Raw genomic sequence first — 144,179 nt, forward strand, 5'->3', positions numbered from 1 at the left:
AGTGCCAGGCCCTGCTGAAGACCCTGCTCTGTGGGTGACAGCAGGACCAGGTCATCTGCGTAGAGCAGGAATTTAACTTCAGTGTCATGTAGAGTGAGGCCAGGAGCTGCAGACTGCTCCAACACTGTTGACAGCTCATTGATATAGATGTTGAACAGTGTTGGGCTCAGACTGCAACCCTGTCTCACTCCCCGCCCTTGTGAGAAAAATTATGTTCTTTTATTGCCAATCTTAACCCTGCATTTATTTTCTGTATACATAGATTTGATGATGTCATATACTTTATCCCCTACACCGCTTTGGATAAGTTTGTAAAATCATCCTTCATGCCAAATTGAGTCAAAAGCTTTTTTAAAATCTATAAAACAAGCAAATATTATCTTTTTATTTTGGTTTACATGTTTGTCTATTAGGGTGTGTATGGTGTAAATGTGGTCAGATGTCCGTTGTTTTGGAAGGAAGCCAATCTGACTCTTGCTGTTCGGTAAGGAAGGCCAGTATCCGGACATTAATGATACTGCAGAACACCTTCCCCAGATTACTGCTCACACAGATGCCCCGGTAGTTATTGGGGTCGAATTTGTCTCCATTTTTATATATGGGTGTAATTAATCCTTGATTCCAGATGTCAAGGAAATAACCCACCTTTAGAATTATATTGAGGAGTTTGAGCAGGGCCTCCTGCAGCTTGGGGCGGCTGTGTTTCAGCATCTCATTGGAGATGCTGTCTGCCCCGCCGGCTTTTCTATTTTTAGCTCCTTTAGCTCCTGCTCAGTGATCGGGGAGTCCAGGGGGTTCTGATTGTCTTTAATTGACAATTCCATTTGTTTTAGTTTTTCATGAATATTTTTTTTGTTCTAATATTTGTCCATTTTGTGGTATTGTTTTGTATAGTTTTTCAAAATGTTCTTTCCATGGGTTTCCATTTTGGATAGCCAATTTGTCCGGTTTTGATTTATTCACTTTGTTCCAATTTTCCCAGAATTGGTTTGAGTTAATGGACTCCTCGATTTCTGTCAGTTGTTTATTGGTGTGGTTGTTCTTTTTCTTTTTGAGTGTGTGTAATTATTTAATGTCTCACTGTAACTAAGGCATACAGTGCCACATTTGTGACACTTTTGCCACATTTCAGGCTTCAAACATAAAGATATGAAACTGTAATTTTTTGTGAAGAATCAACAACAAGTGGGACACAATCATGAAGTGGAACGAAATTTATTGGATATTTCAAACTTTTTTAACAAATAAAAAACTGAAAAATTGGGCGTGCAAAATTATTCAGCCCCTTTACTTTCAGTGCAGCAAACTCTCTCCAGAAGATCAGTGAGGATCTCTGAATGATCCAATGTTGACCTAAATGACTAATGATGATAAATAGAATCCACCTGTGTGTAATCAAGTCTCCGTATAAATGCACCTGCACTGTGATAGTCTCAGAGGTCCGTTTAAAGCGCAGAGAGCATCATGAAGAACAAGGAACACACCAGGCAGGTCCGAGATACTGTTGTGGAGAAGTTTAAAGCTGGATTTGGATACAAAAAGATTTCCCAAGCTTTAAACATTCCAAGGAGCACTGTGCAAGCGATAATATTGAAATGGAATGAGTATCAGACCACTGCAAATCTACCAAGACCTGGCCGTCCCTCTAAACTTTCAGCTCATACAAGGAGAAGACTGATTAGAGATGCAGCCAAGAGGCCCATGATCACTCTGGATGAACTGCAGAGATCTACAGCTGAGGTGGGAGACTCTGTCCATAGGACAACAATCAGTCGTATACTGCACAAATCTGGCCTTTATGGAAGAGTGGCAAGAAGAAAGCCATTTCTTAAAGATATCCATAAAAAGTGTCGTTTACAGTTTGCCACAAGCCACCTGGGAGACACACCAAACATGTGGAAGAAGGTGCTCTGGTCAGATGAAACCAAAATCGAACTTTTTGGCAACAATGCAAAACGTTATGTTTGGCGTAAAAGCAACACAGCTCATCACCCTGAACACACCATCCCCACTGTCAAACATGGTGGTGGCAGCATCATGGTTTGGGCCTGCTTTTCTTCAGCAGGGACAGGGAAGATGGTTAAAATTGATGGGAAGATGGATGGAGCCAATTACAGGACCATTCTGGAAGAAAACCTGATGGAGTCTGCAAAAGACCTGAGACTGGGACGGAGATTTGTCTTCCAACAAGACAATGATCCAAAACATAAAGCAAAATCTACAATGGAATGGTTCACAAATAAACATATCCAGGTGTTAGAATGGCCAAGTCAAAGTCCAGACCTGAATCCAATCGAGAATCTGTGGAAAGAACTGAAAACTGCTGTTCACAAATGCTCTCCATCCAACCTCACTGAGCTCGAGCTGTTTTGCAAGGAGGAATGGGCAAAAATTTCAGTCTCTCGATGTGCAAAACTTATAGAGACATACCCCAAGCGACTTACAGCTGTAATCGCAGCAAAAGGTGGCGCTACAAAGTATTAACTTAAGGGGGCTGAATAATTTTGCACGCCCAATTTTTCAGTTTTTTATTTGTTAAAAAAGTTTGAAATATCCAATAAATTTCGTTCCACTTCATGATTGTGTCCCACTTGTTGTTGATTCTTCACAAAAAATTACAGTTTCATATCTTTATGTTTGAAGCCTGAAATGTGGCAAAAGGTCGCAAAGTTCAAGGGGGCCGAATACTTTCGCAAGGCACTGTAGATCTTGGTTGTCTGGTTGTCTGTGTTTTCTATTTGAGAATTGTAAAAGTTGTTTTCTTAAATTCTTACAATCTTCGTCAAACCAATTGTCTTCTTTCAATTTTTTCTGTTTAGTGTTTCTATTTATTTTTAATTCAGATTTTAGAGCTGTATGATTATATATATATATATATATATATATATATATATATATATATATATATATATATATATATATATATATTTGTATTTAAATGTATTTAACATAGGAGGCTGTGTGGTCCAGTGGTTAAAGAAAAGGGTATGTAAGATGTAGTAAGTGACTCTGCAGCTGATGCACAGTTCACCCACCCTAGTCTCTGTAAGTCGCCTTGGATAAAGGCGTCTGCTAGATAAACAAATAATAATAATATTCATATATGTACGTATATTTGTATACAATGCAAAGACAAGCAAACACACTACCTTAAAATTATGTGTTTACAACATGTAACGAAAAATGAGCAAGCAAAACAGTTTAGATTTTAATACTATTTGTTTTGTTTTTATGTCTGTGTTTAATTTGGGAACCTCCTGTCTTGTCTATTGCTGTGTGTATATGTCTGAATACGAGAGAGAAATGAAACAATGTATTCTTGCTCTAAATGAGATGTTGCTATATTAAACTATGTAACAGTGTAATGTCTGAGAAAAAACAACTGAACAATTGAAACTATGTATCAGATTGAAGTGTTTGACTGAAACACTGTAATTAACAGACAGCACTAGTTTGTGCAATATGAGAATTGAAACAAAACTGTGTTTTAAATAAATGTGATTATTTTACACCTGGCATTGTTATTGTGTGTTTGTGTTGTACTCGGTCAAGATCTTATCCTCTGGCCCAAATAAAAGAACCTGGTGCTAACAACCTAAAATCTTTAACTTAATCTGAAGGTAGTGCCTTCAGTGGCGTAGACGGCTACCATCAATTATATTTTAAACCCAGTTTAGTCCTCGCTACAGTATGACCTTTACTGCTAATAAGTAGCGCGATGTTTAGTCACCAACGAGTTATTTACTGCTGAAGTCTAATTGAATACATGGCTTTCAAATATGTAGCCATGCACAAAACCTGTGATTTTTAGTCAATTTGCATGGATGTTTAGTATCTGAAGGCTATATAGATTAGAACCCCTGGGGGTTCTTTGGGAGTTTTAACCGTTCTCAATGGGAAGTTAGGTGCGGTCTGGAGTCTCTGTGTCAAGCAGTTTTCTCTGTTAATTATTCGTTATTATTAATTTGTCATTTTAGCAGACGCTTCTATCCAAAGCGACGTATAGAGACTAGGGGAGACTAGGGGTGAACTATGCATCACAGTCACTTACAATACGACCTCGGTTTTACGTCTCTAGGACGGAGCACAAGGATAAGTGATTTGCTCTGGGTCACACACAGTGTGAGTTCATCGAATACCTTGCTAATTCACATTTTCTCGACACTCGCTCTTATGTCATTCTTAGCCGAGTGCATGACAATTCGTCTAATTATTACACTGTAGCCTATAATATTCTGTGCACAGAGGGAGCACATTTACTAATGTAACAGAAGGAGGGAGGGGGAGGTGTTTGGGCATTGGGGGCTATTGTTGGTTGTTCGGGCGAGGGAGGGAGGGAACAATTACTGAATGGGTGGATGTGAGCACGGGTGTGGAGTGTGACTGTGGGGTTTTCTGGGGGGGTTATTATTGGGCTTTGTAGTGGCCGCCGAGGTTACAAATAAATTTGTTTATTAGTTGTCTTAGTCTTTTATTTGATCCCAGTTCCCGTTCCCTTTTTCTTATTAATTTAATAAACACTGGCTTTAGACGTCTTGTAAAACAAAATCTGACATGCTCCGCCTCATTTGTACCCACAGGGGTTGTATGTTACATTACAGGCTAATGAAACCCCATTCTCATCATGCCTAACAGATACCACTTTAAAATGCGATACAGTTTAACAATACGACCTACATCTCACTCGTTTTACATTGCAATCTCAATATCACACATTTACTACTGCCGCTTTTGCATCTCACTCTAAAATACACACACATTTTTCTTATATTATGACTCTTAAAATATGTACATCTAGTAATAGGGACGAATTCCCAAGTGGGACAATTGTTGCAGGTGCAAATTGTTGGGGACGAGTTGCACCTCACCATTCTTATCTCTATCTATTCACCCGATCGGACTGTAATCAATGCATTGAATCGGCGTTATCAAGACACATCAGACCCATTGGAATGGTCTGTGTGGTCCCCCATGAGTAACACATGGGGTCCGTTAGGTGATCACCAACGCATTGAAAGTTGATGATAGCCCCCCAGTCTCACGAGAGAAACGTTAACAGATTGACGTTTCTGCATTTCTCCTTTCTGGTGGAAAAAACGTTAAGTGGCTAACGTTTTCACTTTCAACCACAGTGCTTCGCGGCAGCTTTTGTCGAAATTCTTTTTTTATATTTATTTTTGGTGAACATTAGATTATGGATAATCTTGTTTGCTTTTAAACCAATTAAATTGTTACAAAACAATTACTATTATTTAGTCAATTTGTTTTAATTCCGTACATGGTCTTAGTAGTGCTAAAATATACACTGCTTTTTTCTTTATTTACCTGAAACCTCGTGCTTTTAAACCAATTAAATTGTTACAAGAAAAAACGACTATTCTATAGTCCATTCATTATAATTCCGTACATGGTCTTGTTGTACTAGTGCTGAAATATACACTGCCTTTTTTCTTTATATATTTACGGGAAACCTCGCTTAATATAATTTTAGGAAATGACATGTCAGCACTGTACTTGCATCCAGAGCGCGTCTGCCGATGTAAATAAAAATACAGCTAAAAAAAAAACAGTATTCGGTTCAACAGAGACAGTCAGTAGTTTAAAAACAAATAAGTTAAATGCTCTGCGTCTATCTGTGTAGTTTGAATTTTGAATGTACCACCCCAGCTTGCTCTGCGACTCTCAGCCAATAGGCAGGACGGGACGTTGAAGAGAATTGTGGGATATGTCGTTTTAAAACCTTGAAATATACCTTTGCTTCTATGACTCGCTCCCACATATCCTACAATCTGGTCAATAACATGATATTCTCTGTCGTCATTGAATTTGTAGGCAAATGTAGTGTTCCGATCCAGTAGCCTACATTAAGAACTAATCTGTGGCTCTTTGCAGGTGTTTCTATCAAGGCTGAAAAGTGTAGTGTGTATAGACAGTAAAAATCAACGAACATCCCCCTCGGCTGAATACCTATTCTTGAATTTGCAGTAGTTCAATTCATATTAACCCATTGCATGCAGGGAATGGGCAATTAAAGGTCGGTTAACACTTAGGACAGTTTTTGTAAGTATGTTACTCACTGTATTATGTGTCACAGCTGTGTGTGTGTGTGTGTGTGTGTATATATATATATATATATATATATATATATATATATATATATATATATATATATATATATATAGCTTTATTAATCAAGCTGTTTATTGCACGGAATGGGCAGTTAAAGGTTGGTTCGGTGTTTTTTTTTCAGCAGTGTTATGTTGTTCCCACTAAGTTGTATTGTATGTATCATTTTCATACTCTGTACAGCTTCGGAACCAAGTGTTCTGAGCAGTTTTGTTTATACAGCTGTTTGTTGCACGGAATAGGAAATGAAAGGTCGGTTCGGTGGTTTTTTTCAATAGTGTTATGTTGTTTTCACTTAGTTGTATTGTGTGTATAATTTTCGTCGTCTTTGCACCTTTGGAACCCAGTGTTCTGGGAGCATTTTGGTGATAAAATGAAGGTTCTGTGCCGGAACGGGTTAATGACAGCGCATTATTAATCTGTTCTGATTGGTAAAATATTCTCCTCACGTGTGTGTAACTTTGTATGTTTTTTTTTTTAATGCAATTGGATTAATTAAAGTACCATTCTGGGCTGTTCCGTCTTGTTCCCGGCTTTTTCCCCATCCCCTCGGTTGTCACACTTTTTTACTCTTTATTATTTCCCTCAATCTGGTGACATTCTGTGAGGTTCTGTTCCTTGTTATAACGTTTCACGTACAAATTGACATTTTTTTTTTAAATGTTTTTGTTTTTATTTCAGTGTAACTTTATTCCAAATATGATATTTAGACGGTTGAAAATGTGCCGGTCACCTGTGACAACCTACCCCAAAAACTATGCGACAATCTGCCCCAACCTGACTTTACATGACAGTTTAATTCTCTCAGTACTACTGGGAGAACCTAGCATACTGGTTTTGTTTTATTGTATTAACAGTTTGTATTAACATGGCCATCAGTTCAAACCAATCCAATACTACTAAGAATTATAACATAAATAACAAGATAGACATTTTTTACTTTGGGTATGAAAAAAATGAAATATGTGCCGACCTTTATGTTAGATGGAATTGACCTCAAATTACAAGATGGTTGAGTTCCAGACAATAGAACACACATTTCAGTGTTAGTATCACCTGCCTGTACCATCTAGTGTCATACTGTGACAACCAACCCGTGTGACAACCAATCCCGGTCTCCCCTTCTACTTACAGCGACTGTAGACATCTCAAAAGGTGCTGGTATTTTCAGGGATGTTTTGATTTAGCCATTCCTCAATTGACATCTTATTAAAACGTTTTTTGTTTGCTTGCTTTGTTTCATATATATATATATATATATATATATATATATATATATATATATATATAGTTTATCTTTTAGTTTACTAGAAACAAAATCGATTGAAGGTAGTAGGCTATCTAGTCTGATTGTACAACATCAGTATCATATTAGCCTACCTCATATTTTAAAACAATTACTACCAGTACTACTAATGTTCTGTTCCAGAGCCCCTCTTATTCATAAATAAAGTAAAAGCTTAATGTACGATCATTTTTTTATTGGGTTAGAAGTAATCCACCGACAAGTTATTTTTGAAAAATAATTTAAAATGACGGGGCAATATTCAATATTAAGTATAGTATCACAAATGTACTGTTTGTAGTTGCTTAAGAATGTTTAAGATTGCAGATAAATTTAAAATGATTTGGGCGTGGGTACATGGGGAGGGGCTTCAGGGAAGAACATTTAGAACGATAAAAATTAGTTTGCAAGAAAGCCTAGCCTGTTCAGCAGCAGGATCACCAAACTCTAAGACCCAGGACTGTGAGTATTTGGTCGCTATATTTGTTTCACGCTACACAGGTAGTCTTGGTAATACACAATGTAATACATAAACGACATTGTATATACATTATGCAAAGCAATACAACTTGATAAAGTGTGTGTGTGTGTGTGTGTGTGTGTGTGTATATATATATATATATATATATATATATATATATATATATATATATATATATATATATATAAGTTATTAATTGAGGAAGACTTATAGTCTTATTAGGAGTAGTTCCTTTGTAAAATTCCAGTGTTGTCTGTGGTACCAACTTTTAATGGTTTTACTTATTTTCTTTGATTGTATCTCAATAATATGACACTAAACGGGCTTTAAATAAACCTAACCAACTTGGAATGTATAAATACTAAAATCTAAAGAACATTTAAGGTTTGTGTTTACTGTAGCATGCACTCTCAAACGGAATACTATTTTGCTAGAGATGCTACAGATATCTGGTAATATATTATTATAAGCAAGTGCTATTAGAAAAAAAGACAAATTATATGACGATACAGTTAAGATAATTACCGGTAAGTATTTTGTTCGGTCGAGAATTTAGACGAACTGCTGAGCACTGTAAATAAAGAACACAGAGCATCAGACAGTTAAATGTCGGTAATATACATTCTTTCAGGCAGTCCCATAAAGAATGTGTCAAGTAAATTAAACCCCGAAGAACATTCAGCAGATTCAACAGGTAAGCAGCGTTAATTTTTAGATAATTGTATTACGTCTGAGACTTAAAGATTTGGTTCACATTGCGATATATTTGCTCGATGAACTATAGAGGTGTGAGTCCTTATTGCACTAAAACAAAACAAAAAAACATGCAGTGTACTATTTTTAAAATGTTTAAATGTTTTACTTATGGAAAATATTAATTTTGCAAAAATGTCAACACAATGTGCCAGAAAAACAAACAAACAAACAAACACAAAATTACATTTCATAAAGGTCACAATCAAGAACTCAAACGTTTCTTTTAAGAAAATAAGCACAGGTAGTTCGTTACTAGTTTTAACAAAAACAAGTTGATTTTTAACCTTAGACCGTTTACTACAATCTCATTTTTTTATTTTTTTTATTGTAAACTGTATATATATATATATATATATATATATATATATATATATATATATATATATATATATATATATATATATATATATATATACAGTTGACCCTCTACTTTTTGTTATTAAACTTTAAAATGTTTTCTACGTGTACTTTCATGGCATTGAGAGTTAGCTTGTTTGATCATCAATAAAGTAGCATAAGCCCTTCCTTGTAGATTATGCAGAGCTCTGGAATTAGAAGATATCAAGAGCGTCTGACTTCTTTGTGTCCATATTTGGACTGTATAACCAGATGTAAATACATGGACTGTAGGTTGCCTTCATGTTTATACAATGGACCAGATAACTTCTCTGAGTCACGCAGAAATAAGCAGTGTTAAGAGCATAATTAAAGTGGTACAGTAGCGCAAAAGATGATACCTGTTACTATCGCATGCATTTTTTTCCTCTAAAATTAATTTGTGTTTATGATTTAAAATAGACTGTTTTTTATTACTCTGTGGACTCCTTGCTTTGCCACAACTTCCTGTAAAACAGATTTAGTATCCATGAAAATGTAAAAGTAATTGTAGCGAACAAATTAATTCCTTAAAGCACAACCATTGTGCATTTACATTATAGTCATTATATAGGTGCAGTATGAAGTGTGCAGCTTTGAAAGAAACACATGTTATTGTAAACATGTATTTTTATTGCTTTCAGGTAGTGTTGCAATTCCTTGGTCATTTCTCTTCTGTAGACGAGAGGAGAGTGTCAAGTGATTAAACTGGGCATCAGAAAATTACTTTAATTCAGTCAACCCTCTATTATGGGGAACCCCACAATGCAACACATTTGTTGTTGGTTTTCCACAAAATTGTGAAATGCACTTCCCCTGGCTCTCATTAGATGGCAGCATCAAGCTTCATGGCTCACTCTAGTGCAGTGGTTCCCAAACCTGGTCCTGGGGACCCTCCTGTGTCTGCTGGTTTTCATTCCAACCGAGCTCTCAATTACTTAACTCGACCCTTAATTGAACTGGTCATTTGTTTAATTAAACCTTTTTATTTGTTTTCAGCTCTTAAACAGTTGCAGTGTTCAAGTTACTTATAAAATGTAATAGCTAACTTGAAGTCTGCAACACAGGGGAGTGTACAGCTTTCAAATTGCACCATTGTGGTTTTCAGAAACAGATGCTTTTTAAACATTTACTCTAGTTTTCAAACAAGCATTTTAACAGGCTAAGTGCATGACCTCAGGTATAACAATTGATAAACAAAAAAGTCAAACCAAATACAGCTGAAGCACAGAGGTTTAAAAATGAGACCACACATGAGCACAAGTAATAACTCAACAAGACACATCTACCACCAGCACCCCCTGTTTCAGTACTGCTTTCCAGATTTTTTACATATACAGCCTTGAGATGTTCATTTTGTATAACAGATTTTGTTTTGTTTTACTATATGTCATCTACTTTTGCGTGATTTCCTATTGTTGTTTCTGCTTACATCATTATTTGCCATGCTTGCTAACCTTCCTCAAAGCTGATTGTGAGGACTTGAAGTATGCAAGCATATTAGCGTTGTGCTGTACACCAAAGCCTATAGGAGCATTGCGCACTGAAGCCTATGCTACACTACTAGGCTATTCAATTTACTGCAATTTCTGACAGTTTTTTCAGAAGCAATTTTTTAAAGTCACACAGGATACACATAATAGGAATTGAACAAGAAATACATGAAATATTAGAAAATAATGTATATAATGTATCATTTAAGCTGGCTATTCATCAAAGGTTCTTTAGGAATCCAAATTGTGTTGTAGTGGATGTGGTTAGTGAGTTTATTGGTGGGAAATGTGGTAGAGCTAGCACTCATATGGAAATGTTATACTGCACATTACTTCAATGGTATTAATTCCTTCCAAGTTGTCATGTGGCCTTCACTGCATTCTTATTAACATATATATACATGAAGGCAGAACATTTGGATTAATAATTGTGTGTTGTGTTTGGGTTTGACAGTCGACCATACTGCTTTACTATTATTTACTCTCTTAAAGTCAATAAAACGAGAAATCTGAATTCAAAATGAATGGAAAGCCAACAGAGTGCATACAGTATGGAAGCCAAAAATGTTGTATTGATACTTAGAACACACCTGGAAAGTTTTAACACTTGAATGACCGCGTTTATAGGCTTACCTAGAACAACCATGACCGTTCAATTTGACCGGCGTATTAAAAACAACATAAATATTATAATAAAAGGACAAACAATTCAATATAAGTCATGGTTTTACTCAGGAATGTCATATAAAGCACCTACACAACCAAAACATTGTAAATAAACAGACATTTAAACAGGAATGTGTTTATATACAGATATATTACATACATGGTAAAAAATGAGATAAACAAATATTTGAAAATAAATTTGTGTATATACAGGTATATCATGTACATACAAAACTGTACAACTGAAGTGGTGTAAATAAGTATCAAATTAATGGGTTTATACTGCCTACATAACAAAGCGCACATATGCTGTGCGTTTATTAGGGATGCACCAAATCCAAATGTTTGGGATTCATCCAAATACTGAATCCATCGCAAAAGATTTGGCCGAATACCGAACCGAGTACCTAATCTACAAAAACTGTCAAGAAAACTGAAGGAAACTGTTGAATGAAAAACAGACTGGCAGCCACTAACAAGGGACGCACACAGTCATAGTTCTGAACCTTTTAGTTAATAGTATTTTTATTACCAAATGGAAATATATCCCTGAATAAGATTTCAGTTTGAAAATCAACTGACAATTTACCCCTAGCCCCCTCCCCCCACAATAGAAACATCAAAATACAGAACTGTTTACTTTACCTTTACAAGAAAGGAGAGCTGCATCTTTGCCATAACCAGTGGTGTACTTGAGCCAGAAAGAGCTGGAACACCGTTCCGGTACTTTTTTCTATAGGCAGAATTTTGACTTAAGAATTAACTAAGAACATTTACCAATTTTTTTTTTTTTTTTGTGAAAATGCTTATATAGTGCCAGACTGGTCTAATTTCGGTGCCTGGGCATCAATGAAGCGATCTATATTCTGTCTTTCCATTGAATAAGCACAAGGAACAAATAAATCAGTGTCAGATTCCCTACATATTATTATTATTATTATTATTATTATTATTATTATTATTATTATTATTATTATTTATTTCTTAGCAGACGCCCTTATCCAGGGCGACTTACAGTCGTAAACAGAAATACATTTCAAGAATCACCGTACAAGTAATAATACAATTAAAAGCAAGATAAAAATACAATGACTTTGGTTCTAGAAAGTACAAGTATATGACAAAATACGATTCAATAAAGGAGCAGATAACAGTGTCAGTGATAGTTACATCAGGATATAATTAAAGACAAAATACTACAGATTAAATAACATTTGTGACAGATTACAGTACTCTAAAGTACAGGATTAAATGCAGTAAAATAGAGGGCAGATAAGAGCAAGTAAAGCGCATTTAGGAAGAGTGATAAGTGTCCAGAGGGAAAAAAGGAGTTCTACAGGTGCTGTCTGAAGAGGTGAGTCTTTAGGAGGCGCCGGAAGGTGGTCAGGGACTGGGCAGTCCTGACATCTGTAGGAAGGTCATTCCACCACTGCGGAAACCCGGGATAATTCTGGTCGCTCTTCTTTGCACTCTTTCTAGAACAGCAATATCCCTTTTGTAACGAGGTGACCAGAACTGAAAACAATATTCTAGGTGAGGTCTTACTAATGCATTATAAAGTTTTAACATTACTTCTCTTGATGTAAATTCAACACTTCTCACAATATATCTGAGCATCTTATTGGCCTTTTTTGTGGCTTCCCCACATTGTTTAGATGAAGACATTTCTAAGTCAACATAAACTCCAAGGTCTTTTTCATAGATTCCTTCTTCAATTTCAGTATCTCCCATATGACATTTATAGTGCACATTTTTATTGCCTGCGTACAGTACCTTACACTTTTCTCTATTAAATGTAATTTGCCATGTGTCTGCCCAGTTCTGAATGCTGTCTAGATCATTTTGAATGACCTTTGCTGCTGCAACAGTGTTGCCACTCCTCCTATTTATGTGTCGTCTGCAAATTTAACAACTTTGCTTACTATACCAGAATCTAAATCATTAATGTAGATTAGGAATAGCAGAGGACCTAATACTGATCCCTGTGGTACACCACTGGTTACTTCGCTCCATTTTGAGGTTTTTCCTCTACTCAGTACTTTCTGTTTTCTACATGTTAACCACTCCCTAATCCATGTGCATGCATTTCCTTGAATCCCTACTGCGTTTAGTTTGAGAATTAATCTTTTATGCGGGACTTTGTCAAAAGCTTTCTGATTTCCATTACACGAGAGTAGATGTTAAAACTTCATGCTGATTTGAACTCGGCTCTCGCCAAGATAAGCACCAACTAAGACGTAGCTTTACAGTAAACTAATGTGATCCATATGTGTCTCCATCCATTTACGTTTCCTTCCATATGATGATGTAGATATCCTTCTGTCTGGTGTTAATGGCTGAAGTGTAATGCTGGCTCCAGGGATCAGCTTATTTTGCCTCCCTGGCGCATCAGCACACACAACGGCTGCGATGCTGGCTCCGGGGATCAACCAAAGTGCGGCCTCCCCAGCGCATCAGCATGACAACCGTCTGGATTGAGCTAAGTAGGGTACATCTCTGGGGTTTTCAAGTGGGCACCTTCCATCCTCAGTGTTTCGTCGACTAGCCCACGACACCTAAAGAGGGCTCGACGGTGATTCTGGCGTCCCAGCATCACCCCCCTCCGTCCCCCACTCAACTCAGCCCAGCTTACTTACCTGTCCCCAGCCAGAATCTTTCCGTCTCAACCACAGCCAGTTGCTGCTCCTCTCTGCTGCTTCAGATAAGTTCTTCACTGTGCGACGCAACTCTTGGCCACTGAATCCGACGTCTCTGAGAAACCGGGTTGTAGAGTGTGCCACAAATCCTCGACAACCCACTTCCACTGGGTAAACCCGAACTCTCCATCCTCGCTGTTCCGCTTCAGTGGCTAGTTGAGCATACCACAGTTTCTTCCTCTCATACGCCTCATCTACAGCATCCTCCCATGGCACTGTTAACTCTACCAGGTGAACAAGGCGTGCTGATCCAGACCACAAGACAATATCTGGTCGAAGGTTAGTGGTGGCAATCTCAGGTGGAAAAATAAGCCGTTGACCAACATCTGCCAGCATATTCCAGTCTCTAGCAGCTTCCAGTTGTCCTGGGCGAGGATTGGTTTTAACACCTTTTCTTGGTGGTTGCTCTCCTGGGCGGTGGAATGTTGTCTTTTGTGTGTAATGTTTTGATGGAACAGGTGGCAACTTATTGGTCATGTTACGCTTGTCTTCCAATGCTAAGGCCAAACATTGCAGCACCTGGTCATGGCGCCAAGTAAACCGTCCTTGGCTAAGAGCCACCTTACATCCTGTCAAAATGTGCCTTAATGTTGCAGGTGTTGAACACAAAGGACATGAGGGATCCTCTCCTACCCAGAGGTTTAGGTTCTGTGGTGATGGGAGAACATCATATGTTGACCTGATGAGGAAACTGATCCTGCTCTGTTCCATTGACCATAGGTCTTGCCAGCCAATCTTGCGTTGTTCCACACTCTCCCATCTCATCCATTCTCCCTGTTTGGCCTGGGAAATGGCCTTTATACACCTCATCCTCTCCTCCTGCTTTTGCACCTCGTTGACTACCAGCTTCCTCCTTTGAGCTGGGGCCGCCTTGTGCCATGTAGGAGGAGTTGAACTGAAACCAAGACCCCCTCTTCCATGCTGAACTTGCCCCATGATATCACCAATTCGAAGGGCAGCCTTTGCATCTTCCACAGCTTTCTTTGCCGCCCACTTTCTTCCAGTTTTCAACACAGGTGCTGCCTCCCTTACGCATTTATCGCGTGACTCTACTAATGTCATTTCCAGTCTGACCTTGGCGCACTTAAACTCCTCGGTTAGAGCAGAGACTGGTAGCTGCAGTATTCCTTTACCATAAAGTCCCACTCTGCTGAGGCAAATCTAAATAAATCATGTCTTACGCTTTGCAATTATCCATTGTCGATGCTGCATCCTCAAAAAAGTCAAGCAGGTTAGTTAGACACGATCTCCCTTTCCTAAAACCATGCTGACTGTCTCCCAGGATACTGTTTCCATATAGGTAATTTTCCATTTTGGATCTTATTATACTTTCCATAAGTTTACATATAATAGAAGTCAGGCTTATTGGTCTGTAGTTACCTGGTTTAGTTTTGTCTCCCTTTTTTGGAATTACGTTTGCAATTTTCCAGTCTGTCGGTACAACCCCTGTGTCAAGAGACTGTTGCATGATCTTGGTTACCGGTTTGTAAATAATTTCTTTCATTTCTGATGTAACTTAAAACGTGAGTATCGATGTTTCTTAAGAAACTGCACAGACGCCATTTCTTAATCAGTGTTAAGTTTATTTCATACATGCAGGGAAACCAGTCCAAGTATAGAACCGATTACCAGTTGTTACATCTTTTACATGACATTAAATACCTTTCTGCATAGGTGTCTCTCTCCTCCTCTTTCTCTGACACTTAACCAATAGAAAAGGTACAACACATTATTCTGTTACCATATATTTAATTTTGTGTGTGTGTGTCTGTTTGTAATCTAGTGTGACGACCTCTGAACTCAGTGCATTCTTCAGACCCCTGGTGGTGCCCCAAAAAGGTCCATACATCTGGTTTTTGTCATCTTCCTTGTTCCTATCTCTCCGTTTTGCCCGAGACCCTTTGAGTCCAGTGGCATTATCTCTTATTCTCCCTGTGAACCTTTGGGTCCAACGGCAGTCCCTGGGAGCCTTTTAGCTCCTTTATGCTTTGTATTCCCAAAAGTCTTAGAGCCTGGCCCCTTCTGGTCCACAGCATTGTTATCTTGTTAGCTTGCAGTCAATGTTGGACAAGAAGCTTGTAGACGCAAGGTCTCTTATCAATTGTTAGCAGTACATGCAATTTGAACCAAACAGTCTGCTATCTGCAATATTAGTCTCTTTTCAGAAAAGAACACCAGTATAGCTCTGCCAGTCCACATGCGTAGCAAACTGCTAATCAATTCTCGATCCATGTTTTCCAACAATTTCCTTGAGTACTATTGGGAGGATCTCATCCGGCCCAGGGGATTTGTTTATTTTAAGAACTCCTAGTCCCTTTAACACTTCTGCCTCTGTTATGCTAAAGTTATTTAAAACTGGATAGGAATAGGTCAACATGTGTAAAAACCCGTGAAAAGTAATCATTTAATATATTTGCTATTTTTTCTTCTTTGTCTATGATTTTGCCATTTGTGTCTCTTCGGCATTTAACCTCCTCTTTGAATGTTCTCTTGCTGTTATAATATTGGAAAAACATTTTGGAATTGGTTTTAGCCCCCTTAGCAATGTTCATTTCTATCACTCTCTTGGCCTTTCTAACTTCCTTTTTGACATGTGTTTGCAGTTCCAAGTACTCTTTCTGTGTTTTTTTGGTCCCTTTTAAATGTTCTGTAAAGTGTCTTTTTTCACTGTATGTTTTTTTAATTGATCTATTAAACTATGTTGGCTATTTTGTTTTAGATTTGTCTACTTTTGGAATTATTATTTCTTAGCAGACACCCTTATCTAGGGTGACTTACAATTGTTACAAGATATCACATTATTTTTACATACAATTACATTATTTTTTACATACAATTATACAGTTGGGTTTTTACTGGAGCAATCTAGGTAAAGTACCTTGCTCAAGGGTACAGCAGCAGTGTTCCCCACCTTGGATTGAACCCACGACCCTCCGGTCAAGAGTTCAGCGCCCTAACCACTACTCCACACTGCTGCCCTGGGATGTAATTGTTTTGCACCTCTAGTACTACGTTTTTAAAAAAGAGCCATACTTTTTCTGTGGATGTTTTCTCTATTTTACTCCAATCTATTTCTGTTAGTCTCTGTTTCATGCCTTCATAGTTTGCCTTTCTAAAATTGTAAACTTTAGCTTTAGTCATTACTTTTGGGGTTTTAAAAATCACTTCAAATGAGACCATTTTGTGGTCTGAGTTTGCCAATGGCTCTCTGACCTCTGTTTTAGTTATTCTGTCTTCATTATTTGAAAAGACTAAATCAAGGCATGCCTCCCCTCTAGTCGGGTGCCTTGACAAATTGTGTTAGGAAGCAGTCATTTGTCATTTCCATCATTTCAATTTTGTCCGTCGTGCTCCCCACCGGGTTTTCCCATTTTATATGAGGGAAGTTGAAATCCTTCATTAGTATGGCTTCTCCTTTGCTACACACATTTCTAATATCATTGTATAACAGATCATTTTGCTTGGCGTCTGAATTTGGCGGTCTATAGCATGCTCATATTATTATGCCCTTTTAATTTGTGTCCATTATTCTGAGCCATATTGATTTGGCGTTGTTTTCTTCGTCCAGATTTAACACCTGGGCTTCAAGACTATTTATTATGTATAGTGCTACCCCTCCGCCTCTTCTGTCCTGCCTGTCTTTCCTATACAGTGTGTACCCACTTATATTCGTCTCCATCACTCTCAGACAACCAAGTTTCTGTAACACATATCACATCATAGATACTTGTTAGTGCACTAGCTTATGCGCTGGTGATCCCACGCTGGACACCACATGTGACAGGGTGGCTGGGCGGTGACGCCACGACAGAAGCAGGAACGTAAACAAACTGACACCAAATACTGCAGTTGCAAAAGAAAGACGCGGCTGGTCGCCGTTTTATTTAAATACAAAAATAAATAAAAGGTTTTTAACAAAAAGAAACTTGCTCACAGAGCGAAAATAAATATTTTAAATAAAACAAATCACAACCACAAAGTATAAATAAACCATACAGGTCAGGCTGGGCTGTAGCCTTCACTGTTCCTGTATCTTTTTTTAGTTTCATTTTTCTCTCCTCGCTCTCTCCACTCTCGCTCCTCATACACCCACCACCGAGTGCAGCGAGCTGCAGGCTTTTATATCGTGGCCGAGGGGTTTAACTGGCTAGTAATTATTCTATTACCCCTCGGCCACAATCTGCACGAGTTTATTAATTTAACTGCTGTGGATAGGGCTTCCCATTCTACGCGACTAAACAAACTAAAAACACACGGCTATGCTGTCATAAATAAATATAAATAAACAACAACAAAACCCACGGCGCCTTGCCGTCATAAATAATAAATACATAAACAAACAAACAAATACAAAATAACACAGGGGTGTTCTAAAATAAATACACACATTTACACAGCAGGGCTCTCTACCACCCTGCTACATGGACTTTACTGTGCTCCGGGGGATATTCAATGTCTTGAAAATGTTCTTATATCCTACCCCTGATTGGTGCTTTTGAAGAACCTTATTCCGGATTTGCTTTGAACGTTCCTTCGTCTTCATGATGTAGTTTTTGTTAGGAAATGTACTAACCAACTGTGGGACCTCCCAGAGACAGGTGTATTTAACCTGAAATCATGTGAAACACCTTAATTACACACAGGTGGACTCCATTCAACTAATTATGTGACTTCTAAAAACAGTTGGTTGCACCAGAGTTTATTTAGGTGTGGCATAGCAAAGGGGGTGAATACTTATGCAATCAATTATTTTCTGTTTTATATTTGTAATTAATTTAGAACAATTTGTAGATTTTATTTTTCACTTGACATTATGGACTTTTTTTGTGTTGATCAGTGGCAAAAACTCCTAATTAAATGAATTTTGATTCCATGTTGTAACACAATAAAATGTGGAAAAGTCTAAGGGGGGTGAATACTTTTGAGAGCCACTGTACTTACTAGTATAAGTAAGTCCTAGATCGTGCGGCACTTTACACACACTTGGTTTAGCTCTGGTGTGTTTTCTCGGATTCCCCACATCATGCAGGTGTCACAGGTTACTGGCTTGTTATTTTTTAAAAAATTTTTTTTGGTTTAGTTGAGCTTCTGCAGCTGTCAACGTGCTTTCAAACTGCTTCTAACTGCCCTGTACTTTTCCACGACTGTACTTCTCCCACGCTGTCGCTGGAAGAACTGCCTCGCTTTGTTGTTTTCTGTTGTGCTGCTGGCTCCGCCCCTCCCCCGTGTCTCAGAACGGCGGCGAATTTGAATCAACTGCTCTGAGTTTCAGCTTGTTATCAGAAAAAGACACGCAGGTGTTAGACTTTAAGCTGTGGTGTTTTCTTATTAAAGCAATTAAAGATGGTGTTTTCTGATTAAAGCAATTAAAGATTAAAGACTGTACTTCTCCCACGCTGTCGCTTTTACACCTAAGGGGTGTGAAAGTGACAATTGGCCAAGCACTGGCCTGTATGCAATTCAGAACTGTGTGGTCCTCTGATGCTGTAAGTTCTGGATATGGCTGCACGGCGGGCTTGCAGAGTAAAAAAAAGCGGACGGCTGACGGCACTCGTTTCGGAGGAAGTGAGTGCTCGTCTTCGTCTCTCCCGAGTTAGTTCAGGGGTTGCAGCGGTGAGCCAGGTTGAATAATAATTGGACATTCCAAAACTGGGAGTAAAATTGGAAAATGAATAAAAATAATTGTTAAAAAAAGAAAGAAAAAAAAAGCCCAAATAAAACATTGTTCAAAAACTACAAGTAAAAAGTTGCTGTGGCTACGGCGTGTACTAGTCCCGCTCATACACCTCGCTATACTGGTGTGGGATCTACAATCCCTGAACTAATCCCTGATGAGTAAACAAACCCGACCCTGGTTACACACACATCGGTATGTATATATGTGACAGAGTAGGGAGGATGTATGCAGAGGCTTGGCTTGATTCATGCCAAAGCTGCCCGATTCCAGCCTTGGTGAAGCGCCCCCAGATCATCACCGATCCTCCACCACATTTCACAGTGGGTGCGAGACACTGTGGCTTGAAGGCCTCTCCAGGTCTCCGTCTAACCATTAGACGACCAGGTGTTGGGCAAAGCTGAAAATTTGACTCTTCAGCAAGGCTGGAATCTGGCAGATTTGTCTTTGTGAAGGACGCATGAATCAAGCCAAGTACAAGGTTGTCCTGGAAGAAAACTTGCTTCCTTCTGCTCTGACAATGTTCCCCAACTCTGAGGATTGGTTTTTCCAGCAGGACAATGCTCCATGCCACACAACCAGGTCAATCAAGGTGTGGATGGAGGACAACCAGATCAAGACCCTGTCATGGCCAGCCCAATCTCCAGACCTGAACCCCATTGAAAACCTCTGGAATGTGATCAAGAGGAAGATGGATGGTCACAAGCCATCAAACAAAGCCGAGCTGCTTGAATTTTTGCGCCAGGAGTGGCATAAAGTCACCCAACATCAATGTGAAAGACTGGTGGAGAGCATGCCAAGACGCATGAAAGCTGTGCTTGAAAATCAGGGTTATTCCACCAAATATTGATTTCTGAACTCTTCCTAAGTTAAAACATTAGTACTGTGTTGTTTAAAAATGAATATGAACTTATTTTCTTTGCATTATTCAAGGTCTGACAACACTGCATCTTTTTTGTTATTTTGACCAGTTGTCATTTTCTGCAAATAAATGCTCTAAATGACAATATTTTTATTTGGAATTTGGGAGAAATGTTGTCAGTAGTTTATAGAATAAAACAAAAATGTTCATTTTACCCAAACACATACCTATAAATAGTAAAACCAGAGAAACTGATAATTTTGCAGTGGTCTCTTAATTTTTTCCAGAGCTGTATATATATACAGTGCCTTGCGAAAGTATTCGGCCCCCTTAAACTTTGCGACCTTTTGCCACATTTCAGGCTTCAAACATAAAGATATGAAACTGTAATTTTTTGTGAAGAATCAACAACAAGTGGGACACAATCATGAAGTGGAACGAAATTTATTGGATATTTCAAACTTTTTTAACCAATAAAAAACTGAAAAATTGGGCGTGCAAAATTATTCAGCCCCTTTACTTTCAGTGCAGCAAACTCTCTCCAGAAGTTCAGTGAGGATCTCTGAATGATCCAATGTTGACCTAAATGACTAATGATGATAAATAGAATCCACCTGTGTGTAATCAAGTCTCTGTATAAATGCACCTGCACTGTGATAGTCTCAGAGGTCCGTTTAAAGCGCAGAGAGCACACACCAGGAACAAGGAACACACCAGGCAGGTCCGAGATACTGTTGTGGAGAAGTTTAAAGCCGGATTTGGATACAAAAAGATTTCCCAAGCTTTAAACATCCCAAGGAGCACTGTGCAAGCGATAATATTGAAATGGAAGGAGTATCAGACCACTGCAAATCTACCAAGACCTGGCCGTCCCTCTAAACTTTCAGCTCATACAAGGAGAAGACTGATCAGAGATGCAGCCAAGAGGCCCATGATCACTCTGGATGAACTGCAGAGATCTACAGCTGAGGTGGGAGACTCTGTCCATAGGACAACAATCAGTCGTATACTGCACAAATCTGGCCTTTATGGAAGAGTGGCAAGAAGAAAGCCATTTCTTAAAGATATCCATAAAAAGTGTCGTTTACAGTTTGCCACAAGCCACCTGGGAGACACACCAAACATGTGGAAGAAGGTGCTCTGGTCAGATGAAACCAAAATCGAACTTTTTGGCAACAATGCAAAACATTATGTTTGGCGTAAAAGCAACACAGCTCATCACCCTGAACACACCATCCCCACTGTCAAACATGGTGGTGGCAGCATCATGGTTTGGGCCTGCTTTTCTTCAGCAGGGACAGGGAAGATGGTTAAAATTGATGGGAAGATGGATGGAGCCAAATACAGGACCATTCTGGAAGAAAACCTGATGGAGTCTGCAAAAGACCTGAGACTGGGACGGAGATTTGTCTTCCAACAAGACAGTGATCCAAAACATAAAGCAAAATCTACAATGGAATGGTTCACAAATAAACATATCCAGGTGTTAGAATGGCCAAGTCAAAGTCCAGACCTGAATCCAATCGAGAATCTGTGGAAAGAACTGAAAACTGCTGTTCACAAATGCTCTCCATCCAACCTCACTGAGCTCGAGCTGTTTTGCAAGGAGGAATGGGCAAAAATTTCAGTCTCTCGATGTGCAAAACTGATAGAGACATACCCCAAGCGACTTACAGCTGTAATCGCAGCAAAAGGTGGCGCTACAAAGTATTAACTTAAGGGGGCTGAATAATTTTGCACGCCCAATTTTTCAGTTTTTTATTTGTTAAAAAAGTTTGAAATATCCAATAAATTTCGTTCCACTTCATGATTGTGTCCCACTTGTTGTTGATTCTTCACAAAAAATTACAGTTTCATATCTTTATGTTTGAAGCCTGAAATGTGGCAAAAGGTCGCAAAGTTCAAGGGGGCCGAATACTTTCGCAAGGCACTGTATATATATATATATATATATATATATATATATATATATATATATATATATATATATATACAACATTATGTGACAAAGCCTTACGGGTCAAGGTTTGTTTGAGCCCTGTTAAATATTTGACCCAGACACAAGAACTACAGGTTTAACACTTTGTGCACTTTTATTTACAATAAATGATAAACAAAAACCAAAACAAAAGCCTAACTCCTGAATGGAATGCTAACTAAACTTTTTTTTAGCGGCCCTCGCTAACACACTGGACGGCTATGTCGTTTACCAGAAACCAAACAAGTGTACACACAGTGCACCTGAGCTAGAAGTGTTTAAGAAGGTTCATCATATTCCTCAGATTATGTGTCCGCTTTTTACCAAAAAGATTTGATCTCTACCTTACTGTTCGGTTTTGGCAGGGTGTCAAAAATGTCCTCTTTTGACAAAAATGTGTATGGTTTTTCGAACATTCCATGACAATGTCAACTGTGGTGCAGAATTCTGATTGTCTCAAACCCTTGCAACTTATACATCTATGGAAAGCTTTTTTGCCTCCTCTTTTATATTACACATCATGTTTTTCTGACACATAAACTGAGGAATATGATTAACCTTCTTAAACACTTCTAGCTCAGGTGGAACACATTCTTCAACCATTTGAACTCAAAAAGTCCAAAAACAAAACATGACTCTGTGTGCCCTTTGACAATGTCACATGATCATATTACCCCACACTGACATATTCAATAAAAGCACAGGTCTTGTTCAATGCAATGATACAACTTTTGTGTTAATCCAATGTGTAAAACTAGTTACTGCCATATGTCTTACCACCACACCTAACTTTTTAAAATATTAATTTCAAGATTTTAAGCTCTTTTTTAATTCAGATGATAGACTATTAAGGTTTGCAAGTCTCTGTTTCAATGAAGCTAAAAAAAAAATCAAGACAACTTCATGGACGCTTTAAAATCCAACTACAGAGGGAGAATGTATGAGTTTCCAGATGATCCAAACTGCCCTATCTAGTCACTAGTGAAATATATAATGAAATGTCCGAGGAATCTGCCAGCTTTATCCACGAATGAGACTAAGGCCTGGACCAAATCAAAACTTTGACCCACCCGCTAATCCCAAATTACAAACCTAGAATTAATGGCAGGTTCACACTGGGGTAGAAGGAATAACCTTCTGACAAACAAAAAAGATGCCATCGGTACCAGTTTTGTAATTTGCGATTAGTGGGTGGGTCAAAGTTTTGATTTGGTCCAGGCCTAGATCCAACCAATGTGAGCGATAAAAGTATCTGGTATACTTACTGGTCATTTGGAAAAAAATAAAATCGGTAACATGATGACAAAAATGAGTTTTGCTGCCGGTTTGAACCTTCACTGATTTGTTTTTAAACATACTTTCCCTTGACAAAGGTATGTTAAACATACTGAAATGTTGGGAAGTTGAACTATTAAAATGCCCAAATATTTTGAATAATAGAAGGGCCATATGCATAAAAGATGGTGGTAATTTCCGGCCATTAAAAAAAAATGACAGGGCAGTATTTAACACACGATTTATAAAACTACTGTGGTTATTTTACCGGGCAGTAATGGGTTTAGATGTGATCACGGATTGTTACCAAGACATTTTATCTAACCAATTGTGTCCCCTATTTAAGACATCAATGGCATACACCGTCTGTTTACAAAGTCATGTTATGGCTACGGGACATGTCTGGAGACAGACAGGTTGTCCGAAATGTGTCAGGTTTAAGAAAAAAATAAACAAATTGCACATGCAGGTGCTGGACATGAGTGAAAGGTTAGATTAGGAGCAGTGTACGATTTTTGATTACAAAAATGATGCTATTTTTATGTAGCTTATATGCACTGTAACCACCAGAAATTATGTTTTTGTCACAGTTCATGATATTTTACTTTTTGGTTGAGAAAAAAGGACCTTCTAATGTCATGTACATGTTTCCTTTCCAGTGCACAAGAAAGTATACAAGGCACTGGAGTGCCACAAAGCTCATTTCTATGTACCAATATATGTTGTATCAAACTAGTGTGACGCCGGAAGCAGAATATATGATAGAGGTAGCGTTTCTAAAGTTACTCACACTACTTGGCCGTATTACCTGTTGTATTTCACCGACACCAATTTACGCGCTGTATAAATACAACAGGAGGACCACAGTCATTTCCCTCACTGAACCGCATCTGATAGCCATAGGGCTAATTTGCAGTCCCTTTCAGGGGCCAGACCCATAGCCGGAACTTGCCCGGTTCCGGGTGCCAAAGAGAGCCTTTCGCCTGACTGGCGAGATCCATGCGAAGGATTCGCATACTCCTCTGCCTTCCCAGACCGTTCCCCAACCCAAGTTGCAGTATGTTGTCTGTAAAATCCACAAATCAGACTTAGTCTGATCAGTTACCAGTATAATAACTGTAGTACAGGTGTGATATGATATGAGGATATTGTGTGAGTCAGCACCTGGGAAGCAGCACCCAGGATAATTACATGTTAAGCATCAGACATCTAGTTACACAAATAAACTTCTAGTCCTGTGCATTCTAAGGAACGGAAGTGATGTGCACCACTGACGGAGAACGTTTAATCACCACAGTAAGGAAATCTCATTCAGATTAAAGTAATTGACTAATGCTGTGTTTCTCATATGTTTTGTTTCTAGGAATACTGTTTTTCAAACTGTTTTCAACATGGAGCTGGTGAAAGGGTTTCTGGCTGTTATCTTTCTTACATCATGTCGTTATTTGAGTGGTGCTCAGAAAACTGGTACAGTATTATTTTCCAATAAAAACTGACATACAGTACTGTGCAAAAGTTTTAGGCAGGTGTGAAAAAATGCTGTAAAGTAAGAATGCTTTCAAAAATAGACATGTTAATAGTTTATATTTATCAATTAACAAAATGCAAAGTGAGTGAACAGAAGAAAAATCTACATCAAATCAATATTTGATGTGACCACCCTTTGCCTTCAAAACAGCATCAATTCTTCTAGGTACACTTGCACACAGTTTTTGAAGGAACTCGGCAGGTAGGTTGGCCCAAACATCTTGGAGAACTAACCACAGTTCTTCTGTGGATTTAGGCAGCCTCAGTTGCTTCTCTCTCTTCATGTAATCCCAGACAGACTCGATGATGTTGAGATCAGAGCTCTGTGGGGGCCATACCATCACTTCCAGGACTCCTTGTTCTTCTTTACGCTGAAGATAGTTCTTAATGACTTTCGCTGTATGTTTGGGGTCGTTGTCATGCTGCAGAATAAATTTGGGGCCAATCAGATGCCTCCCTGATGGTATTGCATGATGGATAAGTATCTGCCTGTACTTCTCAGCATTGAGGAGACCATTAATTCTGACCAAATCCCCAAGTCCATTTGCAGAAATGCAGCCCCAAACTTGCAAGGAACCTCCACCATGCTTCACTGTTGCCTGCAGACACTCATTCGTGTACCGCTCTCCAGCCCTTCGGCGAACAAACTGCCTTCTGCTACAGCCAAATATTTCAAATATTGACTCATCAGTCCAGAGCACCTGCTGCCAGTTTTCTGCACCCCAGTTCCTGTGTTTTCGTGCATAGTTGAGTCGCTTGGCCTTGTTTCCACGTCGGAGGTATGGCTTTTTGGCCGCAAGTCTTCCATGAAGACCACTTCTGACCAGACTTCTCCGGACAGTAGATGGGTGTACCAGGGTCCCACTGTTTTCTGCCAGTTCTGAGCTGATGGCACTGCTGGACATCTTCTGATTGCGAAGGGAAGTAAGCATGATGTGTCTTTCATCTGCTGCAGTAAGTTTCCTTGGCCGACCACTGCGTCTACGGTCCTCAACGTTGCCCGTTTCTTTGTGCTTCTTCAAAAGAGCTTGGAAATCCCTGTCTGCCTTGAAATTTCTGCCTGGGAGAGACCTTGCTGATGCAGTATAACTACCTTGTGTCTTGTTGCTGTGCTCAGTCTTGTCATGGTGTATGACTTTTGACAGTAAACTGTCTTCAGCAACCTCACCTTGTTAGCTGAGTTTGGCTGTTCCTCACCCAGTTTTATTCCTCCTACACAGCTGTTTCTGTTTCAGTTAATGATTGTGTTTCAACCTACATATTGAATTGATGATCATTAGCACCTGTTTGGTATAATTGTTTAATCATACACCTGACTATATGCCTACAAAATCCCTGACTTTGTGCAAGTGTACCTAGAAGAATTGATGCTGTTTTGAAGGCAAAGGGTGGTCACACCAAATATGGATTTGATTTAGATTTTTCTTCTGTTCACTCACTTTGCATTTAGTTAATTGATAAATATAATCTATTAACATGTCTATTTTTGAAAGCATTCTTACTTTACAGCATTTTTTCACACCTGCTTAAAACTTTTGCACAGTACTGTATACTTAAAGTTGGCTTCAGAATATTTACAGACACATGGTAACAGTATCATATTAAGTATTAAAGAGCAACTTTAACATTGGCATGAAATATATATATTTTTAATTTAGATTCAATTTGTATCATTATTTGTTCCAGCCATCAGATGTTGATAGCAAATCATATTTAACCTCCAAATACATCTGATACCATTAACCTGCCCTGCTGCAACACTCTGCCTTGTGAATGTAAGAAAGCTTACTGGTTGCGCTCTGGTGTAGTAGATAGTACTTTGTGGTTAGACATCATTCTGAGAACTATATTGAGACCACTGGGGTTCTAAAATGATAAAGAGAATCTAAAGAACAAGAACAATACATTAGTTAGGTACTCATTCACTCATGGAGATTTCATTACTCATTCCAATTCAGAACTCTATGTTGGCTAGGTAAGTAAGACACAGAAAGTGTGGCGATACACCAAGCGATTTTTATGCCAGCCTGTGTATTTAAACCTTGACAAAAACAACAATGCTAGTTTCCTATATTTGTAATATAAATCAACATAAACACAGCAATGTTTGTCATAAAAATATATACAGGTAAAAAGAATTAAGATAACCCATCTCATTTCAAGTGTGCACACAGGAGGCTATAGCAGACATTGTTTTCCTGGTGGATGGGTCCTGGAGCATCGGAACAGAAAACTTTAAGCAGGTCCAGGAATTCCTATACACACTAATAAACACACTTGACGTGGGAGAAGACAAAGTGCGGATTGGACTCATCCAGTATAGTGGGACTCCCCGCACAGAATTCGTCCTAAACACTTACCAGAAGAAGGAACACATCCTGCAGTACATAAAGACGCTGCCCTACAAAGGAGGTGGCACGCGAATCGGCCTGGGGCTTGACTTCATGCTGAAGAATCACTTTACCGAAGCTGCCGGGAGCAGAGCCAGGGAGGGGGTTCCCCAAGTGGCTGTGATCATAACAGACGGACAGTCCCAGGATAATGTCAAAGAGGCGGCTGACGCGGTCAAGGACAGTGGCATCACTCTTTACGCCATTGGTATTAAGGACGCTCTGCTGACTGAGCTCAATGAGATAGCCAGTGACCCTGATAACCAGTTTGTGTATAACGTGGCTGACTTTGCTGCACTGACAGGTATCTCCCAGAATATCCTTCAAGTTCTGTGTACCAAAGTGGAGGAGGCAACCAGGCAGGTTGTTCAGGTCCCTCAAGGTAACCATGAATCCTTATTTTCGATGTAAAACTACCTTTGGACGTAGAATTTCTTTAATGATCTGAGCAACGGCAGATCTTTAATAAATAAGCATACTATCTATCACTGAACCTCTTTTTGTACATTTGGTGATTTTAATAAGGTGGTTAGTAAATAAGGGTTTTACACAAAAACACAAAACATTCACAAAACTAAGGATTGTTTTTTTCATTAACTACCCTTTTTCAACCTTCACTGAAACTTTTCATGCATTGCCAATTTGAATTTGAAAACAGCTTTGTGAATGCCTATTATTCCTATTATTTTGCATTTTAATTTAGATGATTTATATGAATTTTCATGTGCATTTAAATCAATGTTTAAAAGTTATTAATGACTGCTGTATGATGTCTTTAAAGTATGCAGGAAGGCCTCTGTTGCCGATATAGTATTCCTTGTGGATGGGTCAACGAGCATCGGCGACACCAACTTCCAAAAGGTGAAGAACTTCCTTTACACCTTTGTGGAGAGCCTGGATATCGGCAGAGAGAAAGTCAGAGTGGGATTGGCACAGTACAGCGACACAGCAAACCAAGAGTTTTTAATGAACGAGTACACCAACAAAAGTCCTGTCCTGGAGCACATTCAAAACCTGCGGTACAGACAAGGTGGCACATACACTGGGAAGGCCCTTGAGTTCATCAGAGATGTGTATTTCACTGAAGACGCGGGAAGCAGGGCCCAGGAAGGCGTTCCACAGATTGCCATTGTCTTGACCGACGGGGAGTCCACAGACCAGGTCCGTGTGCCTGCAGGAGAGCTCAGGAAGAAAGACATCAGTGTCTACGTAATTGGGATCAACACAGCAGGGTATGAAGAGCTGAAGGATATCGCAAACAAGCCCACTGCAAAGTTTCTGTATAATATTGAGAACTTTGATGCCCTCAATGAGCTATCTGCAAGACTTCTGCAAACTGTCTGCTCCACAGTGCAAACTCAGATGCTGGGTAAGTATGTGTTGTATTTACAGATACTGGTATCTGGAAGGTCAGCATTACAGGTGTAATAACATTGGCTTGTTTGACTTTATTAGCAGTAACGTAATTATCACTGGTCTGCTAAGATGCAGATTTTCAAGAACCACTTTATAGGTTTGTGGCAAAGTGGTTGCTGATTATGAACAGGTGCAGAGGTGATGCAGTGCAGGAATAAACAGACAGAGATTTGTAATCCGGTATGGAAAATGGTCGTTTTATGTTTGTTTATAATCCAGGTCTGGTGACCAAATAATAATAAACTCCGGTTATACACAGCGATGCGTAAAACACAGAGAACAGTAACAGGGATTGCAGCCCTAAACAATGAACACAGTATCTCTCCCACAATATACAACCACGGTCACCAGTCCTGGGTGCGTGCTGTAGTGTTCGTGGTGGGTGATACAGTTTAAAGAGTGACAAATAGTGCAGTGCTGTTCCGGGTTCAGTGCTGGCTCTTAGCGACAGCATCCAGAACGTGTTAACAGTCTATAAACACACAAGTAACAATTATAGACAAGACAAAACAAACAAAATACTCACGATTCTCAATACACAGTGCACGGTTCCTTCCAGGTCTATTTCAAAACCAAAACAAAGGAAAAAATTTACAAATCTTTGGCCCCTTTATGAGATTATGCATGGCCCCTTGGTAAACTATTGCAGCTGACTGTATTGCCTGCAGCTGTTACCTTGTTTACCTTCCGGGTCAATAGTTCCTGCAACGGAGTCTTGCCTTCTTCCAGGCTGACTGACTTCCCGACCCAGGAAATTAACTGTCAGGCCAACCTGTCCAAAGCCTTTCCCTTTCGCTACTTAGTGCCCTCACAGGTCGGGAGAGAGAGTTACAACCAGAACTCATTATATTTCTGTCACAAAGTTTGATAAGCTTTAGCTGACCTTCCTGGTACCATTTTACTTCCTGTGCCACACATATGTTCCTTAATTAATCTTGCTTTAAAACACATTTTATAAATGTTATAGATAATCAAATTGAAAAAGGTATCTACATGCAGATTGTATTGCTACTATTTAAAAAAAAGTAAGTAACATTAAAGGTATTGAATAGTATTCTAAAGAGATGAGAAAACATTATTTATTTTTTTCTTTTTAGGAATTTTTCCACGCTTTGCTGATGTTGTTTTTCTGGTCGATGGTTCAACAAATATGGGAGCTTCAAACTTTCAACAGATTAAGCTTTTTATCCTTAGGATTATAAACCAACTTAAGATCGGGATCAGTCAGCATAGAATTGGCCTTGCTCAGTTTAGTGAGGATACGAAGACTGAATTCTTGCTGAACACTTACGAAACAAAGGCACAAGTGGTAAATCACATTCAAAACCACTTCAAGTTTAGAGGGGGAGCACAAAGAACTGGACAAGCCCTTGAATATCTGCGCCTCAACTTTTTCAACAAGTCTGCAGGGAGTCGTATCAGTCAGGGATACACCCAGATTGCTGTTGTAATTACTTCTTCCAAGTCACAGGACAGTGTCCGAAAAGCTTCTAAAACAATCAAGGAAGAAGGTTTGAAGGTAATTTCTGTTGGCCTTATGAATTCTGTGAGATCTGAACTGGAAATAATAGCCACTATGCCACATGTTTATCAGCTGAATTCATTGCAAGGTTTAGGCCAGGTTTCTCAAGAGGTGACTGGAATCATTCAATCAAGACAGGCCTTGCTGGGTTTATCCAGAGCACCAGCAGGTAAGGTTCTTTCAGTTTTGGTTTTGTTTCAATCTAGACAATTGTTTTGCCTGTTCTTCAGCATTCTTTCTTAATTATATCATAAATGAATCCATATTTCATGGTAGACAGCAGCAACCCCGTCCTTCCCCTCTTTCACCACAAGTAAAGAGGAGTCTAGAGTGTTGCTGTAGCTTGTAAAGTTTGCTGGGAGATAAGAGTTCCCAAAGACTTATTCCCTGTGACCTCCTAAATGTCTTCCAATCACTGTATCTTTAGTCTAGGTTCTCCTCTAATTCCTGCAACCAGGAAGCTATGCAGGCAAAGCATGGGACAACCTAAACAGTTTATAAGCTGTTTTTTTTTACTGCTCAGTGTTACATTCATTACATTACATTACAAAACATTACTTTTATTTAGTGTGATTTGTTCGTGACCAGTATTGTAATATATGAATCATGGACAGCAGTACATTTAACTTCAACTGAACGCTTTCTGACTATATTAACGACTTTTAATCCCATATGTTTCCCATATTAAAAAAATCTGTACAATGTATAAGGACCACTTAAACACTCTTAGATGATCCAGGAGCAATTGTTATAAGCAGATGTTACACTAATTGTCATAGTCATGAACCATTAAATGTACTTTTTTAACGTTAATGTCTCACACTCTGATGGTTAGAAGGCATTAAACAGTATTTTCCTTTTTATTTTGCAGCATGCAGGAGTGCCACACTGGCTGATATCGTATTTTTAGTCGATGAGTCCAGCAGCATAGGGAACCAAAACTTCCAGCAGATACGAAGTTTCATCCGCCGGACCATTGATTCTTTGGATGTGGAGCCCAAGAAAGTGAGGGTTGGTGTTGTGCTGTACAGTGACACCCCGAGAGTCGAATTCTACCTCAACACCTTCAATCAAAAGGCTGACATCCTGCAGTACATTAAGACTTTGCCCTACAGAGGAGGGGGCACAAACACTGGCGCTGCAATAAACTTCCTGAAAAACAATGTCTTCACTAAGAGTGCCGGAAGCAGAATGACTCAAGGTGTGCAGCAGATAGCAGTTGTGATCACTGATGGAGTCTCCCAGGACAATGTGAGCAGCCCGGCTGCCAGCCTACGGCGTGCTGGAGTCAAGATCTTCGCTGTGGGCATCCAGAACGCAAATCCCACTGAGCTGAAACAGATCGCTTCACATCCTTCCAGAACATATGTTTACACCGTGGGCAGCTATTTGAAGCTTTCCAGCTTGGAAGTAACTCTTCAAAAGCGGATCTGCAATGACATTATGTCGGTGGCCTTTGCAGTTCCAAAACAAACGCATGTTTTAAAACAAGGTAAGGCATGATACAATTGCTTGTATTCTTCATTAGGTATTTGTAACAGGAGTTTATGATAGGGGTGGGGGTATTCGCTGATTGACAGTAGATAAACTGGAGATTGTATTTGCCACGTTATGCAGGATTTATTTACAATTTTTACAATAATTCTTATTGCAGTAACTGATAGCTGCCACTTGGGTACCAGCAATGGTAAGACCCAGTGTGGAAAGACATACAAACAAGTGTAAGCAAAATAATAAATGCAAAACAAAACAGTAAAAACACAACTAATAAAACAAAAAGCTGGCCTACAAGCGGCTGAGCACTACTTCCACTAAAAGAAGAGTCCCGCTTCATGAACCTACTGTGCTATACACACTCAGATTCCATTGCCAGTTTTGAAATTTGAATGAATAAATAGCATTAATATGACCGTATTAGTGCTTGTTGTTCTCTGTTCTTGCAGGATGTGTGGAGACAGAACAGGCAGATATCTACTTCTTAATAGATGGGTCTGGCAGCATTTATCCACAAGACTTCTTGGACATGAAAAAATTCATAAATGATATGGTCCGTATGTTCATAATTGGATCAGACAGTGTTCGGATCGGTGTGGTCCAGTACTCGGACAGTCAGAAGGTGGAGTTCACAGTCACTCAGTACACCACCAAAAAAGACTTGGAGACGGCTGTCAAAAACATTCAGCAGCTAGGAGGAGGCACCAATACTGGACACGCTCTGACATCTATGAACAAGCTCTTCAGGACAGCAGCAAGCAGCCGCCAAACCAAGGTACCTCAGTTTCTCATCACTATAACAGATGGGAAGTCACAAGACCAGGTTATGGAAGCAGCTAGGGACCTCAGAGAAGAAGGCGTCACAATCTATGCCATTGGAGTACGAGATGCAGATGAGACTCAGCTGCTAGAAATATCAGGATCACCAGAGAAGAAGTTTTTCGTTTACAACTTCGACTCCTTGAACATCATTAAGAATGAAGTTGTCCGAGATATTTGCTCACCGGAAGGTAAGTTTGAATTACTGAGTAACTATATATGAAAAACCCTAAAATTAAAAAATAAAGCTTTTTTGGGACACAAGGTTAACAATTTATAATGTGATGCACATATGCAATTTTACCATAATATTTACGGTGTTACCTGCTATGTACATTAAATCATTTATCCCATTGAGTGAAATTTAATATGCCAGAATAACAGATAGCAAAATAGGCTGAATGTGCCTTGTGGTTGTACTGTACATACTGTACAAGAACACATGGTGCACCTTAAGGGAAAAAATGCAAATTGCTGTCACCCCTTTTCCAGGGAAAACTCTGTGGAGCCATAGGCTGATGGTAGATATCCATTCAGACTCTTTAAAATGGAGATTGATTCCTGGATATTCTAGATCCCATAAAGTAGACAGGGAAACTTGTTTGCACCTTCAAGCCTTTTAATGATCAAAACAGCAGCAATTCTTAATACCAAAGCCCATGAACAAGTTCTTTGCAAACTTCTTTCCAATGTAATTTGTTATTGTTGTCACTGATTTTAAAAAGTGGTAAATAAATCTCTACTTTCTTTTTACAGCATGCAAAACAATGAAAGCAGATATCATGTTCCTTATTGACAGCTCAGGGAGCATTGAAAGAGAAGACTATGACAAGATGAAAATGTTTATGGATTCTATGGTTGAGAAATCTGTGATTGGTGTTGGTAAAGTGCAGGTTGGGGTCCTCCAGTTCAGTGACTCCCCGATAGAAGAGTTTCAGCTCAATAGGTACTCTGATAAAGCAAGACTGAGACAATCAATCAGTAATTTACAACAGACTGGGGGTGGAACCTTAACTGGGAAAGCACTGACATTTGCGTCTCAGTATTTCGACAGTTCAAGAGGTGGACGCTCTCACGTGAAGCAGTACTTGATTGTCATTACGGATGGAGAGGCTCAGGATGCAGTTGCCAAACCAGCACTCGCCCTGAGAGACAAGGGAATCACAGTCTATGCTATTGGTGTGTTCAATGCCAACAGCTCCCAGCTTTTGGAAATCGGAGGGTCCCAGGACAAAGTACACTCTGTAGCGAACTTTGACGATCTCAAGTATTTAGAAAAAACAATACTGTTTGAAATCTGCAGTCCAGCAGATGGTAAGTGATATCTGTCATGCACAGAGCATCATGTTGTTAAATCAGCTGTAAATACATGTGTTTTTTTACCATTAGACAAAATTAATATCTGCAATTAAATATACATTTTAGCAACTTATATTAAGCCATGATTCATGTTTCTAAGAGATTTGTGTCTGATGGAGATCTGGTGGCATAAATTGAATTCATATAATACAAATCAAGATTTTTTTTTAAATTTACATCTCAAAATACCTGGAGTGCATATGTGTTTTATATGACTGAATGCTTAAGTGTAAGTTTATTCTCCTCTCACATTTCATGCTTCTTAAATGGAAATAACTATTTACTGTGCTGCTTTCTACAGAGTGTAAGAGGACTGAAGTAGCTGACCTGATCTTTGTGGTAGATGGCTCAAGTAGCATCGATCCAGAGCAGTTTAAAAGCATGCAGAAGTTTATGATGTCTGTGGTGAACAATTCAGAAGTCGGAGAGAACACAGTGAGATTTGGAGCGGTCTTGTACTCCAATTATCCTGAAGAAAAGTTTCTATTAAACCAGTACTACACTAAAGCAGAAGTAAGGAACGCAATTTCTGAAATAAAGACAAAGGGAGGAGATACTTACACGGCCAGTGCCCTGCTTTTCGCCAAAGACCGGTTCACTCAGGTCTTCGGTGGACGCAAAAATAGTCAGGTTCCCCAGGTACTGATGGTGATCACTGATGGAGAAGCCACAGACAGAACAGCACTGCCTGTCATATCCAGTGCTGTGAGGGAGGAAGGCATTAGCATTTATGCTGTTGGAGTGGCAAACGCCAATAAACAAGAACTGGAGGAGATGGTCGGAGGGAAGGAGAAGGTCTTCTATGTGGACAATTATCAAGCTCTTGAAGAACTTCACAAAAACATCTCAGATGTTCTCTGCAATGAGTCCAGACAAAGTAAGTAATTTTCTGCTGACTTATACTTGTTCAAAAAATGTTTGTGTCCATTTGGGTTACTTGCTACTATTTTGAAAATGTCTTTTTAGCACCTTTTATTTATAGTTATTGTTTAGAAGAGTACCTGTTTCATTTATTTAATGAATTGAGATATTGTTTGACTTAACTTGTGTATATTACATATGTCTGCTTTTACAAACCCTAATTAGCAGTAATTTACCTAAGGTAACATTAAGTAGTACAAGATCAGACCCTGATTCAGCTGTGATTAACTCGAGGATGCTTTTAATAGCTTGATAATATTGTGTTGGTATTTATTGTATGCACCAGGAACCAATCGGGAATCAGCCTACATATATGGCCACTAAAACTGTACATTGTAGTCAATAGGTGGGTCACAGAAACGGGAAGCTCAATTAGTTCTCTCTTTTTTCCAGTTTGTGAAAATCAAGAAGCAGACATTGTCATGCTGATTGACGGATCACAAAGCATCTCTGAAGAAGATTTCAAGGTGATGCAGCAGTTCATGAAGGAGGTGGCGAGCAGTTTTAAAATTGGAAAGGAAGATATCAGAATCGGCGTTGCGCAATTTAGCACTAACCCACAGAAAGAATTTTATCTAAACGAACTGTACTCCATCGTTGCCATAAAGGACAGGATTGATAGCATAAAGCAGTTGAAGCAAACAACCCAAACCGGGGAGGCGCTGAATTTCATCCGGTCTTATTTTCAACCATCGACAGGAAGCAGAAAAAACCAGAACATCCCACAGAATCTTATAGTCATCACTGATGGACACTCCCAGGACTCTGTGGACGAAGCTGCGTATGCTCTGAGGAATGAAAATATCAATATCTTTGCCATTGGCGTGGGCCACATCAACTCCTTCGAGCTGTTGCAGATTGCTGGGAAACCTGAACATATGTTCACAGTTAAGAACTTCAAGGAACTAGAAATCATCAGGATAAGAATTGTTCATAAGATATGTGACCAAAGTGATAAACCTAGCCAAGGTAAGTGACTTCTCCAAGTTTAGGTAGTTCAAGTTGTGTAATGGAAATCATTTAGTTTAAGTAAGCTTGGTGTTGGGGTACATACCCCATCTACTCTACCTAAATAATGTGTGATCAATGCAACATGCAATTGCAATCCATCCACGAATGATCACGCAGTATCTTTGGTGATCTCCTTCTGACTAACCATTTTCAAGGTTTGATGCCTGACTTATTTTATTACAATTTGTTTAACATTTTCTTGATACTTCACAGGCCAATATAACCTGCATAGTGATAAATAAAAGTCTGGTCTGTTTGGGTAAAATAACATTTATTCATCTTTGAATTCCCTGAACAGCCTGCAAATGTGATATGATATTCTTTAAAACACATGTCTTCCCTAGTCCCAGGAAGTGTAATGTAAATATTATGTTTTATAATTGTTTTATAATGCCTGTTCAACATTTTATTATACAATTTGACATTTACCATGAATGTTTTGTATATGTTTCAGATTTTTTTAAATGAATGAAATTTCCTGTTGGAGGATATTGTAATCCCCTTTATATCTGTAGAGATTAAGCAATCAAGTTAAATAGTCTTTAAAAAAGCACTTCCACAGTTGTGATATTTTACTTCTGAAATTCAGCTTTAAGTGTCTTGTCAGAAGTAAGAATGGTAAATAATCATCAATACAGACAAAACAATAGGGAATTATACAAAACAGTTAAGAACTAAAAATAGTCAGAAAATAATGATTGTTTTATTTGCTATTTTTTTTAGACTGCACCGTCGATGTTGCTGTGGGGTTTGATATTTCAAGGCGGGCCAGATTCCAAGGAATATTCAGTGGACAGCAGAAGTTGCAAGTGTACCTCCCTGAAATAATGCAGAAGATATCATCCATGGCAACAATTAGCTGTGCTACTGGCTCCCAGATAGATATGAAACTGGGATTCCTCATCAGCACAGACGCTGGACAGATCATTTTCGAATCAAAAATTGACAAATACAACAAGGATATCATTAAGAAGCTGATCGCACTGCAGACCAAAGAAGCTACGTACCTGAATGCAGCATTTTTACAGTCTTTTTTGACCAAATTCAACAAGGAATCAAGAGCCAAAGCAAAGGTAAAACTCAACACATTATTGCTCACCTCAATTGTTATTTCCCTTGGTCTATTTTTGCTAATGCAAATGTGTACTTGGGGCTACTGGAAATGTTATTTAATAGCAAACTAGAGCAAGGTAAAAAGGCATGTTTTAACAATCATGAACTCATGTGAACACATGTATTGTTCTTTGTTTAGACTATCAGCACCAATGCATACAACATGACTCCAATATTCTTAACCTCAATATATATTCTATAATTCTTGATATGATTTTATTTTATATACAACTGTAAGTCACCCTGGGTAAGGGCGTCTGCTAAGAAATAAATAAATAATAATAATAATAATAATAATAATAATAATAATAATAATAATAATAATATTTGAATAACGTACTCACATAACTTTTTAACTACTGTAGTATGCCTCCCCTTCCCCTTTATAGAAGCCAATATTCCATTTCTGGGTTTATTTTTACAGACATCACAGAGGGGTAGGTTTACTAAGATGGACCAGTTGCGCGCAAACATACCGCAATTAGCATTTTCGTTGTGCCACTTAACAAAGTAAACATTTTGTCATATGTACTAAGAGAAAATAAAAATGAAAGGCATTTTAATCCCATCTGAATCTATAGTGGGTCCCCCATCTTCACCCCCAAATCAAAAATGTGTTTCTGTCAAAAAGCTTTTCATAACCATACAGTAGCCCCTCGCTAAACCGGATATGTTTGTCCGACATTAAGAGGTGTCAGGCTTAAAAAAAAATACAATAAAATCGCACACACACATACATTTATAGTGTATTTTAAATGTATAGCACGGAAATAACACCAATGTGTTTTGGCTAGGCTACATATTACATTATGAAAAATATATAAATCTGTAAAGTATGCCTATACAGTAGTAAAATCAAATATTTACAGGAGGACAGTCAATTCTCGTTAATACGAATTTCAAGGGACCCGCAATAAATGTTACATAATACCACTAATTTGTATTATCATAAGTAGCCTATAAGCAAAATGTATACTGTTCCCTTTTATTTAAGTTAGTCAGTGGTGCATGCTGAAAGATGCTGAGAATGAGCTGGAGGGTTTAGTTGCAGTCTATTGCTTCCAACACGTTGGGGAAACCTGAAATGTCATAGAAACTTGTTTTCAAGGCTTGTAAGTACACCCTGCTTTTAGGGAAGAATAGGTATTTGGTTGTTCACCTCAAAAATGCATTGAGCACAACTGGCAATGCACAAGAAAAGACGGAATGGGAAATGCCAGCAACAATTGTGATTGTAAGTGTTGCAGTTATCTGCTCCTTTTGTACATCTCATTATAATATTTGAGAACCCTGATTTGCACTATCTCCACCCCCTATTTGTGAATTTATGCAGGAACGCCCATAATTAAATATTTGTCTACGCTTGAACCACAAACAGAAACTGTAGCCGCAAAGCATAAAAAGTCACAAATAGCATTGCGCCTGTCTAGTACATTTCACCCAAGACTTCCGACTCGTTTGCAACACTAACAGGTGCAACACTTTATTAAACCTACCCTTGGGTGTTAGTGACTCCCACTCACATCTAGTCTTGTTATAGGTGCTGATAGTATTCTCAGATGGACTGGACGACGTGGTTGAGAGACTTGAGATTGAATCTGACAAGCTGAGACGTGAAGGTGAGGTGCCTGTGATCAGTTACAGTGGCTCTCAAAAGTATTCACCCCCCTTGGACTTTTCCACATTTTATTGTGTTACAACATGGAATCAAAATGGATTTAATTAGGAGTTTTTGCCACTGATCAACACAAAAAGAGTCAATAATGTCAAAGTGAAAAAAATTTGCTATGACACACCTAAATAAGCTCTGGTGCAACCAATTGTCTTTAGAAGTCACATAATTAGTTGAATGGAGTCCACCTGTGTGCAATTAAGGTGTTTCACATGATTTCAGGTTAAATACACCTGTCTCTGGGAGGTCCCACAGTTGGTTAGTACATTTCCTAACAAAAACTACATCATGAAGACGAAGGAACATTCAAAGCAAACCCGGAATAAGGTTCTTCCAAGGCATTGAATATCCCCTGGAGCACAGTAAAGTCCATTATTAAGAAATGGAGAGAATATGGCACAACTGTGAATCTGTCTAGAACAGGCCGTCCTCAAAAACGGAGTATCCGGGCGAGAAGGACACTAGTCAGGGAGGCCAACAAGAGGCCTATTGCAACTCAAAAGGAGTTAGAGTCTTCCACAGCTGAGCTGGGAGACACTGTGCATACGGCAACAATAGCCTGGGTGCTTCACAAAACTGGCCTTTATGGGAGAGTGGCAAAAAGAAAGCCATTGTTGAAAAAAACTCACATCAAATCTCGGCTAGAGTTTGCCATAAGGCATGTGGGAGACTCTGAGACCAAGTGGAAGAAGATTCTATGGTCTGATGAGACCAAAATAGAGTTTTTTACCCTCAACGCTAAGCACTATGTTTGGTGCAAGCCTAACACCGCACATCATCCTGAGAACACCATCCCTACCGTGAAGCATGGTGGTGGCAGCATCAGGCTATGGGGATGCTTCTCTGCATCAGGGCCTGGAAAGCTTTTGAAGATAGAGGGCAAAATGGATGCAGCAAAGTACATAGAAATCCTGGAGGAAAACCTGCTGAAGTCTGCAAGAGAACTGGGACTTGGGAGAAGATTCATCTTCCAGCAGGACAATGACCCCAAACATACAGCCAAAGCCACACTGGAGTGGCTTAAAAACAAAAAGATCAATGTCCTGGAGTGGCCCAGTCAATGCCCGGACCTCAATCCAATTGAGAATATGTGGAAAGAGTTGAAAATTGCTGTTCACCAAAGGTTCCCATCCAACTTGACGGAGCTTGAGCAATTTTGCAAAGAAGAATGGGCAACAATTGCAGTGTCCAAATGTGCAAAGCTGGTAGAGACTTATCCAAATAGACTCATGGCTGTAATTGCTGCCAAAGGTGCCTCTACCAAATATTGACTCAAGGGGGTGAATACTTATGCAATCAAATATTTTCTGTTTTGTATTTGTAATTAATTTAGAACAATTTGTAGATTTTATTTTTCACTTTGACATTATGGACTTTTTTGTGTTGATCAGTGGCAAAAACTTCTAATTAAATCCATTTTGATTCCATGTTGTAACACAATAAAATGTGGAAAAGTCCAAGGAGGGTGAATACTTTTGAGAGCCACTGTATGTTCAATGAATGAATAATATAAATGTATCCAATACAATAATGGCAAAATATAGATAATGGGATAAATAGTCTCTGTGTGACTGTGAATCACTGAAAGCACCCATTTTAAATGGCTAGTTTTTGTGTGACATTTCAGATGATTCCTTTTTTGGTCAGAAAGTACCTTGTAGCCCTGATGTAGATAAGAAAGGATATTTAAGTTGTCTAAGCAATGATGTGTAAGCCCATAACAGCAAAATGTGTGTGCTTTGAAATACCCATTTTCAGTGTTTTTTTGTAAAAGTATGAAATCAAGCAACAACTATGGTTTAAAAAGCCAGTGTGGAACACCCAGACTTCCATTAATTTAACATTTCCTTTTTAAGACAATGTGAACACAGCTTTTCTATATAACCTCTCACAGTTACTTAAAATTCAGAATATTTTCCAGATGTTCTCTTAAGTGCAAGCAGATGTAGTGCTTTATATTGTAAATAACAGCTGTACCAGATCTAAGCCAGTGTTTAACAATTTTTTGCTATTTTATGTGTATTTAAATAAGAACAAAATATATTTGGCTCCAAATGTGTCTACATATGGAGCAGCAGATCTTGATATGTATGCCGCTAGACAGGAACTGTTAGCTGTTGAGCTGTTATTTGTGTTGTGCTCCCCTGTATCAGCTAGGATGTTGGTTTATTTGTTCACATTTCACAAGTAATAAAGTACTTGGAGAAGTATGTGTGTGTTTTAATAAATTGATTCTAAATAGAATATTATTATAGTATAAGTCATAGAAATGTCAGATCAGGTTTATTATAAAACTATGGTAAAGGAATTGCAAAGTGTATCAAAGCATTGTAACCAATTGAAAAATGTCACATTTCAAAATCTGAAATGAAATGCTGTACTATTAGTATGGCTTCCGGTAGACTTTTGCAAAATCATTCTGCAGTTTCTTTGATTGCATGATGTTAAATAAAAAATCTAAATGATGTTCAAATAGTTATTTTTTTTTTGTAGGTGATGCAGCCCTTTTGGCCATAGCTGTAGGTGTGCAGTACAAGCATGCTGGCAACCTGCAAACTTACTATGTAGACATTTAACATGATACACTTTGTTATGTTTTTTTTTTAAAATAATGTACTGTAATTTGAACTCTCAGCATTCCAGGAGTAGTATGCAAAAATATGTTACATGAAACCCATTCATTTGTTTTAGCTTTCTTATACTACTTGGGTACAGGCCATTTCAAATCCATGTAGCCACTTGTACCTACTTAACAATGGATGATTTCTAGTGTTTTTTTTATTGTCTATGTACTTAATTCTTTATTATTTTAACCACTGAAAACCTCTTTTCTCAATTTCTGATTTGTGACAGGAATTCACGCATTGCTTACAGTTGCTTTAGAAGGTGCAATAAATGCAGACGAACTCCAAAGTATTGAGTTTGGAAGAGGATTTGGCTATAAATTGCCACTCACCATTGGAATGCAGAATGTTGCCAGTTCAATGTTTAAAGAACTTGTAAGTATACATTTAGTACTATAATTTAGGAATAATGTTTTTGGGTATCATTTCTTTTTTATAAGTTAGGAGCTCTTAAAACACCACTGGTATCTAAGTAAGGAGACCCTTCTTAGACAGGACTGGAGAAACTACATCCCTGGGGTATCTCCAGGTCCAGGTGTCTGATCCTTGAGGCAACACAGAAGAAGGTGACAGCATGCAGGAGATTTAAAACTTTGAAGAACCTATGGCATTCTTGTAGGCATTTGCTGGGACATGAGTTTACAGCTTTACGGCCTTGTAGTTACACTAGCAGAACAAACCTGAACAATCACCCCCACCATTAATTCCTGAGCCTCTCTCAAACGACTACAAATGTTGCTGAAATCAGTGGTGTAGTCAAGGGTATACACAGGTAAACGGATACAGAGTTTACTCATTTCTACTCCCCTGTAATGCGCAAATCTTGGGTCCTGACTGTATAACTGTTTATTTTTAAAAGATGGCTTGGTATGAGGCACATTTTCACAGTACAAAAGATTTGAGTTAGATCCATGCCAGCCCGATCATAAATCCTCCAGAAACAGGGTCGGTGTCACCTGATAAGTCCTATGACAATATAACAATATATTATTTTTACTGTAAATAAAAATCCTTTCATTGCCTTTTCAACACACAAGAAAAAAAAAACAAAACTTAAAAGAACCTATTCCATTCTTGTAGACATAAAAAAAATAAAGAAGAAAGTTGGGCTTTCTTTTACACTGCTATTACTGTGAGAATCCCTCCATTTCTAAGCGAGAAAGCGTTCAAAGCAGCTGGTCAGCGTTATCCACTTTCCCTGCCCCCATTCTTTTCCCCATTAGCAGGATTGAGAAAAGATAAACAAACTTTCCCCAAAGCTATCAACACTGTCTTATTTTTCACATTCCCCTAATGGTGCTTGCCCTGACTTGCAGTTGAATTTCCCTGAACTAGCATGTCTTTTTATTGTGTTACAGGACACGGTTTCTGAAAGGGAGTGCTGCAGTGTAATCTGCAAGTGTGTTGGTCAGGAAGGAATTCGTGGTCTCAGGGGATCCCCAGGATCCAAGGTAAGACCACATTAATATAGTCACTGCTTTTGTCAAACCTGTTCAGTTCTTGTCTGCATGCATACTGAGGGGCTTTATAATCGCAGAGTACAGAGTAATCGCAATGTTAGAAAAGCATATACTGTATCATATATAAAGCTGTATATTGCCATAATATAGCCTTCCGGTTTAGTTTATATTTTGCTGGTGCTAACATTTGTACTGCACCCTGTCCGGATGTCTGCTGGACTCTGGCTGGCGGATGTGTTCTCATGAGAGTTTTCCAAATGTTACAAAACAGTCATGTTGACTTTATTGAAGTGTTTTCTTATTCAGATAAGTAAATCATGCTGCAGTTGACACCTGCAGTGCACTGCATTCCTTTGAAAGGATCATTCCATTAGTCATTCAAACATTTATAATATAACTTTACTCCCACAAGTAATCTCTCCATCTCACGCCTTTGAGTTTTCTGTTGTTTTTAGCCTCATTCAGTCTCCTTTCACTTTCATATCGTCTGAGACACTTTGCTGTTAGTCTTGCTTCTTCTCATGTATTTTTGTAGCTTGTTTCAAACATTCAGAATGAATATCAAATCAGTTAAGCCTCACACAACTAGTTACACTCTAATTCTATTTCACCCAAATGGCCTTATTCAGTCCCACTTTAACCAATTCCATTCTCAATGCATTCTGGTCAAGACTTATTGGCACCAATGCGTTCACACACCCATACACAAAAAATAATGTATTTTATTTTATTTTTATTTTTCAGGGAGCCACAGGTCTAGAGGGGTCTCCTGGGCACCCAGGTGAAGAAGGAGGCGTTGTAAGTGTTTTATTGCTAAGAGAAATTACATTTTGACTAGTATCATGTAGAGGAATTTAAGGCAAGTGATGTTCAATTACCAAGCCCTGTTAAGACAAAGCTATTGTGCAGTTGAACCAATCTTACCTTTTTTCCGATGTATAATATAGAGTCTAAGACTGGAGAGTTTTTGGTGAATGCCATTTTGCTTTAAACTGTATTATAAACAACCTGACAGTCTAACCCAATCAGGTTCCATAAAGTAAACACAATGGAAAAGATAAATAAATCTGCAATTCAAATGTCTAAAATATGAATACATTCCCGGTTTCTAATCAAAGTGGCATTCCTGAACAGTAATTAACCTGGGACTCCTTTGAATTCCCATTCTGTTAGGTGCTTGCCTGTGGTCAATTGGGGTTATACAAATCTCTTAGGTGGCTTATTGAAACAAAAGAATGACCGTAGAAATAAGAGTTAATATTAAAAAAAAGATAATTATTGAAACATTAGTGATATGAATTGTTTTTATTAGAGAATTATAATTTTTTTTTAATATTTTGTACTTGTTTTGTCCTTTAGTAAACCAAAATCATATAATTTGCTAAGGGTATGCTTTCTCATGACACTGTTTAAAGTCGCAGTTGGAATCTAAAGAAAATATTTTTTTGTCAAAAATTGTCTTGTCAAAAAAGAAATATTTTTGTTTTATTAAGATGGCAGATATATGTGGACCACCACTCAGCAACAGGCCTGTGTTGGGATTCCAGATGTAAAATATGGAAAAGATAACTAAACAATGCAAAGGGTTGTTGAGAGTTTAAAAATGCAGTTTTATATAACAAAAACACATACTGTCACCTGCTGATGAAGTTGAATACTGCATCAATAAAATGCTGCAAAGGGAAAGGCAGTTTTTAACAGGTCTACTGGCATGTGCTAGATAGAGCTCTAGCTATAATATAGACACTATCTCAGGAAGGTTCTATGCCTATAATATTTACACAATTGTTTATTTTCTTAAAAATGTGAATGTTGAAAACTTGTTGGTGTTTCTTAAAAGAATAAATAAACAAAAACATTAGGAGAAAAAAAAGAGAAAAGGAGATACCCAAAATGTTGTCTGATTGCAGACATGTAACAGGCAGTGTTGTGTGATACACGGTCGTCATGGATTCTGACCCTGCTTACAGCTTTATTACCTCACATGCAGACGATTGCCTTGCACCCACATTTGTTCCAGTTATACACTCAGTTAGTTCCTTGTCTCAAAAATGCATTAAGGAGCGAGGCAGGCAGCTTGTGTGCCTGCTGCTCAATCTGTCTTTATGGAACACAAAGTTCAGATTTCAGATGGATTACAGTGCACAGAAGGATGTGGAAACCCAGGAATCATTTTAGGTCTAAAATGAACAAGTAGAGCGATTACTGGAGTTCTTTCTTTTTCAGGGTGAAAGGGGTCCTCCTGGTCTGAATGGGACTCAAGGTATTCAAGGGTGCCCTGGTCAAAGAGGTGCTAAGGTAAGAAGACTGACGCACAGCGTGTCTCGAACTGTATGACAAGTGGAAGCTCTCTGTCATTCACTTTCAGTGGTATTCCAAATCCTGTTATCCTGACAAAAAACTAAAATCACAAACGATCACTTTCTCGCACAGCACAGCCTGCCACTGAATAACTGACTGGGTTTAAGTCAGAATCAGACCTCAATATAACTGACTTTTTTATTATTTACTTAATTGCATTATTTGGTAACCAGAAAAAACAAAAAAACAAAAACAAACAAAAAAAAACCACACAAAAACAAAACCATAGCTTGTTTTCAGTGGTGTCTCAATGCAGCAAGTGTAGTTTTCATTTTTGTTTGTATTATTGAAAATGTACTGAATGACCGGTCAGCATTGGAGTAACAGATACATTTTACTAAAATGTATGCATGACATTATGCATGCACTGCTGCAGACTTTGCTTATAAGGGTTAATGCTTTAACCGTTTAATAATGCAACCAGAATATGCAAAATCAATTACTTCATTACACTAGTGTTTTAACCAGATTTAATTTACTATTACATTATAGTGCTACTGCAAACAAGTCCACTTACATATTTAAACACGTCTGTTATATCTGTAGTTAGGCATGTATTATCTGGTTTCCTGTATGTATTTACACATTTTCCTTTCTGTAATATTTGTTGTAGGGCTCAAGAGGCTACAGGGGAGAAAGGGTAAGTATACCTGCTGGAAACTGTAGTTTCTGTGGTTTGGTACAGTATATTCCACCTAATTTTAAAAAGCATATAGTACCTGAAAACATAACATGCCTTTTCAGTAGTGGAGAGAGTATTTCTGTAGTCCTTTCTTTTTATATGTCAGTATATTTGTGTAATTGCTTTCCTTAATTTTAGTTAAATTCCAAATATCAAAGATTATATTCAGCGTAATAACACTGTAATGTCATTACCAGACAGCAATTCCTTGTGTTTCCACAAGATGGTGCAATTTGCTTTAAACTTACTAAACAGTAATACTATTAAAATAGGATAAATTACTTCCAAAAAAAATGCAAACCACACATTCAAAATATGCTGGTTTATGAAAACCAGCTTGACATTGGATTTGATACTGCTATATTTGATGAAGAATCCATTCGTGTACAAAATCGCTTTCTAAAACAGAGCTATAACAGATGAGCCAAAAGAACACCCCACACGTGCCTATTAAGGGTAATCGAATCTGCAGACAAATGGTGGGATGAATTTGGCACTGCTAGCAATAGAAGATTGTGTATTCAATACGTTTTCCAGCCCCAAGTTAGCTCCAACTCCAGGCCCTCTTCAGTCACTCATAAGGAGGATGCGATGTTGTCTTTTTTTTTTAAAAATTTTTTTTTACATCAGGTAACTGCAAAAATCAAGCCCAGAATCAATCCATAGAAATCAAACAGGATTTCAAACATATATATATATATATATATATATATATATATATTGTGAAGGATTTTAGTCCTTCAGGTTTTTTTTCAGCACTTTAATGACCCCACCACACACAAAACTTAATTTTTAAAAGCGCTTGCACGCTATTTTTAATAAACAATAACAAACAGAACAAAAACAAACACCTAGCTCTTTTCGAGCATTAACTAAAACACAGGAACCCAAACTGTCTTGCAGGACGGCTAAGCCGTTTACCTGCCAAATAAACAAAACAAACCACACAGGTTTTACTCTACCTTTTCTTTTACGCTTAAGCACACTATCAAGCAGGCTCCTATACATAGCAGCAGCCCAAAACAGACTGGCTGCTCTCTTTAAATACCCTGCACCTGGCTCTGATTTACAATGAATCACCAGGTGCAGGGGATAACACAATTAACAAATATAATTAAACAATTAACAAAAACAATTAAATTAAACCAATGTGCATTTGCACATGTTTTTCATGCAGGGAGGATATTAACCCACTCCCTGCTGTGTTACAATATATATATATATATATCAGGGCTTCTCAAACTCGGTCCTGGAGACCCCCTGTGTCTGCTGGTTTTCATTCCAACCGAGCTCTCAATTACTTGACTATACCCTTCATTGAACTGATAATTTGCTTAATTAGACCTTTTTACTTGTTTTCAGCTCTTGAACAGTTGCATATTTCAAGTTAGCTGTAACATTTGATAAGTAACTTGAACTGCAACTGTTTAAGAGCTGAAAACAAGTAAAAAGGTCTAATTAAGCAAATTATTAGTTCAATTAAGGGTCTAGTTAAGTAACTGAGAGCTCGATTGGAATGAAAACCAGCAGATACAGGGGGTTCCCAGGACCGAGTTTCAGAAGCCCTGATTGATATATATATATATTTATCTAAATACATGTACTGGTATTTATCAAACATAATTGTTTTCTAAATACCAGCAGTAGTGTGGAGTAGTGGTTAGGGCTCTGGACTCTTGACCGGAGGGTCGTGGGTTCAATACCAGGTGGGGGACACTGCTGCTGTACCTTGAGCAAGGTACTTTGCCTAGATTGCTCCAGTAAAAACCCAACTGTATAAATGGGTAATTGTATGTAAAAATAATGTGATATCTTGTAACAATTGTAAGTCGCCTTGGACAAGGGTGCCTGCTAAGAAATAAATAATAATGGCATTTACGTTAAATATAAACACAACACTGATACAGTGCAAATCTAAAATACAACCTTACCTGCAAAAATCAGACCTAGACCAGACCTTAGCATTTTTACCTATTTTACCAGTTTTATCCAAACCAGAAAATGTCAGTCTTACAAAAAGAAACACAGTAATACAAAAATAATGTATAGAAATATTTCCAAAGAAAATTATTGATAGATATTGCAGCGTAACACTGATCCTAATGGGTCAATTGCAGCGTTCCAAATGTAGTCCACTTGATGTGTCTAACTAGTGGATTAAGCAGGTTTAGTCCATTTGATGCTATGATTTTAGGATTGAGATAATTAAAAAAAAAAACTATATGAACATAATTTAGATATTTTATTCAACATCATGTAGTCAAAGAAACTACAAAATGATATTGCAGAAGTCTACTGGAAGCCTATAACTGTAGTATCATATTAGGTTTCGAAATGTCACATTTTTCAATTTGTCAGTTCTTTGTTAAGTATATGGAAAACTACAAAGTGGTATGTAATTTAATATAGTAACGTAACATTGTTCAGCAGGTTTCATTCAACTTTATAAAGCAAAATGTGTTCATTCTATAGGGTGATGCAAAACATTTGGCCATAGCTATAGGTTAGTCCCCATTATTGGTCTAACTTGTTCCACTTGTTCCAGATCATTTAAACCAATTACTAGGATCATCTGTTTGGTACACTGCAATCAGAATTAAGTTAATACAGATGGATCTGCTAGTCTACATTTTAGTACACTTGATGTTGACTAAATCACAGGTACGCTGCAATTGACCCAATAAGTTTACACCTCTATCAGAATCAGTGGCACAACCCAAAATTCAGAAGATCTGGATTTATTCTATTTTAGATTTTATCCTCTGTCACATATACCTATGTCTAATAAACATTTTGCACTGTCTGCAATTTGAACAGGGTGAAGATGGGGACGATGGAATAGATGGTGTGGATGGTGAGAAGGTGATTATTCCCATTAAGCACAACTTTAAATGCTTAATGTGGGGGCTCCCGAGTGGCGCATCCAGTAAAAGCACTCGTGTAGAGTGCAGGATGCACCCTATAGTCTGGATGTCGTCGGTTCGAGTCCAGGCTATTCCTTTGCCGACCGAGGACGGGAGCTCCCAGGGGGCGGCGCACAATTGGCCGAGCACCGCCCGGGGGGGGGAAGGGTTAGGTCGGCCAGGGTGTTCTCGGCTCACCGCACACCAGTGACCTCTGTAGTCTGGCCGGGCGCCTGCGGGCTTGCCTGTAAGCTCCCCAGAGCTGCATTGTCCTCCGACACTGTAGCTCTGGGTGGCTACATGGTGAGTCTGCAGTGTGAAAATAAGTGGTCGGCTGACGGCACACGCTTCGGAGGACAGCGTGTGCTCGTCTTCGCCGCTCCCAAGTCAGCGCGGGGGTGGTAGCGATAGGCTGAGCTAAACAAAATTAATTGGACACTGTTAAATTGGGGAGAAAACAACAAAAAAATAAATAATTGGCGACTACTAAATTAAAATAAATAAATAAATAAATAAATAAATAAATAAATAAATAAATGCTTAATGTTTGTACAGTTCACAGCTTTTATGTATGTGAGATGAGGTTCAAAGCTCTGTAACTGCTTGTGCACACAAGCCTGTATATATTTCGTGCAGAGGTTAAGTGGCGTGCCTCTGCTCTGTTACAAATGTAGGTACTAATATTGAACTTTTATTTTGTTTTTTCAAACAGGGGCATCCTGGATTTTCTGGATCTGCTGGTGAAAAAGGCAGCCCTGGAAACACAGTAAGTAGTATTATGTTATACTGTAGAAATATTGATATTCAGCATGTGTTTCTAGCATTATACATAAGTCCCAAATCCAGACACAACTCCTATATCGGAATACTGTATATAGAATTTAGACAAGGTTAGAACTTTCCCAAGTTCTTTTTTGGGATTGTTAAGACCTTATGAAAATGCAGCGATTCAAATACAGTCACGGCAAGGGCCCTGAATAGTTTAAAAGTAATGTTATTATTACTACTAAGCTGAGCAATTGTAAGCTTGGCCTGGAGCGATCAAATCTTTTTGAAAATCAATGTGGGACAAACAAAAACCAAATGAAAGCTATTAAAGCCGCAGCATTTATATTTCGGAAAAAAGAAGCATGCCCCTTGATTTAAGGATTACATTTAGATTATTGTTATAAATCCATGTTGTAAACACAATAATAGACTTGAGAGGATGTATTTTAAGTATGTTAAGTATGCAGTAACTTTTATATTAATAATAAAGAAGTATAAATAGATGTATAGGACGGCAAGCTTGTGTGTCTGTGTTATATTGGCACTCACAGCTCGTAAAGTTCACTACTCCTGCCAATATTACCCACATACACAGACGTTCGCTGTTACATTAGAACACCCAAAGGATTACATTATCAAATGTTTAATTTAGACTTACTGTTGATTTTTGTGTTCACTTTTTCTTTGTTTTAGGGCAGGAGAGGTGTGAGGGGAGAACCTGGAGACCGAGGGGAGAATGGTCTAAGAGGAGACCCTGTGAGTGAATCAGTTTAATACTGTACTATAGTGTATATACACTGACCTGTTTGAGTTTGGCACTTCCAGAATCAGGGAGGGTAGAAAAGGCCTGGACTTTCTTCTCTCCTTTAAGGAATTTTGTGATTTTGGGAGTCGGCTGTTTTAAATCAAAATTATCATATATTTCCGTTCAGATACCCCAGGCAAACTATATATTGTTTTTTTATTTTTTGTCAGACTCTGAAGTTTTCATTGGTACCAAGTGTTTGTGTTTTTTTGATGATGTGACCACAAAATACAGCTATTATTGTAAGCAAAGTTCAGATTTTTCGTAAAATGTATTATACCTACATCTAGTGTTTGAGTAAGCTGCTGGATGTGCCTATGCCTATGTATAAATATTTTCATTGGTTTTGGGGGTTTTACATGCTCTAGGCCAGGGATGTCCATCTCATCTGACAGCAAAGGCCATTTAAGTACCTGAATGTCTATAGAAATTGTATGTAGGCCAATATATTCAAATAAGGATGGGTCGGTATACTGGTTTTGAGGTTTACCACGGTTTAGATACATTACGGTATAGATACTGTTCCTTTTGCACTGCACCGCGATTATTGTAATTACTGTATACAATGGTTATAGTCCACCACAAAGTGTAAAAAAATAAAGTTGCAACGAATTGGGCAGAATACAAGTTTAACACTCACCGAGCTGTCTCCCTTATTTTGGAAGCTCACTGTTGCCGCATTAGTAGTACTCTGTCTGCTCTCACCTTCCTATTAATCATCATTGCTGCCATTTTGTGTTGCAACGAGTGCTATACATTATTACAGTGTCATTAACAATGTCTGCTTCCAAACGAAGTAATGACCATTCAGGCCTTTGTGAAATTCCTGAGGAAGATCTTTTCCCGCCAGCAAAACATATTAAATCTAAGGCATGGATGTATTTTGGATATAAGAAAAAAGATGGCGTATTGTTTGAAGATGGAGTGCTGTATTGTAGATGTTGCAGAACATCGGTTTCTGCTCGTGGTGGAAACACATGGAACCTTTTTACACACCTCAGGGACCATCACCCTGAAATGTATGCATACATCTCAAAAGTAAGTTATAAATACAGTAGTTATAGCCTTCTCTGCTATTAACCAATATTAGTTAATGTTTGTGTTTTAAGCAATGTGACCGATCATTTCCGAATTTTTACCAGCAAATAAACAGCACTTTATTTTTTTTGCTCCTTTCTGAATGGAACCTGAACATCCTCAACCTTGCTGGCATAATATATATATATATATATATTTTTTTTTTTTTTTTTTTCTGATAAACAGATTCACTTTTTTTCCATACAGGACAAAAAATAAGCTCCATAGTAATTATTAAGCAAGCTGAGCACATTTTCCTATTCTCTAAAATATACTGTACTACAGAGAATTAAGACTAAGAATTTCTTGGTTTTGGAGTTAGGGTTCTATGTTAAAAATAAATAAAAATAATAATAATAAAAATGTATTTGCTTCAATTTATAACTTGCATGATTTATACTGTGATATTAGGGTTACCGTGGTATTTTTTTTTTTTTTTAAGGTTATCATACTGTGGAAATTGTATACCGTCCCAACCCTATACTCAAATATACTACTTTACACAAAACACATAGGCAGATATAACTAGAAGTAGCTTCCCTAGAACACTGACAGAAAAACTCAATATCACAAATGTAATATAATGGAGGAAATAATGATATAATGGAGTGTGGCGGAGTGTCCCGCCCCTATGTATTATTATTTGTATTTTTGTTTGCGGCGCGGATAAAAGCGCTGCGTCATTTAATTATTATATTTAAAAACCCCGTGAGGATGCATGGCTGATCAGCTACTGATTATTTAACTAGCTGACAGTCATGCATCCTTACCAAACGCGTGCAGACTCTGGCCGAGGGGTAATAAGATAATTAACAACTAGTTAATCCCTCGGCCAGAGTATATAAACCTGCAGCTCTCTGCACTCGGGGTTTGAGTGTAGAGAGGAGAGTTCGGGAGAGCGGAGAGAAAGAGCGCGAGAACATATAACATTAACAATTGCTATATTTAAACAAATATGCTTGTTTCTATTTGTTTGGCCATTGCGCCTTTTTGTTTTGTGTTTTGTTCATTGTTTAAATCTTTTGTTTTGTTTATTAAACACGCTGAGTGCCACTGCACTCAGCTTCACCCGCCCATCCACTGTTTGGTTTCAGTTACTTCCTGGTCCGTGACGTCATCAACCTCACCACTGCGAGCCAGCCTGTCACATATGGTGTCCTGCGTGGGACAAACAACGCCTCCAACAGCCGTACCAGGAAGGATAAGGACGTTTTTTTTGTTTTTTTCAAAGTGTTTTTTTGTGTGTTTTTTTTGAAAAAAAAAAAAATGGGGAAAAGTAGTCGGAGGAGAAAGCAGCAGCAGCAGCAACAACAACAGCAGCAGGAGGCGCAGCGGGTCCTTACCACGCTGGACGTCTGCCTCACCTGCCTGAAGGGTGAGGAGTGGTGCTTCACGGTTGGTGAGGTCAGGCACGTGGCACCGGACCAACCCCCTCCATGGCAGGAGAGGAAGGAGCCTGAGCATCCAGCAAGGGTGAGAGAGGACCAGCATCCTCCTAGGCAGAAGAATCCTGTCTCCTCTGAGGGGATCTGGGACTGGCTGGCGGAGCCTGAGAGGGATATAATGGTTGCCCTCCCTGCTGTGATCAACCTCCTGTGGGCGAGAGATGGGGAGCGCTGGGAGGCCTGGGAACAGAAACACCACACCAGACATCGCAGCCATGGTGCTCAACTACCTGGCTGCAGATATGGGAGGGGCCCCGCTGCTGTTTCCAGCACCAGAGGGAGAGGAGCCAGTGCTGCTGTCTCCAGCGCCAGAGGGAGAGGAGTCATCGCTGTCATCTCCAACGCCCGAGGGAGAGGTGCCATTGCTGCCTTCTCCAGCGCCAGAGGGAGAGGAGCCATTGCTGCCGTCTCCAGCACCAGAGGGAGAAGAGCCATCACTGCCTTCTCCAGCGCCAGAGGGAGAGGAGCCATCGCTGCCTTCTCCAGCGCCAGAGGGAGAGGAGCCATCGCTGCCTTCTCCAGCGCCAGAGGGAGAGGAGCCATCGCTGCCTTCTCCAGCGCCAGAGGGAGAGTAGCCATCGCTGCCGTCTCCAACGCCAGAGGGAGAGGAGCCATTGCTGCCGTCTCCAGCACTAGGAGCAGAGCAGCAGGAGCTGCCTCTGTCTCCACCACCACCAGGAGCAGAGCAGCAGGAGCTGCCTCTGTCTCCACCACCACCAGGAGCAGAGCAGCAGGAGCTGCCTCTGTCTCCACCACCACCAGGAGCAGAGCAGCAGGAGCTGCTTCTGTCTCCACCATCGCCAGGAGAAGAGCAGCAAGAGCTGCCTCTGCCTCCACCACCTCCACCAGCAGAGGGTGAATGCCTGCTGGTTCTGCCTCAGCCGCCGTGGGAGGACTGCTTGCCCCTCCCACCTCCACCAGCAGAGGATGAATGCCTGCTGGTTCCACCTCAGCCGCCGTGGGAGGATGGCTTGCCGCTCCCAGCTCCACCAGCAGAGGGTGAATGCCTGCTGGTTCCGCCTCAGCCGCCGTGGGAGGATGGCTTGCCGCTCCCAGCTCCACCAGCAGAGGGTGAATGCCTGCTGGTTCCGCCTCAACCGCCGTGGGAGGATTGCTTGCCCCTCCCACCTCCACCAGCAGAGGGTGAATGCCTGCTGGTTCCGCCTCAACCGCCGTGGGAGGACTGCTTGCCGCTCCCAGCTCCACCAGCAGAGGGTGAATGCCTGCTGGTTCCGCCTCAGCCGCCGTGGGAGGACTGCTTTCCCCTGCTTTCCCCTCCCCATGCGGCAGGAAATACTGTGGCTGGAGCCCCATGAAGGGGAGCTGCTGGCCACGGAAAAGGGGGGGGAGGTCAGGAAACCAGCTCCCCCAGCCGCACTTTCACGACAGGAAATACTGTGGCTGGAGCCCCATGAAGGGCAGCTGCCAGCCATGAAGAAGGGGGGGGAGGTCAGGAGACCAGCTTCCCCTGCAGCAATTTCGCTGCAGGAAATACTGTGGCTGGAGCCCCATGAAGGGCAGCTGCCAGCCATGAAGAAGGGGGGGGGGGGGGGTCAGGAGACCAGCTCCCCCCGCAGCAATTTCGCTGCAGGAGAAAAGGTGGCCGGAGTCCCACAGAGGGGAGCTGCCGGCCATGAAGAAGGGGGGCCAGAGGAACCGGCCTTTTTCTGGCCAGAGGAACCGGCCTGTGCATGGTCCACTAGGACGCTACAGTTGTTGGGGTGGGAGGAGGACATCCCGCCGTGGCCGCCCCCGGAGATACCTTGCTTCCCCTGTTCCTGGGCCAGGACTGCTAGCCGGGACTTTAGGGAATAAGGGGGGAGGTGGCCGAAAAGGCCATGTGTGCTGCGCACAAGGGGGGGCATGTGTGGCGGAGTGTCCCGCCCCTATTTATTATTATTTGTATTTTTGTTTGCGGCGCGGATAAAAGCACCGCGTCTTTTATTATTATATTTAAAAACACAGTGAGGATGCATGGCTGATCAGCTACTGATTATTTAACTAGCTGACAGTCATGCATCCTTACCAAACGTGTGCAGACTCTGGCCGAGGGGTAATAAGATAATCAACAACTAGTTAATCCCTCGGCCAGAGTATATAAACCTGCAGCTCTCTGCACTCGGGGTTTGAGTGTAGAGAGGAGAGTACGGGAAAGCGGAGAGAGAGAGAGAGCGCGAGAACATATAAAATTAACAATTGCTATATTAAAACAAATATACTTGTTTCTATTTGTTTGGCCATTGCGCCTTTTTGTTTTGTGTTTTGTTCATTGTTTAAATCTTTTGTTTTGTTTATTAAACACGCTGAGTGCCACTGCACTCAGCTTCACCCGCCCATCCACTGTTTGGTTTCAGTTACTTCCTGGTCCATGACGTCATCAACCTCACCACTGCGAGCCAGCCTGTCACATGGAGTCTTAATATTTAACTTACTGTATATTCCAAAATATAACACTTTTAACAGCACTGAAAAAAAGGATCTGGACGGTCTGTTTTTACAAGTATGGACAGTAAACTTTGCCAGCATTTTCTATAAAATCCTAATTCGGCTCTATATCCGGATGCTGCTCCATAGCACACCGCAGTGTTAAAAGCGTAGCATACATGCTTACCCATTTGGTGTTGTCAGAGTCAATTTGTATATTCGTCAGCACTCTCTCAGCTTCTTTGAAGCAACGTTTCATTATTTGCTGACTGACAGAGTTCCAAGCATGCTTTAGCAAGCGCACAGCATCTAACAGAGAAATATGATTTACACACTAAATGTTCGTGCTGATGCTCATCGCTTTTCTCTTTCCAGTCATGCTTGCTGTTGCAGTCAGTACTGTAAACCAGACACTAAGTACAGGGATTAAATAGCCAAGGTACAGTACAGGGGTAATCGCTATATAATGCTGCCATAGGAAAAAAAAAATGATGTTATGTTGTGATCTATATTATAATGCGGCGATTGTAAACACATTGTTATTTTGTTATTGAAGTTCTATTGAAATACTGTATTTCCGCTTATTATAATCACAATAAAGTGTGTATTTAAAAAAAAATATAGCAAAAACGGTTTTGAAAACTGTCCAAATTGCTTATTTGAGGGCTAAGAATGAAACTGCAAAAAAAAGAGAGTATTTTTAACATGGAAATTGCCAAAATAAATGTCAGCTGGGTGGTTAATCGAACTGTCAAGCTTTTACTACAGTAAAGTGCTGTCTTGTATTGAAATCTATGTGAATGGCAAGGTAACGAGGTGAAAACAGCTGATTGGTGGATTAGTAAGAGCGATTACTACAGTATAAACCATTGCGTTTGTTATTTAAATCTATGTGAACGGCACATAACAAGATCCAAACAGCTGAGTCTGCCTGAAATATACGGCGTGTTTAACACAGAATAAACAATGCCTTTGTTATTGAAATCAATGGGATCGGCAAAAGGCAAGCACTATTTGTCCATTATAAACGGCTGCCCTCAATAACCCTGGATGGTGTAAGTGGTGGATACTGTACGTGTAGTTATGCTATGTGAAGATGTTACTGTAGAGGGCGGCAGTAGAAAATAGGAGGTGCTTTGGGAGTAGCAATGTAGGGAGGCATGACCATTATTAGCTAATATTTATATTTTTGTATTGATTATAATAATATTATATATTACACTCTATACACATCATATGCACAAATACATTTGTGTATTTCTTGTTTGTTTTTTAGATTTTTATGTTAATCCAAGTTATTATGATAATTGATTTGATGAGTTAATGCTGCTAATTAGATTAACCGTAATATACAAAATATGTTAATGTATTAAACAGTATCAACTCTTTCAAAGATGTTTTAAAAAAATTCAGATTAACTAATAAGAAAGGGGAGACTGGCTGAACATATTAGATATCTTCATACATGCATTGGTTTCTTTACAGTTAAAGGAAAGTTTCTAGTCTTTATTGCGAAATGAATTTTAAAAGCTGGTCTTTTTTTTTTTCTCTAGGGCATCCCTGGAACTGACAACAGCGTGGTTGGCTCCAAGGGGGTAAAAGGAAATCCTGGAATGCAGGTGCGTGGATTCATTTCAGATGTCTGCTAAAGCAGTTCTGAAACAATTTAGACTGTGGTTAGCTGACTCGTTTTAGAAAAATCTAAGAAAATGAACTGTCTCAACGTAACACATTTCAGGCAGTTGTGGATGGTTGTAAGATGCAACACATTTGAAAGTGTTGGTGAGTCAGGTGTTGATAATACAGGTGAGGATAACAGGGTTACTAAATGTAGCCACAGATTGATTTACAGGCCTTCAGGCCCAGGCTTATCAATATTTTAATGTCATTTTTGTGAAATAAAAAAAGGATCATCTTACAAAACTATCAATGTATATTAGCACTTATAACTTAAGGAGCATACTGTCTTTGAACACTGCAGACCTGTATACAGGTCTAGGAAAGACCTCTAGTAGTATCGGAAAGATAACTCTGTTTCCATTGGCTACCTGTCTGTTCCCGCGTCATTTTCAAGATTCTGCTTCTGACATACAAGGCCCAACATGGTCAGGGTCCTTCTTACATCATGGACCTTCTGAGCCCATACATCCCTAGGAGAGCTTAGGTCTCCCAATTCTGGACTTCTTAAATGCATTTCACCTAAGCATATTACTTTTGCTGGCATAGCCCAGTTGCATTCAAAATTCTACTTCAGTTTCTCAGTTTAAAACTTCTCTCTAAACTCTTTTCGGCTGTCTTCTCTTCTTAGGCTTCCTAGGTTTTGAAATATGAACTGAGATGTTATATCTTGTTTTTATGCTTACCCTGTTTATCAATGTATTTAGAAATTTCTGCTTTTATCGTGTTTGTATTTAAGTTTATAAATGAATTAGTATCTTGGACATTTTGATTGTGCAGCGCCTTGCGACACTTCAGTGTGAATGCCGCTATATTTAAATTATTATTATTGTTGTTGTTGTTGTCGTTGTTATATCTATGCCCATTTTTTAACTCCTGAATTATTTATTGGAGTTTTGATTGATTAAATAATATTTTGCATGCATTAAACTTTTCTAGAGCACCAACAGATTATTGCAATGTTTACTGCATGTGATTAATAAAAAAAAAAAACAGACTTAGGAACTGTTATAGTAAATATGCCCCTATATGTGAACAAACAAATATAGTTATACTTATAATCTATAAGTGGCAGGAATGTGTATGTAATTATATTTTAAAAATGAATTATTGAATTGAGTATCATCAGTTGTTCCACACTGATCACATCATATGAAAACCCGTCTGATCCCTATGAATTGGCATAACATTCTGTTCTTCATCAGCATAGATATATTTGATATGTCAGCACCATTTTAATGTAACTATATTTTAATATAGCCACTTGCACTTGGGTGGTGCACATTAGTAATGTATGGTAATTAACTAAATACGTAGAACCTTTGTGTATTTCGGGGGGCTGGAGCTGGGGCTCCTCTCATGTGTCATCCTGCTAAAATACCTGTCAGTCACCCTTTAATTACCTGTCAGTCACCCTATTTAAACTGTAGCCAGCTTCCTAATTGTCTTACTTTTCAGTTTGCGGTTACCACGCAGACTTGCAGACCCAATCTTAAAACAAAAAACTTTGTTTTCAATCTGTTTAAAATGACTACTCACTCGAGGTAGCTTTTGTTTTCATCTGACTCAGATGAAGATTTTTTCTCTCCTTCTGGCTTCTTCCTTCAACAAATAATCCAACGAAAAAACTCTCAAATAAATCCGCCCGTCCTGCTTCTGCTCCATCTGACAATGCTGCTGAAGATTTCCATCAAGCCTCCACCAATCCTGCTGCTACAACCTCTGCTTATTCAGCTGTTTTCGCTGCCATTACTCTTCGCTGCTCTAAACGTATCTCCAGTGCAACTTTTTTACAAGGATTGGCCCATCAACAAACTCGTGAAATCTCTTTTCAAAGAAGGATTGCCCATTGAAGCAGGGAGCGATTGGGTTGCTTTATTTGTTTCATATTGCAATTCTATATTGGCCGAGCCTGTTTTTCTCCATCAGAAGTCACAGCTTCACTCGCCTCTGACCCAGCGACTACAACCCCTCAGTTTTCAATTTCATCTGGTCCTTCAATTTGAATTATCAGATTTTTAGCAATATCAAGCAACTCATTCACCCTCTTTCCACCTCAATTCTACAGTATCTGATGCGCTAGATAGCAGGATCACTAGCTTGGAACCGGTAGCCATTACTTCTTCATCAATGGCAACAGCAGCAGCGATCGTCTCTCCCGCTGTATCAGCCACGCTCACACCGACTCTCAAGTTGCCAACTCTAGCGACTGCTTCTAGTTCAGGAACCTCCTCTGCTTCAGTTATTCATCGCCACTCTCTCCTCAACTAAGACACAATGTTATTGAAGGTAAAGACATTCATTTGGTCTCTATTCTTATTGCAACCTCAGAATTTCTGTATCACAGGGTAGTGGACTGTGGAGAACTGTCTGTTACTCTAAAATGTCGGGATCCTCGGCTGTGTAAAAAACTTACTCTTGGAGAATTTGTGCTTGCATTTTCTGTATTTCGTGATCTCCTGTCTGAAATTTCTGCTCACGACAACAAGAACTGGACTCTTATTTATTTAACATTGTTGACCTCTCGGTCAGATATGGCGGTACCATTTTTTATAAGTATCATAAAGCTTTTTCAGCCAAAGCAGCTTCTTGGACAATACACTGATTGACTGGTCTCAACCTGATCATTATCTCTTTAATAGATTCTTCGGTGGTCTCCGTGCTAATGCTTTTGGAGTTTGTGCTTCCACCGCCCATTCTACCTCTCTGTGTCCAAAAGCAGCCTCCTCTTCAGCCCCCTCATCAGCCTCAAATTATTCTTTCCTTGTTCTCGACAACACTCCTTTTTTTTAGGAATCGTGCATCTGCAGTCTCTCCTATTCATTCTTCAGCTCTGCCTGCTTTTTCAACAAGCAAGATTCTCATGGAAGACTGTGACAGAAAGACAATGATTCTTGGTGGTAAATCTCCCTCTCGACCTGTGAGGGTGCTAAGTAATGGGAACAGAGTATTCTGGACTACTTGGCTTGACACTTGGTTCCGAGGGTTAAAAGCAAGTCGGTCATGTAGAAAAGAGACAGATCTTCGGTACACTAACTCATTGACCTGGAGGGGAAATGATGTGGCAGCTGCAGATCATAAAAAGCAGCTACAATCATTTACCAAGGGGTCATGAGTGACAGTATAAATAGGGGTCAAAGCAATGTTATCTGTTCCTTTGTTTTTGGTTTATGAAAAGTGACCTGGAAGGACCTGTGTTTCGTGTATCCGTATCATAAGTGTTTGTTTGTCCTGTCTATTTGTTGTTTGCTATCTCTAGACAGCTAACATGTTCCAGAGCTGCCATCAGAGGCCAGCATAAACCCAGAACAGCACTGCACTTGTATCACCAATAATTGTATTTGCACCACTAGCACTAATTCACGCACTAACGGACTTGTGTATGTGTTTTGTGTTTTGTGTGGGTGTATAATAAAAACAGGACAAACCTATACTTTTTTTTTTAGTCGTTGCCAATTATTTTTATTATTTTCTCCCAATTTGGAATGGCCAATTATTTTAGGCTCAGCTCACCGCTACCACCCCTGCGCTGACTCGGGAGGGCGAAGACGAACACACGCTGTCCTCCGAAGTGTGTGCCGTCAGCCAACCGCTTTTTTTCACACTGCAGACTCACCATGCAGCCACCCAAGAGCTACAGCGTCAGAGGACAATGCAGCTTTCGGGCAGCTTACAGGCAAGCCCGCAGGCGCCCGACCAGACTACAGGGGTCGCTGGTGCGCGGTGAGCCAAGGACACCCTGGCCGACCTAAACCCTCCCCCCACCCCCCGAGTGACGCTCGGCCAATTGTGCGCTGCCCCCTGGGAGCTCCCGTCCACGGTCAGCTGTGGAATAGCCTGGACTCGAACCGGCGACGTCCAGGCTATAGAGCGCATCCTGCACTCCACGTGGAGTGCCTTTACCAGATGCGCCACTCGGGAACCCCTCGCTGCTGTATACTTAACATAATTTATTGTTTACTGTTTGTTTTGCTGTCAGGCACTGGACACAAAAATATAATTAAACAACCTTTGCACCTGGATTATAATTGTCTGTCTGTTCATTGATCACCTGCACCTGCACACTATTAACCACTTTGCCACAAAGACCCATCAAATATTCAGGTAGCAGACAGCTGTGCAATAATTTCAATTCCTCATTCTGCATTTTTTGTGTGCAGTTTCTGTGGCTATGCTCATTCACGTTCCATCTGCCCTCTTTCATATAAATGACATTCATCATTACTAATCAGCTCTACCCCCATCAACATCCTGGCTCTATCAGATGCTCTTCAATACCACCCTGATGTTCTTTTGTTAATTATTTAATTTCTGGCCTTACTAATGGCTTTTCTACTGGTTTAAAATCCATCCCTTCTTCCTCTACTGTTGTAAAAACCTCCAAACTGCTATAAAAGAACCAGAAGTCATCGATTCTCTCATCAATTCCGAGATCTCAAAGGGATTCATGGAGGGCCCATTTTCAGCCCCTCCCTTCCCTCAATTCCGCATCAAACCTATTGGAGTAAGCTCCCCCCCTAAGCTTGCTCCCAACTTTCGAGCTAGTCATTGACTCAACTTATCGAAGGTGACTCTTACAGCTGGGGGGGAGACCCCTGGCCCTCTTTGTGTTTATTTCTTTATTCTCTTTTCCAGCTCTTTTGTTCTCCCTGCATAGATTGTGAGACTCTCCATGTGGCCTGACCTCTTTCAATTAGACGTCTCAGTAAGCCAGGGAGATCTTAGTTCATCCTCTATCCTTCCTTAATTTCCCCTTGGGGGAAGTTCCTCATTTCCCGGCCTCGGAGGTCGATCGGTTCGGCCTCACCTCAGCGAGGGCAGTTCTCTGAGTAGTCAAGGGGAAACCCCTATTCTGTTGCTAAAGTCACAAACACTTTGTCTTTATTCTAGTAGTCCCTTTACGCAGGTCTGGCTCCTGCCTTGTGAAATTAAGTTAAACTGTAATTCTTTCCAAATGGCATTAGTTCACAGTGTTAGTTAGTAACAATATTGCCAAGTTATTTTTCTTTGATGTCTCTACAGTAATGAACTGCATTAAATGTCTTAATTATTTCTCAATGTGGCACTTTAGGGGGATGCAGGAGCAGATGGAATACCTGGCGATGGTGGCAGTCCAGGAAAAATAGTAAGTATGATTTTATTATACATGTATTATTCAGTATAATAAATATATCTATATACATGCTGTATTTTGTATTTCAAAAGGTTGAAGAGTTCCTATGATGGGGTGCCCTCCCCTTGTGGATATTATTTATTTATATATGTAGTTCATTAAACAGTAATTATCAAATAAAAATCAAACAATATCAAAACGTGTGCCAGTATCGACTTGCTCTGTGCCATTTATTGAAATGTTCAATACAACAGAACCCGGGATTGCCTTCGCAACCACTGCAGATTTTTCTTTTGTCTTTTCTATTGTTTTCATTTTCGTAGGAGACTCTGTACCTTTATTACAGTCTCTGTTTCCCTTGTGTTGGAGGGATAGTCACAAATGCGTGTACACAGCTACTTTGCGCAGGCATTGTGATGGATCTGGCTGCCGCATTAGTGCTATGTTTTGATAGTATTTCGTCACAGCACTGCCATTTCAAAACAAACAGCAGCTTCCCGTTTGCAGCTGGCTTACCTGTAAAGTAGCTGCATGCTCTTCTGTTTGTACAGTTTGTACTGTTCTTGGCTCCACATCCTCTTCATCATAATCGCTGAGTGATAAGTCAGTATCACTGTCGCTGGTACCGAAATCCTCCGAACCAACTTCACTCCCGTTGCTCATTATAGAAATACCACGTACGTTGCCATGTTTAGCTTTCGCTAAAAACTATGTAAACTATAACTAAACAAGTAAAACTAATAATAAATAAAAAAATAATAATTTAAAACACTATATATATATATATATATATATATATATATATATATATATATATATATATATATATATATATATATATATATACGTGTAAAAGCTGAATGGCTTCCTGCAATATATCTCAATACATCTCTAAACGCCCACAGCTATGTCACCTGACCCTCCCCCAACTTTCATTGTACATTCCACAGTTCTAGCACTGCTTTAGAGATTGAAACCTGAAACGCTAGACTGAGGAACCGATCATAGAATAGAATGGGAAACGTGACGTACACACGTATGGCATGGTACTGTAAGTGGGTTTTCAATTGACGTACGTGCGTACGTCATGGTGTTGAAGTGGTTAAGGCTCCAGCCACAGAATATAAAAGGACCCACTTCGAGCGCAATAGCGAATGCTACCTTGACCAAATAAATACAAAGGTACTCGTTTTTGTAAAAATATAGTTAATGTTTGTTTTGTTTGGCCAACGTGCCCTTTTGTTTTGTGTTTTTGTGTAAACCTTTTATTTGTTATTATTTAATAAAAGTACTGCTACGGCAGTTTAGCCCTGTACCTTTTGTTTTTGCACTGGTCCGTGATGTCACCACACCTGCGCACTGCAACCACTTTGCCACAGATCCTCATTTGCATCTATCTCGACCCCACTATGTATGGTTTCAGTAAGCAGCCCACTCTTAAGACTATACGGGGCAGACATTAGCGGAGAGCAAGATGGGGAAGAAGATAAGAACATAAGAACACTTTCAAAGGATTCGGCCCATTTAGTCCAGCAACATCATGGCTTGAAAACCCATTCCATCTCTGTGTGTAAAAGTGCCTTCTACATGCTGCCACAAATCCTCTGAACTTCCAAATGTGTTCCTGGTTCCTGTGTTCATTTTAAAATAGTGACTGGGGTTGACTTTTTTAACATTTTCAGTTCAATTCTCTCAACACTATAACTCGTACCCTTAAAACCAGGGATTAATCTAGTTGTTTTTCTCTGGACTGTCCAAAACCGCAATGCAGTGCTTTGTGTGCCACTTGTTGTGCCAGTTATTGTGCTGTCCCTCCTCTATGTGTTACCAATACTACATCTCTCATGACTTTCTAAAACTCATCGCAAAAAACAAGCAAAGCAAAGATGCAGTGAAGTTAGAAAGTAAAATTGACCACAGCACAATAAGTGTGATAACCCTCAATATTAAAATAGATAAAAGCATTAAATAGCTTTTTGGGGGTTTTGACTCTTAATAATGTTTGGGTATACTTCTTTGCCAACACATAATTTTTTACAAGTGCTCAGTAAGTCACGAGGTTAAAAAAACACGTTACAAGAACAGATTAGTTAAACCAAGCATATATAATTATGTGCAGAGTCAGATATGACCGTAAACAGGAAGAACAGCCAAACACAGCCAAAGCTAGAAATATGACAAGGATTACCATTTAGACAAATTATTTAAGATCAAGTGTACAGCATTTCATGGCCTTGTTCAGCTCCTGAGTCAGTTTGGACAATCAAAGTAACCACTGAGGGTTTTTTTTTTATATTTATATGGGCTCCAAGACAAACCTTAATAATGTCATAAACATTCCAAATATAAAAGTGAAGAGTGTTTCACTGTGAATTTGGCATTTATTCATTTTCTTTTGTTCATCATTATTGCACCAAGGCAATGGAAATTTATATTGGATCCACTTTTATTTAACAGTTGAGACTATTTTTTTTACAAATGAAAAACATCAAACATCACATACAGTACTAATGTGTTTCTGTTTTGTTTAAGGGTCCACAAGGTCGAAGAGGGCTCCCTGGTTCAAAGGTAATTCAGTGTACAGTAATTGTGTGGGTGATACTGTATATCACACATTACGATAGTGTTTAGGGAGGACCTGGCAACTAGTGGCTGTAACTATAGCTGTGGGTCTGCGCATAGTGCTACAGGACACCAAATGATCACATGTGTAACAAACTATGCTTATGTACACATAACTTTAAACACTCAATTGTTTAGGACTGTAGTTTTAAGGTGTTTCTATGATACAGAGTTTGTGCTCTCTCCCTGTTTAAATGATATAGAGTTTGTGCTCTCTCCCTGTTTAAATGATATAGAGTTTGTGCTCTCTCCCTGTTTAAATGATATAGCGTTTGTGCTCTCTCCCTGTTTAAATGATATAGAGTTTGTGCTCTCTCCCTGTTTAAATGATATAGAGTTTGTGCTCTCTCCCTGTTTAAATGATATAGAGTTTGTGCTCTCTCCCTGTTTAAATGATATAGAGTTTGTGCTCTCTCCCTGTTTAAATGATATATAGTTTGTGCTCTCTCCCTGTTTAAATGATATAGAGTTTGTGCTCTCTCCCTGTTTAAATGATATAGAGTTTGTGCTCTCTCCCTGTTTAAATGATATAGAGTTTAAATGATATATTTTTGTTTGGGGATCCCTTTAGAAACAATGAATAGAGACGACCCCCTCCCCCCAATCTGAGGAAATGAGGAAAACAGCTAATCGCAAACAAGAAAGAGAAAATGTATTGCAGCTTCATACATAAAATCTCATATATCTATATATTATCTACAGTATATTGTCAGGACATCTTCACCACAAAAGTGAAAGAACATTTGTTGTATGTTAAAATGTATGTTTTGCAGCCATACAGATTCCAGTTTGAAACCACTGCCCAGTCCTTGTCCCTTGTTTTAGTGTCTCCTGAACCACAGTTTGCCAGATTATAATTGAGCTCTTACAGTTGAACTCTGTTATGTTATATAATTCCCAATGTTATATAGGCATATATTTATATTTGTAATGACAGATGGTGCTGTATATCTTGATTGACAGATAAGTGTATAGAAAAAAACCCAAGGGACATACTGAATTAAGACAATGAGCCCACATTATTATTATTATTATTATTATTATTATTATTATTATTATTATTATTATTATTATTATTGTGGTTACAAATGACTTACTTTAAGATGATTTTTTTCTGCAGGGTGAAAGTGGAGATCCAGGTGCACCAGGATCTGTTGGAGATGCCGGGACCAGTGGACCACAGGTATGGTTCAACACTTGCTTGTTTTTTAATGACAAGTTGTGCTATACATACTGTATAGCAACAATATAAGTGCTCATGCTAACTCTGCCTTAACCAAATTGAACAACCTGCTGAAGTTATCCACCATTACTGCATGGGAGAAAAAGAAAGAGGACTTTTAAACTGTGAGCATTTGTATTCCAAAGTGTGACTGATGATTTACAACACTTCAATGAATTGCAGAAATAGTTCCTAAATAATTGCTGGATTACTTTGTTTTTGGTACAAAAAAACAAGTAAAGGACTTGCTGGACTCACAGTTATAAATATAAAGGCTCCAGGGTTGAAAATTAGGATTTATTTAAATATATAAATGCTTGGTTTGATTAACATTATGTGTACATATTATTATAAAACCGAGTGTATTTCAAAAGGGCAAGTCACAATAAAAAAGCTGCAAATTTGTTTTGCACTATAAAAAAAAATAGATACAATTTTTACAATTTACCTGTGTTAAATATTTTGAAAGGGTTACACCACTAAATTAGATGATACATCTGAAGGGTTAGATCCTGGGGAACAAAAGTTTTAACTAAATACTATATAATGCACTTGATGACCGTACGAGCTGACAGGCTGTTTTGGAGCTGAATGGATTACATGGTCTGGACATTACATATTTATATCTTGTCTTTCCGGGATAAAGATAAATCAATATGCTTAACCAGATAAATCTATGATAATAATGATAATAACACAAGTGTTTAAAAACATGTGCTTTTATTTAAGGGAATTGAGCAGAGAAACTCAAAGGCTCAGAACATTCAGGCTCATGCCAGAAATATTGAATTTACTGATGGAACTGATGAAGGAATTGGAATATTTGTCTACTTAACTTAGTTTCTTGATAGATTGGCATGTTATGCCATTGTATACCAGTGGAATAAATGGATGCTGAATGTTTCTGCATAATTGTGATATACCCAATGCATGTAGGAGCTACTGTGAGGTACAATCCCTTTTTAATGATCAACTATTATCTTTATTATTGTTTCTCAAAATGACAGGGAGCCAGAGGACCCCTTGGTCCTGTAGGACCCACAGGATCTCCAGGGTTGCCTGGTCCTCAGGTAAGTCTCTATACCATATAATTGCTCAAATAGGTGCCCATGTGTTGCCTACATTATTGAAAGAAGACAGCCAATGAGTATCTCTCTGCTACTAGTACTAATAATAAACATCATCATTATTATTTTTTTTATTTTGTCATACACAAGAACTTCCTTAACTGGAAACCAAGTTAGTTACATTTTCACAAACGAGCATGCTTGTGACACCACTGACATCAACTCATTTATAAGGCAGTTATTTGGCCTTATCCAACAGTTCTAACCATTTTTGGACAGAGCCCATCTTCTTGAATGTCAAACTTGGCCGCGCACACATGCACATAGTGTTATATTTCATAAATATTACTGTTCTATTATTTTAAGTATATTACTTAACTGAAATGAATTTCATTATGGAACATTGATATTTCAACAAAAATACACTATTAATAGGGGTGTGGAATCTTTGAAAAAAACTAGTACAAAATGCTAGAACAATCTACTTGTCCTTAAAAATCTACTTGCCCCCTTCCCATCGCACAAAACACACACACAAAAGTAGAATATAACTTGTAGGATTTTGCTTTTATTTAACAGTGAACTGTCACATGGTGGCTTGAGCAGTGACGTCAGACCCAGAAGAACACACAGTACTGAGGGTGAAATGTGAATGCGCTTGCTTGCGCCGGTTTATTAAACAAAAATAAAAGGTTGAACAGACAAAACACTCAAAATAAAGGGCACAATGGCCAAACAGACAAACAAACGTTGGATGAAAACTACACAAAGAAATGTCGTGCTGGCCCTCAAATAGCAATTGTCATTTTTCTTCATCTATTTTTACCGCCTAATTCCACACCCATTCTCCACACAACCCCGAGTGAGTGAATCGTACGACTATTTATACAGCTGTGCTGGGATTCAATTACTAATTAATCATTCACTTGAATCCCAGCACGTGAACTAATTTGTGCAATCCCCATGCTCACATACTATTACATTTGATCTGCACGTGAAGTGATTGTGCCATCCTCGTGTCCAAATACAACTATATATTTTAAAATCACTCATGCTACACAGACCCATTTATATCCCGTGCACTTATACATGCACCAACAATAACACACTACATTCAACAGATAACACATCAAATACGCACAGGGGTGGGGCACACTGCCACATGAACACAATCAATCAATTAGTGATTAATATCCATTTTTGCTTAATGAAATTAAAGATGAAAAGTAAAAGCAATTCAGTACAAACACACTTGGCAAAATTAAGCCCTGCTAATTTGTGTTCATTGCATAACCAAAATAATAAAAAAATGAAAAAAAGATTGAAACTACATTAGCTCTCATGCATCAAGAGAGTTACAAAGAAAGATGTCTTACAATCTTAAGTAGCATCAAATCTTGCAAAATGACGACAATTGTTTGCATAATTTCTATACATTTAAATCTATAATGTTTATCCTAATATCTGTAGTAAATGCGTTATTTTACAGACATGGCACAAAGGTACACTAATTAATCAGATGCAGGGGGGGTATGTTTACTAAAGTGTTGCACCTGTCGCAATAGTTGCAAACCAATTGTAAACGAGTCGGAAGTCTTGGGTGAAATGTACTAGGCAGGTGCAATGCTATTTGCGACTTTTTAAGGAATGCTTTGCAGCTGCAGTTTCTGTTTGTGGTTCAAGCGTAGATGAATATGTAATTATGGGTGTTCCTGCATAAATTCGTAATATAAAATAGGGGGTGGAGATAGTGCAAATCAGGGCTCTCAAATATTATAATGAGATGTACGAAAGCTGCAGACAATTGTCACACTTACAATTGTCAGTTATTTAACTTTTGAAACCATGTTTCAAACAGTCGCAATTGTTGTCCGCCTTTTCTCATGCATTGCCAGTTGTGCTCAATGCATTTTTGAGGCGAACAGCCAAATACCTAATTTTCCCTAAAAGCAGGGTGTACTTACAAGCCTTGAAAACGCATTTCTATAACATTTCTGGTTTACCCAACGTGTTGGAAGCAATGACTGCACACATGTGCCATTAACCCCTTCAGCTCATTGTGAGCATCTTTTAGCACTGCGCCACTGACTAACTTAAATAAAAGCGGACAGTATACATTTGGCTTACAAGCTACTCATGATAATACGAATCAGTGGTATTATGCAACATTTGTTGCTGGTCCCTTGAAATTCGTATTAACGAGAATTGAGTGTCCTCCTGTAAATATCATAACTTGTCAATGCGGCACCATGATCTATTTTGTTTTATTAATAATAATAATAATAATAATAATAATAATAATAATAATGGCCAGTCTCGACCCAGAATTATTAGGTGTAGTACCCTTTCCGCCACCCCAACTACTAGGTGGCCTTTTTTCGGTCCTACCGAATTCGGTCCTACCGTATGTCGCTGTATCTCCATGTACACAGGAGATTGCCACCTGACCTTGTAGCTGCCATGACACACCACCCAAGAGAGCTGCCTTAATTAAGGTCTGCCCACACCCGGTGTCCACTAATGCGTTGGTTTTCACCTTTATCTTACCTGAGTTGTTACCCTTGTTTTGATGTAGTATCCCTTCTGTTTTTTTGTTGATTTCTCCCCCCTTCCTTTCAAGTTGAAATGCATTTTGATTATTTATTTCCAGCTGTCCGTATGGTCCTTTGCAAGGTCATGGCAGTATCCCTGAAAATACCACAGTTTTGGTCTTGTCTTTTCATTTCCTTCCTAGCTCTCTGAATTTGTTTTGCAGGTATTTTGGTCTGTCTCTTCCAATGTTGTTTGTACCGATGAGGACGACTACTACCGGGTCGTCTCCTGTTCGTTCTAGGAGCCTATCCACGTTCTCAGTGATGTGCGTGACAAAGGCTCCTGGAAGGCAGCACACTGTTGTAAGGGGTCCAGACTGCGCAATGAACTTGCTGTGTTTATCAATATTGAGTCCCCAACAATCATGACCTGCCTTTTTTTTTTTGCTGCCTGGCCAGCACTGTTTTGGGTCCTGGATGTAGTTCCTTTCATTCTCTTGATGTTGTTTATGATCTTCTAAATTTTGAAGTGGGTCAGATTTCTTTGACATTTGATTTCTGGTGGTTGTGTTTGACTACGTTCCTTTTTTCCCTGTCTCTGCCTACCTGAATCCTGCTGTTTTGACCCTGTTCTATCTCCCTGGTGGCTTTCTGTCTGTTAAGGGTGCAAACTTCCAGGAATTGAATTCCAGGAGGTGTGCCAGCTCCACAAACTTCTGTTGCTCTCTGTCACAAAGACGGCCGGAGTGGGTGGCGTCAGACCAGAAACAGGAACACAAACGACAGAGACTTGGAGTTTGGTGGAGCTGAGCGAATGGTTTTGCTCAGCATTTAATAAAACAGCACAGAAAATAAAAGGGTTTAACAGACAAAAACACGGGACACGGCACTACACGCCAAAATAAAAAGACAAACAAAACGGACTATACAGTAAACGGACAGACACACAAACAAACACGGTGAGTTTTAAATAAACAAGTATCGTGCTGGTCCTACCAGCACGTAATAGCAATTGATATTTAAATGTATTTCTCCTTCTCTCTCACCCGTTCTCCACTCACCGAACACCTAACCACGAGTGACTAAACGTGCATCTATTTATACTGTTGTGCTGGGATTCAATTACTAATTAATTACTCACTTGAATCCCAGCACGTGAATTCATTACGTGAAACCCCGTGTTCACATATTATATTTTAAATGCACGTGCGTGATGTGCACTCCCGTGCCTAAATACAAATATACACTTTTTAAATACACGTGAAACACAGACCCGTTTATATTCCGTGTACCAATGACTATACACCAACATTTACACACGCAACATACAACACATAACACACAATTGCACACAGGGGCGGGGCACATTGCCACACTCTCTCATAGATTGCAGCTCCATTTCTAACATACTTACTCATTGAAGCAAGTCCTGGATCTTGCAGCACTTTACACACTTGGTTTAGTTCTGCTGGGTTTTCTCAGATTTCCCACATCATGCAGGTGTTACAGATTACTAGCTTGAAAGCCATGTTAATTATTTTTTTTTGTAAGTTTAGGTTCTGCAGCTGTCAACCTGCTTTCAAACTGCTTCCAAGTGCTCTGTACTTTTCCAAGAGTACTTCTTACATGATGTCGCTCCCACGCTGTCGCTCTTAAAACTGCCAGGTTTTTGTCTGTGTCTGTTGTGCTGTTAGCTCCGCCCCTCCCCATTGTCTCAGAACAGTGTCGAATTTGAATCAGCCGCACTGAGCTTCAGCTTGTTATCAGAAAAAAACACGCAGGTGTTAGAATTTAAGCTGCAGTAGTTTCCCAATGTACTGTATTTACTTCTAACTGCTCTGTACTTTTCCACGAGTACCTCTACATGCTCCCACGCTGTCGCTGTTAAAATTCAAGGTCCTTTACCGGAGATGAAAGTCCTCGTATTGACCAATCACTTTAATATTGTATAAAACAATGTGTCAAGCTATGTCAAAAAACTCTGTCAAGCTACTAGTACAATATATAAATGTAACAGGGCGAAGTCTGTGCTGGCTATTTGACACATGCATGATCCTGCAGGGGGAGGTGAGAACCTTGTAAGTTCCGCCTGTCAATCATGGCAATGACCCAGAGAGGTTGGGTGAGGGTGTGTTGTCTTTCCCTCTCTCTGAGTGGTTGAGAGGCGGGCCTTGGGGGGTCGCTCGACCTATAAGAACTACGCTCTGTTATCCAGTCGGGTGGCCATTACAGGGGAAACCCAGTGACGCTGGGTTAGGAAGCTAATGTAAATAAAAAAAGGCATGAATGCCAGCGGCAGGAGCGAGAGAACGGGACAAACAAGCATGGCTGAGGAAGACAGCCGATATTAAATAGAAGATAAATGAAAATAAATGTTACATACCCGAGGGGGACGTGTGTAGGTAGTTGGGGAAACTTGGCTACCCCAGTGTATAGTGAATAGTAGAGCGTAAGTTGGAGACCCGAGCTGACCGGTTTAGCGGCAGTGGGGGGACGCTGCTTAAGCATCACCTTTTGTTTGTAGTTTTATTACTGTGTTTTATTTTCTCTTTTGCTTTCGCCTTTGGTTATGGAATATTATTTTTCAGCACTTGCATGTGCACTGGACCTGTGACTGTCTACCTGTGTTGGTAACCCTGTGGTCCTTTGTTCGGTTATCAGGCAACGGACAACAGCGTCCTCTGCGGGTAAAAATAAATCAGTGGTGTTTCAAAGAAATTTCTGTCTCCTGGGTTAGTGAATTCCCACCACCCTCTCACACCTGGTGTCAGAGTGGGATTCACTGGAACTACCCAAACACAGCAGTGCAAGCTCAGAGAATGGATCCCCAACAATTCGTCGCCCTAATGGATCTCCTGCGGAAAACCTCACTGCGGCAGTGCAGGGGAGTGCAGCAGCTACTGGGCCAGACCCATGGCTACAGCGGCTGATGAAAATGACGGCAGAGGATCGGCCAGAGGCTTTGGCGATCTCTGGCGGGTGGACCCAAGATCAGTGGGCTAGCTGCCTCTTGCCACAGCTAATGGGGGAGGCGCAAGCGGCGGCAAGGACCCTAGATCTGGTGGCGATGGTCAACTACACCTTCCTGAAGGCAGTCATTCTTAACCGCGTGGGGGCTGATTAAAGCAATTAAACATTAAACTCTGGAGGGCTATGGCCGAAAGTTCTGAGAGGAGGTCTTCCCGGCAGAGGAACACCCCAGTGCCATCGCCTCACTGATTATGCCCGGGGATGGTTGAACCCAGGGGTGACCACCACTGCCCGGCTGGTGGGGGTGATTGTATTTGAGCAGTTCCTGGAGTGCTTGGCTCCGGAGCCGTGCCTATGGGTGCAATGGCAGGCACCCGCCACCCTGGATCGGGCGATCCAACTGGCAGAGCAGTACCAGGCAGCATAACCAACGCCTATTAAGGTGCCTGGAAACAATGCTACTCCAGCATCACCCCCTCTACTGGCCCCAGGGAGGGCAAAGGGACTGGGGGAGAGGGGTAGCCAGGTCTTTGGATGGAGTGTGGCGGCGGGAGCTCCCAGGCTGAGAACCGGGGCAGGGTGGGGTAACCCAGGGACTGCTGTTATGTTGGACCAGAGTCTACAATCAAGCCCTTTTGACTACTGCTTTTCAACCTCCTCCTGAAGCTTCATGGGAGAAACCAGTCCACTGAGGTGTGGGACAAGCTGGGAGGTGGGCCACATCGATCGGGATTGCCCCGTTTTAGAATGTGACCTCACCCGACCAGGTAAGACTGTTCCATTCCCTCAGTCACTCCAGCAGATGGGCTTTTTTATTCCTGTGTCAGTGGATGGTACACAAACCCAGGCTCTCTTAGATTCAGGGTATAGTCAGTCCCAAATACAAGAGAACTAAATCTCACCAGGGCATAAGCAAATAACGGGACGAATGATGGAGATGAATATAATATTAGTGGGTACACACTATATAGGAAAGACAGGCAGGACAGAAGAGGCGGAGGGGTAGCGCTATACATAAGAAATAGTCTTGAAGCCCAGGTGTTAAATCAAGACAAAGAAAACAATGCAGAATTAATATGGGTCAGAATAATGGACAAAAATTCAAAGGGCATAATAATAGGAGCATGCTATAGACCGCCAAATTCAGACGCTGAGCAAAACAATCTGTTATACAATGACATTAGAAATGCGTGTAGCAAAGGAGAAGCCATACTAATGGGGGATTTCAACTTCCCCCATATAAAATGGGAGAACATGGTGGGGGGCACGATGGACGAAATTGAAATGGTGGAAATGACAAATGACTGCTTCCTAATGCAATTTGTCAAGGCACCGACTAGAGGGGAGGCATGTCTTGATTTAGTCTTTTCAAATAATGAAGACAGAATAACTAAAACAGAGGTCAGAGAGCCATTGGCAAACTCAGACCACAATATGGTCTCATTTGAAGTATTTTTTAAAACCCCAAAAGGAATGACTAAAGCTAAGGTTTACAATTTTAGAAAAGCAAACTATGAAGGTATGAAACAGAGACTAACAGAAATAGATTGGAGTAAAATAGAGAAAACATCCACAGAAGGAGGATGGCTGTTTTTTAAAAATGTAGGACTAGAGGCGCAAAACAATTGCATTCCAAAAGTAGACAAATCTAAATATAAAACAAAATGGCCAAAATGCTTTAATAGATTAATTTTAAAAAATATTCAGCGAAAAAAGGCACTTTAGAGAGCATTTAAAAGGGACCAAAAACAAAGTACACAGAAAGAGTACTTGGAACTGCAAACACAAGTCAAAAAGGAAGTTAGAAAGGCAAAGAGAGAGATAGAAATGAACATTGCTAAGGGCGCTAAAACCAATTCCAAAATGTTTTTCCAATATTATAACAGTAAGAGAACATTCAAAGAGGAGGTTAAATGTCGAAGAGACACAAATGGCAAAATCATAGACGAAGAAGAAAAAATAGCAAATATATTAAATTATTACTTTTCACTGGTTTTTACACATGTTGACCTGTTCCTATCCAGTTTTAAATAACTTTAGCATAACAGAGGCAGAAGTGTTAAAGGGACTAGGAGCTCTTAAAATAAACAAATGCACTGGGCCAGATGAGATCCTCCCAATAGTACTCAAGGAAATGAAAGAAGTTATTTACAAACCGGTAACCAAGATCATGCAACAGTCTCTTGACACAGGGGTTGTACCGACAGACTGGAAAATTGCAAACGTAATACCAAAAAAGGGAGACAAAACTAAACCAAGTAACTACAGACCAATAAGCCTGACTTCTATTGTATGTAAACTTATGGAAAGTATAATAAGATCCAAAATGGAAAATTACCTATATGGAAACAGTATCCTGGGAGACAGTCAGCATGGTTTTAGGAAAGGGAGATCGTGTCAAACTAACCTGCTTGACTTTTTTGAGGATGCAACATCGACAATGGATAATTGCAAAGCATATGACATGGTTTATTTAGATTTCCAGAAAGCTTTTGACAAAGTCCCACATAAAAGATTAATTCTCAAACTGAACGCAGTAGGGATTCAAGGAAATGCATGCACATGGATTAGGGAGTGGTTAACATGTAAAAAACAGAAAGTATTGATTAGACGAGAAACCTCAAGATGGAGCGAGGTAACCAGTGGTGTACCACAGGGATCAGTATTAGGTCCTCTGCTATTCCTAATCTACATTAATGATATAGATTCTGGTATAGTAAGCAAACTCGTTAAATTTGCAGACGACACAAAAATCGGAGTAGTGGCAAACACTGTTGCAGCAGCAAAGGTCATTCAAAATGATCTAGACAGCATTCAGAACGGGGCAGACACATGGCAAATGAAATTTAATAGAGAAAAGTGTAAAGTATTGCATGCAGGCAATAAAAATGTGCATTATAAATATCTTATGGGAGATGCTGAAATTGAAGAAGGAATCTATGAAAAAGACCGAGGAGTTTATGTTGACTCAGAAATGTTTTCATCTAGACAATGTGGGGAAGCTATAAAAAAGGCCAACAAGATGCTTGGATATATTGTGAGGTGTTGAATTTAAATCAAGGGAAGTAATGTTAAAACTTTACAATGCATTAGTAAGACCTCACCTAGAATATTGTGTTCAGTTCTGGTCACCTCGTTACAAAAAGGATATTGCTGCTCTAGAAAGAGTGCAAAGAAGAGCAACCAGAATTATCCCGGGCATGTCGTATGCAGACAGGCTAAAATAATTGAATCTATTCAGTTTTGAACAAAGAAGACTACGCGGCGATCTGATTCAAACATTCAAAATCCTAAAAGGTATAGACAATGTCGACCCAGGGGACTTCTTTGACCTGAAAAAAGAAAGAAGGACCAGGGGTCATAAATGGAGATTAGATAAAGGGGCATTCAGAACAGAAAATAGGAGGCACTTTTTTACACAGAGAATTGTGAGGGTATGGAACCAACTCCCCAGTAATGTTGTTGAAGCTGACACCCTGGGATCCTTCAAGAAGCTGCTTGATGAGATTCTGGGATCAATAAGCTACTAACAACCAAACGAGCAAGATGGGCTGAATGGCCTCCTCTCGTTTGTAAACTTTCTTATGTTCTTATGTGGGAGGAGCAGCAGGATAATTCGACCAATAAGTGTGAGTAAGGGGACGCATAACAATTTGCAGCAGGCTCAATGCAAATAGGAGACGCAATTTAACTGGGGAGCTCGGTTACGCACTTTTCAACCGGGGGAAAAAGTACTTCTATTGTTGCCCAGCTCTGAGTCTAAACTTTTGGTGAAGTGGCAAGGACATTTTGAGGTTACACACCGGACTGGGACGATGGACATATGTGTAGGTAGTTAGGGAACCTTGTCCACCCCAGTGTATAGCGAATAGTAAAGCATGGGCTGGAGACCCGAGCTGACCGGTTTAGCGGCAGTGGGGGGACGCTGCTTAACCCTTTGCAGTCCATTTATTAAGTGCACGTCAGGCGCGTCACGTCCAATTTATTTTCACACACGCAGTTAATTTTAGACGCTCTGTTTAAAATTATTTTTTTCCACAGTCAAACGGGTTTAAAAGGCCCTGCATATCAACAAAGCACTCACTAGGCATCTCCAGCCCTGCCCCACCCTTTCGTTCGCTATAGCTTTCACATATGCTAACAAATAAATAATAATAATAATAGTTGTACATACTGATCAATCATCTCCTGATCACTCATTTTTCTACCAAACTCCTCAATAATGCAATCCAAGTCATTATTTTATTACTATAACATCTCAAAAAAGCTCTGCAAATGTCCGTGATAGTCTCTGTGCGCTGATACAGTAACAGCCAGCTTGTTTCCTTATGACCGCCCATATGGGATGCCAGGGGCAAGTATGACTATTCATGAGATACGCCTTTTTATTTTTATTTATTTATTTATTTTTTTTATCGGCTTGTCTTGGCTCCTGTCACTCCCACTTGGCCATTGAATGGTTTTCTCGGCTTTCTCCGGAGAAAAAACGACTAGAAACCTGTTTTTTGCGTTTTTTTGATGTCAGACAGGGTTCGACAATGGACCGGATAGGAATAATTGCAATGTCGGACCAGGTCCGACAATGGACCGCAAAGGCTTAAGCATCACCTTTTGTTTGTAATTTTATTACTGTGTTTCATTTTCTCTTTTGCTTTTGCCTTTTGTTATAGAATATTATTTTTCAGCACTTGCATGTTCACTGGACCTGTGACTGTCTACCTGTGTTGGTAACCATGTGGTCCTTTGCCAGTATTCAGGCCACAGACAACAGCGCCCTCTGCGGGTAAAAAATAAATCAGTGCACCCCAGTGGTGTTTCAAAGAAAATTCTGTCTCCTTTGTCAGTGAATGCCCACCACCCTCTCACAGTAAACAAAACAGTTGCTCAGGACTTAGTGTTGTAAGCTTAGACAACCAATTTATTTTTTTTTTGCTAGTGGTTTAAAACATTTGGCCTAGGTAAACAGTCGACCCTGCCAAAATAACTTTCACGTAGTGGTGTACCAATAATCCGGAGCCTATCAGAAAAATTGCACAATTGGCTATTGGCAGTTTTTGTTGTTTTAGGCGATTATGTGCACAGATATTGTGTGCTTTAACTTTTTACCTCATAAAATGCAATGTTTCATTTGGCACACGTACCATGGCACAAAAATACTGAGACGGGACTTTTCCTTGCAGTCATATGCAACACACACATTGCCGTTTTCCATATGTACCTGAAGCTGTAAGAAGTTTCTTTCAGCCCTATGTAGCAGTGTTGACCGTGGACATTTATTTAGTGCTTCTTCACATGTTGATGAGAAGAAGAATAGGATTTTATATGATAAAGCAGAAATGTTGCTTTTTGTAAAGAAAACCCTCCCCATAATAGACTTAATGCAGCAATAAAATCTAACTGTGAGCAGTTTTATGTTTAATGATTTCATTTGCATTACATTTTGTGATTTTTGTTAATCTTATTTTGTTTTGTTAAATTTTATATAGCCATGATAATTTACATTTGGCATCATTTTTAAGTTGTGTGTGTGTATATATATATATATATATATATATATATATATATATATATATATATATATATATATAAAGAAAGCTAGTCAGTGGAGCATTGCATACACTTATCTTTACACATACTACTTTATACTGTAAGTAGGATTTAAATTATTTAGTCTGACAACTTCAAAATTCTGTACTTTTTTACTACAAGTGTTTCCTAGCACTAATACACAAATGTTATTTTATGTGACTGTTGTAATAAGTTAATATAGCATAAATCACTGTCAAGCAAGTAGCTGATTACAACTTTTACTAACCTTGGTATTTACTAACCTTTTTATCATCTGTAATTATAAAACAAGCATATATATGTCTTGTTTCAATACTGTAAATTAGTTAGTGCTGGGACGAACACAGGATTTTCATTTTCGGATATTCTTTCATAATTTAAATATTTGTTTGTTTTCAAAAAGTAATAAAAACCATTATATTTCTCAGAGCGCAGGCAAACACAGTATAGCAGCAGGGGATGTGGCCCCTGTGTGTATGTGTGTGCCTTTATTTTACAGCAAGACGTTACGCTATGTAACATGTTAAAGTAAAGAAATACCCCAGGAATAAAGAATATGTTGTGTAGGCCTTACTTTACCCTAGTGAATTAACTACAAAACAAAGGATGCCAAATAGCAGTTCAAGTTAAATGTTGTTTTGTTTATTCCCAAAATAAGTAGTACATAAAGTTGACACCGCATTTTATTTATTTTTTTATTTTTTATTCCTTGCCATTGCTGTTTCTTCACAGTAAACAGTGGCCAGACATGTTTTCATAAAGTAATAACATGAGGTTTACTTGTGCCTTTTTGTAGCTGAACAAGCAAATGAAAACTGAAATTTAACTTTAAAACACTTCAAATAAAACAAACGTGGAAATGGCGTTGTAAAACAAAGGGGGAAAATACTCACTGTTTTGGTTCTCGTTTATTACATTCCAAATAACAGAAAGTCTGAACAAAAAATATATAATATATACAATCTATATAATATATAACTACACAACATTTCCAGCAAGTTGGGCACTGTTTAAGTGAGGCATTTCAGAATGACATGCTTGCCTTTTTTCTGTCCCATGATTTTCTGTCGCTCTAAAGCAGCACAACGCTTTTTTGGTCCATATGTTTTTCCATAAAGATCACTATGTGTGCGCGCGCTCATAATCTAGTTTGTATACTTTTTGCTGTCTAAAACTTTTAAATAGAGGCTCCAGCTGCTGTATTGATCCTGTGTTTTATATATATATATATATATATATATATATATATATATATATATATATATATATATATACACACACACACACTGTGTATGTGTGTGTATATGTATGTGTATATATATATATATATATATATATATATATATATATATATTAGTCACATATCACACAGAGCTCTTTTTCATCTGCAACTGGTGAGGCGGTAAATAAGTGCAAGATAAATAAGTATATATATTTCTAGCGAATATAAACATCTGATTTTTGTATCCGAATACATGTAAAAAAATATTTGTTTGAATATTCTGATATTTGTCCCAGCACTAAAATTAGTATACATGCACTACTGTACAGTACTATGCGTTATTATTATCGGAATCGCTATCAGACAATATTGGGTGGGTAATCATTGGTTATCGGTATCAGCCAAGAAAATCAAATCAGTGCACCCCTACTTTCAAGTATACCAAAGCTTGTTTTTAGATATATATTTTTAATAGTGGTACAACAATTAATAAATGCATCAATTACTGATCATCTGTCCTTAAATTTCCCGAGCTTCGATATACATATTGGTGAATCGATGCATCAAATTAGAACCCAGTTTGGATCTCCTCTTGCCAGTTTTCATTAAAACCCTGGGAATGCGCTTCTTTTGGTGCTGGTACGGTAGATAAACAATGTCAGCGTGGTGCTAAGATACACACTTTAGGCCTCTACATTTGCGCTGGACAAGCCAAATCAGAAGTAGGCCTATTGTATTCACGTTTTCTTGATTTAAAAATTAAGGCAACACGTTTGTTTTAGTTTTTTGTTTTCAAATGGAAGAAACTGACATAAAGCATAGTAATTTTGGGGTTGTTAGGGTTCTATTATATAACAGAAGCTGAATTTACTATGGTAGTTAAATTAGTCAGGATTTGTGAGATTCATTAAAATGTTTCTTTGGACGTAAAATGTTAACAGTAATTAACAACCATAGTTCAGACAGAAATTACCTCTGTTAAAATGTAATATTTTTTTTTATTATTCTTACAATGTTAAAGGGTCATCTGATGTGGACGCACTCATATTCTTTTCAGTTGTTAAAAACTCAAGTCCTTTGTATTTCTTTTTTTTATAATCGGAAGTGTTCTAATTTGAATGTAAGTTGTGCCTTTTTGTTTAACTATTATACACAGCAGTGTTTTTAGTTATTGGATCTTCTGTTTAAAAAAAAACGAATGTTTGTTCTTTATTTTGAAAAATAAAACGTCAGTGCATCGATTATCGTTGATAAATGTTTATAAGATAATCGAATAAGAAATTAGGTTGCCGATTGCACCACTAATTTTTTGTGTAATTCGATATATCATGGCAGGTTTATATTTGTCAATGCCAGACTGCTAAGAGTGAAGTCAGTTTATTTGTCAGTAAGAATACATTTTCAAAATGAAATGTACCACTTTGTTTATGTTTAATTTGTATTTTTGTAGGGGGAAGCAGGTCTCCAAGGTTCTAAAGGCTCTAACGGAAATGAGGGACTAAAGGGACAGAAGGTAAGTAAAGTGGACATTGACTCATTTTTTTGTACAGAGTAAGTGGAGAGTTTCCGGACCACGTTTGTCAAACTGCAACACAACTTAGCTATGCCAGGTTCACATTTTGGCGTTTTGCACTGAACGCATGGAGAAGTTACATTTCAGAACCACAGAAAGTGGTCTAGAAACTTAATTGTCCAAACTGATTGTACACCTACAATGTGCTTTGTTATTCACTAATGCTTTGGAATATCCATGCAGATGGGAAGTGGGGTCTAATGAATTTATTCTAGTTTAAGATCAAAGATCAGTATCTGGTTTCTCATATTATCAACAGCAAGTCACCTCTCCTCCCTGTAGCCTTGTTCCACTTAATCCCTCAATAGGTGTATCTCATTGTGAGTAAGACATGAGGCTAACCTTTGTTATACCTGTGAATTGTTGCATTATTTTGGTTTAAATGACAAAATCACAGTGTAGGAAACTGTAAGAAAAGTCTAATGATAATTGGCATTAGCCAAAGTGTTGCCCAGAGAGATTTGGTGGAAGTACTTTGTTTTGTATGGGTCATTTCAAGATCAAGGTTCATTAAGTTAAACAATCCCAAAGGTTGCTAGATCTTGACAATGCAATTTGCCACGTGGCTTGAAGCAGTATGGATGGAATTTTTTTCCAGTGCTGCTTGATTCTAAATTAATAATCAAGTGTGAAATGTATTATAGTTTGATTGAGACTGGTGTTTTATTTTCTAAATGACCAGTGCTGAATCAAACAGATTTTCCATTTAACCCCTTAGTGGCTCATTTTTGTTCTTTTACTTTCCATAAATGAACACTATCACATAGCATAATTGAAACTTCCAGCAGAAGTTCATGTCATCTCAACCTTGTCAGAGTCTTATAAGAAAGAGTTTAAAGTGTTAATTAAGTTAATTAGAGTGTAGGATGTCTCTTATTATTATACGTATGAGATGTCATCACAAGAAAAGATGTTCTGGAATTCTGACAAATCCTTAATAGTGATTGGTTGATTTCTATACAGTGCACTCCGTTGATATCAGTTACATCATATGATCACAATTATGTTTACTCAAGGCTGCAGAATCCTGTTTTACTACAGTATACTTGCGAAGCGATCATCTCGTGAGGGTGCCTAGTTTAACTGCCATGCTGTGTTACGTGTAATGGCCCACGAGCCATATGTCGTGCACCCCTGCTCTACATGCATATCACACAGTAACAATACTGTAATCAGTATGTATTCAATAAATGTGTATTGACTTTATTAAAACTCATTTTCACTAACAGAGAACAAAAAAAAATTAACACCCTATAACATAGTTATTAAGCATTTATTATATATTTATAAAATATTAATAAGCAGCACCTTAATGTAAAGTGTTACCTAATAGGGTAATGATTGGTTATACAAATGGCACATCGCACCAACTTCAATTGTGCTGCAACTAGTGACGGTTGATTTTCCAACACCGCAGTCTGAACATGCATTTCCCACTGTACCTGTGAAATAAATTTACTGTTGTGGTTTTTCACGATCACTAAGAATCACTGAGCATCCATAATCTAACCTATCAATCATCTCATTTCCCTGTTTTCTGCAGGGTCAACCCGGAGACCCTGGTGAGAATGGTCTGCTTGGATCTGTGGGGCCTCGAGGCTTACCGGTTAGATTCTAATCCTTCTCAGCACTTTTTAAACACAGATTTGTGTCTGCTTCTTACAGTGAACATTTTCAGTTCAAGCACAATGCATACATACTGTACTCCCAACTATCTTGGAGTACATCCCTATTATGCTAGTGCAAAAGCTTGAATAAGTAGTTCTCAGTGATAAAGCCAGCCACACAGGAGAGCAGTCCACCCAGATTTATGAATGTGAAATAATTGAATAACTATTAAAGAGAATGACAGTAGACTTTCGCTAATTCTAAATTGACAGTATCAAAAACACAAAAAAGACCAGAGAAGGCAGTACCACGAAAAAAAAGGTTATGTTCCTAAATGGCTCATATTAGTGAGAATCTATTGAAATTAATAACTAGAATTGCCCAGACAAGCCATGTGTTTTCTTTGTTCGCTGCTATTTATTAACTGCACATATTTATTGTTTTTCATCTTTCACTTTCCAGTTGATGGTTCAACAGTTACCAAAAAGTGACTTAAGAATTCTTTGATAATAAAAAAAAAAAACATTTCAAAAATATAATAACACCAGCTAGTCACCACAGTCAAACTGATTTACTGTAAAAAAAACAAAAAAAAACAGAAGCTTAAGATGTTTTATCTTTTTGTTTGTGTTTTTCTTTTGTGATGCAGGGAGTTGATGGTAGAGGTGGATACGGTTCACCAGGAAAAAAAGGAGAGAAGGTAGGCCTGGAGTAACTTAAACTTTAAATTTAATTTTTTAATCAGCAATGCTCTTGACTGGTTCCTGGTAATGATTAATTGTTGCCTATCCAGTGGAACTTATTTATGTAACACAAATAAAAAACACATCACCAATAATCTACAGACAACTGCTTCATATCAAAAGTGGTTGCTGTTTATCTATTCCACCCAGTTTGACTGTGTCTAAAAGTGTTGAACCAACCATTACAATAATTCAGCGGATCTTGTTTTTGCAAAGTTCTAAAACATTATGGGGATGTAGTGTGGGGGGGGGGGGGCACGTTCACTTACTGAGCTCTCTCCATCAACCCAGCTTGCAGAGAACTTGCTTGCACACCACAGTATTAATATGTTTATTAGTAGTTATTGACTGTGACAATAACATGCTTTTGTTATTTACAGGGAGACCCGGGATTCCCTGGTTACCCAGGCCCCCAGGTATGTTATTTACTTTATTTATTTATTGTATTTGTTTAGTTTTTACATGTATTGATTGTAGTTTAAATGTAAACTTCAATCATGATGCCTATATTTGGTAATTTGCAGGGAGATGAAGGTGACCCCGGCACCTCTGGAGACAGAGGACCCAAAGGCATTCACGGAAGACAGGTGAGGATCCTGGCTGTTAGAAAGTGCCAGTTCAACCCACAAAGAATGTGTTATTTACTTCATGATAAAATGAGAGTACTGGTAGGGACCAACTAAGATGTAGCTTTGCTGTAATATATGAGCCTTCAACACTTTTCCTCCAGGTGGATTTCGTATTGGTCCGGTGTTGATGGCTGAAGTGTAATGTGGCTCCAGGGATCAGGCTATTTGCTCCTCCCTGGCGCATCAGCACATACAACACCGGCGATGATGGTTCCAGGGAGCAGCCAAAGTGCGGCCTCCCTAGCACCTCAGCATGGCAACCGTCTACAATGGGCTGGATGGGGCACTTTGCATGAGTCATCAGGTGGGCACCTCCCGTCTTCAGTGTTTTGTCAACTAGCCCACAACACCTCGGGAAGGCTTGTTCCTCTCGTATGCCTCATCCACGGAATCCTCCCGTGGCACTATTAGCTCCGCCAGGAGAACAAGGCGTGCAGAACCTAACCACAGGACAATGTCAGGTTGAAAGGTATTTGTAGCAATCTGGTTTGGAATCTGGTGGCAAAAAAAGACACTGGCCAACATGTGCTAGCATTCTGCACTCTCCAACAGCATCCAATTGTCCCAGGCAAATATTAATTTGAACAGCCTTTCCTGCTGGTTGTTCTCCTGGACAGAGGAATGATGTTCTCTGTATATCAGCTATTGCTGATATTGATGGCGAGCCACCTTACATCCTGCAAGAATGTGCTTTAGGGTAGCTGGTGATGAACACAAAGGACATGCAGGGTTCTCCCCTACCCACACATTCAGGTTCTGCGGTGATGGAAGAACATCATATGTGGACATGATTTGGAAGCTGATCCTCCTCTGTTCCATTGTCCACAGGTCTCGCCAACCTATCTTACAATGTTCCACGTTATCCCATCTCATCCATTCTCCCTGTTTAGCCTGGGACACTGCCTTGACACACCTCATACTTCCTCCCATCCTGCTTTTACACTTCAGTAACTACCAACTTCCTCCTTTGCCTGGGAGCTGCTTTGTGCTTCTCAGGGGAGCCAAACTGAGACCAAGGCCTCCTCTTCTCTGTTGTACTTGCCCCATGATATTTCTGATACAAAGGGCAGCCTTTGCATCTGCCACCGCATCCTTTGCCCCCCACTTTTACAATTCTCACTATGGGTGCTACCTCCCTCACACACTCGTCACACAATTCAATCAGTGTAATTTCAAGCCGAACCTTAGCACACCTGAATTCCTCAGATAGAACTGAGACTGGCAGCTACCATGCTAAGGCATCATGGAAGTTCCCAGCTGTTTCCTAATGTATGAATTAATCAAGGCTTCCAGTATCTTTGCTGTTGACAGGGAAGCATACACAGTAAGTGGCCACAGCAACCTTGGAAAAAGACTAAACTGAAAGCACCGGCACTTCTGTCGATCCTCTCTAGCCCTTGTACTGCCTGCTGTCTGACCTCTCCCACTCATACTGTGTCCTTTAAATCCCATTGTACCACCTCCCAAGACTCTTTACAGGATTTTCTGACTGTTGGAATGGGCTTGTGTGACAAGCTGGCCTGAGCGGTGACGTCAGACCCGGAAGAATCAGACAATACTGCGGAGTGACTGTGAATGCGTTGCGGTGCTGTTTAATCACAAACACAAATAAAACAGTTGAACAAACAAAACACTCAAAATAAACGGTACAATGACCAAACGAACAGAGACAAACAGTGGGAACCCTAAACAAGTATCATGCTGGTGTAAAGCCAGCACATAGCAATTGTTATATTTTATATTTTCTCCTGACTCTCTCCCGTACCTCCTCACTGTACACCCAACCCTGAGTGAGTGAATCAACTATTTATACAGCTGTGCTGGGATTCAATTACTAATTAATCATTCACTTGAATCCCAGCACATGAACTAATTTGTGCAATCCCTGTGCTCACATACTATTACATTTTATCTGCACGTGAAGTGATTGTGCAGTCCCTGTGCCTAAATACAATTATACATTTACAATACACGTGCACCAATATCTATACACCAACAGTAACACGCCACATACAACAACAAACACAAAAATACTCACAGAGGCGGGGCACCCCACCACACCTTGTCATCAATATAGGACATCTTATCCACTACTTTGCCTGTGAATGATGGAGATGCTCCTCGACTTGGTGTGCTTTAACTGCATACGTGCCCGTCTGATGGTGTCTGCTAGTTTGCCAAGTAACCGATTGGTGCAGGGTACTGTTGTAATCATGGTGGCCATGTCATCCATGTATGCTCTAAGCAGTGGCAGCTGCATCCCAGAAGCCAGCCCTTCTCCTCCCACTACCCATTTCAAGACCCTAATAATGACTTACATTGCAATGGAGAAATGGTGCAACCTGCCATGATTCCAACTTCGATAAACTGCCAAGTAGTGATTGTACTGCCAAACAGAACTGCAAGGCTCCGAAGTAGGCATTCACTAACCCTGTTATAGTACAGGGTACGCTGAAGAACTGTGCAGCCCAACAGAGCTTATGTGGCACTGAATCATATGAATTAGCTAAATACAGGAATCTTTCATGGCGCTCCTCTGTTTTTGCAGACATGTTCCAAGCATCCAGAAAACCTAGGATACCAGCTTTCTGTTTGGAGGTGTCTATCATGCAGTTCTTCATTAGATAAGTTGACAACCTTTGTGCTACAGTGCTGAAGAATATCTTACCCCCAGAGCTCTCACTGCAGATCTTGAGCTGCACAATTGAGTTGTCCATTGTAAAGTAGTATTTGTTCTTGTGTCCATTTCCTTTCCTAAGTCGTTAACCGTGTTATCCAAACTTGAGTCATCTTCCGCCCCTGCTCTAGCTGATGACCACATATAACATCCACTAGAGGCAGAGTGTTGCTGGGAAACAGTCGAAACTACTAGCCTGAGCGAAGACATCTTTGTGATCTCTATTGAGGTTCTTTAAACTTGGTTAAGTTTTAAGAAGTCGCCAGGATGCAATGACCGAAACAGAAAAGTACGTACAAAGTTAATCTGAAAAAAACAAGAAGTGTTTTGATCACTGTGATATTTCATCCCCATACCAAGTCAGTGCAAATGCATCTTTGGTTCAGACCTTTGTGTTCATAAGGATAGGGTCGTGTCCATTTGTTTTGGTTTCATGCCCTCATGCCCATTGCAGCTCTCCCCAAGCATTACATTGCTAGTAGCTATTTCTGCTGGGAGAGACTAGACTAGACCGTGTGACTTCTGGCTGTAAATGTACACATAGAGGTGCAGGTATTGTAGATAGTTTCTTGGTGTTTATGGGGTAACAAACAAACAACAGCTTAATAGCAGCTAGACTTATCGAACAGTACATTACACAATTTTCTGTAGTGACAGGAAATAAAATGTAAATTTCTTATGCATCTTAAGCTAGGCATTTCAACAAACTTCTAACATGGAAAGTCAATTTGCTTGCATACTGTACAGAATATATGTAGAGTTAATGTTTTAAATGCATGTGTTTTGCTGTCTGCAGGGCAATTCTGGCAAACCGGGAAGGGCAGGTGACCCAGGAAGCCCCGGGCCCATAGGACAAAGGGTAAGAAACACAGGTGGACAGACAGACAGTTTCTTGTCTTATGTATTAAATCAACTGTTTGTGCACTATTCTCAAAGTATTTTACAAAATATTTTATTTTGCTCCTATTTTTATTTTACAAACATGAGTAAGAGATCAGATAACACCGTGTAATAATTTTTTTTTTTTTTTGGTTCCTGGGTAGTAAGTGTTATTTCCTAATTGCTTATGCCTCAAAAGTATAGAAAATGGCTATTCCCCACAAACTTTGCTTTTGTGACCAGGACAGTGATATTTTGAAATTTACCTATTTTCCAGAACATTCCAGATAGATTCAGTGCTGAGTAAACTTGGAGTAACTTCTAGAACTTTCTAGAACTTTCCAGTAATATAAATAGTAGTATAAATACAGGGGCCTTAACCCCACCAGTTCAGTTTAGTTCCAGCTGCCTAAGTGGATACATATCTGCATTTTTCTGAGATGGCATCAAGGTCATAGGAGACTTCAAAATGGTGGCATTCCTGATGGGTCTCCAAGGCGGTTTTACCAAGTTTCCCTGCTATCTTTGCCTTTGGGACAGCAGGGACACCAAGGCGCACTACCACAGGCGTGACTGGCCACAGCGGACCAAGTTCTCTGTGGGGAGGAACAAGGTCAAGTGGGAGCCACTGACGGACCCCTGGAAGGTGCTGATGCCACCACTGCACATCAAATTGGGCCTTATGAAACAATTTGTCAGAGCTCTAGATAAGGAGTCGGCAGCCTTCAAGTACCTTCAAGACTTCTTCCCTAAGCTGTCTGAGGCAAAGGTCAAAGCCGGTGTCTTCGTCGGACCACAGATAAAGAAGATCCTGGAGTGCAATGAATTCCCCAAGAAGCTCACTAGTAAGGAGAAAGCGGCTTGGAACAGCTTTGTCGCAGTGGTTCGGGGCTTCCTGGGCAATCACAAGGCCGAAAACTATGTGGAGCTGGTTGAGATTCTGGTGAAGAACTACGGCACAATGGGCTGTAGGATGTCCCTCAAAGTCCATATCCTTGATGCTCATCTTGATAAATTCAAGGAGAACATGGGAGCGTACTCGGAGGAGCAAGGCGAGCGCTTCCACCAGGATATACTGGACTTTGAACGCCGCTACCAAGGACAGTATAACGAGAACATGATGGGAGACTACATTTGGGGGCTGATTCGTGAAAGTGATTTACAGTATAATCGTAAATCTCGAAAAACTACTCACTTCTAAATCTTTTGTAGTCATTTTTGTATTACTTTAGTATAAATACATGTTAATTTGGATTCATATGTTGTTTTTTTCTGACTTTATGTGAACGAAAAGACACAAATTCGCCTGTTTTCTCATTGGAAATAGGTAAATTTCAAAATATCACTGTCCTGGTCACAAAAGCAAAGTTTGTGGGGAATAATAGCCATTTTCTATACTTTTGAGGCATAAGCAATTAGGAAATAACACTTACTACCCAGGAACAAAAATTGTGTTACATAGTGTAATAGGATACTTGTCGTGATACAAAAACATAGACTTGGTCTGGTTTAAAATTGTGAAAATGTCAACCTATTACCATTTGCTGACATGGCCTTTCCCATGTTAAAACAATTAACATTAGAAGCCCTGCGGGAGGTCATTTTGGCGGTTTTTGGTTTTAAAATGTAATTTTCTAGTTGTGTAACATACTCAATACAAAAAAATAAACAAAAAAAAAACTATTACATCCGACTGTTTTTCCGTTCGTTATACTATTTACAGTGTTTTGATACGAGTATATCTCCGGTCCTTCTAATGTTAAACAGGTGTTGATAACAACCAATCTGGCCCATTTACATTGGGAAACATGAGAAAACAATTAGATGTCCAGATGCAATTGCAGTTAACTGTAATTTCATTTTTGTTTCTTTCCAGGGTACAAAAGGTCCAAGGGGAACCACTTCAATGAGTGTATGTGCATTATTTTGTTAACTGATCTAGTTATATAATCAAAGTAAAATTAGCAGCTAATTATTCATGCCAATTCTTCTTTTATTCCAACAGCCTTGTGAGCTTGTTGCTTATGTTCGTGACAACTGCCGTAAGCTGTTTTTTCTTCTTTTAGTTATATTTACAGAAAACATTTTTTCCATCATTGTAAACAAAACATGTTACATTTGTATAAAAAAAACATGTCAGATTAACTTGCATGCATTATCACGTATATATTTATGAAAAGATCTTTTCCAAATTAACCAAGGTAAAATTGATTTGAAGAGTTGATAGAGTTTTTTAGATTAACTGTTAAAGACAAACATATACAGTTCATACTAGGTTCCCAACTACTGTACAATGTCAATTGTCTTTAGGAGGTTAAGAGTCTATGATTACATTTAGGAGAAGATGAAAGTTCAGGAGAGATTTGGGGATTTGGGATAATTATATGGTATACTGTACTGATATGATTTAAAAAAAATATTGTCTCAAGCACTAATTCATCATTGTTTTTGTTTCCACAACAGCTTGCTCCCAAGGTAATTCATTTTAATTTAATACTTTACTCATGTGACCTTTGACCCAGTTCTGGATTTTAGAAACCTCAGAAGACATTTAAGTCAGTTTGTCATTAACCTTGCACCTACCATTAACAATACATTAGCAGTAAGATAACATAATAATGTTGCGGGGCCTCTAACAGAGTGTAAAACAGCAAAATAGGAAATCAATGTACAGTACAGCGTTGAATGTGGTGTAGCATTCGCATATTGATCAATTAATGAAAAGCACTGAAAGTGCTATCGATATCGCTTTTTGCGTAGGGCGTGGGGCGTGGGACCTGAGGTTTCAGTCAAAACATTTTGTGCAGCCTGTCTTCCCACAGCATCAACACAGGGATTTATAATTTCCCAGATAGTGCCATCCTTCCCAGTCTCCTGAATGCCTGTTCATGCTGGTGATGCAGCTGGAGTCACTGTCCTTGGTAGTGCTGCGGGTGAAGCGGTTGGCATGGTTGGCACACCTGCAGCTGCTGCAGTAGACGATACAGGACTGCTGCTTCTGCCAAGACCACTTCTGAGCCTGGGGAGCCCTCTTTGTGGTCGTGGCATTTCAGTGGCACCTTCCCGCTTTCACTGCCTGTTTCACAAATCCAGGATTCATCGCTGTCGTGATCACTCACATTCCCTGCATCAGAATCATTTTCGGACAAAGCAGTAAGCATATCAGTCGCTTCTTGAGTGGTAATGCGTCTTCTTTGAGCCATTTTGAGTTTCAGCCTAGTCTCTGTCAGCGTACTTGTGAGAGTAAAACAGTAATACTATACGACAGCAGACTATATATGCTCACATACATATATATTGTAGGTTACATTCAAAATAAAAACATGTATTGTTAAAGGCAGTCAAAATGACTGCCTTTTACAATACATCCAGGTGGGTGGGATTATAACTTTCTTACTTTCGCGATCCTTTCTTTCAAATGGCTTCAGGGTATTTAACATATGTATTTAGGAAAAGTCATAAACGGAAAACCGCATAACTTTCAGACACGCAGAGTAATTTAAATTTGAAAACCTCAGACCGTCAAAATGACTGCCATGGCGGTTCTAGTGTTAAAAGCAGCAGCAAAAGTTACCTTTCGCTAATTGAGTTACAGTTGCATATGAACTAGCTCCTGAAATAGCACAGTTCAAATAACATGAGAAATGCTATTGTTATTGTAGAGACCAGATTTTAAATACAGATTCTCAGAGAGCTGATAAGAAGCAGCACAGTTTTATTAAGCAGAATTCTGTTGATGCTTCTCAGACACATAGTTACAAGGTCCAGCTTTTTATAGTAATGCACAAACAAGACAAAATAGTGTGTCCTTGCAGCAGAACGTATATTCATCTTAAAAGGAAACAAAGTATCACAGGATGTTCTCAATACACACAGGATGTTCTCGGCACACAGCCAAAGTGTGATGTCCTTGTAAAGTGCTGACTTGCCTATCCATATTTCAACATAGCTTACACAGACACTCAAGCATTTTCATACTACTTTTTTAACTAATATTTATTTCAACCCTTCACCATCAATACCAAGTCTGCACAAAGACTCTTTGAGCCGCTTCTAGCGAACTTTTAGCTGCTTAGCTCCGCCCCTCAGGTATCTTTTGTCCTAAAGGTACACTAAACAGACATATATATACATAAAACACACTGGTTTTCACCTCTGTCATACCTATAATAGGCGCTAGATGTTAGTATATATAATTTAACAAGCTTGTTTATTACATTTTACCAGGGAATATTATTGTACTACAGTCAGCACTCCCTATAAAATTTTGACTTCAGTGACGGTTAAATGCGTGTGACGCATATCTGATTATTTCATTTTGGCCCCCTTGTATCTTTTTTGTGTTCCCTGAAAACCTGACAATATCAAAAATACATATCTGAAAGGGCGGTAGGGTTCCATTTAGATGTAACATAAGTAATATTTTAATTCAGAGAGATATGATTCCGAAAATATCACCTGCCAAAACTAAAGAGACGACACGTTAACTGTAATACAGTACATACATTTAAATCCGGTACGTATTGTAGCGGTATGTAAAATTTCCCATTAACCACCTAACAGAAAAGTGAAATCTAAATGTTATCCATGCATAGAACTGTGTAAAATGTAAAAGGCAATACAATTAAAACAGTATCCAAAGTCAGTATTTAAAATTGCAGAATATAGTGCTCGATAAGGCCCAAATGTCACAGATCACTTGCAAATGAAAATGCACAAAAGCAACAAAAGATCACAGATAAAAAAAAAATACATCACAGTATCTGAAACTGTTTAATGATTAACTGTTACATTAGCCTAGCTTGTCTCGTTCACTTTGTTTCGGCTGCATTTTCGTCAGATGAAACTGAGGAAACGCTGTGTAACTGTATAATAAGACAAACTGATTTGGCATTAGAGAGAATAAAAAAAGAAAAAAACGTGGGCTGTGACGGATTTTCAGATAAATTGTAACATTGAAGATATGGGCTTTGTATCAGTAAGTGTATTAATTTGTTTATATATATATATGGGATTGATTTTATTTTTAATACAAGAGCGGTGAAACTAGTCATTTTGCTTGACTAACATTTCAAAACAGTACAAAAAATCACAACACAAACTCCTCCACCAGACATGGGCTTTCTCCTTCCTTATATACATGTGACCACTCCCCAATTAGCACCAATTACCTAATTGGGGAATGGCCACACCTGTGATTGCTGACAGGGACAGATTTAACCCCATCCCTGCCAACCTTCTGCCCTGCCACAAACACTCTTTCCCTTACAGGAGTTAGCGGCAGTAAAACATGTCACAGTTCCAAAATAACATGTAATTAGCAGTCCATCTCAAATAAAAATAATATAACACAATTCAAAGCATGTTACTTTTTAAACACACAATAAAGAAACTGGTGAGATATCAGTACTGAAATGTACAGAACAGAGCAAATATAAAATAAAACATTCTGATAAAACTAAGTACAGTAAACTTTCCCTGCACCACATACTGTACTGTACAGGAAATAATTACAATTACGATTTTAATTGAATGTTTCCTGTATATAACACTAATATGGACTGTAGTCAGTTTAAAGTGACATATTGTAAGTGCTAATAAGGTGAGCACACATTACAGATGCTCTCTAAAGCACAAGGAATTTACAAGCAAATTTCCCACTATAAACATTTAGAAATTAGAAAACCAAAAATAACTTTAAATAGCAAAATAATATGAAGTGTTCCCTGTGGCGTAGATAATTTCACATGATTATGATTATTAGGGAGAATGAGAAAATAAGTTCTGTAGTAACAGAAATAACTGAAATCGAGCCCCTTAAAGAGTAACAGAGAATGACCTATTCAAAGACTGATTACATTTTGTTTTTTGTTTTGTTTTTCCCAGGGAAAACTGACTGCCCTGCTTACCCAACCGAGCTTGTGGTTGCGTTAGACATGTCTGAAGATGTCTCCTCACAGGCCTTTGAAAGAATGCGAAACATTGTCATGACCCTTCTGCAGGAAATAACCATCACAGAAAGCAACTGCCCTACTGGGGCCCGGGTCGCAGTCGTCGCCTACAGTTCCAACACAAAGTATTTAATACGCTTCTCAGACTACCGCAGAAAGAACCAGCTGTTGGAAGCAATACAGAAAATCCCACTGGAAAGGTCGTCCACCCAGCGCAACATTGGGGCAGCTATGAGATTTGTTGCGAGGAATGCATTCAAGCGTGTGCGCCAGGGTGTGCTGATGAGGAAAGTAGCCCTCTTTATCAGCAACGGGGCATCTCAGGAAGCCACTCCTATAATTACAGCAGCTTTGGAGTTCAAAGCTCTGGACATTACCCCTGTGGTCATCGCGTTCAAGGATGTTCTAAACGTCAAGCGCGCCTTTGAGGTATGAATGCTGTTAGACTACTACTTTGGACTAACACAGGAAACGTCTGTCACTTGACAGAAAGAATACTGATTCATCAGCCTGAGGAGGCCTATTTACGCCATGGTAAATTGATGATAAAAAAAGTATTATTTTTCAATTAGGATAAAGCTTGTTAAGATGTATTATCTTGTTTCCTAGTCTATTGGACAGAACCCAAAGACAGGGAAGCATATCATTCATAGGTTTCAAAAAACCCTCAATTTACAGACATCAAACATTACATTTCACAATTATTTACAGGTTTTATTGTCTCAATTTAGTTTTATGCTGTTTGGTATATGTGACGGGATAGTGAGTGGTGTGGTATATAAAGGGAATGTCGAGACAGTATTTCCCAGTACAAAACGTCCGTGTTTATTTACACAATTAAATAATAATCCACCCCTCTACCAGCTCTGCGAACACAGACAAGACAAAAACAAACAAACAGCACTCCAGCTTAGTTTATTACGTCAGCATAAGGGGCCGTACTCACGCAACTAAATCCCCTTTGTACCACCAAACTCCTCCCTGCAATCAGCCCGGCGCCGTGGTTTATGAAAAGCTATGGTACAGTAAAGCAACATAAATGTATTGTATAGGTCAGGGGTTCCCATAGGTGAGCCGTAAAGCGAGAGCTCTGACAATAGGGCAGTGTTAAGGTCATGTGATCGCTCTGCTGGCAGATGTAACCAGTGTGTTCAGTATTTTATAAAATTACATGTCGAATCTGCTACCAAAGAATACATTTTGCAAAGTATAAAGAACAAAAAAGGCAGCTTAAGGAGTTTTAATGCAGTTGTACCGTGGGCTCAGCTTTGAGGTGCCTGAATGGGTTTTTTCTTTTGTAGAAACGTTTTCATACTAAGTTTTGTACTTGATAACATTAATTTACAAATTCAATTGAGGCCTATGATGAATACGGTTTTGTGACTAATTAGTTATTAACATTTAAAATATTGAGTACTTTGATATATGTTTCAATATTAACTAAATCAAGTTATTAATCAAACTAGGATTTAACTTATGTTTTTGGGCACATTGTACTGGTTTTACTCAAAGTGATTCCTGTTCAGGTATTTATGAATGGGAATAATAAGAGAAAATAAAATATTCAATTATACAAAGGTGCCTAATAATTTAAAGGTTTGATAAAAACATCTGTTTAGTTTTTGCAATTTATTTTCTTTACTAAAATTAAAGTGTTTTTTATTTTCACTCAGTGCCTATTCTATGTGATTAACATTTTTCAAAATTTTTATTTGAATGAGTAAAGGACAGTTTAGATTAGGTTTACTTATAACGTTACAGGTTTAAACATAGAAAATGTTTTTAATTTGACATTTTTCCAAGGAGTGCTAATAGTGGGCCGCAGTGCTTAATGCAGCTGAACAGGTGGGCCTCTGGTAAGAAACGTTTGGGAAGCCCTGGTATAGGTAAAGCATGTTAAACATCAGTGTCATATTATATCATGTTCACTGCAATAAATGTACAAATGTCTATTGCATCTTTCCCTTTCCTATCCATACCCACTCTTCTTCAGGCTGATGAAACAGGAAGCTTCCTAGTATCTGTTCTGCAAAGACCCCAGGATCAGAGAGCAGTAATACAACAAGTCCTGAAGTGTGCACTTTGCTATGGTAAGTCTGTGTGAAGGCAGCTTATAGGGCTGATAAATACATCTTAAAATGCATACACTAGCAAATATACACTCACACCTATCGTATTTTAAAATAAAACTTATCAATACCATAGTGTAACAGTTTGTATGATGTTATGCTGTATATCAGTGTTTACAATATTAATATGATTGCACAGACTTCTCAAAGAACATTCCTCATTCATTCATACATTTCTTTATTAGTTTATATATGTATGTGTCTATTTGGTATGTATTATTTATTTATGTATTTATTTCTGTACTTATTTCACTGATTTCCTGTTCGCAGCACAATAATGCATTTTCTTAAAACAGTATACAATTATAAGGCAGTTAACTTATAATAAATAAAAGGAAGATTTCTGTCAGAGAAAATCTCGAGTTCAGCCTGATTATTTTGTCATAACTTAAGAATTTTGACAAAGTTAAATACGTTCTAAAGAAAAGGTTGGTAAGGTTACAATAATAGCGGTTTATATATTTACTCCTGTGTAGTTCTGACTTATTACGTTGCATTTATGTCATTTTTTGTTTCAGTGTTTACATCCTGGCTACTTTTTGCAACTCATACTTTAGCCTCACACGGGACCATTTTACACATGTAGCCACACATCGATCTTTATGAAAAGTTCAGGAAATATAGCACAGTGTTTTGTATCCTACCAGCTTGCTCTTTAAATGTCAAAATGTTCTGTTCCCTCCTGGGGGTCCCCACATTCTGATATAGTGTACATTTTACAACCATCATACTGCCCAAACTCAATAAGGTGAATCAGATCTTTCATTTAAGTGGACTCCCAAATTGTATAATAATAACCCTGTCTGTAGATAAGTAAGATAATTTGTACAATACATAATTTACAATGATTTCAAAGGAAAAAGGTATATTCAATTTAAAGCACATGTTTCTTTTCAGATGCATGTCAGCCAGCTGCAGAGTGCCAGGGCTTGAATCTTGTACCCGTTCCACTGCAAGTCAACATGGACCTGGTGTTTATGGTTGATGGCTCACGGAACATGCAGGCAGATGAGTATGCAGGAGTGAAAGAGCTTCTGAGCTCAATGCTGGATCAGATCGACATCACAAGCCAACCCAGAACCTCTGACACGGGAGCAAGGGTGGCTGTCGTGCAGCATACTCCTCTGAGCTATCCACCCAGGGAAGGACAAGTCCCTGTCAAGCTGGAGTTTGACCTCTTCCAATACAACAACAAAAACTTAATGAAAAGACATATCCACGAATCCATGCAACAAATTGGGGGCACTTCCAGTGTTGGACATGCCATTGAATGGGTGGTCAACAATATCCTGCCCAAATCCCCAAGACTAAGGAGTAAGAAGGTCATATTTGCAGTTGTAGGAGGAGAGACCAGTTACTGGGACAGGGCAAAACTGAACGACGTGGCCCTGAGAGCCAAGTGTCAGGGTGTAGCTATGTTTGTACTCACCACGGGTAAGGAGGTCAATAGCTCGCAGGTGGAGGAGCTAGCAAGCTTCCCTCTGGATCAGCATGTGGTCCACCTCGGCCGAGTCCTGGATCCTGAAATAGAATACGTAAAACGTTTTTCTGGAGCCTTCTTCCGCATTCTAAGTAGTAAGTAGTAAACCTTTTTTTAAAAGATCTTTTGGGTGAATTGCAAATACATTTGAATAGCTTTTGGAAACAAGAATGTTAACTACAAAGATATATTTATTAATTCACTGTATAATAAAGTATTTATTTACTCTGAATTATATGTGATTTGCAATATTTGTATTTAATTAATAACTTCCACCATGTGCATCCAAGGTGTTGAATTAAGCAATATTTTAGCCTTAATATACTAAGTGTGACAAAATAGATGGTTCAGTTCTAATAAAGGTTTGGCGTTCAATGCTAGTTCTCTATTGCTGTACCCTTCTCAAATAAAACAAATCTATATTATACCATGATTTGAAATATATCTCAGTATCTAATGGCATAATAAAATAACTATGATGCATCATAAACATGTAAAGAATATTAATAGAAAAAAATTATTTGCTGTCAACAAATACTGCAGACAAAGAATACTCAAACCTGATGCTATGTATTGTTTGTCTGCAGTTTGTATCTATTTTCTCAACTCTGGCAATACCTGTTGCTACAGTATGTTCTGTATTCAGCTGGAGGTCTTGAACAATTTCTGTCATGGGACAAAGAAGATTTAGTGCATACTATAACCTCTTTATAGCAAAACCAACTGGAAAAAACAAGGCATGGCAAGGTCACACAAAGCCACTTTCCTGTACAATTACATTTTTATTGTATCATATCTGTTACTAAGGAGGATTTCCATCTAAGCCAGGGTGATGTAGATCCTTGCGGGTTTAGTGCACATGTTTTATTGAACCACACTGCCAAATCCCAATGACCCACCACATGCCTTGATGGATAACAGCTGTTAGTATTTGCTCCATCTAGTGTTGTCATTATTTAATACTAATAAAATTGTGAAGATATTATCAAAAGTTATAAATTTTTTTGTTCAATAATGTCAACATTTAAGTAGAATATAAAACAATGCAAAACAACAGTGTTGCACAAGTTATTATTCCCCATGTGTGTGTGTGTGTATATATATATATATATATATATATATATATATATATATATATATATATATATATATATATGACAGCTGTGTAAGTCAAAGTATATATATAATATATATTCTTTACCACAGATGGAATCAACAGTTATCCTCCACCAGTTCTTCAGAGAGAATGTGAACGAGTGAAGACGCTGGTAGCTCAGGGAGAATCATTAGAGTCACCACCAATACAAAGGTAATGTTTTACTTTCATGAAAACTTTCAGTGCTTATGAATTTAGTACTCATCGAAAGGAGACCGGGCTGCATTTTCGGAACTTGCCGTTTTTATATATTACATAATGTCAGGGATACCATTTTCAGTTATAAATCACATTAGTACATAGACTTACAACTACATTCATAAATAGGTATAGTAGTTCTTAGTAGAGCATTGGGGTCAGAGGGTTTTTTATTTTACATTTTTTTTTTTTTTTTTTTTACAAGTAGTTATTGACATGCTAAAGGGAACTCTTATTTTATAGGATACCCATATCTGTTCCAGAAGAAGAAGAGTATGAAGAGACTGAATATATCGAGGAGAATAAATACGAGGAACTCTCCCCCACCCCAGTTGAAGAGAAGGGGACAGAGGAACCTGAACCCATTGGGGAAGAAAATGTGTACTACTACGTGGAGGGAAACACTGAGGAGAATGGACAGCTGACAGAGGAAGGAGGGACAGATTACACTCTTGAAGAAAGAACCAGAGGTAATGATTCCGTTTAGTTGTCTTTATAGTCTGGATTGTGCTGAAATAATGCACGCAAGAAATCGTCTGTCATAGTTAATCTAAATCATTGTATTTATAATTGGGGTCTATTACAAGAAAACAACATTCAGGTCAATATTTAAAAAAAAATGTCCAATATATATTTGACAAAACGACGCACATCATACTGTACATTATCACACATTAAGGAATACCCAGATATTCATTTACATTTTGAAACAATATCAGATCATGAAAACCCCATGTTTGGGGTGGTTGGGGATGCTGTCATTCATCTAAAATAATTAGTCAGGAAAACTCATGTGATAGAGAACAATATTTAATAAAGCTCAGACAACAAATACTACGTTATACATGTTTCCATGACAACAAATACTAAGTTATACATGTCTTCATTACATCTTTGGACTCACCCTTCGAGGTACCCCTGCCCATAATTTAGTTTGCTTATAGTGGAGATGCTGACCATAGGGAAGCCATTGGCGGGGGGGCAGGATAGCTTGCCCCCCCCCCCCCCTTAGACAAAGCCAAAAAACAGGTGGCTGTAGAGGAGGCGAACTCTGACGTACAGTGGGGACGAATGGATTAAAGCCCTTTCCTGCTGATCATTGGGTGTGTTATTTACCGAATGATGAATAAGATACTAACCATTGGACTGACAAATGTTTTGGTAATGAGAGTGTGCAATATGCTTGATATTTTAATCTAGCTTAAAAGTGAGTTCCCTGCCTGAATCACCACTTTACTAAATATCTGAACAGGGTTCATATTTAAAAAATCTAGCTGCAACACACAAGACATTTGTGAGAGATAGTGTATTTAATGTCTACTGTGTAAAATTAAGCATCCCGTACGTGAAGCGTCTATGAACCAAATAATTTTGCAACTTCATATTTTTAGTGCTATGGAAAATCTGTGGTCAACATCTTATTGACCTACTTTCTTGACCTGTGAGTAAGATGGTCGCCATATTATTATTATTATTATTATTATTATTATTATTATTTTTTATTTCTTAGCAGACACACTTATCCAGGGCGACTTACAATTGTTACAAGATATCACATTATTTTTACATACAATTACCCATTTATACAGTTGTGTTTTTACTGGAGCAATTTAGGTCCAGGGCCCTAACCACTACTCCACACTGCTGCCCATATTGTGATCATGTGTGTTTTTTGTTTCCAGATGATAGAGACACAAATTCACAAATTCTGCGATTCTCTCGGTCAAGTTCAATCATGGGTATCAAGAAGAAAATTAAACCTTTTTGTGGAAGTATTTTTACTTAGCGACTGCCGCCAATCACCTCTTGTGATTGATCTTGAAGTGTGTATACCCAAAACTCATGTCAGGATTCTCATAAAAACTGGTTTTCAGTATCCCTTAACAGCGAGAATTACTGATCTACACATCCAGTCTCCAAGTGTCCTCCCAATAGTGTTGGAAGTGTTTTCTTACTAACCTCCACATTGCTGACACATAATAAAATGTCAAGATAAAAAATTAAATATAATGTTTTTGAGTTTGAGGATGAGTTGTGTTTATTCAAAAGGTGTCCACTTTATGGTGAGCGATTAATTGCAATTCCTATGCACGTTAATTATTTCCGTATTTACTATTGCAATTTTATTATCACTCAAAATAGTGGGCATATGTGAACAGGCTGGCTGTAGGGGTGACGTCAGGCCAGAAAGAAACACACAGACAGGCAGTACTGGTGAGTGAATATGAGACGCTGCAACGCTCAGTGTTTTAATAACACACAGAAAATAAAAGGTTGAACAAAACAGAACACGGCACTTGAGGCCAAAATAAATAGACAAACAAAACAGACAGTGGACGAACACTAAACAAGTATCGTGAAAGTCCTCTCGCACAAGTAGCAGTTGTTATTTTCTCTTACGTTTTCTCTTTCGCTCCCGTTCTCCACTCTCGAACACATAACCCAGAGTGAGTGCTTTGTGCATCTATATATACTGTTGTGTCGGGACTCAATTACTAATCAAGTATTCACTTGAATCCCAGCACGTGAACTAATTCTGTGCAACCCTGTGCTCACATATTAAATACTTTAAATGCACATGAAGTGAAGTGCAATCCCCGTGCCTAAATACAATTATATATTTTAAACACTCATGCTCTTTACCCGCATTATATCCCGTGTATCAACTACAATACACCAACATTAACACACCACACGCAACATATAACACACAAATGCACACAGGGGCGGGTACATTGCCACAGCATATTACGGTGCACACTAATTTTATTGTGCCATACTGTGTTAATCAGAATGAATATGTGATTTGTATTTACTAAAGGACGTTAATTTTAGTGCGTGCTAAAGTGATCATTTATTAGCGCATATGGGAACCAGGCTTTAACCACTGATAGACGCACTACTGTTCTATTGCAGTTTGATTCTTTTTACTGACTCGATTCATTCGGTTAGTGAATCAGTTCAATAGATTTGTTCGTTTGATTCACTGATTCAGTAATGCAAAATAAATACATCTTGCTGAGTTACTTATTATGAAAATTAGTTTGAAGTAAAAAATCTGGCAGCAAGGGCCATTTAAGTTAAGACTGTCCACTTGGTGGGCAGCACCGTAAAATTAAATTATATATATATATATATATATATATATATATATATATATATATATATCTATACACACACACACACATCGGGATGTACGTGAAAATGTCCGTATACATTGTATGTAGTCTAATATACTCAAATATACTACTCAAAACACATTACCCCCACTGTACGATTCCTAGTCAATAAGTATGCAAGCGCGGTTTCAATCAATTAATCAACATATCAATCAATCAATCAATCAATATATATTTTATATAGCGCTTTTCATAGTGGACCGCCATCACAAAGTGCTTTACAAGATGCAGTAACAAGAAAATCCATAATACTTTAAATACAGAGAAATGCATAATACACGATATACAGAAAAAAAAACAATGCATAATACATTAAATACAGTGAAAAATGCATAATACATGAAATAGTAGCAAAAACACAGCAGCTAATAGCAGGTATCAGGCTTAAAGAACATGGTAAGAAAGAGAGAACAGGTGGGTCTTGAGAGTTGATTTAAAGCGAGCGACAGTGGGAGCGTCACGCACCAAAGCTGGGAGAGAGTTCCAAAGAGTCTGAGCCATGAAGCTAAATGATCGTTCTCCAAGTGTGGTGCACTTTTGCTTGGGGATAACAAGCAGGCCAGAGTCGGGGGACCTCAGCTTGCAGGCAGGACATAGCGGGTCAGCAAGTTGAGGAGGTATATAATGCTTAGTCTCAATATTTAACTTATATTCCAAAATATAACAGCACTGAAAAAAAGATACTGACAGGCTGTGAAAATGTGAAATAGTAAACAGTACCACTATGAAATGTACCTTTTCATGACTTCTGTCCAGACACTTGGCACTTCTTTTCTGGCACTCTGATAACAATGCTCATTACGTGTTCTAATTCTACAACCTTTCCACATAATGCCTGTTGATGCAGAAATCCAGTGTAAGAAAATTGGTAATTCTGCATTTCTTTCTTATATTTTTTCCAGCACTCTGCTAGCCAGTCCAATCTTTTGTCCAGTCATATATGTTCACGGAATTCACAGCACTTTCATTTTTTCTTCTCATTTTCAGAAAACCCTTAGTTGAGACTCCATAGCTTCTTTCATTTCCAGTAAACTCAAAATCCGTCACTTTGTGCAGTGTGTCATAGTGACGTTGTATGTTATAATCTTTCATAACAGCAACCTTGCACTGCAAATCAGACATATTGACAATTTTTGAACAAATAGTCATCTGGCCAACGACTTTGAAATCTGTGTTCCTCCTCCACCTTTCACTTCTGTGACATCTCCAACTACTTTTTGGCTACTGATTGAAAATTTTACATAAAGTAAAATAAATAGTTTAAACAAGCCTTCACTTCGCTATCCTAATCAAAATTATGTGTGCTGTGTCCGTGAGGAAACGGATCCTGTGTGCTATTTGATTGGCTATTTTACTACATCTGTGAGCTGTGATTGGCTTAATGGGAATGTCCCTCATACAATTCAGACTGCACATGTTGAATACACGTGTTATATTAAAGAGTAGGGTTGTTTTAAAGAAGAATTCCAAACGATACAGTGCTGTATGGATTGAAGGAAAAAGGAAAAAGGTGGGGGGGGGGGGGGGGTTGTTTTTTTTTTTACAAGGAATACATGTTAAAATGAAAAGGTAAGGAGTGCAGTTTCACTATGTTGCCTCTGCCTGTCCCCTGCTGAGTGCTGTGTCTGTTGATCGCTCATTTTTGGTCAATGTAAGCCACCTCCACCTTCAAGAAACTACTCTCCAAAAAATACGACTCGACTGCTGGGGTTTTTGATATCACAGTGGATAAGTCTCTGACATTATCGTGCACATAAAATTATCGCTCATAATACATGTAGTGTGTACGGTATGGTATGTAAATTAGCCAAATACAGTGCACGTAAATTAATGTGTTCTCTGTTGGTAAATGGGGCAGTAAATTTAGATTTATCGCGCACATTAGGCTCACTACTGCGTGTTAACTCCAAATTTAGTGCCCTTTCGTAAATGAGGCCCATACTGTATTTATCTCATTATTAATAACCCTCATTCTGGATCCCCCAAACTTAAATTTGACCTCAACAAAATGAAAGGATCTGGGGGCATTGACAAGAGCAGGATTGTTACAGGACATTCAATCAACATAATTAAAAATGGTTGAGACTTAATCAGTTATGCATTATTATGGTCTGTTAAGTGGGTGAGAGAAATGCTTCAGAAAATGAGGAAATGACTAGATTGTTTTGGTTGCAGAGCATTGCCTCATGGACGTGGACCGTGGTACTCATTGTGGAAACTTTTTGCAAAGATGGTATTATAATAAAGCTATCGGTGCATGCTCCCAGTTCTGGTATGGCGGTTGTGACGGTAATGAAAACCGATTTAATACAGAAAATGAATGTCTCCAGTCATGCATCAATAAACGTAAGTTGATAAACCTATTAATAAAAATAGCAAACAACTTTGTCAAAGTAAATTGCCTTTTTCAAAGGGAGTGTCGCTTTGGCGCTGGTGCTCCCGTTAGGGAGGCAAAACCATCAAGGACTTCCTTTTCATCGCGCCACAGCGAACCCTGCTGGCTAGGCGCCCAGTTAGCTCCGAGCAGACACCTGCAGGGCTGGCCTTTGTTCTCTAGAGGCCGGTAGCCCGCTGACATCCGCTTCCGAGTTCCTGTGTGTAAAAGAGGAAACTGGCATGGTCGTGGGATCGGCGGATGCCCACTGAACCTTTGGATCTACTGAGCTCTCCTGAGTGGAGAATTGCGGTGGTGAGGGGAAAAAAATATTGGACATTCCAAATTGGGGAGAAAATGTGAGGGAAAATAATTGGGCATACAAAGTACAAATAAATAAATAAATGAAGAAAAAGTAAACAGCCTTTAAAATGACATGTTATTACATATTAATGCAAGAGTAAGCTGGACCAGGTTAATAACTGCCATGATATAATTTGGCTCCATTTCATACAGGTTTTTATTGTGCTTTTAATGGACTAATGCACTACTTATATAAACAGACAGCACTGAATACTGTATACAGTAACAACTGCCCCGTGTACCTAAGGTTTTCAAACTGCATCCACTTGATTTACAAAGGAATCAGGCATATCAAATATAGCTGTGGTTGTAATAAGTGTACATTTAGGTCACAATTCAAATGACTTAGTTTGGGGGGAGGGGGGCATTTTGCAGAAATATACATTACAAAAAGTAGTCAGGAAGAAGTTTTATGGCATGTCAATTATGTCTGAATGGGAAATATATATGTTCAAACTCTGTTTAATGCAAACATTACAGACCTCAAAACTGTGTTTCTGTTTCAGAGATGAATGCAATACACCTGAATTCTATTAGTCCTCCCCTCCGGTAGGATAACAAGCCTGTTAAAAATGGGTATTTCTTGGGTCTTTGGACTCCACAACCTTTACCTGTTGTTCATGTGGTCACTATCCAAAAGAAATGAGCAGAATGGAATGTATTGGATTCATGGCTTAGTCCAACACTACGGTGACATCATTAAATAAAGTTAAATAACGCTAATCCCCTGGTCTAGTTTACCCTTCAGTAAAATGTAAAGTAATAGCATATAGTCAGCTATCATTACAGTGTATGTAGTAAGAATGTGATTTGCAATTATTCATTTGCATATTGAAGTGATATAAAAATATGTTTCACTTAATGAATTCTACTGTATATGTTGTCTTATGCATGCATATTAATAATGCTACTACTGCTATTAATTATAATAAGCATAATAACAATAACCTTAATATCATACTCATAATGTTATTAACATAAGAATGGGATTTGGTCAATACTTAAAAAAAAAAAAAAAAATCCTTAAATACAATTACATTTAAAAGTTCTCTGTCGTGTGAGGTCACTACCCACGATTGGGTTGATCCCTTTGTTTGAATGGTGTGAGTGAGCTGAGCACTAGGTCACTTCCTTCTGCAGTCCTACAGCAGCAACTAATGAATGGTGTAACATTTATGAACCTGCTTAACCTTTTCTTCTGGGGCTGTCGTGGTCTCTAGAGCTGAAGATCTCAACTCTAATAATTTTGGATTGCTCATAAAAGACAGTACTCATAGCCACTGTAAACCATGACAAATGAATTTGATGCATTTACAGTACTGTAAAGCACTTAGCCTACAATTTGATTTTAACTGTAGTGTTGTTATCCTAATAGTGGCTTTTTAAAATGTTCAAATAACAAAGTAAAACAGCAACTGTGACAAATGGAATGTGATGTTGGTATTGTATGAAGTGTTAGTTAATTGCATACTAATTTGTGTTACTTGGTACTTTTTAAAAGCTGCAATAAGGGTATAACAGGATTACAAATGTAAATAAAAGGGTAAAACTTGCAACTTGCAAAGTTGTTTTTTCAGATGAAAATATAATTTCCTTTTTTGAAAAAAAAAAAATGAATCAGCTGTTTCTCATAAATGGTTTACAAATCCAGTAACCCCTGAAGATTTTGTTTAAATGTTTTAAAATCATAACCACTAATCCACAATTACTCGTCTATTCTTTTCATATTCAGTATACATTTGTGTACAACATATTTATTATACCAGTATTAGTCATAAATGTAAGTTCTAACTGGTGACTTATCTTGCTTAACCAATTTCTTTATTTTTTTGTGTCAAAATTAGGTTATACAGATTTGTTGCACCATTACCAGACAATACTTTTCATTGTGATATAAAAATAAATGAATAAATGTATGATTAATAAATACATGCAAGGTGGTTATAAATTCACTTGCACTGCTGTTGTGGGAAAAACAAACTGGGGGGTTAGAATCTGCCAAGAGTTGCGGTGTCCCTGTGAAAGTTCTGATGTTTTTAACAGAACCCCTCCATATTAAACAGCTAATGAGTGTAGTCTAACTCTGTTGGTAGTTCTTTTTATGAGCTTATTGGTTGACCATTTTTTGGTGCTTCTACCTGAACAAGACTCATTATTCTGCACTGTTCTTTCAACAACAGCAGCGCCAAGTGGCTTTTTTTGTATTAATAGCTTGTTGTATTTTAATATATCAGCCAGTGTTCTGTATCACTTTTATGGACAGGGCTTGGACAAAACATTTGAAACACTTGCCATAATACTGTCAATAGAGAGTAGGGCTATCATATACTGACAGCACTGCAAGGAGTTGTTCTGACCATTCCTTAATTATACCTTCAGGGAAGTTGGAGTGGATATCTGCAGCAAGGTCTCTGCTACTGAATGGCCATAGATAGAGACATAGATCCATATTTGCAGTCCTGGCCATTATGACTATAACTGACTCTGTAACAGGATAATTAATCTACTTTATTATAATACATATGTCATTTGCTTAACAAATGTGAGAGAAAAGACCATTACAGCAACAGTGTGTGCTTTATTTTTTTGTCCAAACACTGTATTTCACCACCACAATGCAAAATCAATCTGGCTCCTCTTCTATATTTCATTCAAAACATATTAGATTCAGTACTATAAAGGCTGTAAGTGATTACTGCTTTACTAAATTGACATACAACCTGATTTTGATTTTTCAGAAACAACACCCACAGGGGTTGAAGACAAGGATTACCAAAAGGAAGGTACATCTTAAAGCATAATAAATATTAGAACTATTATATATGTAAGCAATATAGGGTATACAGTAGTGGCTCCAAACACCTAGGAAGTGTGGTGACTACTGCATACCCTGCTGTGTGTTATTGCGAATTTAAAATAATTAATAAAAAAAATCACAAAATTCAGTGTTCACTCTGATTACAAAACTCCTACATGGTCATGTGACCGCTAAAAACAAATCACAGTGCTAGGTTTGTTATGTTTGTTTGATGTTCTGTTTCCTGCTTTGTTTTGTTGTGTTTTGGAAGTCAGTCAATGCTGTGTGGTTGCTAGGTTACGTGTTGCCGGATGTTGTGAATGTGTGTCGTGCTTGCAGGGATGTGGTAAGTGAGAGTGGTTGGGAAAACGGATGTGACGGGCGACTGATGGTAGAGAGGATACTGTAAGCAGCCAAAATAAACCAGCAACGTGTTTAAGACTACAAACACTGTTTTGCGTCCGTTATTGCAATATAACAAGGTTGTCTTTTTATAATTGTATAATATACATTGACGCCTTATCACTGTATACACTTTACAAAGAAGCATCTTTATACTGAGCTCACTACATTGAATCTGCACGCATTCTATATCCAAACCATTGCATGGTCCCAGACCTCGTTCTCAGCTCCGGCTACCATTCATACTGTGCTCTTAACCCCATCATGTTTTAAAACATGTGATATATATCTCAATGACAAGTGCATTCCTCTGCTCTTGGACACTGGGGCTAAGGTTTCTCTCTTAAATGTTGACACATACAGGCAGTATTTTTCCAGCCTGCCCCGGCAACACTCCTCCACTGCCCTCAGCGGATACGGACATGCCAAAATTGATGTTCTGGGTACATTGGAGCTGTCGGTACGCTATGGCACCAGGCATGTGCCTACATTCACATTCTACATTACAAGAACTGGGGCCAATTTAATGGGCCTTGACTTGTTTACCAGCCTTGGATTTTCTCTGACAGATTACAGTGGCACAGAAATATTGCAAGTCTCCACTCCCTGGCAGCAACAATGGCCAGCACTTTTTGACGGTTTGGGCATTCTCTTTGCCTTCATCCACCAGCCGAAAGTGGACCCCACAGTGACACCGGTCATCCAGCCTCTGCGCCGCATCCCACTTGCCTTGCGGGACCAGGTCTCAACAGAACTGCAACTCCTGCTGGACGCTGGGATTATAGAGCCAATTAACGCATCCCCCTGGATCTCCAATCTTGTCATAGCGAAAAAAAAATCAGGGGGAATCAGAGTTTGTGTGGACTTGCGCGCTGTAAATAAAGCAATCATCCCTGACAAATATCCGCTACCTACAGCCGAAGAGCTCACTACCCAATTCTACGGTTCCACTGTCTTCAGTAAATTAGATTTACGCCAAGGCTACCTCCAGGTTCCCCTTTCTCCAACCAGCAGGGATCTCACAGCATTTGTCACACACACTGGGGTTTTCCGTTACACACGCATGACGTTTGGACTGAGCTCTGCACCCAGCTGTTTCCAAAAAATTATGTCATCTATCTTTGCAGGCATTCCAGGTGTGTCCTTGTACTTAGATGACATTGTGGTGCATGGTCCCAACACTGCAGTTCACGATCAGCGCTTGCTCCAAGTGTTCCAAACACTCACCCAGAACAACCTAACGCTGAATGGTGACAAATGTCTTTTTGTTGTGCCCGAGATTGAGTTTGTGGGTTTTAGACTCTCAGCCCATGGGATTTGTCCCCTCCAGTCCAATGTGGAAGCCATTCACCGCGTTCCTGAGCCTAAATCTGCTTCTCAGCTTGCCTCATTCTTGGGAATGACAGCTTATTATTTACGGTTCTTGCCACAGTACTCTACCACCACTTCACCGCTACGGCAGCTTCTGAAGAAGGAGGGCCCCTGGGACTGGACCCCGGCCTGCCAAGCAGCTGTGCGCATGCTTAAAAACCAGCTCACCACAGCCCCTATTCTGGCTCATTTTGATCTTCTTAGCACCACTTTGGTCACATGTGACGCATCGGCCACGGCAGTGGGGGCTGTTTTATCCCAGATACAAGAGGGTGTGGAGAAGCCTATAGCTTTTGCTTCCCGTGCTTTGAACCCCACAGAACAAAAATACTCAGTGGGAGAGAGAGAAGCGCTAGCTTGCGTCTGGGCATGTGAACGCTGGCACATGTACCTGTATGGTCGGGCGTTTACTCTCAGAACAGATCACCAAGCACTCACAGCTCTGATGTCTACTTCGGGCACGGGACGCAGACCACTCAGATTGTACAGATGGTCAGATCGGCTACAGCAGTACAATTTTCAGCTCCAGTTCACCCCGGGGCGAGATAATGCAGTGGCTGACCTCTTATCCAGATCAGTTGTAGCGCTTGAGCAGGGATCCCAATCAGAAGACACTGAGCAAGATCTGATTCAGATGCTTCACGGACCCCTGCAGGACATGGTGTCCCTCCAAGAGCTCCAGCAGGCATCGCAGAAGGACCCTACCCTCCGCACTCTACGTTCCTATATTACAGACGGATGGCCACGGCAGGTATCTGGCGAACTGCAACAATTTTCCAGGATTAAAGACGAGCTGTCCTGCTGGAATGATTTCTGTGTGGCACGAGGCCACCGCACAGTGGTGCCAAGTGCTCTACGTGCACGGGTGCTGAATATGGCACATGAGGGTCACCTGGGCATCGTCAAGTTTAAACAACGCTGCCGGGACCTGGTGTGGTGGCCCGGCATTGACCATGATATCGAGATTCTGGTCAAAGACTGTATGGCCTGTGTGGTCAGTGGCAAGTCGGGACTCCCTGCCCCACCGCCATTGCAGCCAGTCACCTGGCCATCTCACCCCTGGGAACATCTGCAGCTGGACATTTGTGGTGAAATACATGGTGTTCCCCATCATCAGCGTTATTTAGTGGTTGTCTATGACCTGCATTCTAAATGGCCTGAGGTCGTCCCCACTGGGACGGTCACCTCCCAGACTATAGTCCACATACTGGACACACTGATTGCACGCTGGGGTTTGCCACGAGTCATCACTACAGATAATGGTCCACAGTTCATCTCGGATGAATTCTCTAGTTTCCTCAGCATCAACGGCATCAAACACATTCGTACAGCAGTCTACCACCCCCAATCTAATGGGGGGGTGGAACGATTTAATCAAACACTCAAAAATGGTATCCGGGCACATCTAGCTCAAGGCTGTGCCTTTCAAACAGCCTTACTGCAGACACTTATGCACTACAGGGCCACTCAGCACTCAACCACAGGGGTCTCACCAGCACGGTTGATGACAGGACGTGAATTGCAACTTCCATTGGACAGGCTACGACCCCCGGGGACTGTTCCTACTCCATCTACTGCACGCACTGTCGTCCAACGGAGCCAACAGCGAATGAAACAGAGGTTCGACAAAAGGCACAGGACAAAGCCACCTACAATACATCCTCGTGATTGGGTTCGAGTTAAGCGGCCTCACAGAGGTAACAAGTTGCAATCCTTCTGGTCTCCACCACTTTGTGTTAGCCGACAGCTGGGACCAGCAACCTATCTGCTCCAGGATGGCTCCCGGTGGCACGCCAGTAGGATGAGGAAAGTACTGTCACCTGAAACCCAGTCAGAGACCCAGTCATTCAGCCAGCTGGGAGCCTCCTTCTGTCCCATCAGGGTCAGCGATGATACTGTCATAGCAGGTCCTGAACCAGCAGGACCAGTGCAACATCCTCCAAGAGTCCGCCAACGTCCTCTGCATTTACGGGACTTTGAGACTTCATTCCACACCTGAACTTGGTGGGAAAGGGGGGAAAATGTTATGTTTGTTTGATGTTCTGTTTCCTGCTTTGTTTTGTTGTGTTTTGGAAGTCAGTCAATGCTGTGTGGTTGCTAGGTTACGTGTTGCCGGATGTTGTGAATGTGTGTCGTGCTTGCAGGGATGTGGTAAGTGAGAGTGGTTGGGAAAACGGATGTGACGGGCGACTGATGGTAGAGAGGATACTGTAAGCAGCCAAAATAAACCAGCAACGTGTTTAAGACTACAAACACTGTTTTGCGTCCGTTATTGCAATATAACAAGGTTGTCTTTTTATAATTGTATAATATACATTGACGCCTTATCACTGTATACACTTTACAAAGAAGCATCTTTATACTGAGCTCACTACATTGAATCTGCACGCATTCTATATCCAAACCATTGCATGGTTTAGGGTGCGTTCGTAAACTATGCAGTTGTGCTGTTTAATAGCTTTTTCTTAGGCCGATGTATTTTTTTACATGAATTTTCAACTCTTAAGTCTAACCCTTTGCGATCCATTTATTAATATCGCGTCAGGCACGTCAGGTCTAATTAATTTTCACACGCGCAGTTAATTTTATACGAGCTGTTTAAAAGTATTTTTTTTTCACAGTCAAACGGGTTTAAATGGCCCTGCATATCAACAAAGCACTCACTAGATATCTCCAACCCCGCCCCACCCTTTCGTTTGCTACAGCGTTCACCTATGTAATAAATAAATAAATAAATAAATAAATAAATAAATAAATAATAATAATAATAATAGTCGTACATACCGATCGATCATCGGATCACTCGTTTTATCACCAAACTCCTCAATAATGCGATCCAAGTCATTATTTTATTACTATAACATCTCAAAAAAGCTCTGCAAATGTCCGTGTTTTCTGTGCGCTGATTCAGTCAGCCAACTTGTTTATTTACGACACGCCCCGTTATCTGATACCAGATACCATGTATGACTATTCATGAGATACGCCTTTTTTCCGACTTGTCTCGGCTCTTGTCGCTCCCACTCGGCAATTGAATGATTTTCTCGGGTTTTTCCAGAGAAAAAGCGACTAGAAACACGTTTTTTTGCGTTGCTATAATGATGTCGGACCCAGTCCGACAAAGGACCTGTGAGGAATAATTGCAATGTCGGACCCAGTCCGACAATGGACCGGAAAGGGCTAATACTACTGTAATTATTACTGCTGCTCTTCAGTTGTTTTTTTTTTGTGCGTCGTTACTGTTTAAAAAAAAGAAAGAAAAGCTGGTCGGTGCTAATTGGTGTTGAACAAAGCTAGCAACTCCTCTCCTTTCTCCCCTTCAGTCGTTTCAAAATGTAAAACCCAAACTTAAAATATGTGCAATATCTTTTTTTTTTTTCTCAAAAGAGCATTAAAATGACAAATATAGAAATAAATAATAAAAATAGTTTTAGAATATACCTGCATCCACCACAGCAAGCCGTTAGCCATTTTGAAAGTGAACGCTCTGAGAATCCAGCTCTGAAGCTGGAGCAACCAGAGAGTGCTCTGAGCGCTCCGAAATTCATCTCCTCTGAGTTTTCAAACGACACCACAGAGCACTCCAAGAGTTTACAAACGGTCAGAGTGTGCTCTGACACTCCGAGATTGAGTTTACGAACGCACCCTTAAATAATTGAGCAACATCACCTGGTTACCTTGGAATCTGCTTGTACTTTGTCTTTCACTGTATTTAATGTATTATAGCTTGTATCATGCATATCTCTGTGTTTAAAGTATTATGGATTTTCTTGTTGTTACTGCATCTTGTAAAGCGCTTTGTGATGGTGGTCCACTATGAAAGACAATTGATTGATTTAACGCAAAGCCAAGTAATGTGTATCTAATGAATTGTATGTATTTCACACAACGTCCTTTCTTTACTTTGATTTTTCCCCAGATGTGTGTGCTCTTCATCAGGACGAAGGCAGCTGCCAGGAGTACAGTCTGAAATGGTACTATGACAGTGAACAAAAGGAGTGTACGCGCTTCTGGTATGGTGGCTGTGGTGGAAACAAAAACAAATTTGAAACCCAAATGGATTGTGAAGCTCTGTGTGTCAAATCTCGCTAGGTCATTCTGAAATATCCACATGCCCTACAGTCCACATTTTTTAAGTATTGTAATTTTTTTTACAATGTATTCAAATGCAATAAAAATTCACTAAAAAAAGTACCTTGTGTGTATTTTAATGCAACTGGTTTGTGAAACAAAATACTGTAGTTCTGTTTGTTGTCAGACCATTCTCTTGTACGTACATACAGTTGTGCTGCCCACAGACTACTACTGTATGTATGTATGTATGTATATATAACAATTGATTTTATATAATTGTTTTTAATTTGGGTTCAGCACAGGTTGCTGGTGTTATGCAAAGAAGGTTTAGTCATCTGAGTGTTAAGATTAGATGTTGTACACAAACCTAATCCATTCATTACACGTTTGTAAATGTGCAAAATACCTCAATCAAGGTGGGTAAATTGTAATATTGTATAATAAGCAAAGTGATGAACCCAGTGTGCTACTTTATATATACAATACTAATACTTGAAATGAATGAATGCCCATTTGGTTGTATGAGGATCCTTGTACACTGTGCAGAATCATGTAAAACGTGTATCTGCATAGAATATAGGCACGATTCATTAAGTATTTAAGAAATATTGTGAATGAACGTTACCATTATGTATTGTCATGCATTTGGGTACTCAATCCAACCTTCCATAGTTACTTCTGTAAGTGGTTTTTCAATGCTGAATAAATGTGGTCTATTGTTTTAACAAAAGAATGTTCCATTCTTTTTTCACACATTTGTTTGTGATGTTAACCTATATGTGGGGTTCAGGGGGCGGAGCTAGGCACCAACAACCTATCATCTGCTGTCATCAATTAAATCTACCTTATTTAAACATTAGTCACCTCTACCTCGCTGTCTTGTGTTTTTTCGTTTTTGGCTTAAACCTAAGTGATTTCAAGACCCATCTACTTTTGCGTACCTCAATAATGGAGTACTTACAGATTCCCAGGTTTTTCTGTCATTAACAGATCATTCTCCTTCAGCTTCAATCCATGGTCCATCCAGTCTCCGTTTTTTCTCCCCTCCTGATATTTCAGTTACATCTGATCAGGCTCCTGATCAGGCTCTTGGCCAGGTTCCAGTTCAAATGCTGCCTACCGTTCCTACCACGCAAACATCGAATCTGCGGCGATCCAAGCGTCTTCGGCCTCAGGACGCCCCTCCGGATCGATTGTTTTGGAAGGACTGGCCCATGAATAAATTGATAAAAACCCTCCTTCAAAATGGTAATGCGATTCCGGCAGGGAGTGATAGAGAGTCTCTTTTCATTCTCTATTGCAATTCAGTCTCAGCAGAACCAGTCTTTCCTCCGAAAAAACATAATCAGCCGCGCCCAGCCATTCAGCGTCCTAAAATAGACAGCAGGCAGTCTATTCTGGATCTAACCACCCCCACAACTAGCACCGCTAACCAGCAGCCAGCCATTGAAATCCAACATTCGCAAATATTCAACGAGATAAAATCATTTAGCAGCCTTTTTCCAATACTCTATCTTCGGTCAGTTTTCAACTGTCGGATCTAGAAAAAAGGGTGTCTATTATGGAACAGGGAAAACAATCTACAGCGCAGCCATTAATTTCAGCATCAAATACTGCAGCACCGCCTACAGCTTCTTTCGGTCCAATTTCAGCCAGCGAGGCAGATTCTCCAATATACAACCTTGCTACCGCATCTACATACGGATCCTCCTCTCCAACGGCAGCTAGACGTCACACTATATCTCCACAAATTAGACGTATCATTCTCGAAGGTAAGGACATTAATCTTGTTTCACTATTAATGACGACTTCTGAATTCTTGGACCATAGAGTAGTCGATTGTGGAGAATTGGCGGTAACTCTAAAATCCAGAGATCCCAGACTGCTTAAAAATCTTACATTAGGGGAGTTTGTCCTTGCTTTCTCCATATTCAGAGATGTGTTATGCTCGGTATATCCTAACCGCAGAGCTGAATTGGAATCTTACGAATATTACATCGTGGAGCTGTCTGTCAGATACGGAGGGACTATGTTTTATGAGTATCATAAAGCATTCTCTGCAAAAGCAGCAACGATATTGGCAGCAGATAATCACATCATCAATTGGGCAAAACCTGATCCAGATCTATTTAATAGAATTTTTGGTGGTCTAAGGGCTAATGCATGTGAGGTCTGCATTTCAACAGCTCATTCAACAGCCCTCTGCCCTAAAGCTGCAATTGCATCAACTTCTAAAGCACCCAGTTTCGCCGCTAATTCATACAGATCTTCAGTACCTAATCCTATACATTCTTCAGCTCCCCTCGATCAATCTACAAGGAAAGACAAATACGGGCGCAGTATTAGATTTTCAGGAGGAAGACAAATCTGCAACAATTTCAATACTGGCTTCTGTTCGAATAGGCAATGCAATTTTATCCACATGTGCAGCAATTGTGGTGACGCTCACTCTAATACAATCTGTCCTTTAAAACGCAAGTGACTTTCCCCGATGCTCACCGTCTTTATTCCTATAAACATCCTGGCGTTATCAAGCAAATTACAGAATCATCCCGACAGTAACTTAATTAATTACCTGATCGACGGATTAAAAAATGGTTTTTCAACCGGTCTTACTCAAATTCCTTCTTCCTCGTTCCAAAGCAAAAATCTTTATTCAGCGACTCAAGAGCCACAATCAGTGCAGTCTCTCATCGAAAAAGAAATTAAAAAAGGATTTATAGTCGGTCCATTTTTAGCTCCTCCTTTTCCAGTATATAGAATTAATCCTATCGGCATTGCCACGAGGAAAATGTCAGGAAAAAAGCGTCTCATTATTGATTTATCAGCACCACGGGGGTCAAGCACCAGCAGCATTAACTCATTAATTCCCCAAGATCAATTTTTCCAGCATTACATCACTATTGCAGACGCAATACATTCAATTAAATTAGCAGGTTGTGGTTCCTGGTTAGCAAAAGCAGATATATCAGACGCATTTAAAGTAATGCCAATCCATCCTTCTCTCCGTCACCTGTTTGGTATATGCTGGGAAGGGAAGTTTTATTTTGCCACTCAATTGACTTTCGGCTGCCGCAGCAGCCCGAAGTTATTTGATACCCTGTCGGAAGCATTATGCTGGATTCTCCTTAATGTCTATCATGTCCCGTTCTTGCTCCACTTGCTGGACGATTTTTTAGTAATTTCTCCTCCTTCAGATGCACCAGCAGAAGCGATTTCCAATCTTAAAAGCTTATTTTCTGAAGTTGGCGTTCCGCTGTCTGAAGAAAAATCAATCGGTCCCCTTCATTCTTTGGAATTCCTTGGAATCATTCTAGAAAAGTTTGAAGCCCGCCTGCCTGAGTCTAAACTTAACCATATTCGTTTGCTCATTCAGGATTTTCAGATCAGTAAAACAATTAAAAAACGGGCACTGCTTTCATTGCTGGGTTACTTTAATTTTGCAATACGTATCATTCCACAGGGGAGGACGTTTATATCTTGGCTGCTAGCGCTGGCATCAACAGCAAAAAATCTGGACTCCTATTTAAATATTTCTTCAGAAGCTAGGAAAGACATTAAAATGTGGTCTGCGCTTATTCAGCACTGGAACGGTCTCTCTATGTTTTATGATGATTTCATTTCAGCTCCTCACGATATGGCTTTATTTACTGATGCCTCATCTCTGGGATTCGGAGGTCTATTTAATAATCAATGGTTTTGCAGTACATGGCCTGAGGAAATCGAGAACATATCTCCTCATCTAGAATCCACAGCTCTGCTAGAGATATACCCAATAGTAGCAGCTGCCCAGCTATGGGGTCATCTCTGGTCTAAGAAATCAATACTATTTTACTGTGATAATTCAACTACAGTGCATATTATAAATAAAGGACGTTCCTCCTCCGCTCTTATAATACAATTGCTGCGGCGGCTAGTGTGGATTTCAGTCTCTAATAACTTCCTAATACAAGCTCGCCACCTACCGGGCATTTTTAATAATGCAGCTGATGCTCTTTCCCGTTTACAGATTTCCAAATTCCACAGTTTGCTGCCCTCAGCTCTGCAATATCCAGCAGCAACGCCACAGTTCAATCAGCTGATTTTCAACTAAATCCAACTATTAATAAACTTCTTAATTCAGCTCAAGATTACATGGCATCAGCACTTGCCCCATCTACCAGATCCTCGTACTCTACAGGTTGGGCATGTTATGTAACTTTCTGTTTACAAAGCAGGATTAATCCTACTCCATTCGCCATGATCCAGTCCTGGTTGTTCATAGTGCATGCAAAGGACTCTCTACATCTGGCACCAGCTACAATCAGACTATATTTGTCAGGAATTCAGCATCAATTTCGCTTGATGTCCATCAATTCCCCAACTCTATTATCAATTCCAGCGGTTCGTCTCCTTTTATGAGGAATTTCCAAGTGCTCTCCGGCTCCTTCTTCTGCTCGCCTGCCTATTTCCATAGACATTCTGTAAATTGATTTCAATTCTTCGCCACGGCTGTTTTTCTCCATTTGATGATTTAACTATGGAAGTCATGTGTCTATCTGCATTTTTGGGATTTTTGAGATGTTCTGAATATACAGTTCCTTCTATTGCCAGCTTTCCTACCCTAGGTATCCGCTGCAGTGACCTCAAACTCATCCCAGATTCTCATTTCATCTTATTTCTTCGCATTTCAAAGACAGATCAACTGCGGCAAGGACAATGTATTCAGCTTTCTTAGATCAACTCTCCTCTGTGTCCCTTCACTTCCATGCTGAAGTACATTGCAGAACGCAAAGCCATTTCATCCTCCGACCCTTTGTTTATCAATTCAAGCCAGTCCATTGTATCAAGGCATTGGTTTTCAACACACCTTTCCACTGTGGTATCCAGAGCAGGTCTTCCTTCGCAATTCTACACTCCTCATTCATTTAGAATAGGGGCAGCTACTTCAGCCGCAAAAGCCAACATTAACCAGCATTTAATTAAAAATATGGGGCGCTGGACTTCATCAGCAGTTGAAAGTTATATTCGTTCTTCATCATCTGAAATGTCCTCCGCACATCAGTCCATTGCTAGTATGTCCGGAGTGGGGACGACCTTTCTGCCTGAGCCACCAAAGATTTCCCCCTAAGAAATAAAATTAAAGAAGGGTTTTTTTTCTTTCCACTGTGCAGAGGGTCTTCACATAGTCATTAGGGTACAGTCTACTAACCCCTTTGTCACGTTAAGTGTTTGTTTTCTTTCGTCTAAATGTTTTCTGTTTTCTTCTTTCTTATGCATTGGCGGTTCTCTCTTTTTTCTTCTTTACGTTGCGTCAGCGGGGAGCCGGGGGTCCATCTTTTGGGGGGTTAGTGATTCCACTTTCTCCAACCCTTTGTTAAGCTCCGCTTCATTTACCTCATAGAGGAGGGTTCTCCATGAGTCAGAGGGGACCCCCAGCCAAACCCTTCCATCTGCATGTATGTTTCTTTTGGGATTCTTCTTTCAGGTCTGATGCCTCTATGTGAGGGTCCCCAAGCGGTGGCATCCCTCGTGTTTGTCGGGTCTCCTCAAAGACGGTGGCCCCTCTCCTGTTTGTCGGGTCTCCTCAGCGACGGAAACCCCCTTCTATTATGTTGGGCTTCAAAGAGGTGGAACACCACGCATTATATGTTTTAACAAATACTAACTTTATGTTTTCTTTCCGGTTCGCGAGCCTCTTCGTATGTCGGGTAACCTCAGAGACGGTGCCCCTCTTGGTATGTCGTGTCACCTCAAAGACGGTGGCCCCCCTCCTGTTTGTCGGGTCTCCTCAGCGACGGAACCCCCCTACTGTATATGTTGGGTCAGGAAGAGCCGGAACCTCTTTTGTGTTATCAATACTAATTCATGTTTTCTTTCCGGTTCGCGAACCTCTTCGTATGTCGGGTAACCTCAGAGATGGTGCCCCTCTTGTATGTCGGGTCACCTCAAAGTCGGTGGCCCCCCTCCTGTTTATCGTGTCTATCGATCAAGTAAATGTTGGGCCTGGAAGAGGCGGGGCCCCTCTCTCCATGTGTATATGTTTACTAACTCTGTCAATAAACACTATCAGGTGGCATAGCTCCGCCCCGTGAAATGTTAACCTATAAGTGGGGTTCAGGGGGCGGAGCTAGGCACCAACAACCTATCATCTGCTGTCATCAATTAAATCTACCTTATTTAAACATTAGTCACCTCTACCTCGCTGTCTTGTGTTTTTTCGTTTCCTCCTCCTCCCTCCTCCTCCTCTAGCATCTCAACCGCCTTTGCATCGGTCTCCTCTGGGGGGTTAGTGATTCCACTTTCTCCAACTCTTTGTTAAGCTCCGCTTCATTTATCTCATAGAGGAGGCTTCTCCATGAGTCAGAGGGGACCCTCGGCCAAACCCTTCCATCTACATGTATGTTTCTTTTGGGATTCTTCTTTCAGGTCTGATGCCTCTATGTGAGGGTCCCCAAGCGGTGGCATCCCTCGTGTTTGTCGGGTCTCCTCAAAGACGGTGGCCCCTCTCCTGTTTGTCGGGTCTCCTCAGCGACGGAAACCCCCTTCTATTATGTTGGGCTTCAAAGAGGTGGAACACCACGCATTATATGTTTTAACAAATACTAACTTTATGTTTTCTTTCCGGTTCGCGAGCCTCTTCGTATGTCGGGTAACCTCAGAGACGGTGCCCCTCTTGGTATGTCGGGTCACCTCAAAGACGGTGGCCCCCCTCCTGTTTGTCGGGTCTCCTCAGCGACGGAACCCCCCTACTGTATATGTTGGGTCAGGAAGAGCTGGAACCTCTTTTGTGTTATCAATACTAATTCATGTTTTCTTTCCGGTTCGCGAACCTCTTCGTATGTCGGGTAACCTCAGAGATGGTGCCCCTCTTGTATGTCGGGTCACCTCAAAGTCGGTGGCCCCCCTCCTGTTTATCGTGTCTATCGATCAAGTAAATGTTGGGCCTGGAAGAGGCGGGGCCCCTCTCTCCATGTGTATATGTTTACTAACTCTGTCAATAAACACTATCAGGTGGCATAGCTCCGCCCCGTGAAATGTTAACCTATAAGTGGGGTTCAGGGGGCGGAGCTAGGCACCAACAACCTATCATCTGCTGTCATCAATTAAATCTACCTTATTTAAACATTAGTCACCTCTACCTCGCTGTCTTGTGTTTTTTCGTTTCCTCCTCCTCCCTCCTCCTCCTCTAGCATCTCAACCGCCTTTGCATCGGTCTCCTCTGGGGGGTTAGTGATTCCACTTTCTCCAACTCTTTGTTAAGCTCCGCTTCATTTATCTCATAGAGGAGGCTTCTCCATGAGTCAGAGGGGACCCTCGGCCAAACCCTTCCATCTACATGTATGTTTCTTTTGGGATTCTTCTTTCAGGTCTGATGCCTCTATGTGAGGGTCCCCAAGCGGTGGCATCCCTCGTGTTTGTCGGGTCTCCTCAAAGACGGTGGCCCCTCTCCTGTTTGTCGGGTCTCCTCAGCGACGGAAACCCCCTTCTATTATGTTGGGCTTCAAAGAGGTGGAACACCACGCATTATATGTTTTAACAAATACTAACTTTATGTTTTCTTTCCGGTTCGCGAGCCTCTTCGTATGTCGGGTAACCTCAGAGACGGTGCCCCTCTTGGTATGTCGGGTCACCTCAAAGACGGTGGCCCCCCTCCTGTTTGTCGGGTCTCCTCAGCGACGGAACCCCCCTACTGTATATGTTGGGTCAGGAAGAGCCGGAACCTCTTTTGTGTTATCAATACTAATTCATGTTTTCTTTCCGGTTCGCGAACCTCTTCGTATGTCGGGTAACCTCAGAGATGGTGCCCCTCTTGTATGTCGGGTCACCTCAAAGTCGGTGGCCCCCCTCCTGTTTATCGTGTCTATCGATCAAGTAAATGTTGGGCCTGGAAGAGGCGGGGCCCCTCTCTCCATGTGTATATGTTTACTAACTCTGTCAATAAACACTATCAGGTGGCATAGCTCCGCCCCGTGAAATGTTAACCTATAAGTGGGGTTCAGGGGGCGGAGCTAGGCACCAACAACCTATCATCTGCTGTCATCAATTAAATCTACCTTATTTAAACATTAGTCACCTCTACCTCGCTGTCTTGTGTTTTTTCGTTTCCTCCTCCTCCCTCCTCCTCCTCTAGCATCTCAACCGCCTTTGCATCGGTCTCCTCTGGGGGGTTAGTGATTCCACTTTCTCCAACTCTTTGTTAAGCTCCGCTTCATTTACCTCATAGAGGAGGCTTCTCCATGAGTCAGAGGGGACCCTCGGCCAAACCCTTCCATCTACATGTATGTTTCTTTTGGGATTCTTCTTTCAGGTCTGATGCCTCTATGTGAGGGTCCCCAAGCGGTGGCATCCCTCGTGTTTGTCGGGTCTCCTCAAAGACGGTGGCCCCTCTCCTGTTTGTCGGGTCTCCTCAGCGACGGAAACCCCCTTCTATTATGTTGGGCTTCAAAGAGGTGGAACACCACGCATTATATGTTTTAACAAATACTAACTTTATGTTTTCTTTCCGGTTCGCAAGCCTCTTCGTATGTCAGGTAACCTCAGAGACGGTGCCCCTCTTGGTATGTCGGGTCACCTCAAAGACGGTGGCCCCCCTCCTGTTTGTCGGGTCTCCTCAGCGACGGAACCCCCCTACTGTATATGTTGGGTCAGGAAGAGCCGGAACCTCTTTTGTGTTATCAATACTAATTCATGTTTTCTTTCCGGTTCGCGAGCCTCTTCGTATGTCGGGTCACCTCAAAGACGGTGGCCCCCCTCCTGTTTGTCGTGTCTATCGAGCAAGTAAATGTTGGTCCTTGAAGAGGCGGAGCCCCTCTCTCCATGTGTATATGTTCACTAACTCTGTCAATAAACACTATCAGGTGGCATAGCTCCGCCCCGTGAAATATTTGTTCATATACAAACTATAATTCCTAATTACCGTAAAGTAACTAAGTTAAATTGGCAGTGTGTTGTATATTTTAGCCTTCATGTTTTAAAGGTGAACACCCTAGGACCAGTTCCGCTCATTCAGAACAGTTAATTAATATATATATATATATATATTTATTATTATTTTAGTACTATGAAACTGCTTGTGGCAAGATACAGTACTGGGGTATATAAACAGTTTTAGACAAACAAACAAACACAGAACACACAAATATCGCGCTGGTATAAATCCAGCACGAACAGTAGTTGTATTTGTTTTCCTTCACCTCCTGACTCTCGTTCTGCCTCTAACACACCAACCCTGAGTAAGTGATTTGTGCTCCTTTTATCTACAGCTGTGAATCTAATTCTATCTACAGCTAATCAATCCTTCACTTGAATCCCGGCAGTCTGCACGTGAACTAATTTGTGCAATCCCCGTGTCCACATACAAGTATGAGGAGGCTGTGCGGTCCAGTGGTTAAAGAAAAGGGCTTGTAACCAGAAGGTCCCTGGTTCAAATCCCACCTCAACCACTGACTCATTGTGTGACCCTGAGCAAGTCACTTAACCTCCTTGACTCTGCAGCTGATGCATAGTTCACACGCCCGAGTCTCTGTAAGTCGCCTTGGATAAAGGTTTCTGCTAAATAAACAAATAATAAAAACAATACACACTTTACTCTGCCAGTGAAGTGATTGTGCAATCCCCGTGCCTAAATACAAATATACATTGTCACCCGTGCTACATAACCCACACTCCGTGCACCACTACATACATATATATATAACAAAACATACACACAGGGGCGTGGGTACCCCGCCACTCTGCTGTTTAGTAAAATAAAAAAAGTTAAACACCAAAAGGTTATTCCTGGAATGCAGTAGTATACTGTTAGTTTTCATATAGACCAGCACTCTGGCAACTGTATCAGTTCTATCACCTGAACTGAAGTTAGAAACTTTCAATAAAATGACACTGATTTTCATAGGTTGGCTGAGACCGACCGTCCTGGATAAAGGGGAGGAGTGCAGCGATGTAATTGGCAGTGTTGTGTGAGGCACTGTTTTCTATTTAAGACATTATGGCTTATTTGCCTACAGGCCGATATTCAGCCCTACACATGCCCCCCATTGGTGATTGACTAAAACCTGCTGAATGCTACCTATTACCCTCCAAGCTTTCACCCCTACAACAAAGCATGCAAAATGTATACCTTGTATTGTATTTTGAAACAATCCATGTATATTGTATAAAAACAATAAACATGCTCAAGATAAAAGCAGCATTCAATGCCATCTGCAGTTCAGAGCATAATAATCATTCATTTAGACTAGTGTAGCTATACTTTTAATTTTCCAAATCTAATTTTAGTTAGACAACTGAGTGATGTTATTTATTTATAAGATTTAGGTATATAAACTCAGCAGCAACATTACACTATTATAGAAACTGTAATGATTCTATGATTGCTCATGTCTTGCCTGAAATAGCCACAGCCCAAAACTACTGAACAGCTGATAAAACAGTGAAAGCCCAAAAGGTTATTCCTGGAAAGCAGATTGTCAAGGTCAGAACATCCAAATGAGTGAGATTTGGAAACACTCTTTTAAAATGCATTGTAATTTCCTTGTAATTTCATTGTAATGTCTTATCTGAGTCATGTTGTCCTCTCATTTGAATACTATATTTTATTTATTATAGGATAATAACGCAAACCCATTGAGATTTACATATCTATCTATCTATCTATCTATCTATCTATCTATCTATCTATCTATCTATCTATCTACACTACCGGTCAAAAGTTTTAGAACACCTCAATTTTTCCAGTTTTTATAGAAATTTACACAGTTTAATGTCTCAATGTACTCTGAAATTAAAGCATAGAACAAATAAACAATTGAAGATAAAAAAGAAATCATGGAATCGTTTTGTTTAACAAAATTTAATCTAAATTTTTGACTCCTCAAAGTAGCCACCTTTTGCAGATATAACAGCCGAACACACTCGTGGCTTTCTTTCTACAATGGAAATCAAATATTGTTCGGAAAGTTCTTCCCAACACTGTTGCAGAAGTTCCCACAAATGTGTTGCACTTGTAGGTTGCTTTGCTTTCACCCTTCTGTCCAGTTCATCCCAAACCAGCTCGATGGGGTTTAAGTCTGGAGACTGTGCTGGCCATTCCATGATTTGAAGCCTACCGTCTTGTTCTTTTCTTCTAAGGTAGTTCTGACATAGCCTGGAGATATATTTTGGGTCATTATCTTGCTGTAGGATCAACCCCTGACCAACTAGGCGTATACCAGAGGGTATTGCATGGCGCTGCAAAATGCTGTGGTAGCAGTTTTGGTTCAGGGTGCCACTCACTCTGTGCAAGTCGCCGACTCTGGATCAAGCAAAAGAGCCCCAGACCATCACGCTTCCTCCTCCATGTTTGACAGTTGGTATCACACACCGAGAAACCATCCTTTCGCCTACTTGACGGCGTACAAAAACCCTGCGTGATGAACCGAAGATTTCAAATTTTGATTCATCGGTCCATAAGACCTTCTTCCAGTCTTCAGTAGTCCACTGGCGGTGCTTCATGGCCCAGGCAAGCCTCTTTTTCTTATTTTGCCATCTTAGCAATGGCTTTCTTACTGCCACTCTACCTGTCAAACCTGCAGCTCGAAGTCTTCTCTTCACAGTTGAAACTGAGACTTGCTTACTTCGACCAGTGTTAAGCTGTGCTTGAAGCTGTTGTCCTGTGAGCCGCCTATCACGCAAGCTGTTGACTCTCAGAAACTTGTCTTCTGATTCTGTTGTGGCTTTGGGTCTGCCAGACCTCTTCCTGTCAGAGTTTCCTCCAGTTTCCAAGTGCCTTTTGATGGTGTAGGAAACTGTACTCACTGACACCTTGGCTTTCTTTGCAATTTCTCTAAAGGAAAGACCTACACTTTTAAGGGTTATAATGGTCTGTCTGTCTTCCTTTTGTTAATTGCCTTTTTCTCACCATTATGAGAGCAATATACTACTTTCTGCAGTACAATACTGTCCAAATAATGCTTAAGAGGGTGTAGTAACACAGTCTGTTTTTTTTTTAACCTCTGGCAGTTTACCGCTTACCTTTGTACCATTTCAGGTTATTCACTGGACTTGAACTGCTTAAATTTCAATAAAAACTGGAAAAATGGGGGTGTTCTAAAACTTTTGACCGGTAGTGTATATATATATATATATATATATATATATATATATATATATATATATATATATAGTTGTAGTCAAAAGTTTACATACCCCAATGGAAATGTATAATTTCTAGAAATTTCTCAAACAAATAATTATAAGAAAAGTCTTTTGTAGCAAAAGTTTTGCTTTTGTGGATGAGGAAAGATAGTTACAAGAAATATGTGTCTACAATTATGTATTTCAGCATTCTTTTTGCAAAACTCCAAAAATGCTCATTCAAAAGTATTCATACCTTGACAAGGAAAATTAAATGAATGGCTAGTTGAGGCACCTTTAGCAATAATAACCTCTTTTAAACGATTAGGGTGTTTGTCAAAGAGCTTTTGGCATGATTCTTTAGTGATTTTTGACCATTCTTCAAAGCAAAATTGTTCCAGTTCATTCAAATTCCAAAGACTTCTCATGTGCACAGCCTTCTTCAACTCATACCAAAGATTCTCAATCAGATTTAGATCAGGACTTTGACTAGGCCATTCCAGAACCTTGATTTTATTCTTCTTTAACCATTCTGAAGTAGATTTTGATGTGTGCTTTGGATCGTTGTTATGCTGGAACGTCCAGTTGCGCTTTAAATCAAATTTTGTAACGGAGGGTTTCAGATGATTGTCCAATATCTTTTGGTTTGATACAGAATCCATTTTTACCATGTATTGGAACTAAATTTCCTGTTCCATTAGAGGAAAAACAGCCCCATAGAAGGATATTACCACCTCCATGCTTGACAGGTATGGTGTTCTTTTCTTTGTACGCCTCACCAGACTTTCTCCAAACATAACGACTATCAGCGTGACCAAATAGCTCAATTTGTGTTTCATCACTCTACAAAACCTTTGACCAGAACTCATATCCATCATTCAAATGCCATTTTGCAAAATTTAAGTGTTCGTCCTTGTGACGTTTTCCTAAGAGTGACTTTTTCCTTGGCCTGTGACCATTGAGACCTTCACCATGCAACACTCGACCTATGGTTGAAATGGAAACCCCAGTCCCACTTGCAGCCAATTCACTTTGAATATCTTTGGCAGTCAACCTTGGATTGTTTTTAACCATTCTCACAATTCTTCTACTTGTTCTTGGTGAAAGAACCTTCTTTCTTCCAGACCAAGGGAGCGTTGTGACAGTACTTGTACTTCTTGATAATAGAAACAATAGTTGTAATTGGATACTCAAATGTTTGGACATCTTCTTGTATCCTTCTCCAGCTTTATGACAAGAAGCAAGGTCTTCAGATAGCTCTTTACTTTTTCCCATATTGACTTATTGGTAATGACAGCAATCATCCTACGTCTAACCCTTATAGACGCTCAAAGATTGCTCAACTACAATCCAGTCTTTTCTAGAATTAGGTTCTGCATTATCATATTGAAATTTGTAGCACCTTGTAGACAATACTATCATAGCATCAAAGGCTATGAATACTTCTGAATCAGCATTTTTGGAGTTTTGAAAAAAAAAATACTAAAATAAATAATTGTAGACTATTTGTAACTTTTTTTCTCATCCACAAAAGCAAAACTTTTGCTAAAATTCTATTTTTTTGAGAAATTTCTAGAAATTATAAATTTCCATTGGGGTATCTAAACTTTTGACACCAACTGTATGTGTGTGTGTGTGTGTGTATATATATATATATATATATATATATATATATATATATATATAGTGACCAGGCTTGTGCATGCTGAATAACCAGACCAGGTAGTTCAAACAAAAGTCAAGGTTTATTATGGGGTTTATATATATATATAATCTTCAACAATTCCCAAACAGTTCATGAATAATCAAAAACTCAAACCTAATTATTACCCTAAATGTATAATTATGTACCAAGACTTGCAATTACTACATGGTGGTTGAGGAGGATTTCTGCGAGGAAAATGCGAAACATGTTCAATTCAATAACTTCAAAACAGGCCATTAAACCAGTTGTTAGAGATATTTGTTTTCAAATATTTACCCACTTAAATAAAATATTCAAATAGTTCAATGAATTTGATTAAATTAAATCTAATTGAAATAGAGTACTTTCCAAAAGGTAATTGAGTGGCTAACAAGGACAAGGCTTAACCTGCTTAGAAAGCAGGATAATAATTAGGCTGCTGTATGTTAGTTACATATTTATGAAGAGTTTCAAGTGTTTCAAAGTATTTCAACTACTTTACTCATATTTAAATATTTTCAAATAATAATTGATTTCCACAAACCATATTTAAATATTTTCAAATTAGAGTTACTTTCTGCAATATGTATTTAATTATTTTCAAATAATAGTTAGAAAATAATTAAATAACAAAACAACAAATAAGAACACAAAATAACACAAATACACACAGGGGCGGGGTGTACCCCATCTCACCAGGTAATTGGTTTCTACAGGCTACAGGTGCGTGGCCAATCTGGCCTAATTAGGCTTAACTAGTTTCAAAGATTAACCCCTAATTAGCCACACCTGCAGCCTGTTGCCCAATTAGTTCCTTGACATCATGGCAGGCTGGTTCCACGACCATCACAGGTACCCATATTTTACTTGCAAGCCCCCCCAAGTACAACGGGGGGTGGACCGAGCACAATAAAGCCCTCCCGAAGACATGCTGCCCTGCCTCCTGACACTAACCCCCGAGTAGAGGCTAGACTAAAGCGCTCTCACCCAGGCATTGCGGCGCCGTTTCGGCAGCAGCCAACAGTCCGGGCTGCTGTGTAACAAGCTCCATACCAGGATGAGGAAACCATGCGAGACCCTGAGGCAGCTACGTAGCAGAAGACGGACTGGCGATGCCACGTGATGTCCCAGAGGAGTTAGCCAGGAACCAGTTCGTAGAGGCACTGGGAGCTGGAGAGCTGCATGTACAGGTCCCGACCTGGGACATTACAGGAGGCCTTGGAGCTGGAGACAGGGAGAGGTGGTTTAGACTATGGAGCGGCCTGGCAGTACTGTGAATGCAGCAATGAGGAAGGGAGAGGACCAGCCACAGGAGCGCTCAATCCTTGCAGCCTCCAGAGACAGGAACCAGCCCCTGCCACCCCTGATTGCTTGTGACTATAAAACTGATGTTTTGTAAAATAAAAAAGTTAAATCCCAAAAGATTATTCTGGGAATGCAGTGTATAATGTTACTTTCCATGTGTCCCTAAAATCTGGCAACAGCACTAGAGCACTTACTTGAAAGTACTATTTAATGATATTTTAATATGCCAGATGTGTCCAGTTGCATAAGAACACTTACTTGGAAGTATTATTTGCCAAATTTGTCAAGCAGCTTTTTGTACAAGTTGAGTTACTGTAAATTGAGCTCATTTAATTCTGAAGAAACATGTTCTAAAAGTTCATAGAGCTAGCAAAACAATTCCAGTAAAAAGTATTCAATACTGTACAAACATACAGTATATTGCCATCACTTTGTAGATCTGACATTTATCTACAGGAAAGATGTGGTAAAGTCAAGTCTTTTTGTAATGGTAGTTTTCCTTATCTATATAAGTCAGGGGTGTCAAACTCAGTTCCTGGAGGGCCGCAGTGTCTTCTGGTCTAATTATTTGATTAACTGGACACATTTAACACTTCTCTTCAGGCCTCAAAATGTTTCATAGGTAGTGTACCTTGAATCAAGTGCATTTTTAAAACCATCAACTGTAAAAGACCTTGAAAAATATTAAATGTCAAATTCAACAAATAATTAGATCAATTATGTTAATTGAGAGCTTAAGTTGGAGTGAAAACCAGAAGACCCTGCGGCCCTCGAGGACTGGAGTTTGACACCCCTGCTATAAGTGAACACAAAAATGGCAAATACCTTTCTGCAGAGTGTCACCCCTGAAGCGCACCATTATACAACAACATCTGGAGCAGACGATTAAAGATGGTATGATTGAGCAGTTATCTTCAGCCTGGTCATCTCTTATGGTTTTAATGGAGAAGCGGGAAGGATCATATCGATTGTGTTGATTACTGATGACTCAATAACAAGACTCACTTGGATGCCTACCCAATGCCTCGGGTCCATGAGCTCTTGAAGTACATCCAGCGGGCGTCTGTTTGAACAGTTCTTTGGTAACAGGGGTGTGAAATGCATATTGCCTGACGCCCGGTACAACAAAATTTGTCTGAATGACAACAAGTTTTACCGCTATACTTTGCCCGTTAGACACATTTTTTTTTATTTTGTTTCACTATGTTCATTCTGTTGCCATGCAAACATTTAAACATGTGTACCTCTGAACTTCAAACCAAAACCATATACTCACTTGTAATCCAGGGCTGGCAATGGAACGTGAAGCTAGCAATGTGATTGGTCGAGCAAGGTTCCAGCTCTCTGTATATTGGATGGATACGGAAAGTTGGAGCCTTGTCACATATTCGAAATCACTGCGCTGCCTCACAGAATTTAAAGTACTGGTATCCATCTTGGTTACAGTTACAGATGTACAGTAATTATAAAACTGAGTGACCAATTATCAGCAAAAAAATCCTCAAAGTAGTAAATAGACTTGACAATTTGGATGAAGAACAATGAAATGAACTGGAAGATAGCAAAACAAAAATACCCCAAAAATATAAATAAATTGCTGTCTTTATACTCACTCACTTCGACTTTATCACTTCAAATAATTTATTTTTAGTGGTTTGTAAATGCTACAGAAAAACACAAAAAGTCACTTCTGCACATTATCCACCACTCTCTGACACAGACCTTGAAAAATGACTGAAATCCGAGACATCATTATTTATATATTTTTATGAATCCCGTTCTGCTGAAACAACAGCAACAGCTCCACCTCCTGGTGGATTTTTTCAATGGCAATGTAAAATTAATCACATCAGAAATAAATATTTATTTACTTTTGCATGTTTCAATTAAGTCAATTTACTCAGGTTAACTTAGGTGTAGTTCAAAGTTATAGATGGGACTACTTTTGTGGTCCCTTTATTGATGTAAGGATATTTAATAAAAAAAAAAAAAAAATGATGTTTTACCCTAAAAATTACTTATGCTTTTTTTTTCAAATCCACTGTTTGACCTGGATTATAAATGCAAGGCCATTCAGGGTGTCCGTATACATTGAATATATGGACTTCTCTGGGGTTAAAGGCACTCGATTTTGTCTTGTGCTACACAATGCCCTGAGGCGTCCGTATAGTAGACTTATATAGACACCCTGTCGGCCCTTATTGCATACATATATATATCCTATATGAAGCTGGTGCTTTGTTTCACTTGACACCTCTTCTTTCCGAAATAGCTGAGGGAGTGTTAATGTCCCACCCCTATCACTTCTGACTGGCTAGCTGTGGAAAAGGCTGATCTTTCATTGGTTACAAAAAAACTCAGGAAGGCTGCAAAGAGTGCCTCTGGCACAGGCTAATATTTTAAACTTCTTGTCTTCAAGGTATTATTAAATTTTTTTGTAAATTAGTAAATATGTCGTACTGCTTTCATAATAAGTGAACCTGGTATTTAAATGCATAAATCTAGTAAAGTCAATAAAAAACACATTTGCTAAGGTATTAGCTGAGTATTGTGTAATTTAATTTATAAAATTATTTCTGAGTCGGCTTTCTGGTCAAGAGTGTACTTGCGGAGATATTTAAAAAATTAAAAGCAGCATTTTAGGCCAAACTTTCCCTGGCATAAATGTTTTTTTTTTTCCCTTTCAATTTAGCTTTGCTAACCTAATTTGCCATTTACCCTATTCACATTTTTTTTTTGAATGCTAAGCCGTTCAAAGAGGCGAGTCTTGAGGAGGCGCCGGAAGGTGGTCAGGGACTGGGCAGTCCTGACATCTGTAGGAAGGTCATTCCACCACTGCGGGGCAAGGGTGGAGAAGGAGCGGGCTCTGGAGGCAGGGGAGCGTAGAGGAGGTACAGCCAGTCTTCTAGTGCAGAAGGAGCAGAGAGGTCGAGTGGGAGAGATGAGGGTCTGGAGGTAGCTGGGTGCAGTCTGGTCAAGGCATCTGTAGGCGAATACAAGAGTCTTGAACTGGATGCGAGTGGTGATCAGGAGCCAGTGGAGTGAGTGGAGCAGTGGAGTTGCGTGGGAGAAGCAAGGCAGAGAGAACACCAGGCGAGCAGCGGAGTTCTGGATGAGCTGGAGCGGACGGGTGGCGGATGCAGGGAGGCCAGCCAGGAGGGAGTTGCAGTAGTCTAGGCGGGAGAGTACCAGGGCCTGGACCAGGAGCTGGGTGGCATAGTTGGTGAGGAAGGGTCGGATTCTTTGTATGTTGCTCAGGAAGAATCGGCAAGTGCGTGCCAGAGTGGAGATGTGCTGGGAATAAGAGAGGCAGGGGTCCAGGGTGACTCAGAGGTTCTTAGCTGAGGAGGAGGGAGAGAGTGTGGTAGATTCAAGAGGAATGGAGATAGAGAGATCAGAGGAGGGGGAGGAGGAGGGAAAGAAAAGGAGGTCAGATTTAGAGAGGTTGAGTTTGAGGTGATGCGAGTGCATCCAGGAGGAAATAGCAGACAGACAGGTAGAGATACGGGAGGAGATGGTGGAGTCAGAGGTGGGGAAGGAGAGGAAAATCTGAGTATCATCAGCATAGAAATGGTATGAGAAACCATAGGATGCGATGAGGGGGCCCAGGGAGCGGGTGTAGTGAGAGAACAGGAGAGGACCCAAGACTGACCCTTGTTGTTCTCTGACTCCTGTTGAGAGAGGGCGAGGTGTGGAGATTGCTCCACACCAGGTTACCTGGTAAGTGCGGTTGGAGAGCTAGGAGGAGAACCAGGCCAGAGCAGTTCCAGAGATTCCCAGGTCAGAGGATTACATGTGTTTATCAATTTCTGAAAAAATAAGCATGACAAATGTGATTGAACTGTAATTGATCAATGATATAATTACAATTAGCCCAGATTCAACTATAGTAACAATTATAATTTTTAATTCCATCATTACAATTGTAACTGAGCCCAGGTCTGCTTACAACCATATATTTGTGCATCATATAATTGGGATAAAAATCCAAAAGAATATTTGAAATGACAGATTAATATATCTCTTTAGTACAATGAAGTTTACAACTTGACTTGTTTTCCATCTAAGTTGAAAGCATACAAAAATTGTAAAAAAAAGTAAACATGAAACAAACCTTTATACTGTACTGCCCGTTTAAGATGGACCTCCAAGTGCCGGTTTACGCTATATTGGGCCATTGGTTTATATATAGATAGCTTACAAAAAGGACAATGATACAATGGACAATATTGTGAGCAGCGTTTTAATGTAGGCAGCTCACCAGCCTTCAACACAATGATATGTAACTGAAATAAAAGAGAGAGATGGTTATGCTTAAGTAAGAACCTTAACTGTAGTTACACAATAGCTGTTACAATTAATTACTACACAACCTAATTATTTATGTATTTATTTATTGCATTTATATAGCGCTTTTTATACAAAAGTATCGCAAAGCACTGTACAGTACATAACAGAAAAAATAACAAATGTGCATTATAAATATCATATGGGAGATGCTGAAATTGAAGAAGGAATCTATGAAAAAGACCTAGGAGTTTATGTTGACTCAGAAATGTCTTCATCTAGACAATGTGGGGAAGCTATAAAAAAAGGCCAACAAGATGCTCGGATATATTGTGAGAAGTGTTGAATTTAAATCAAGGGAAGTAATGTTAAAACTTTACAATGCATTAGTAAGACCTAATCTAGAATATTGTGTTCAGTTCTGGTCACCTCGTTACAAAAAGGATATTGCTGCTGTATAAAGAGTGCAAAGAAGAGCAACTAGAATTATCCCGGGGTTTAACAGGCATGTCATATGCAGACAGGCTAAAAGAATTGAATCTATTCAGTCTTGAACAAAGAAGACTCTGTGGTGTAAGACCTCACCTAGAATATTGTGTTCAGAACAGAAAATAGGAGGCACTTTTTTACACAGCGAATTGTGAGGGTCTGGAACCAACTCCCCAGTAGTGTTGTTGAAGCTGACACCCTAGGACCCTTCAAGAAGCTGCTTGATGAGATTCTGGGATCAATAAGCTACTAACAACCAAACGAGTAAGATGGGCCGAATGGCCTCCTCTCATTTGTAAAACTTTCTTATGTTCTTATTTGTCATTGTAAGATGGCTAACCAATCCGGGAGCTGTTGCTAAGGGGCCAGTTTCCAAACCCAGAATTCACATCCCTCCTGAGCACATTACCTGTATTTCACCACCTACACTAAGAGCACTCACTGTGGACTTGTGACCGTGTTGTGTTTGTGTGTTATAAACCATGTCGTATTATTGTTTTGCACAGAGCAATACACATTGCTGTGTAGAGCCTGTGCTTATTATTTAAGTGTTGCCGGCACGCAAGCCAGCTAAATAAAGAGCTGTTTTTGTGTCTTGTCCTGAGCACCACGTCACCACTGAACCTGCACACTACAAACCACTTTGCCACACCAAGTTAAAAGAAACAATTGGAAGGGAAACCTTGGCCCCCATCGGTTTTACAGTTGTGCCTACAGTCAGGATATCCATTACCCAGATACACATCAGTCGCGTTTTACCAATTCCCATTATATATATGCAACAAATGAATGCACTTACCCGTCCGTCACACGCGATTATTTATTACGTCACCAGTTTACGAATACAAAGACCATCCCTTCAATGTTACAATTTACCTGAATATCCATCACAGCCCGCGTTTAAAAAAAAAAAAAAAAATCTCTCTAATGCCAGTCTTATATTGTGTAGTTACACAGCACTTCCTCCAGTTTCACCTGACGAAAATGCAGCCAAAACAAAGCGAACGAGACAAGCTAGGGTAATGTAACAGTTAATCATTAAACAGTTTTAGATACTGTGAAGTATTTTATTTTTTATTTTTTATCTGTGATCTTTTGTTGCTTTTGTGCATTTTCATTTGCAAGTGATCTGTGACATTTGGGCCTTATCGAGCACTATATTCTGCAATTTTGAATACTGACTTTGGATACTGTTTTAATTCTGGAAACTGTTTTTTTTTTTTTTTTTTAATCTTTGGTTTTGCTAAATTGCACTGCATTTTACGTTTTATGCAATTCTGTGCATGGATAACATTTAGATTTCATTTTGCTGTTAGGTCGTTAATGGGACATTTTTCATACTGCTACCAGGGCCGGTGAGATGCTGATTTTGGTACCCCATGGAATTCGGTATCCCCTGTGATTTCACGCCTGCGCAGATGCGTTATTTCTCTTTTTTTCGAAAGACGGCTGAATTGGAAAGTCACATATATCTGTGTATACGCGCCACATTATTTTCTTCCAATAAAACTGTGATGTAGTCAGGCTTGTTGTTTTACTTAGTTACTGTGATGTACTTAGGCTTATTGTTTTACTTAGTTTGAGGCACGAAAGAGTCACATTATATTTATATTTATATTGTTTTTGACATGTGAAATTCTGTATCTGAAATGTAAACTAATTAATGAGGTATCACTGCCCAGAAAGACTTTGATAATATTTAATAAGCAATGAATAGAAGTCAGACCAAGTAAAACATAACACAAATACTGGGCAGCATGTCTTTTTTAAATTTATTTTACTCTTCTGTTTGGTTAAAGCTCTCTTTATCCCTCAGTGTAGACTGCAAATAAATCTTTGGCTGCGTTTGCGTTACTCCTAAAAAGTCTTCTTTGCAGTCGGGAGTCATATGTTTTTTGTACAGACTGTCCAGTGAGGTATGTGCTCAATTGTATTAAACACTGGGTCCCCCAATATTCTACATGGGTGGGGGTACAGTATTCCATAGCTAGAGAAGCCATAGAATTCCGTATCCCCTCACAATGTAATCAAAACACCAGTTTAATGGATCATGTCATATGTTTTTTGTACAGACTGTCCTGTGAGGTATATGTTCAATTGTATTAAACACTGGGTCCCCCAATATTCTACATGGGTGGGGGTACAGTATTCCATAGCTAGAGAAGCCATAGAATTCCGTATCCCCTCACAATGTAATCAAAACATGAGTTTAATGGGACGTGATCTCTGTACAGTGTTTCTGCAGTTTGCTTAGGAACCAACATATTGTAACGACCGTTGTTAGCATTAATACAATCTAAAATAAAAGCTGTCTACACTAGAACATAATGTTACAAATCAAAGTTTTATTTGAACACTTCCTTATTTTTACCGCCAACAGCAAAGGAAAAGAAAAAAAAAACAATAATATTTCAGTAACTTATCTGGGCTAAAAATAAACAAATAGAAACAACATTAATAAACTAAATATAAATAACAAAAAGTAATGTAATAATTCATTAATAATTAGTTTGAAGTTGAATGTAGCAGTGATATAACATTAAACTTAAAACAGATAGGGTTTCAATTAAAAGCTCCTTTTCAAACAATTTAACACCAAATTGATGGTGCCTAACTCCAGAAATAACTTAATAACGGGAAGTTTAGTTATATATTTTTATTTTTACTTTGGGAGAAAGAGACAAGTTTACCTAAAATGAAAATGTAATGAATTTCAAATTAATTTCTCTTGACTGGATGTAATTATTTTACAGACACTCAGGAGAACATAAATCAATCCATAAAAACAATATCCTTTTTTTCCAAAGAAGGAACACATGCAGAACAAAAAACCAATCCAATCTTTTAAAACTAAATTTGAACATCTGAACTGGAACTCTGAACTGAGTAGAGAAAATACATTTCTGGCTTACAAAAACAGCATTCAACAATATTGTTACTCGTACCATTTGTTGAAGAAGGATTCAATACAAATGCCTCGGTTGTTTCAATTGACACAAACCAGGCAAATGTTGGCATATGAGTGGATACAATATTTTATTATAATAATCTATTATAAAACAAATGTATTTTCTCAACATTTTTAATGATTATATATTTACCAGACTCATTAATTAAACTTTCAGCTATGTCCCTTCGAAAGTTATTAATGGCATCAGTGCTGCTGTCGAAAACAATCCTTTCTCCGTTTAATCGATATTCTGCAAACTTGAAAAATTAAGACATACTTGGAAAAAGTTTAAATGGCAATGTTTAATTAATTCATTATTGAAAACTGCTCAATCGCAGGATGGGACAATTGTAAATGTTATAACCATTATTAATACAAAATAATTATTATTGGAAACATATGGAAGTATTTTACAATAAAAAAAGGTAAAAAAAAAAATTATAGACAGCAAAAAAAGACAAAAAAAAGAAACTGAATAGGTTTCATATATATATATATATATATATATATATATATATATATATATATATATATATATACAGCTCTGGAAAAAATTAAGAGACCACTGCAAAATTATCAGTTTCTCTGGTTTTACTATTTATAGGTATGTGTTTGGGTAAAATGAACATTTTTGTTTTATTCTATAAACTACTGACAACATTTCTCCCAAATTCCAAATAAAAATATTGTCATTTAGAGCATTTATTTGCAGAAAATGACAACTGGTCAAAATAACAAAAAAGATGCAGTGTTGTCAGACCTCGAATAATGCAAAGAAAATAAGTTGATATTCATTTTTAAACAACACAATACTAATGTTTTAACTTAGGAAGAGTTCAGAAATCAATATTTGGTGGAATAACCCGGATTTTCAAGCACAGCTTTCATGCGTCTTGGCATGCTCTCCACCAGTCTTTCACATTGATGTTGGGTGACTTTATGCCACTCCTGGCGCAAAAATTCAAGCAGCTCGGCTTTGTTTGATGGCTTGTGACCATCCATCTTCCTCTTGATCACATTCCAGAGGTTTTCAATGGGGTTCAGGTCTGGAGATTGGGCTGGCCATGACAGGGTCTTGATCTGGTGGTCCTCCATCCACACCTTGATTGACCTGGCTGTGTGGCATGGAGCATTGTCCTGCTGGAAAAAACAATCCTCAGAGTTGGGGGACATTGTCAGAGCAGAAGGAAGCAAGTTTTCTTCCAGGACAACCTTGTTATTTAACAATATTATTTACAGGCAGGGCGCTGCCCTGCTACAGTCTTATTTAACCTATAGCTGGTTATTTTCATAAGGGTACATCAACACTATAGCGGTGTTGCAATCCTGATACGTATTTTGTACATTGATGGTGGAAGCTATAACACAATACATTAATATTACAAAACTGTTAAATACATAAATAAATAAATAAATAAATAGTACATTCACCTTATTTGCTATGAGGTGTTTGTTTCTGTATAATCCGTGATCACACAATCACTGTAGCTGGCCGGCTGTTCCAACACGAGTATTGGCTGGCCGAAGTCAGAGACTCTTGCATACTGGGCCTGGACTTTCTCAACCATGTGGGGGCGGCCCTTGACCTACAGCCTCCGGAGCTGCAGATTGGCAGGATACGGGTCAAGCTCGAGACTAACAGCGAGAGAAAGAGAGACAACATGGCCACCGCACCACCAAAGCACAGCCACCGCACTGCCAACCCAGACAGCAGCCAGCGGGAGAGGTCCGACAGCCAAACCAGGAGAACAGTGACCAAACTGGCCCAGAAAAAGATGACAGCACCCCACCTGGGGCGGGAGTTCCTAGGGTCCAGCCTTCAGCGGAAACCTGCCAAGCCATACAGGAGCTTCTACAGAGAAGCAGTGATGGTCTGACCAGAGAGGAGCGGGAGCAGCTGGGGGCATTGCTGATGGAGTACAAGGACACTTTTGCTGCGAGGGACATGGACTGTAGTCGTACAGACCTGGTACAGCACCACATTGATACTGGTTCAGCGGCCCCGATTCGCCTGCGACCACACCAAATGGCTCTGGCAAAGAGGGAGGCTGCAGAACAGAAGATCAAGGAGGTGGCCACTGCGGGGGTCATCGAACCCTCAGACAGTCCATGGTCTGCTCCAGCCATCCTGGTTAAAAAGAAGGACGGTACGTGTCGGTTCTGCATTGAATACCAGGAACTGAACAACGTGACCCGCATTGACGACGCCCTGGATTACATCGCAGGGTCCTGCTAGTTCAACTCCTCGGACCTCCGCAGCGGCTATTGGCAAGTGGGACTTGCTCCAGAGGCCAGGCCAAAGATGGCTTTCTTCATCGGACAAGGACTGTGGCAGTTCGCCGCCATGCCATTTGGTCTCTGCAATGCACCAGCCACTTTCGAGCGGCTCATGAAGGGGGTGTTGGCTGCTGTGCCCTGTTCCGAGTGCGTGCTGTACCTGGATGACCTACTGGTACATGCTCCCAGTTTCGACGGTGCCCTGAGGAACTTGTGCCAGGTCATGGACTGTGTTCGTAGTGCTGGACTGAAATTGAACCCTAAAAAATGTGACCTACTGCGGTGTGAAGCCAAGATCCTGGGGCATGTAGTGGGACCAAACGGCATGGCCACGGACCCAAACAATGTGGTAACCGTGCAGCAGTGGCCAGTACCAACCAATGTTTCAGAGCTTCGCAGTTTCCTTGGTCTCACCTCTTACTACCGTCGCTTTGTCCAAGACTTTGCCAACATTGCCAGTACCCTCCACCGCCCCACCAACAAGGGCAGTCGGTTCGACTGGACTCCAGCCTGTGACGCTGCCTTTGTTCAGCTCCGTGAGGCCCTGGCTTTAGCTCCTGTCCTTGCTTACCCTGACCCGGAGCAACCCTTCATCATGGACACTGATGGGAGCAATGTGGGGGTCGGCGCAGTGCTGTCACAGGAGGGACCTGAAGGAGAGTGATAGTGTACTACAGCAAAGCCCTCAGTCGACCGGAGTGCAACTACTGTGTGACAAGGAGAGAGCTCCTGGCTGTGGTGTAGGCGGTCTGCCACTTTCAACCATACCTGTACGGTCGCCCCGTCAAGCTCCGGACTGATCACGCTTCCCTCATCTGGCTCCTCCACTTCCGGGAGCCGGAGGGACAGGTGGCTCGTTGGATTGAAGTACTACAGGGCTACCACTTCACCATCGAGCACCGTACTGGCCACCTCCACTCCAACACAGATGCCCTTTCCCATCGGCCGTGTGAGGGAGAAGACTGCCGCCCCTGTATCCACTTTGAAGACAAGGAGGAGCAGCAGCGCGCAACAGAGCTGGTAAGGACCGGGGCTGCTGCTGGGAGTGAGTGGGTTTGCTTGTTCACCAGCACAGAACTAGAACGAGCACAAGCCTCCGATCCAGTGCTGAGCCAAGTGCGGGGCTGGATAACTACCCAGCAGCGGCAAGTCTGGGACCAGGTGTCGGTGTCCGCCCCAGAGGTAAAAGCACTCTACTTGCAATGGAGCAGCTTGGTAGTACGGGGTGGGCTGCTTTACCGAGAGTGGAAGGAGCAGGCTCGGGATCTAACTCGGTGGCAGCTCTTGGTCCCAACAATTCTGCGTGCTGCAGTGCAGCGCAGCGTGCATGGAGCAGCTGGAGTGGAACACTTCAGCGTTAACAAGACACTGCGACGACTACGGGAGAAGTTCTACTGGGCTGGCTGCCGGCAAGATGTGGAGCTACACTGCCACTGCTGTGACATCTGCACTGCGCAGAAGGGACCCACAGACCGCCCACATGCACCGCTCCATCAATACCAGGTGGGAGCTCCGATGGAACTGGAGGGGGTCGATGTCCTGGACCCCTTCCCTTTGACTGAAGCGGGTAACTGTTTTGTGCTCGTTGCAATGAATTACTTTACCAAGTGACCCGAGGCATATGCGGTTCCCAACCAAAGCACCGACACTGTAGCCAGTTGCTTGGTTAACAAAATGTTCAGCCGGTTCGGGGCCCCTGAAGACCTCCACAGCAACCAGGGGTGGAACTTTGAGACAAAGGTGTTCCAGGAGGTGTGCAAACGCTTGGGAGTGCATAAGATCCGGACCACCCCGCTGCACCCACAAAGCAACGGTCTCGTGGAGCTCTTTAACCGCACTCTGGCCACCCAGCTCGCTATCTTGACCAGCCAACACCAGTGAGACTGGGATCTGCACTTACCCCTGGTCTTGATGGCATACCAGTCAGCCGTGCAGGAGTCCACCGGGTGCACCTTGATGTTCGGGAGAGAGAGGATGCGGTCTGGGTTTTCTGTAGCCGGCGGAAGAAAGGCTTATGCCCCAAACTTTCAAGGTCCTGGGAGGGGCCATGCTCTGTCTTGGAATGACTCTCTGACGTGGTGTACTTGGTAAAGCTCCAGACCCGTAACAGGGTGGTGGTACTCCACGTCGACCAACTAGCCCCGTACAGACCCCAAGGACCAACCACTCTGCTTGCCTCTGAGTCAACCTCTCCGTCGACCTCCTCGTCTGGATCGGTGCCACCTGGGGTACCGACGTCAGCCTGCTTGCCAGCTTCACCAGCCGCCGTTGCACCAGTATACTGGCCAGTGTCACCGCCTGCCAGTCCAGGAGGATCCTCACTGCACCACAACCCCGCGGCCACGCGAAATCCAGACCCTGGGAGCATTCATTACACCGAGGGGGCCGCCTCAAGAGGGGGGGGGGCAATGTAGCGCGCCTCCTGCTGCCTCTGCAGCACTGAGAAGGAACTGTTGCAGCGGCGTCCCAGAATGCCGTGCAGTCGAGCAAACCGCACTATCCTTGTTGTTGTTGTTGTTTATTTATTGAGCGTTATTGAATGTGTTTATTTGGTTACCTTTCACGTTTCTGTTGCCTGTTGTGTCCCCGTGTCTCCCCTACCGTGTGTTTCCCACTGTTGCCGTGGCCACCCTCACCTGGTTGTCTCCTTGCAGGGGTGGCCTCCCCCTCTCACTTGTGTGTGTCTCTCTCACTGCCTAGTTCTAGCACTTGTTAGTGCTGCTATAAGCGCATGTGCAGAAGTGCTGTTTGAGCAGCTTAATAAAGAGCAATTATTACTAAGAATCCTGCCTATTGCTTCTGCTTGAACCACGGCAGCACATTGGGCGCTACAATATATATATATATATATATATATATATATATATTGTAAACGATCCAGTAGACACGTGCTGCTGAACCACTGCTTTCCCGTTCCACCAACTGGCACAGACTCAATACGTTTGCAGGCAAGTAACTTTTATTTACAATATTTACATCAAATAAGCAGTTTCTGTCAGTTCTCGCCCTGTACGGGCCACTGACTAACTCACTTCTTCAACCCTCTCTAGCTACATCAGGATATGGAGATAGCAAAGAAGTCCAATGATCCTCCGACTGAAGTGAGTCCGTCCGTGGGTAAGAACAGGGTCAGCTCTCCTCCCTAGAGCTGTCCTGGGTCACCGGTAAGTGTAGGTTGAGCTCCCTCTGCTGGAGTATATCCGCCACACAGGTAACTATCCAACAGACTCCCTCTGCTGGAGTAGTCCTGTAACTCAGGTAAGAACAAGACAGGCTCCCTCTGCTGGAGTAGTCCTGGAACACAGGTAAGTACAAGACAAGCTCCCTCTGCTGGAGTAGTTCTGGAACACAGGTAAGTACAAGACAAGCTCCCTCTGCTGGAGTAGTTCTGGAAAACAGGTAAGTACCAGACAATTTCCCTCTGCTGGAGTAGTTCTGGAACACAGGTAAGTACAAGACAGGCTCCCTCTGCGGGAGTAGTCCTGTAACACAGGTAAGTATAAGAATGGATCCGTTTTTAAAGAAGACTTCCAGGAACACAATAGAGGTAACCCCAGACGTCCAAAGAAGTGAACAAAGATAAAACAAGTTATATCCGGGCTGTGGAGAAAGAACTCCTGCAGCCAACTCCCGGTCGTGCACAAAAGCAAATTGTATTTCTTCTAAAAGCCAGTGTCCATTTTCCCTGTATTAATCATATGCAAAGTATCTTGTGTCTGTGTTATGAATAAACGATGTCTTGCACTTCCAGTCTCACAAGTCCGTTCTTTCTGGTTATTATTTACTGTCTCTGCAACACGTAAATAACCAATACCTCTCCGGGTTATAAAGCATATAGCACAACACACTACGGTTGTGGCGGCGCACAACCGCATAGCACAGAATACCGCGGGTCTCTTTTAAATTGCTAAGGAGTACAATATCTTCAAGTCGCACCCCGACAACAGAAAATAAAAATAAACTTTGATAAACAAAAGGCTACCTCAACAAGAGGAAAAAAAGTTGCACTTTGTAATAACTAAACGCCGACTATATTTTAACCCAAACAATAGCTTTACCTTGCGATCTCTTTCTTTTTGGTTGTTTTTCCAACACACTGGAGTTTGCACGCTACTTCCTTGCAGGACAACTGGGCTGTGTTCCCCACACCTCTCTCCCTATGGCTCTGCCTTGCTCCTTTTTAAACCCAGAAACCCCACCCAATTAATTGGCACTCGGATTTCTGGGTTGTGTAGTTTCTTCCTTAGCGCCGCCATTTCTTAAAGGCGACGCTATCCTTTCCTCACAATATATATATATATATATATATATATATATATATATATATATATATATATATATATATATATATAGCATTCAATGCCGACTGTAGCTTATAACTTAAGAATTGTTTATTTAAATTATGTATTTATGCTTGAGGCATTTCTCGAAATCCTTCTAGTGAGGCAACTGAATAATGTAATAAATTTATTTATGACATTTAGGGGATATAATAAACCGAGAAGTATTTATTATCTGATTTTTGCTGTCTTGCTTTAAATAACCACAACCACAGGCGTTTTAAATGAAACATGAGAAGTTTGTTTATATACAGTATGTCCAAGTTTCAGAAATGTAATTTATGTTATTTAACAGCCAGAATAAGCTCCTTGATAATCCTTGAATATGCTTACTGCCATAACATAGACAGAATGGCCCACATACAGAAATTAAATTGCAAAAATGTACTATTCCTGTGCCAGCTATCTTACTCAAGCAGCTTTTAAGATGACTTAAATCACAAGAACTCATCCTTAAACCACAAATTGTGTGTTGTACAACATGTGTGTTATATAATCCTTGAACCAGAGTGAAAAAAATCACACTTGGTCTGCATTAAAGGCTAGTTTCACAGTTTCCAATTAGCACCAATCTTGGACTACTTTACCTAAAATAACATTAGGCAGTCCAAGATTAGTGCTAATCGGGGTCTGTGAAAACAGCTACGTGTTTGCATCTCCTGCTTTCAACATGTAAATGGCTGACAGCTCATATTCAAAAACACTTTTTCAGTTTTCAGTCAAGTAAAGTGTTATATCCAATCCCATGTTAAACTGTGAATATATATATATATATATATATATATATATATATATATATATATATATATATATATATATATATATATATATATATATACTCATAGAGGACCTGAACAATTTTACTGTGATTTATAACCAGTACTCCTTAAAAATAAATTCTAGCACATTTGAAGCACAATTGAAACCTGTCCCAAAACAGTGGAAAAAAACTAATCATCCTACGCCATCTATAGAACGTCATGTCACGTATACATTTTAAACAAAGCCACGTCCATTTTAAACAAAGCCATGCCTATGAAGGAACGTGATATACATATTGGCCCATGGCCTTGTCCATTAGAGCTCTATAGTCGACCCATGTGCTGCCTGAACTGTGATGCAATGATTATTGATTGATCAATTATTATTATTATTATTATTTATTTCTTAGCAGACGCCCTTATCCAGGGCGACTTACAATCATAAGCAAATACATTTCAAGTGTTACAATACAAGTAATACAATAAGAACAAGAAATACAATAACTTTTGTTCAAGCAAAGTACAAGTGTGACAAACCACAATTCAATAATACAGCAGATAATAGTGATAGTTACATCAGGATATGATTAAATAGTGATAGTTACATCAGGATGTGATTAAATACAAAGTACTACAGGTTAAACACTTGGCAGATTACAGTATTCTGAAGTACAGGATTAAATGCAGTAAAATAGGGGGCAGATAAGAGCAAAATAAAGCACATTTACATGAAGGGTGATAGTGTCCCAGGATACAAACAGAGGAGTTCTACAGGTGCTGTTTGAAGAGGTGAGTCTTAAGGAGGCGCCGGAATGTGGTCAGGGACTGGGCAGTCCTGACATCTGTAGGAAGGTCATTCCACCACTGCGGAGCAAGGGTGGAGAAGGAGAGGGCTCGGGAGGCAGGGGAGCGTAGCGGAGGTGGAGCTAGTCTTCTAGTGCAGGCGGAGCGG

The 144,179-nt window shown here is 39.8% G+C and overlaps 1 protein-coding gene across 1 annotated transcript; it reads left to right on the forward strand.

The window, feature by feature from the left end:
• The first annotated feature begins 7,813 nt into the window (after nt 1-7,813).
• On the forward strand, nt 7,814-113,768 carry LOC117394887 (collagen alpha-6(VI) chain-like). The gene is made up of 43 exons (XM_059013027.1): nt 7,814-7,873; nt 8,524-8,586; nt 25,031-25,134; nt 27,358-27,966; nt 28,366-28,953; nt 30,098-30,691; nt 31,394-32,014; nt 32,466-33,026; nt 33,592-34,149; nt 34,496-35,071; nt 35,509-36,084; nt 36,850-37,199; nt 38,780-38,858; nt 41,765-41,910; nt 42,894-42,986; nt 43,740-43,793; nt 45,222-45,293; nt 45,970-45,996; nt 48,856-48,900; nt 49,654-49,707; nt 50,403-50,465; nt 57,014-57,079; nt 62,209-62,262; nt 64,783-64,818; nt 65,993-66,055; nt 67,102-67,164; nt 80,903-80,965; nt 82,569-82,631; nt 83,283-83,333; nt 83,757-83,792; nt 83,901-83,963; nt 87,479-87,541; nt 89,438-89,473; nt 89,567-89,603; nt 90,025-90,036; nt 93,448-93,941; nt 95,506-95,602; nt 96,539-97,216; nt 98,328-98,430; nt 98,719-98,945; nt 103,830-104,000; nt 107,130-107,174; nt 112,881-113,768. The coding sequence occupies exons 3-43, from the start codon at nt 25,059-25,061 to the stop codon at nt 113,051-113,053; spliced, it is 8,436 nt and encodes a 2,811-aa protein (XP_058869010.1). The 5' UTR covers nt 7,814-7,873; nt 8,524-8,586; nt 25,031-25,058; the 3' UTR covers nt 113,054-113,768.
• Nucleotides 113,769-144,179: the final 30,411 nt, after the last annotated feature.

Source organism: Acipenser ruthenus, chromosome 3, assembly GCF_902713425.1.
Source record: "Acipenser ruthenus chromosome 3, fAciRut3.2 maternal haplotype, whole genome shotgun sequence".
Taxonomy (NCBI): Eukaryota; Metazoa; Chordata; class Actinopteri; order Acipenseriformes; family Acipenseridae; genus Acipenser; species Acipenser ruthenus.

Bases quoted from the DNA above. Each gene is read 5' to 3' on its own strand.
- LOC117394887 (XM_059013027.1), top strand. From the start codon at position 25,059: ATGGAGCTGGTGAAAGGGTTTCTGGCTGTTATCTTTCTTACATCATGT. The intron at 28,954-30,097 runs GTAAGTATGTGT...TTTTCTTTTTAG, and splicing joins AGTGCAAACTCAGATGCTGG to GAATTTTTCCACGCTTTGCT. The intron at 83,334-83,756 runs GTAGGCCTGGAG...TGTTATTTACAG, and splicing joins CAGGAAAAAAAGGAGAGAAG to GGAGACCCGGGATTCCCTGG.